Below are 140,606 nucleotides of genomic sequence, written 5' to 3' on the forward strand. Positions count from 1 at the left end.
AGCCTTTTGAGTGTTTGAGAAGGACTACTACTACTACTAAGTCGCTTCAGTCGTATCCGACTCTTTGCGACCCCATGGACTGCAGTCTACCAGGCTTCTCCGTCCATGGGATTCTCCAGGCAACAGTACTGGAGTGGGTTGCCATTTCCTTCTCCAATGCATGAAAGTGGAAAGTGAAAGTGAAGTCGCTCAGTTGTGTCCGACTCTTAGCGACCCCATGGACTGCAGCCTACCAGGCTCCTCCATCCATGGGATTTTCCAGGCAAGAGTACTGGAGTGGGGTGACATTGCCTTCTCCCTTGAGAAGGACAGTGAAGCAAATAAAGTGTTAGTCATGTTAGAAAGTGTTAGTCGCTCAGTTGTGTCTGACTCTTTGCGACCCCATGGACTGTAGGCCACAAAGCTCTTCTGTCCATGTTATTCTCCAGGCAAGAATACTGGAGTGGGTTGCCATTCCTTTCTCCAGGGGATCTTCCTGACCCAGGGATCGAACCCAGATCTTCCCTGGTGGCTCAGAAGTAAATAAGGTTGCATTTAAAGAACAATGCTTAAATAGACTGAAGAGGAGAAACATCATAGGTAGTAAAACTAAGGGGTATTTGGAGTAGTAAATGATAGAGAATAAATAGAAGAGATAAATATGACATATTTTCTCAAAAAGAATCACTACTTCATAATGACTGACTATGAGTAAGGAAAAGCAAAATAATTGATGACTCCATGACTACTGAAACACAGTGGCAGACAATAACAAACAAGGAGCTAATTTGTGGAGCAGAAAGGGAATAACAGATATATTGAGTTTAAGGGGACAAACAATAACACTTGTCACTTGAGGGGTCTGCAGCCAGTCCAATAGAGGTCAGAGTTGAAGCCTTAAGAGTAAATGACCTCCCCAAAGGATAAAGTATAGAGCTAGCAAAAGCACAGGTCTAAGAACTAACCTTGTTACTTGTACTATGTTGAAGAAGAAAATTAAGGTATGGGAAGACAGAAGGAGGATCTATATAATGAACATTATGATAATTAAGGAAGATGAGAATTTCAAAAAGAAAGTACAATTAAAGGATAGCTGAGACTCCAAGGAGAATAAGAACAGAAATATACCACTGACGTTGCTGTTTTGAAGATGACTGATAAACTTGTAAAAAGTACTTTACAAAATGAGATAGCCAGGAGAAGGAATGTAAGTAGGCAGAATATAGAGACAAATTAAGTAGCTACAGAATATACCTTATTATAAAGTCAGTTTTAGTCTGATGTGCTAGTTAACCCATACTCTGAATTACATTCAGTTCTGTCATGGGGTGTGGATCAAGTAGAGTGCCTTCAGAAGAGAAAGACTATGATGGTATGTGTGTGTGCTAAGTTGCTTCGGTCATGTCTGACTCTTTGTGATCCTATGGACTGTAGCCTGCCAGGCTCCTCTGTCCATAGGATTCTCCAGGCAAGAATTCTGGAGTGGGTTGCCGTGTCCTCTTCCAGGGGATCTTCCTGACCCATGGATTGAACCCACGTCTCTTTATATCTCCTGCATTGGCAGGCAGGTTCTTTACCACTAGTGTCACCTGGGAAGCCCATGATGATAAGGGAATTCAAATAATTTCAAGTAAGCAGAAAGTTCTACAGTCTCACCTGGGATGGTAGGAGAGGGACACACAGGGAGAAAATGGGAATTATTTTCAAATACATGAAGGTTCATCATGGATTAGAATATTTTGTATAACCCCAAGGAAATAAGACCAATGAATGGAAGATTCAAAGTAATAGATTTTTATGTAAGCAATAAGGAAAATTAGGATACCTAAAAGAGTCTGAGCAAGAGTTTAATGTATACTTATGGTTGATTCACATTGTCGTATGGAAGAAGCCAACACAATATTGTAAAACAATTATCCTCCTATTAAAAATAAGTTTTTAAAACAAAGAAGAAAAGAGTGCATGATCAATCGGTGGGAATGCTGCAGAGGAGATTCTAAAGAATCAGCTAAGTGGTTGGAATAGATTATGGTTTCTTCTAAATATGAGTTGATATTTCAAAGTACAAAATTCTTTTGGACTAACTGGATATCTTCCAAGAAAGTTTTTCAAACTAATCTAATATGCTAGGATTTTTTAAAGAGGTTTAACCAAAAACAAAGAAAAAGAAACCATACTTTAGTACCTCCCCAAAGTATAAAACATTACATAAATGGCTCATGCTATTCAACCACAAGCTGACAGGAGAAGCTCCACAAGTCAGACCACTGTGTGGACCTCTCCCGTGTGCTCAGAGCCCCGCACCTGGTGTAGAATCCTAAGTTAATTTCAGGAGTCTCAAAACTCCTTAAGTCCTTTGATAAACTACATGGATTTATTAGCAAGACTGCATTGGGAAAAAAATGGAGTGGAGGAGGAGAATAAATATTGAACATGAAATTTGTATAATGTAACTTAGCACACACAAATATATGTCTCTGGAATATACACATTTAAAGATTTTTTTATGAATCTTGGTTGATATCTCTTGCATATATTATGCTAATCAGGAAAAATGTAACCAGAAGCCTTTTAATATAGTTTAAAATATTTAGGTTTTCATGATCCTTACATCATTTTTCTATAGCTCTCTGGGTTCAACTGGTAGTTTTGTTGTTGTTCAGTTGCTCAGTCATGTCCAGCTCTGCAACTGTACTGACTGCAGCATGCCAGGCTTCTCTGTCCTTTACAGTTTCCCGGAGCTTGCTCAAACTCATGTCCATTGAGCTGGTGATGACATCCAATCATCTCATCCTCAGTCAACCCCTTCTCCTCCTGCCTTCAATCTTTCCCAGCATCAGGGTCTTTTCAAATGAGTCAGCTCTTCACATCAGGTGGCCAAAGTACTGGAGTTTCAGCTTCAGCATCAGTTCTTCCAATGAATACTCAGGGTTGATTTCCTTTAGGATTGACTGGTTTGATCTCCCTGCAGTCCAACAGACTCTCAAGAGTCTTCTCCAACACCACAGTTCAAAAGCTTCAATTTTTCAGTGCTCAGCTTTCTTTATAGTCCAAGTCATACATGACTACTGGAAAAAACATAGCCTTAAGTATACAGATCTTTGTTGGTAGTTAGCTAGAGGATTTCGGAGAAGGCAATGGCACCCCACTCCAGTACTCTTGCCTGGAAAATCCCATGGACGGAGGAGCCTGGTAGGCTGCAGTCCATGGGGTCGCTAAGAGTCAGACACGACTGAGCGACTTCACTTTCACTTTTCACTTTCATGCATTGGAGAAGGAAATGGCAACCCACTCCAGTGTTCTTGCCTGGAGAATCCCAGGGACGGGGGAGCCTGGTGGGCTGCCATCTATGGGGTCGCACAGAGTCGGACATGACTGAAGTGACTTAGCATAGCATAGCTAGGATTTAGAAGGCTCTGACAAATGCAGTTTCTCTAGGATTTCGGCTAAGAAGCAGGGACCCTGCCAAGGCAACTACTAAAAAAAAAAACAGACAGACTTTAGCAATCAGCTCAGCTGACTCCATACTGAAGAGTATATCCCTCTGAACCAAGGATTCAGAAGAGATGAATTCATAGAAACCTCCCTGTATCTTCTCCAAAATTTCTAGCTTGCAGTCAAACATTTTTATCCCCAGGAGAGGTTTCTTTGAAAGCAAGTAAGTCATACAATAGGAAACTCCAACTATGAAAATGGAACATTCTCTAAAGACCACCAAAAAACAGACTAGTTAAAAACAACTGTTAATTCTCCCTTTAAGATACAGATATGAAAATCTTCCCTGGTGGCTCAGATGGTAACGAGTCTGCCTGCTATGTGGGAGACCCAGGTTCAATTCCTGGGTTGGGAAGATCCTCTGGAGAAGGAAATGACAACCTACTCCAGTATTCTTGCCTGGAAAATCCCATGGACAGAGGAGCCTGGCAGGCTACAGTGGGGTCACAAAGAGTCAGACATGACCGAGCAACTAACACACATGAAAATCTTAAAGGACCTCCAAAAAAGGAAGGGAAAAAGGGTGAGCTATCAAAATAGCACCATGTTTAGCAAAATGATGCAAATATTAGTAATATGAATATGTGTAATTTCAAGGTAGTTTAGATACAAAGGTAGGAATACAGGACTTAACAGAAAATCAATGGTGGTAAATTTTATCTTACAAGTAAAGTAACAAACGTCAAGTGCCTGGTTCACAAGATGAAGCAGGAACATACATCAAAACTTCAAGTTGGTTGCTAAGAGAGTAGATTTTAAAAGTTCTCACCAAAAGGAAAAAAGAAAATTTGTAACTGTGTGAGGTGATGGATGTTAACTAAACTTATTATAGAAATCTATAATACATACATATATATCACATTTTATACACCTTAAACTTACACAGTGTTATATGTCAATTATATCTCAATAAACTAAGGATTAAATAAAGTATTACACTTTCAGTTCAGTTCAGTTCAGTCACTCAGTTGTGTCCGACTCTTTTCGACCCCATGAATCACAGCCTGCCAGGCCTCCCTGTCCATCACCAACTCCCGGAGTTCACCCAGACTCATGTGCATTGAGTCAGTGATGCCATCCAGCCATCTCATCCTCTGTCATCCCCTTCTCCTCCTGCCCCCAATCCCTCCTAGCATCAGGGTCTTTTCCAATGAGTCAACTCTTCACATGAGGTGGCCAAAGTATTGGAGTTTCAGCCTCAACATCAGTCCTTCCAATGAACACCCAGGACTGATCTCCTTTAGGATGAACTGGTTGGATCTCCTTGCAGTCCAAGGGACTCTCAAGGGTCTTCTCCAGCACCACAGTTCAAAAGCATCAATTCTTCGGCGCTCAACTTTCTTCACAGTCCAACTCTCACACCCATACATGACCACTGGAAAAACCATAGTCTTGACTAGATGGACCTTTGTTGGCAAAGCAATATCTCTGCTTTTAAATATGCTGTCTAGGTTGGTCATAACTTTCCTTCCAAGGAGTAAGCATCTTTTAATTTCATGGCTGCAGTCACCATCTGCAGTGATTTGGGAGCCCCAAAAAAATAAAGTCTGACACTGTTTCCCCATCTATTTCCCGTGAAGTGATGGGACCATATGACATCATCTTAGTTTTCTTAATGTTGAGCTTTAAGCCAACTTTTTCACTCTCCTCTTTCACTTTCATCAAGAGGCTTTTAGCTCCTCTTCATTTTCCTCCATAAGGGTAGTGTCATCTGCATATCTGAGGTTATTGATATTTCTCCCAGCTATCTTCATTCCACCTTGTGCTTCTTCCAGCCCAGCACTTCTCATGATGTACTCTGCATGTAAGTTAAATAAGCAGGGTGACAATATACAGCCTTGATGTACTCTTCTTTCTATTAGGAACCAGTCTGTTGTTCCATGTTCAGTTCTAACTGTCCCTTCCTGACCTGTATAAAGGTTTCTCAAGAGGCAGGTAAGGTGGTCTGGTATTCCCATCTCTTTCAGAATTTTCCAGTTTATTGTGATCCACACAGTCAAAGGCTTTGGCATAGTCAATAAAGCAGAAATAGATGTTTTTCTGGAACTCTCTTGCTTTTTCCATGATCCAGCGGATGTTGGCAATTTGATCTCTGGTTCCTCTGCCTTTTCTAAAACCAGCTTGAACATCTGGAAGTTCACGGTTCACATATTGCTGAAGCCTGGCTTGGAGAATTTTGAGGATTACTTTACTAGTGTGTGAGATGAGTGCAATTGTGAGGTAGTTTGAGCATTCTTTGGCATTGCCTTTCTTTGGGATTGGAATGAAAACTGACCTTTTCCAGTCCTGTGGCCACTGCTGAGTTTTCCAAATGTGCTGACATATTGAGTGCAGCACTTTCACAGCATCATCTTCCAGGATTTGAAATAGCTCAACTAGAATTCCATCACCTCCACCTGCTTTGTTCATAGTGATGCTTTCTAAGGCCCACTTGACTTCACATCCCAGGATGTCTGGCTCTAGGTGAGTGATCACACCATCATGATTATCTGGGTCATGAAGATCTTTTTTGTACAGTTCTTCTGTGTATGCTTGACACCTCTTCTTAATATCTTCTGCTTCTGTTAGGTCCATATCATTTCTGTCCTTTATCAAGCCCATCTTTTCATGAAATGTTCCCTTGGTATCTCTAATTTTCTTGAAGAGATCTCTAATCTTTCCCATTCTCTTGTTTTCCTCTATTTCTTTGCATTGATCACTGAGGAAGGCTTTCTTATCTCTCCTTGCTATTCTTGGAACTCTGCATTTTAAGTATATACAATTTTTATTTGTCAGTTATACCTTAATAAAGATGAAAAGAAAAAAATAAGTGGAAGCCTTACCATTAGTCATTTTACATTTAGAAAACAAACATAAGGAAAGGAAGAAAGGAAAGTGATTTTAGAGACAACAAAATTAAATAAGAAATGCAAAGATATTGGGAAATAAATGAGTCATGTAAAATTACTGTGACTCCTATCCCAAAAAATATATCCTGGGTTAGAATTGCATTAAAAATACAATTTCCCATTGTTCCAAAATACCTCTCACCAGGTAATAACTGGCATATCTATGAAGTAAATACAGGGAGCTATTGAAAGGGGGAAAGTATAAAATTTTAAAATAAGATCCAAAGGGATAAAAGAATAAACTGAAAAACTGGTTAGACTATTCAGTTTTATATTTTATTAAATTCCATTTCTCTCCTCTTTTCAAGTAGTTAAGAGTAGAAGAAACAACCACTGTCCTTACTCACTCCTTGGGAGGTTCCAATTAGGTTTTGAAAAAATAAAAACCTATTTCTTTAATGTTTAAGGAATATTCTTATCTATCATCATCCAAGACTGAGAAGTCAAAGTACACTACAGGTTACACACACTGTAACCCAGGTCTCAAAAATATTTAAATATTTATTAAACTTCTCTCCAAAAATTAAAAACTCAAAATGTTAGTGTAACTTCCTATGAATCTCTCCATATCTTAATCCATGCTCATATAAACATATATGCAAAAGAAATCAAACATATGCCTTCTGCAACTTGATTTCTTCACCTAATAATGTCACATATATCACTCCAGGTCAACAGACATCATTCACAGAAATTTTTTATTTTAATGAAGTCCAGCTTATAAATTATTTTTTTCACGAATTGTGCCTTTGGCATGTTGAACGAAAAAGTCATCACCAAGTCCGAGCTAAATTCCAATATCTTTGTTAGCTTGATCTGGAGTCCTTTAAATTTTTTTCTTACTGTTCTTACCTGAGATTTTTATTTGCTCTGCTTCACAAGATGACATGCTTTAGATATTCAGTTTGGTTTTCCTCCCTCTGGTTTTTGAGTGAAAGATCCTTCTTTGATTGTTCAGGCTAATCTCCCCTAAACCATCAGATTAACTATCAAACTCTTAAGATTTCTATTGACAATCACTATGCTATTAAAGTCATGGCAGTGCCTGTTCACCTGTCTGTGTATAAAGTGGAAAATTCTTCCTTACTGTGACACAGGAAGGAAGGATCCTTGCATCTGTGTTTCTCCCTAACCAGATCTTTCCTAACTATAAGAACTGAGAGCAATCTGGCCCAGCAAGACAGGCAGAGTCAAGGATACTCTCCTAGGAAAACAAATGAGCATAAAGGAACAGCCTTTCCCAACGGGCTTCACAGTTTTCACATGCTAAGCACCCTCAAAGAACCAGTAAATCTTAACATTTTCCCCAGATCTCAAGGACAGAAAAGTCCTCACCACTATTACTAATACCTCAGCTCTATCATAGGAAGGTGGTGTTCCTACTCTTTGTCCCTGAAGATCACTATAGAAGCAGCAGACTCAAAGGTAAGGACAGGGAATCACAACGTATTCACATCACCAAATATCAATATCTTTTATTCTAGAATACAGTAAATATTTGCTAAACATTTTTGAAGAGCAATAGAAAAGAGCTCACTGGAGCTCTTAGCACATGAAGTCCCTTAGCACTAAGAGTCCCTTTAGCACTAAGCAAGTATCATGCCTAAGGAACAATGACCATATTAAAACTCTCTCTCAGGATTACTTACACTGCCTTTTTAAGAACAAATATTCAGTCTGGGTAGAAAGATGGTGGTGGTGTGAGTAGGCAGGCATGAGAAGCAAAATTAGAACAGAGAGAAGAAAACAGAAGTGGAAACACAACACAGTGCAGTGTTTAAACATCTCAGAGGCTGAATTCAAATCCCAGTTCTGAGTTTGAAAAAAAACAAAGGCAAGAAAAAAAGAAACATAACGTCTTACCCAAGACAAACCACATTCATTTATTTATTTTGGTAGGTATTTTAGACAGATGGGGAAAACATGCAAAAACTATTAGCAATTCTTTATTTAACATCTCCAGTTGTTTTTTTTTTAATCCATGATTGATAGGGACAGAAGATAATAACTATGGATATTACCAAAATCTTCATGTTTCTGTATATCATTCCCTCTTTCCCTTGCCCTAGTAAGTCAGCTTTCCCTAGTAAGTCACCTTGCCACTAGCTTACTAACAGTGGAAAAAATTATTTAAGTAGAGTAGTTAACAAAATCTATTTTCCTACCATCTGTATGTGGTTGAGCTGTTCTGATGTAGGCTGCCTAACAAACAGGAGAAAAGTAAGAATAATGATGTAAATGTGGATACAATAGGATTTGCATGTTCTAATGCTTTTACCTAAAATCAAAAGTTTCAATCAAAGATACATAAAAATATTTATGGATGTTATTGTCTTCGATCTAAAAAACTCAAGAAATCTTAAAACCATCAGATTACTCTGTTCTTAAATCACATCAGGGGATGCACAAACTGATTAATTCTACTGAAGCTAACTTTCCTGATGCAAAACTATAGATTGATTTTTCTGATGTTCCTCACTAAAAATGTAAATAGAAGCTTTGTTCTTAATTAAAAACATAAACAAATTAAAAAGCTTTGATACCTTTGTGACAGAACTATCTGATCAAAAATAGAAGTTACTTTATTTCTCAGCAAATTTAAAGAAATCTCAATAGTTCCTGAGGTGAAAAGAGATGAAATGGAAAACAGAATGGTTGCACAGATTTCCAAAATCTACAAAATTTCCACCATAGTGACCAGGAACAACAGATAGAGATGACTTAGAGTCCCAAAATAGTCTAACTTTAAAATGAATTCACCCAAAAGACTATTAGAGGAAAACATGACACTGAGCTCCTTCTATGAAGGAAACAACAGTCCTATATTTGTTTCTATTCTATGAAAAATTCAGAATCTTCAGCAAGTTCCTCTACTGTTCCTTAATTCTGATGAACTTAAGTTTATTAATTATTTAAAATTTTTTGATCTAATTACTAATATTTTTAGTCTTACATACCACACAACAAAATAATACTAAATAAAACTAGACTCTCCTTCCCTTAAGCAAATGATATTTATATGTTTATTTGTGTTTATATTTCAGAAGAGAAATCAGAACCCAGAAGTAAGTTTCTTTGTTGTTTGTTTCTTATTTGTAACTGACTGTGTGAATGATGTGTGGAAGAATTTTCACCCCTGTGGCTATTACTAGTTCCATGTCCATTATGTTTAAATATGAACCTCCAAATGAGTTCAGAGTGGGCAGGGAGGGTGAGTTCTATTTTATAAGACATTTATCTAAACTCCCTTCTAAAATCTCATTGGAGTGAAAATAAAGAAATGGAAAAAGCATACACACAAAATACAAAGAAAAGGACAAAAGGAAATGAGAACAATTTTTAAGTGTTGAGAAGTTTTTCAAAAGCAGATGACTAACTTAGCAGACAGAAGAAGCCTGCACCTAAACCATGGAGAAAGGCAAGAAAAATATCAATTCAAATGGAGAACTCCAGAGAGGCTCAAGAACTGATGGCAGATGTGAAGCGTGAGACCAAAGCAAGATGACTACTTAGAAATCTTTATCAGAACCTCGAATACCCTCTTCACTCCTCACAGCCAGGCAAACACTGCACTTTAGAGGTCAATGAATAGAGAGGTTGAAAGAGAAGGTTGAAACTTCCGAACACAATACACAGTTGAGATCAGAAGTAGTACTGCTATCAGGCAATTAAATAAGAGACTACATAATAAACACAAAAATTTCCAAGTAATAAACACAACACATCATTCTACATAGTTCTTAGTACAGTGGCAACCAGGTATATACTTGCTTACCAGGTAGAACCTTAGAGAAAATTTTGTGGGAAAAAAACGGACTACTCAAAGAAAATGCCTATATATATATATCTTCAGTTCAGTTCAGTCGCTCAGTCGTGTCTGATTCTTTGCGACCCCATGGACTGCAGCATACCCGGCTTCCCTGTCCATCATCAACTCCCAAAGCTTGCTCAAACTCATGGCCATCGAGTTGGTGATGCCATCCAACTATCTCATCCTCTGTTGTCCTCTTCTTCCACCTTTGATCTTGGACAGCATCAGGGTCTTTTCAAAACAAGTCAGTTCTTTGCATCATGTGGCCAAAATATTGGAGTTCCAGCTTCAACATCAGTCCTTCCAATGGATATTCAGGACTAATTTCCTTTAGGATGGACCAGTCAGATCTCCTTAAAGTCCAAGGGACTCTCAAGAGTCTTCTCCAACACCACAGTTCAAAAGCATCAATTCTTTGGTGCTCAGCTTTCTTTACAGTCCAACTCTCACATCCATACATGACTACTAGAAAAACCATAGCTTTGACTAGATGGACCTTTGATGGCAAAGTAATGTTTCTGCTTTTTAATATGCTGTCTAGGCTGGTTCCCTGGTGGCTCAGACGGTTAAGCGTCTGCCTACAATGCGGGAGACCCTGGTTCGATTCCTGGGTTGGGAAGATCCCCTGGAGAAGGAAATGGCAAGCCACTCCAGCACTCTTGCCTGGAAACTCCCATGGACGGAGGAGCCTGATAGGCTACAGTTCATGGGGTCACAAAGAGTCAGACACGACTGAGCGACTTCACTAGGTTGATCATAGCTTTCTTCCAAGGAGCAAGCATCTTTTAATTTCATGGCTGCAGTCACCATCTGCCATGATTTGGGGGCCCAAGAAAATAAAGTCCGTCACTATTTCCATTGTTTCCCAATCTATTTGCCATGAAGTGATGGGACCGGATGCCATGATCTTAGCTTTTTTAATGTTGAGCTTTAAGCCAATTTTTTCACTCTCCTCTTTCACTTTCATCAAGAGGCTCTTCAGTTCTTCTCTGCTTTCTGCCATAAGGGTGGTGTAATCTGTGTATCTGAGGTTATTGATATTTCACCTGGCAATCTTGATTCCAGCTTGTGCTTCATCCAGCCTGGAATTTCACATGATGTACTGTGCATGTAAGTTAAATAAGTAGAGTGACAATATACAGCCTTGACAAACTCCTTTTCCTATTTGGAACCTGTCTGCTGTTCCATGTCCAGTTCTAACTGTTGCATCCTGACCTACATACAGATTTCTCAAGAGGCAGGTCAGGTGGTCTGGAATTCCCATCTCTTGAAGAATTTTCCTCAGTTTGTTGTGATCCACACAGTCAAAGGCTTTTGCATAGTCGATAAAGCAGAAATAGATGTTTTTCTGGAACTCTCTTGATTTTTCAATGATCCAGCAGATTTTGATAATTTGATCTCTTGTCCCTCTGCCTTTTATAAAACCAGCTTGAACATCTGGAAGTTCATGGTTCACATACTGTTGAAGCCTATCTTGGAGAATTTTGAGCATTACTTTGCTAGCGTGTAAGATGAGTGCAATTGTGTGGTAGTTTGAACATTCTTTGGCATTGCTTTCTTCGGGATTGGAATGAAAACTGACCTTTTCCAGTCCTGTGACCACTGCTGTTTTCCAAATTTGCTGGCATATTGAGTGCAGCACATTAGCAGTAGCATCTTTTAGGATTTGAAATAGCTCAGCTGGAATTCCATCAACTCCACTAGCTTTGTTGGTAGTGATGCTTCCTAAGGCCCACTTGGCTTCACACTCCATGTATACCTTAAATATATACAATTTTAATTTACTGATCATACTTCAATAAAATTGGAATAAAATAAAAATAAATAAAGTCTTGCTTCAGTTCCACCCCACAAAGGCCAGCATAACAGAGACACATAGAGACAACTGGAACAAGGAAGAAAGGTAAGGGTTCCCAAGAGTAGCCACAAATTAGGAGCAACCACAGTTCATAGTATCCTGCTCTATAGACAAACCCAGAGCTATTGCCACTAAAGAAATCATCAGTCAGCAGAACCACCACAGAACCTTGCAGTTTCATGAGGTGTTGCCCCACAGATATTCACCTTCCCTGATGCCACCCAACTGAGTCCCTCTGCATTCCCCAACCCCCAGCCCTGACCATTCAGAGTCTGGGAACCGTAATAGCATCTAGCCCAGTACTCTGTGGCATTGCAAGTGCAAGATACCAGCCTAGAACACTGCAGCTGACCCCACCACCATGCATCCACTCAGGGATAACACCTCTAGCTATGCAAGCACATAGTGTCAACCAAACACAAGTCTCTGGCCTCCATCACATGCATACACCCAGGAGGACTCTATGTAGCCATGGGAGAGCACATTGACACCCAGGGCCCCCACAGCTGCTATTGTGCCCACAATTGTTCCTAGTCCTTGCTAACTGCCCTGGCCTCCGTTACTACCTGTATGTCTGCAACCAGTGTATACCACAACACAGGCACCTGCAGTTGGTCTCTACAGCCAAATGGTGTCAGGATGTGCACACCACTGGTTCCAGCCACCACCACTACCAGTTCTGGTCCCTCACTGTTAGATATGGAGGTGCCACTAAGGACAACAACAACCCATGTACCCACTGCAAACACCCCCCGACAGCAACCAGTTGTTGATGCTGTGGACACTGGTGGCCTAAGTCAAAGAGATATTATACCCCCCCAACCCAGTATCACCATGTGCTTCTACACATGGTGCCTAGCACCACTGGACCTAAAGTGCTAGACCACTAGACCAAGCTCCAGCATAATCCTACCTGTAGGTGAAAGTCTTCCATTACCAAAGTAGGTCCACAAAGTCTGGAAGAGATAACTTCTCTAAATATTCAGGCACCTACACAAAGGATCATGAAGAACTAGGGAAACATGACTCCATCAAATGGAGTGCAGTAAACCTCCAGTTACTGTCACAAAGAAATGGAGATCCAGGAATCATCTGACAACTTAAAACTAATTGTTCTAACAACACTCCAAAAGCAGCAAAAGCAGTTCTAAGAGGGAAGTTTATGACATTACAGTACTTCCTTGAGAAATAAGAAAAATCTCAAATAAACAACCTACACTACCACCTGAAGGAATTTAAGAAGGAACAAACAAAACCCAAAGTCAGCAGAAGGAAGGATATAATAGATCAGAAAAGAAATAAATAAAATGGAGAGTTAAAAAAAAAAAAAACAGTTGAAAAGATCCATTGAACAAAGAACTGTTTTTTTAAGATACACAAAATTGATAGCCTTTAGCTAGGCTCAACATGAGAGGACCCAAATAAAATAAGGAATGAAAGAGAAGAAATAATAACCAATAAAATAGAGATACCAAAAAATCATAAAAGTATGTTATGAACATTTATAGCCAACAGATTGGACAACCTAGAGAAAAATGGACAAATTTCTAGAAACACACAGCCTGCCAAGACCAAGTCAAGAAAAACAAACAGTTTGAACAGGCCGATTTTTAGAAGTGAAATAGAATCTGTTATTTTTTAAACTCCCTGCAAACTGAAGTTTAGGACCAGATAGCTTCACTGGAGAATTCTTTTAAACATATAAAGAAGATCTTATACCTATCCTTCCCAAACTATTCCAAATAATTGAAGAGGAGGGGACACGTCCAAAGTCACTCTTTTATGAGGCCACCATTAACCTGATACCAAAATCAAAGACGCTACAAAAAAAGAAAATTACAGGCCAAAATCTTTGATGAATATAGAACAAAAAAATCCTCAATAAAATATTAGCAAATGAAATTCAACAAAATATAAAAAGGATAAATAACCATGATCAACCTGGATTTATTCCAAGGTCACAAGGATGGTTCAACATTCACAAATCAGTGTGATGCACATTAACAAAAGGAAAGACAAAAACTACATAATCATCCTAATAGACACAGAAAAAAATACTTGACAAAATTCGACATTCATTCACAATTTTAAAAACCTCTCATCAGAATTGTTATAGAGGGAACATATCTAAACATGATAAAGGTTATTTATGAGAAACACAGCAAATATCATACTCAATGGAGAAAAGTTGAAAGTTTTCCCATTAAATTCAAAGACAAGATAAGGATGCCCACTCTAACCACTTCTATTTAACACAGCATTGGAAGTCTTAGCTTCACCAATCAGACAAGAAAAAAACTGAAAGTACCAAAACTGGAAAGGAAGATGGTAGAACTGTCACTGTGCAGCTGACATGATAATCTACGTAGAGAACTCTAGAGTCTCCACCCAAAAACTACTAGAACTAATAAGTGACTCCAGTGAAGTTGCATAATACAAGTTTAATATACAGAAAACTCTTGTATTTATAAACCAATAAAATATCAGAAAGAGAAAGTAAAAAAAAAAAAAAATCCCTTTAAAAAAAAAAAAGATAAAGCCTTCTGCATAGTAGAAAACCAATCTACATCTTCCAAATTTGAAAAAACATGAAATATTATTTAGGAATTCTATGACCAAATATAGCTAGCCCCCCAAAAGAGTAAAAGAAAAACTGGAGATGAAAAGGAATGAGTAAGAAAACTGATATTTTTACCTATGTAAAACAATTTTATTTTTAAAATAAAGATGTACTTTGATATAAGAAAAATTGGTCATATAAACTTTGCATTCTATAGATTGATTTTAAAAAGCTGTTTTTTAAAAGTAAACTCCTTCAAATGGCAATCAAACCCTACAATTTTCTTTCTGTTACAATTGTGACTTCAAAACCTGTTTCCTTTTTGAAGCTCAAACCTTATGTGTTTTCATAACCATTTATGTGACTTTTGCATTCTCTGGTCATCATTATTCCTAGCTTTATTAATTTATCTTTTGTAGAATTAGAGAAAATAGTCATGTTATCTTTAAGCTAGCTTACATGTTTATCTGTGGGTTTTTTCCTTTTATAGGACATATCTCACAACAACCCAGTAAGTTTCTTTCTTCTGTGTCTAATCTATGGTGATTTGGTCTGCTAACTGCAAGGGTTTTGAACTTTATATATGTCACTATTTCTGATTGTAAAAAATTCTATGTAGAGAGTATCAGAGTCCTTATGAAATAAATTGAAAAGGGGTACTTCTTTTCCCTCCTGAGATTCACAAAAATGACAGGAAAATAACAAAAGTCACAAACTTATAAAACATGTTAAGAAAGCATAAAAGAATGTAAAAATTAACTGCAATATATGTTTACTTATGTTTGCCCACATATTTTGGAGAAGGCAATGGCATCCTACTCCAGTACCCTTGCCTGGAAAATCCCATGTATGGAAGAGCCTGGAAGGCTGCAGTCCATAGCGTCGCTGAGGGTCGGACACAACTGAGCGACTTCACTTTCACTTTTCACTTTCATGCGTTAGAGAAGAAAATGGCATCCCACTCCAGTGTTCTTGCCTGGAGAATCCCAGGGATGGGGGAGCCTGGTGGGCTGCCGTCTATGGGGTCGCACAGAGTCAGACATAACTGAAGTGACTTAGCAGTAGCAGCCCACATATTTAATTCTTTCTTGATTCTTTCCTGCATTTCTACGCTTCCTTCAAAAAATTTGTTTTTATTCCCTTTAAAATCTTTTAATACTTTTGAACCATTCTCTCCCCCATCCATGTATGACTAATACTTTGTGCTTGTTAGATGATTTTGTGATATCTTATATATCTTCTCTAAGGTCCCTTATGTCTTACTGGATGTCACCTGGGGACACTCAAATCCCAGAAACCCTGATGTTTTTTGCCCCACTGCCCTCACACAGGTAGTCTCACAACTAGGTAGCTTACTTCTTCAAAGCCCAGCAGCAGAATCTCTCAATTTTATCTGCTAACAGAGAGTCTTAAATAATGCAACATGATCATGGGAGTGACTATACTATGGCTTTGGCCATGTTTCTAAGCTGGAAGCAAGTCAAAGGTTCTTCCTTCACTCAAAGGGAGGGCATTTAACAAGGGGTGACTAGGGCAATTCTAAATACCACAGAAAGGTAAAGGAACTGAGGTACTGAGTAAATGAACAGGAAGGTCTCATCTTAGTAGAAAGTCAGTAAATACTGTATAAAACAAGTAAAGAAATCACACTTTCAGAAAGTTATTTCCAACAAAAGAAGCCTATGCTTATTTGAAAGAGCAAATCTGATTTCAAATGGTTGGTGTAAGGAACCAATATAAGCATACAAAGTTGGTGTTTTAATCTGTAGGGTTTATTATTATTTATGTGTGATAAGGCCAATAGATAAGTAGACGACTACAGTGAAAACATGGTTTGTAACTCACAGGTCCCCAGAGGACAGGACATACCATATTAGGCAAGGCCACATGGGGAATCATCAGGGTCTGGAAGAAGATAGAGGGAGTAAAGGGAATACAATAGGGGAAGGGCGGTCCAGGCAAGAGGTTTTATTACAGCTTTCCTGGAAATGAGCAGGACAGTAAACAAGCTAAACAGTTCTAGGAATGGCTAATTTGAAGAATTTCAGCAAGCTCCTGGGTATAGCAGTTGCACCTAATTGTCTGATACCTGGTTCCAGGGAAATTAAGGCAGGGAAACAGTGGCTAAGAATACAAGAGCCCAATAAAGGAAGTGGTTTTGGGGTATAGGTTCTGGATTTGTTAGTTTGCATATTAAAGTTATGCTGGCAAGAGAGTTATTTTAAGGTATCAAGGAATTGGCTAGGCCTGGAAGGGGCAGCAAGGTCTCAGATGTCAGAGCGTCAGAAATACAGAAAAGAAAAAAGTATGATTAAATAATAGCCAGCACATGGAAGCAACCTAGATGTCCATCAGCAGAAGAATGGATAAGAAAGCTGTGGTACATATACACAATGGAGTGTTACTCAGCCATTAAAAAGAATACATTTGAATCAGTTCTAATGAGGTGGATGAAACTGGAGCCTATTATACAGAGTGAAGTAAGCCAGAAAGAAAAACACCAATACAGTATACTAACACATATATATGGAATTTAGAAAGATAGTAACACTAACCCTGTATGCGAGACAGCAAAAGAGACACAGATGTATAGAACAGTCTTATGGACTCTGTGGGAGAGGGAGAGGGTGGGATGATTTGGGAGAATGGCGTTGAAACATGTATAATATCATATATGAAACGAATCGCCAGTCCAGGTTTGATGCAGGATACAAGATGCTTGGGGCTGGTGCACTGGGATGACCCAGAGGGATGGTACGGGGAGGGAGGTGGGAGGGGGGTTCAGGATGGGGAACATTTATACACCCGTGGTGGGTTCATGTTGATGTATGGCAAAACCAATACAATATTGTAAAGTAATTAGCCTCCAATTAAAATAAATAAATTTAAAAAAATACAACTGACTTTTTAATTTTTTTAATCTATTTTATTACAATTGAATTTTAATAATACCATCTGATTGTGACAATATTGCATTCCCTTCATCATGATATCCTATTGGAGAAAACTAGTCTATTTTTTAGGGTCAAGTAACAGTTTGTATGCAGGTCAGGAAGCAATAGTCAGAACTGGACATGGAACAACAGACTGGTTCCAAAGAGGAAAAGGAGTACGTCAAGGCTGTATATTGTCACCCTGCTTATTTAACTTATATGCAGAGTACATCATGAGAAATGCTGGGCTGAAGGAAGCACAAGCTGGAATCAAGATTGCCAGGAGAAATATCAATAACCTCAGATATGCAGATGACACCACCCTTAGGGCAGAAAGTGAAGAGGAACTAAAGAGCCTCTTGATAAAAGTGAAAGAGGAGAGTGAAAAAGTTGGCTTAAAGCCCAACATTCAGAAAATGAAGATCATGGCATCTGGTCCCATCATTTCATGGGAAATAGATGGGGAAACAGTGGAAACAGTGTCAGACTTTATTTTTTGGGGGCTCCAAAATCACTGCAGATGGTGACTGCAGCCATGAAATTAAAAGACTTTCTTATGAAGACATAAGAAAAGTTATGACCAACCTAGATAGCATATTGAAAAGCAGAGACATTACTTTGCCAATAAAGGTCCGTCTAGTCAAGGCTATGGTTTTTCCAGTGGTCATATATGGATGTAAGAGTTGGACTGTGAAGAAAGCTGTGCGCCGAAGAATTGATGCTTTTGAACTGTGGTGTTGGAGAAGACTCTTGAGAGTCCCTTGGACTGCAAGGAGATCCAACCAGTCCATTCTGAAAGAGATCAGCCCTGGGATTTCTTTGGAAGGACTGATGCTAAAGCTGAAACTCCAGTACTTTGGCCACCTCATGCGAAGAGTTGACTCATTGGAAAAGACTCTGATGCTTGGAGGGATTGGGGGCAGGAGGAGAAGGGGGCGACAGAGGATGAGATGGCTGGATGGCATCACTGACTCGATGGACGTGAGTCTGGGTGAACTCCGGGAGTTGGTGATGGACAGGGAGGCCTGGCGTGCTGTGATTCATGGGGTCGCAAAGAGTCGGACACAACTGAGTGACTGAACTGAAAACTGAACTGAACAATTTGCATTTGTTTATTTTGTGTGTGTCTCAGTTGAGATACCAGAATCCATTAATCCATTAGTAAGTCCATTTTCAATCTTCCCTGCATGCTTTAGTCTCCCAAATGAAACTTTTCACCCTCAAGCCATTATAATTTACATATTAAAAACCTCTCTAGAATAGATCAGAGAATAAAAATATAATCTTATCTCAGACAAGTTACACTAATGTTATTATTTGTATTCTAGGAAAAACCCTAGAAGCTATTAGTACCCTCTGTTTGTGTTTCTAAGCTGTGGGTGATCTGGTCTGCTAACTGTGAGGATTTGAGCTTTCCATGTATTACCATTTCTGATTGTAAAACTACCCATGACCAGTATCAGAGACAATATTATACAAATCAAAAGCTGGGCACTTTCTTCTCTACCCTCCTGAAGCTTGCTAAAATGGCTAAAGTGAAAGTGAAAGTGAAGTCACTTAGACATGTCCGACTCTTTGCGACCACATGGACTGTAGCCTACCAGGCTCCTCCATCCATGGGGTTTTCCAGGAAAGAATACTGGAGTGGATCGCCATTTCCTTCTCCAGGGGATCTTCCCAAAAATGGCTAAGCAAATTATAAAAACCACAAACCTGTAAGACATTTTAAGAAAACAGGAAAGATTGCAGAAATTAACTGCAGGTCAAAGAAAAGTTTGCACAAGAAAACTGACACATGGCTCAACTACAAAGATTGTTTTATGATCATGGTATTGCTAACATATTGATTTTCTTTTTAATGTGACATGACTTTGTTGGAGAAAGAGCAAGAGAGAGGGTAGAAAAAGAGGTAAAACCTTGATTTCCACAAAAGGAAGCTAGTGTACTTTGTTCAAATTGTAAAAATCATATAATATCTTGTATATACTCTAGTATTGAATATCACTCAATAGCCAAACCTCCTTAACATAGTGAAAATGAAAGAAGAAACAAGGAGTAAGATTTGATTGGTAAGAGGCCTGGCATATTAATTTTATAAAACAATTTGACTTTTAAAATACATACAGGTACTTTGATATATAAAATTAATAAATTAAGGTAAATTTTGAATTCCAGTGCATAATTTTAGAAAGATATAAAGTAAAAGTTGTTGTTTAGTTGCTCAGTTGTGTCAGACTCTTTTACATCCCCATAGACTGTAGCCCACCAGTCTCCTCTGTCCATGGGACTTTCCTAGGCAAAAATAGTGGAGGGGGTTGCCATTTCCTTCTCCAGGGGATCTTCCTGACCCAGAAATCAAACCCATATCTCCTGAGTCTCCTGCATTGGCCAGCATATTCTCTACCACTGAGCCACCAGGGAAGATCCAAAGTAAAAGTAGTCACCTTCTAATGAACAAATACCTATACTTTTATTTGTCTTCCTATTTCAGTTGTGGCTTTCAAACATGTCAATAAGTTGACATTGCTGAATATTTTATTGAGGATTTTTGCATCTATTTCATCAGGTGATACTGAGCTGTAATTTTCTTATTTGTATCACTTTGCCTAGTCTTGGTATCAGGGTGATACTGGTTTCAGAATAAGTTCAGAAGTCTTCCTTCTTTAAAAATTTTCATTACCCAAAATAGAAAAATTATGAAATATCATACAATTATTCCACAACTAAATATTAGTTCTAAAGTCCTCCCTCATAAAAGTATGTAAGTAAAAGAAAATAACAGGTAAGACTGGATGAGTAAGAGAACTGGTAGTTTTAACTTCAATAATTTGGCTTTTCAAATAAGTATGTGTGGTTACGCTCTGGTGGTCCAGGGTTTAGGAATTTGCCTGCATATAGGGAACACAAGTTCAATCCCTAGTTGGGGAACTAAGCTCCCACATGCCTCAGGGCAACTAAGCCCACATACCACAACTGCTGAACCCACTCACCACAACTAGAGAGCTTGCATGCTGCAACTACTGAACCTGTGCACCACAATGAAAGCGCCTGCATGACACAATGAAGCTCCCAACACAGCCAAATAAGTAAATTTTAAAAAAATAAATACATGTGCTTTAATAAAAATTAAACAAATAATTCATGCAAACTTTGCATTCTGTAGGTTGCTTTCAGAACAATATTAAGGAAAAGTAGTCTTCTAAGAGATAATAAATGCCCTTTTTTTTTCCTATTTCAGCTGTCACTTCAAAACCTGTTGGTAAGTTTTCTTTTAAATCTCAAATATCCTGTGTTGAAAACAACCTACAAGGAATACTTGCATACTTTAGTTGTCTTCATTTCTAGCTTTGTAAATATTTTCTCCAGAGAAAATAATACCTTTGTTAGCTTATATGTCTGTTTGTGTTTGTTTCTGTAGGGACTACCTCAGGACAAACCAGTAAGCTCCTCATCTATCTCTTATTGCTAGTACACTTTGGTATCTGATGAGTAGAAAAATATTTTAATTATAGAGTGATGACTGTCGTAACAGTTTAAATCCCATTATTATAAGTGTAATACTGGAGTACTTTAGGTTGAAAATGAACACTTGAAAAACTATATTTTCCTCCATGCACTCCTGGAAACACATTAAATAACAGAAAAAGAATTTAAGACAAAACTATGATGTCTAGAAATAACAAAAGAAATAAGCAGATGAAAATCTGAAACAAAACAGTCACGCGAGTGTATGTTCCTCGGTTCTTTGTCTCGTCACAATAAAGATTTGGAGTGACGGACATTAAAGCCCTCTCGGCGTGTCACAGCTCTCAAGTCTTGGATAGACCATGTTATAGCTTTCAGGTCTCGAATGGACCATGTTATGGCTCTTAGACAAATCAGTGTTACAGCTCAGTGTTACAGCTCTATTTTATTTAGAAGATAGCAGGAAAATCCATCTTCGAGGCGTGAGGGCACTATCCAAAGACACGAGGAGAAGAGCGCCCCAGAGCGGGACAGAGAGAGAGAGAGGGCTAGCTTTGGCTCCTCTATTTATATGTTTTTCTCTCCCTGGGCCTGTCCTATGTAATTGGGCCAGCCAGGAGTGTTGTTTGTTTTACCTGAGGTCCTCACTCTGGTCCTCAGACCTTCTTTAGTTCTATTTTCGCGGGCTTTTCCCTTCCTTGTCTTTAAGCCACCGCCATTTTGGACTCCTTTTCCCTATTCTACCTATCTAACATAAGTAAAAGAAAATAACAGATAAGAATGGATGAGTAAGAGAACTGGTGGTTTTAACTTCAATAATTTGGCTTTTCAAATAAGTACGTGTGGTGATGTCTCTGGTGGTCCAGGGTTTAGGAATTTGCCTGCAATACAGGGGACGCAGGTTCAATCCCTAGTTGGGGAACTAAGGTCCCACATGCTTCAGGGCAACTAAGCCCACATACCACAACTGCTGAACCCACTCACCACAACTAGAGAGCTTGCATGCTGCAACTACTGAACCTGTGCACCACAATGAAAGTGCCTGCGTGACACAATGAAGTTCCCAACACAGCCAAATAAGTAAATAAATTAAAAAAAAATAAATACATTTGCTTTAATAAAAATTAAACTTAAATAATTCATGCAAACTTTGCATTCTATAGGTTACTTTCAGAACAATATTAAGGAAAAGTAGTCTTCTAAGAGATAATAAATGCCCTTTTTTTTTTTTTTTTTTCCTATTTCAGCTGTCACTTCAAAACCTGTTGGTAAGTTTTCTTTTAAATCTCAAATATCCTGTGTTGAAAACAACCTACAAGGAATACTTGCATACTTTAGTTGTCTTCATTTCTAGCTTTGTAAATATACTATTTAGAGAACTGGAGAAAATAATACCTTTGTTAGCTTATATGTCTGTTTGTGTTTGTTTCTGTAGGGACTACCTCAGGACAAACCAGTAAGCTCCTTATCTATCTCTTATTACTAGTACACTTTGATATCTGATGAGTAGAAAAATATTTTAATTATAGAGTGATGACTGTTGTAACAGTTTAAATCCCATTATTATAAGTGTAATACTGGAGTACTTTAGGTTGAAAATGAACACTTGAAAAACTATATTTTCCTCCATGCACTCCTGGAAACACATTAAATAACAGAAAAAGAATTTAAGGCAAAACTATGATGTCTAGAAATAACAAAAGAAATAAGCAGATGAAAATCTGAAACAAAACTATTCAAGTTTAAAAGCAGATGGATGAGTAATAACTAACTTAGCTAAGACAAAACATGAATCCCATAAAATTCAAGAGAATTAAGTCTAACAGTAGAACCAGAGGACTCAGAATTTCCAGACTGGGTAACATTTAATGAACCATGTAAAGGTGGAAATGAAGGCAGGATGATCAGCTGAAAGTTTGTTAAAAATAAGTCTATATAAATCATCTCTTCTACTTCTCTCAATCAAGCTTCTTTCATCCCACAATTTAATATTCTCAGGAAAAGTTGTATCAAAGGAGCCCTGGATACAGGGATTGTCTCCTTTATCTTTCTGACAGTTCATTGTTAGTGTATAGATATGCAACAGATTTCCATATAATAATTCTATATCCTGAAATTTTACTGAATTCATTGATGAGTCCTAATAGCTTTCCAGTGGTATCATTAGGATTTTTTTTTCTTTTTTTTTTTTTTTTTACTTTACAATATTGTATTGGTTTTGCCATGCATCAACATGCATCTGCCATGGGTGTACACATGTTCCCCATCCTGAACCCCCCCGCCCACCTCCCTCCCCATACCATCCCTCTGGGTCATCCCAGTTAGGATTTTTTAAAAATAGCATTATGTCACCCACAAACAGTGATAGTTTTATTCCTTCCTTTCCAATTTGGATCCCTTTATTTCTTTTTCTTGTCTAACTGCTGTGGCTAGGACTTCCAAAACTATGCTGAGTAAAAGTGGTGTGAGTGGACATCCTTGTCTTGTACCCGATTCTAAAGGAAATGCTCTCAGCTTTTCACTACTGAGTGTAATATTAGCTGTGGGTTTGTCATATGTGGTATTTGCTATGATAATGTACATTCCCTCTGTTTCCACTTTGTTGAGAGTTTTTATCATAAATAAATGTTTAATTTTGTCAAATGTTTTTTCTCTATCTTTTGAGATGGCCATGTGATTTTCATCTTTCATTTTTGCTAAGATGTATTTTAAATCAGCATTTATTTTAACCTGATAATGCCTTTTCATTATTTTTAAACATATAATATTTACTTACTTCTAATTTGTGTTATGCTCATTGCATCCCAAATGACCATACTTCCATACTTCCATCAGGAATTATTTTCCTTTTATTTCATTTAACATTCCCTTTAGTGCCTGCCCTATTCTCTCTGCCTCACTTCTATAACTAAAATGTCATGTTTGTTAGGTTATTTCACAATATACTATGTGTCTCTTTTGTGAGGTGTCCACTTTCTTACTGGCTGTCAACTGAGGCCACTCTCAGATGTTAGAGACTTCCAAATTCCTTCCCACCTTATTCTCTCAAAGATGCTTGCACAACGTATAAGTTTACATCCTCAAGGCCAGCAGAATCTCACTCCAGCCCCTGGAACTAAGCCATAGATTCTGTAACACTATCATGGTAGTGACTGTCCTATAACCTTCACCAACTGCTATTAACTATAGGGTCTATTCTCACTCAAGTGGAGTGTGTTACACAAGAGTGTGACTCATTGGATTTACCTTAAAATATGGCTATCACATATGTTTAGTGGAGGAACAAGAATGCCTAATCTTGAGAGTAAGAAATCAGTACATGATATTTAAAACTAAAAATACAAGAAACCACATATCAAGAAAGCAGTTTTGAAATATTTCTTGTAAATCCCAGAAAAAGAGATTGCACACAACTGCCTTTGAGGAGAAAAATCCGACTATGAATATATTCACTAAGGAACTAATTACTTTTGCTACACACCTATAAAATGACTTGACTTTAAAATTAGAAAACATATGACTTTCATAAACAAGTAAACATTAATAATATATTTGAGTATGTCCATTTTGCATTGTGACTAAATCAAAAATATTACAAGAAAACCTCGTTTTCTTTCATTAAGCAAAGAATTTTACATTGGTTTTGTTCATGTTTTGGTTGAGACTTCAAAATCCATCTGTAAGTTAGTTTTGAAATCTGCACATTCTGTTTGTGAAAAGGAAAACTTTTGAGTTTTGCAAGTTGTAACTTCAATTTTTAAATCACTCTAACTTAGAAATATTTTTATTTTTTCACTAAGTACCTTCTCTTTCTATTTTTAATCTTGGGATAATTTGGATCACTAATTGCGAAGCATTTGCAATTTTGGAATGTGATCATTTTTAATTGTATAATCACCAAAGAAGAATATCAGAACCCATATTAAGTTAACTAAATATGGAAAATTCAATGGTGGTCCTGTGGTTAGGGCTCTATGTTCTGACTGTCAAAAGCCTGGGTTCAACCTTTGGTCGGGAACTAAGATCCAACAAAAGCCACACAGCATGGCCAAAAAATTAAAAAATAAAATATATTTACTAAAAAGATAATTGAATATGATGCCATCTTTTCCCTCCAGAAACTCACTTAAATGACTGAGGAAAAATAACAAAAGGCAAAAATCTTCTAAATCTATGTAAGAAATCCAAAAAAAAACAAAGAATTACCTCAGAGAAAAGAAAATTTTGCATATGAAAGCTAGAATATTATGACTCAGCAATAAAAATAATTCACATAATTATGATGTTGCTAACAAAATATACTGATTTACAAAAAAAAAAAAAAATGTTCAACAGGTTTCTTTAAAAGATAGGTTCATGGAAATTGAATTGGAGAAGGGTAGAAAAAAAGAGGCTAAGCACAGTTGCCCATAGTAGGAAGCCTTTATACATTATCCATATTTTTTAATCCTAAAATAGACCTTCTATAACCAAATATTAGTTAAATTGACACTCCAAAGAGATGAAAATGGAAAGGAAATTAAGGGCAAGAAGGAAATGGTCAGAGAATTGCTGTTTTTACTCACATAAAATAATCTTACTTTTAAAATACATATAAACTTTGATATGGGATAAGTTTGACTTAAATAACTTATGTAATTTTGAATTCTGTAGTATGATTTTAAAAATATATAAAAGAAAATTAATTTCCTCCTAATGGGCAACAAATGCCTGTATTTTTCTTTTTCTTCTTATCTCAGTTGTGACTTCAAAACCTGTCAGTAAGTTCCTCTTTTGAATCTCAAATATTGTGTTTTCATATCAATTAACACGAGTTCTTTGTGTTCTCCATCTGTCATCATTTCATTTCTAGATTTGCATCTGTCATTTAAAAGTTAGAAATAATTGCTGTATCACCTATAAGTTAACTTATATGTGTTTTTGTATTTGTTTCTATAGGAACTGTATCAACACAAACGGGTAAGTTCCCTCTATATTGCTTACCACCAAGAGACATTTTGCTCTCTTAAGAAAAAGAAAATATTTCCTTTCCTACACTTTCATAAATCTTGTTATTAAGAGAACTATTGGGATACTGAGGCTGAAAATTAAAATTTCATTTTCCTCCAGGCATGCTTGGGAACCCATTAAATTGAGAGAAAAGACTTATTTTAAAAGGCTAAACTATTATGTCTAAGAAATAACAGAGGGATGCAAGCAGAAGAAAATTTGAAACAAAATTCTTAAAGCTTAAATGCTCTCTGATTTCAAACTTTATTATGTTATAATATTCATAACTATATGATACTAGCATAAAAACAGACATACAGATCAAAAGAAAAGGAGAACCCAGCAATGAACCCATGGATATTTGATCAATTAATTTAAAACAAAGAGGCCAAGAATATGTAATGAAGAATTCCCTGGTGGCTCAGATGGTAAAGAATCTGCCTGCAACGCGGAAGACATGGGTCTGACCCCTGGGTTGGTAAGATCCCCTGGAGAAGGGAACAGCTACCCACTTCAGTATTCTTGCCTGGAGAATTCCATGGACACAGAAGCCTGGCAGGCTACAGTCCATGGAGTCACAAAGAATCGGACATGACTGAACAACTTTCACTTTCTTTCAGTAAATGGTGGTCGGAAAACTGAATAACCACACACAAAAGGGTCAAACTGGACTTAATCACACCATACACAAAAATAAAATCAAAAATAAACTTTAATTAAAGACTTAAATGTAAGATATTCAACCATAAAAAATATGGAAGAAAACATAGGCAGTATACTCTTTGACATCACTCTTAGCAATATTTCAGGAGTATGTCTCCTTAAACAAGGGAAATAAAAGCAAAAGTAAACAAACAGGACTACCTCAAACTAAAAAGCTTCTGCACATCAAAGATACTATCAACAAAACAAAAAGGCAATTCACTGAATGAGAGAAGATATATGCAAATGATACGTGATAAAAGGCTAATATCTAAAACATACAAAGAATTCAATCAACTCAACATCTAAAAAGAACAAACTCCCTCCGGAAAAAAAAAAAACACACACACACACAATTAAAAAATGGGCATAGGACCTAAATACACAGTTTTCCCAAAGAAGACATAGCAATGGCCAAAAGGTACATGAAAAGATGCTGAATATCATTAATTATCAAAGAAATGCAAATCAACAATGAGATAGGCACCAGAATCAATTCAGTTCAGTTCAGTCGCTCAGTCATGTCTGACTCTGTGACCCCATGGACTGCAGCATGCCAGGCTTCCCCATACGTTACCAACCAACTCCCGGAGCTTATTCAAACTCAGGTCCATCAAGTCAGTGATGCCATCCAACCATCTCATTCTCTGTTGTTCCCTTCTCCTGCCTTCAATCTTTCCCAGCATCAGGGTCTTTTCCAATGAGTCAGTTCTTCACATCAGGTGGCTAAAGTATTGGAGTTTCAGCTTCAGCATCAGTCCTTCCAATGAATATTCTGGACTAATTTCCTTTAGGATGGACTGATTGGATCTCCTTGAAGTCTAAGGGACTCTCAAGAGTCTTCTCCAACACCACAGTTCAAGAGCAGCAATTCTTTAGTGCTCAGCTTTCTTTATAGTCCAACTCTCACATCCATACATGACTACTGGAAAAACCATAGCTTTGACTAGATGGACCTTCATTAGCAAAGTAATGTCTCTTTTTTTAATATGCTGTCTAGGTTGGTCATAGCTTTTCTTCCAAGGAGTAAGTGTCTTTTTATTTCATGGCTGCAGTCACCATCTGCAGTGATTTTGGAGCCTAAAAAAATAAAGTCTGTCACTGTTTCTACTATTTCCCCATCTATTTCCCATGAAGTGATGGGACCAGAGGCCATGATCTTCCTTTTATGAATGTTGAGCTTTAAACCAACTTTTTCCGTGCACAGGCCTGAACTGCCTTATGATCCAGCAATCCCACTGCTGGGCATACACACTGAGGAAACCAGAAGGGAAAGAGACACGTGTACCCCAATGTTCATCGCAGCACTGTTTATAATAGCCAGGACATGGAAGCAACCTAGATGTCCATCAGCAGATGAATGGATAAGAAAGCTGTGGTACATATACACAATGGAGTATTACTCAGCCATTAAAAAGAATACATTTGAATCAGTTCTAATGAGGCGGATGAAACTGGAGCCTATTATACAGAGTGAAGTAAGCCAGAGGAAAAACACCAATACAGTATACTAATGCATATATATGGAATTTAGAAAGATGGTAACAATAACCCTGTGTACGAGACAGCAAAAGAGACACTGATGTATAGAACAGTCTTATGGACTCTGTGGGATAGGGAGAGGGTGGGAAGATTTGGGAGAATGGCATTGAAACATGTAAAATATCATGTATGAAACGAGATGCCAGTCCAGGTTCGATGCACGATACTGGATGCTTGGGGCTAGTGCACTGGGATGACCCAGAGGGATGGTATGGGGAGGGAGGAGGGAGGAGGGTTCAGGATGGGGAACACATGTATACCTGTGGCGGATTCATTTTGATATTTGGCAAAACTAATACAATTATGTAAAGTTTAAAGATAAAATAAAATTTAAAAAAAATAAAATAAACCAACTTTTTCACTCTCTTCTTTCACTTTCTTCAAGAGGCTCTTCAGTTCTTCTTTGCCTTCTGACATAAGGGTGGTGGCATCTGCATATCTGAGATTATTGATATTTCTCCTGGCAATCTTGATTCCAGCTTGTGCTTCATCAGCCCAGCATTTCACATGATGTACTCTGCATATAAGTTAAATAAGCAGAGTGACAATATACAGCCTTGACATACTCCTTTTCCTATTTGGAACCAGTCTGTTGTTCCACGTCCAGTTCTAACTGTTGCATCCTGACCTACATACAGATTTCTCAAGAGGCAGGTCAGGTGGTCTGGTATTCCCATCTCTTGAAGAATTTTCCTCAGAGTGTTGTGATCCACACAGTCAAAGGCTTTGGCATAGTTAATAAAGCAGAAATAGATGTTTTTCTTGAACTCCCTTGCTTTTTCAATGATCCAACAGATGTTGGCAATTTGATCTCTGGTTCCTCTGCCTTTTCTAAAACCAGCTTGAACATCTGGAAGTTCACGGTTCACATACTGTTGAAGCCTTGGTTGGAGAATTTTGAGCATTACTTTGCTAGCATGTGAGATGAGTGCAATTGTGCAGTAGTTTGAGCATTCTTTGGCATTGCCTTCCTTTGGGATTGGAATGAAAACTGACCTTTTCCAGTTCTGTGGCCACTGCTGAGTTTCCCAAATTTGTTGGCATATTGAGTGCAGCACTTCCCAGCATCATCTTTTAGGATTTGAGGCTCAGCTGGAATTCCATCACCTCCACTAGCTTTGTTCGTAGTGATGCTTTCTAAGGCCCACTTGACTTCACATTCCAGGATGTCTGGCTCTAGGTGAGTGATCACACCATCTGGGTCATGAAGATCTTTTTTGTACAGTTCTTCTGTGTATTCTTGCCACCTCTTCTTAATATCTTCTGCTTCTGTTAGGTCAATACCATTTCTGTCCTTTATTGTGCCCATCTTTAGGCTATCAATAAAAGTAAATAAATAAAATAACATGTTTTGGCAAGAATATGAAGAAAAGGGTACCCTCATGTATTGTTGGTGGGATTGTAAGTTGGTGCAGAATTATGGAAAACAGTATGGAGTTTCCTTAAAAAATTAAAAATAAAAATGCCATATGATCCAGCAACTTCACTTCTAAGTAGTTACTCGAAGTAAACAAAAATACTAGTTTGAAAAGTGTACCCCAATGTTCACTACAACACTGTTTATAATTGCCAAGATATGGAAGCAACCTAAGTGTTCATTTAATATATATATATATAGAACCTTTATTCATTTGTCTATTGATGTAGATCAATAATATATATATACTACATCTTCTTTATTCATTTGTCTGTTGATGAACACACACACATATACACAATGGAATATTACTGAGCTTTTAAAAAAATGAAATCTTGCCACATGCAACATAAATAAACCTGCTGCTGCTGCTGCTGCTGCTAAGTCTCTTCAGTCGTGTCCGACACTGTGCGACCCCATAGACGGCAGCCCACCAGGCTACCCCATCCCTGGGATTCTCCAGGCAAGAACACTGGAGTGGGTTGCCCTAGAGGATATTAAAAAAAAAAAAAAAAAGGCGCTCAGTCGTGTCCAACTCTTTGCGATCCCATAGACTGTAGTCTACCAGGCTCCTCCATCCATGGGATTTTACAGGCAAGAATACTGGAGTGGGTTATTTCCTTCTCCAGGAGATCTTCCCAACCCAGGGATTGGACCCGGGTCTCTGGCATTGTAGGCAGATGCTTTACCATCTGAGCCACCAGGGAAGTCAAGAGGGTATTATGATAAGTGAAATAAGCCAGACAAAGAAAGACAAATACTGCATGATCTCAGTTATATGTAGAACCTAAAAAACCAAACAAAATAAAAACAAACTTGTAGATACAGAGAAAAAATGAGTGATTACAAGAGGGGAGAGGGTGGAAGGCTGAGCCAAATAAGTGAAGAGAATTAAGAGGCACAAAGCTCCAATTACAAAATAAATAAGTTACAGACATGCAATATACAGCATAAGAAATATGGTCATTAATGTTGTAATAACTGTGTATGGGGACAGATTTGTAATGTATGCAAATGTCAAATCACTATGGAGTACCTGAAACCAACATAATATTGTAAGTTAGCTATAGTTCCATTTTTTTAAAGACAAAAAAAATGACACCAGAAAACAAAACATCTTTTGAAATTTCTGAAAGTGCTTGATTCTTTAGGGAGGGAATTGGGGGTATAAAGAATTAAGTCATATGGTTAAATTTCATTATAGGCCAATAAAGTTTTTAATTTTAAAACATATATACACATATTATAAAAACACAATTTTAAATTTTTTATATAATTATGCATTTTTCTGATAATGAAAACTCTTAAAGAGCTGTTTTCTCTTTCTCACAGAATAACACTAATTCTTCTTATCTGTGTTTTCATTTCAGTTACAACTAAAGAATCACCCATGAGTAAGTTCCTCTCATATTTCTCATATCTAGTTGCTTGGAAATCCTATTACTCTCTCTATTATTTCTGGTCTTAAAATTTACTCTGGTAGAGAATCTTTAGAAGAACAATCTTCCTCCATACAAACTACACTTAGGCTTTTGTTTATGCTGAGGAAAGACCACACAACTTGCTACCCAGTTCCTTTTTCTTTTTTTAATTTTCTTACTGTGGTAAAATTGACATAGAACATTATATTAGTTTCAAGTGTACAACATAATGATTTGATACTTGTATACTTCATAAAAGAATGACCACAGTAAGTCTGGTTAACATTCCTCACCATACATAGTTACAGAATTTTTTTCTTATGACAAAAACCTTTAAAATCTACTCTCTCATTATTAACTATAGTTGCCATGCTGTACACTACATCCCCATGATTCATTTGTTTTACAGCTGGAAGTTTGTGCCTTTCGATGCCCCTCATCCATTTTGCCCAACTCCCACCCTCAACCTTTGGCAACCACCAATTTGTTCTCTGTGTCTATGCTCTGTATCTTGGATTTTGGGGGTTGTTGCTTTCTTTTTTTTTTTTTTTTTTTAAATTCCAATTTAAGTGAGATAATGTGGTATTTGTCTTTGTCTAGCTTATTTCACTTGACATAATCCCCTCAAAGTCCATCCATCTTTTTATGCTGAACAGTACTCCATTCTATACATACACCACATCTTCATCCATTTATCTGCTGATGGACACAAACTGTTTCTATATGTGGACTGTTGTAAATAACGATGCAATAAACATGGGGGTGCATATATCTATCAAGTTAGTTTTTTCATTTTCTTTGGACAAATACTCAGAAGTGGAATTGCTGAATCATATGGCAGTTCTATTTTAACTTATTAAGGACCCTCCATACTGTTTTCTTTTTTTTTTTTTTTACTATTTTTTTTCTAATTTTATTTTATTTTTAAACTTTACATAATTGTATTAGAGTTGCCAAATATCAAAATGAATCCGCCACAGGTATACATGTGTGCCCCATTCTGAACCCTCCCCCCTCCTCCCTCCCCATACCATCCCTCTGGGTCGTCCCAGTGCACTAGCCCCAAGCATCCAGTATCGTGCATCGAACCTGGACTGGCATCTCGTTTCTTACATGATATTTTACATGTTTCAATGCCGTTCTCCCAAATCTTCCCACCCTCTCCCTCTCCCACAGAGTCCATAAGACTGTTCTATACATCAGTGTCTCTTTTGCTGTCTCGTACACAGGGTTATTGTTACCATCTTTCTAAATTCCATATATATGCGTTAGTATACTGTATTTATGTTTTTCCTTCTGGCTTACTTCACTCTGTATAATAGGCTCCAGTTTCATCCACCTCATTAGAACTGATTCAAATGTATTCTTTTTAATGGCTGAGTAATACTCCATTGTGTATATGTACCCCAGCTTTCTTATCCATTCATCTGCTGATGGGCATCTAGGTTGCTTCCATGTCCTGGCTATTATAAACAGTGCTGCGATGAACATTGGGGTACACGTGTCTCTTTCCCTTCTGGTTTCCTCAGTGTGTATGCCCAGCAGTGGGATTGCGGGATCATAAGGCAGTTCTATTTCCAGTTTTTTAATCTCCACACTGTTCTCCATAGTGGCTGTACTAGTTTGCATTCCCACCAACAGTGTAAGAGGGTTCCCTTTTCTCCACACCCTCTCCAGCATTTATTATTTGTAGACTTTTGGATCGCAGCCATTCTGACTGGTGTGAAATGGTACCTCATAGTGGTTTTGATTTGCATTTCTCTGATAATGAGTGATGTTGAGCATCTTTTCATGTGTTTGTTAGCCATCTGTGTGTCTTCTTTGGAGAAATGTCTATTTAGTTCTTTGGCCCATTTTTTGATTGGGTCGTTTATTTTTCTGGAGTTGAGCTGTAGGAGTTGCTTGTATATTTTTGAGATTAGTTGTTTGTCGGTTGCTTCATTTGCTATTATTTTCTCCCATTCTGAAGGCTGTCTTTTCACCTTGCTAATAGTTTCCTTTGATGTGCAGAAGCTTTTAAGGTTAATTAGGTCCCATTTCTTTATTTTTGCTTTTATTTCCAATATTCTGGGAGGTGGGTCATAGAGGATCCTGCTATGATGTATGTCGGAGAGTGTTTTGCCTATGTTCTCCTCTAGGAGTTTTATAGTTTCTGGTCTTACATTTAGATCTTTAATCCATTTTGAGTTTATTTTTGTGTATGGTGTTAGAAAGTGGTCTACTTTCATTCTTTTACAAGTGGTTGACCAGATTTCCCAGCACCACTTGTTAAAAGATTCTCTTTAATCCATTGTATATTCTTGCCTCCTTTGTCAAAGATAAGGTGTCCATATGTGCGTGGATTTATCTCTGGGCTTTCTATTTTATTCCATTGATCAATATTTCTGTCTTTCTGCCAGTACCATACTGTCTTGATAACTGTGGCTTTGCAGTAGAGCCTGAAGTCAGGTAGGTTGATTCCTCCCGTTCCCTTCTTCTTTCTCAAGATCGCTTTGGCTATTCGAGGTTTTTTGTATTTCCATACAAATTGTGAAATTATTTGTTCTAGCTCTGTGAAGAATACTGTTGGTAGCTTGATAGGGATTGCGTTGAATCTATAAATTGCTTTGGGTAGTATACTCATTTTCACTATATTGATTCTTCCAATCCATGAACATGGTATATTTCTCCATCTATTCGTGTCCTCTTTGATTTCTTTCACCAGTGTTTTATAGTTTTCTATATATAGGTCTTTAGTTTCTTTAGGTAGATATATTCCTAAGTATTTTATTCTTTCTGTTGCAATGGTGAATGGAATTGTTTCCTTAATTTCTCTTTCTATTTTCTCATTATTAGTGTATAGGAATGCAAGGGATTTCTGTGTGTTGATTTTATATCCTGCAACTTTACTATAGTCATTGATTAGTTCTAGTAATTTTCTGGTGGAATCTTTAGGGTTTTCTATGGAGAGGATCATGTCATCTGCAAATAGTGAGAGTTTTACTTCTTCTTTTCCAATCTGGATTCCTTTTATTTCTTTTTCTGCTCTGATTGCTGTGGCCAAAACTTCCAAAACTATGTTGAATAGTAATGGTGAAAGTGGGCACCTTTGTCTTGTTCCTGACTTTAGAGGAAATGCTTTCAATTTTTCCCCATTGAGGATAATGTTTGCTGTGGGTTTGTCATATATAGCTTTTATTATGTTGAGGTATGTTCCTTCTATTCCTGCTTTCTGGAGAGTTTTTATCATAAATGGATGTTGAATTTTGTCAAAGGCTTTCTCTGCATCTATTGAGATAATCATATGGTTTTTATTTTTCAATTTGTTAATGTGGTGTATTACATTGATTGATTTACGGATATTGAAGAATCCTTGCATCCCTGGGATAAAGCCCACTTGATCATGGTGTATGATCTTTTTAATGTGTTGTTGGATTCTGATTGCTAGAATTTTGTTAAGGATTTTTGCATCTATGTTCATCAGTGATATTGGCCTGTAGTTTTCTTTTTTTGTGGGATCTTTGTCAGGTTTTGGTGTTAGGGTGATGGTGGCCTCATAGAATGCGTTTGGAACTTTACCTTCCTCTGCAATTTTCTGGAAGAGTTTGAGCAGGATAGGTGTTAGCTCTTCTCTAAATTTTTGGTAGAATTCAGCTGTGAAGCCATCTGGACCTGGGCTTTTGTTTGCTGGAAGATTTTTGATTACAGTTTCAATTTCCGTGCTTGTGATGGGTCTGTTAAGATTTTCTATTTCTTCCTGGTCCAGTTTTGGAAAGTTGTACTTTTCTAAGAATTTGTCCATTTCTTCCACGTTGTCCATTTTATTGGCATATAATTGTTGATAGTAGTCTCTTATGATCCTTTGTATTTCTGTGTTGTCTGTTGTAATCTCTCCATTTTCATTTCTAATTTTGTTGATTTGATTTTTCTCCCTTTGTTTCTTGATGAGTCTGGCTAATGGTTTGTCAATTTTATTTATCCTTTCAAAGAACCAGCTTTTGGTTTTGTTGATTTTTGCTATGGTCTCTTTTGTTTCTTTTGCATTTATTTCTGCCCTAATTTTTAAGATTTCTTTCCTTCTACTAACCATGGGGTTCTTCATTTCTTCCTTTTCTAGTTGCTTTAGGTGTAGAGTTAGATTATTTATTTGACTTTTTTCTTGTTTCTTGAGGTGTGCCTGTATTGCTATGAGCCTTCCCCTTAGGACTGCTTTTACCATGTCCCACAGGTTTTGGGTTGTTGTGTTTTCATTTTCATTCGTTTCTATGCAAATTTTGGTTTCTTTTTTGATTTCTTCTGTGATTTGTTGGTTATTCAGCAGCGTGTTGTTCAGCCTCCATATGTTGGCATTTTTAATAGTTTTTCTCCTGTAATTGAGATCTAATCTTACTGCATTGTGGTCAGAAAAGATGCTTGGAATGATTTCTATTTTTTTGAATTTACCAAGGCTAGCTTTATGGCCCAGGATGTGATCTATTCTGGAGAAGGTTCCATGTGCGCTTGAGAAAAAGGTGAAATTCATTGTTTTGGGATGAAATGTCCTATAGATATCAATTAGGTCTAACTGGTCTATTGTATCGTTTAAAGTTTGTGTTTCCTTGTTAATTTTCTGTTTAGTTGATCTATCCATAGGTGTGAGTGGGGTATTAAAGTCTCCCACTATTATTGTGTTATTGTTAATTTCTCCTTTCATACTTGTTAGCATTTGTCTTACGTACTGTGGTGCTCCTGTGTTGGGTGCATATATATTTATAATTGTTATATCTTCTTCTTGGATTGATCCTTTGATCATTATGTAGTGACCTTCTTTGTCTCTTTTCACAGCCTTTGTTTTAAAGTCTATTTTATCTGATATGAGTATTGCTACTCCTGCTTTCTTTTGGTCCCTATTTGCATGGAAAATCTTTTTCCAGCCCTTCACTTTCAGTCTGTATGTGTCCCCTGTTTTGAGGTGGGTCTCTTGTAGACAACATATGTAGGGGTCTTGTTTTTGTATCCATTCAGCCAGTCTTTGTCTTTGGTTGGGGCATTCAACCCATTTACGTTTAAGGTAATTACTGATAAGTATGATCCCGTTGCCATTTACTTTATTGTTTTGGGTTCGAGTTTATACACCCTTTTTGTGTTTCCTGTCTAGAGAATATCCTTTAGTATTTGTTGGAGAGCTGGTTTGGTGGTGCAGAATTCTCTGAGCTTTTGCTTGTCTGAAAAGCTTTTGATTTCTCCTTCATATTTGAATGAGATCCTTGCTGGGTACAATAATCTGGGCTGTAGGTTATTTTCTTTCATCACTTTAAGTATGTCTTGCCATTCCATCCTGGCTTGAAGAGTTTCTATTGAAAGATCAGCTGTTATCCTTATGGGAATTCCCTTGTGTGTTATTTGTTGTTTTTCCCTTGCTGCCTTTAATATTTGTTCTTTGTGTTTGATCTTTGTTAATTTGATTAATATGTGTCTTGGGGTGTTTCGCCTTGGGTTTATCCTGTTTGGGACTCTCTGGGTTTCTTGGACTTGGGTGATTATTTCCTTCCCCATTTTAGGGAAGTTTTCCACTATTATCTCCTCAAGTATTTTCTCATGGTCTTTCTTTTTGTCTTCTTCTTCTGGAACCCCTATGATTCGAATGTTGTAGCATTTAATATTGTCCTGGAGGTCTCTGAGATTGTCCTCATTTCTTTTAATTCGTTTTTCTTTTATCCTCTCTGATTCATTTATTTCTACCATTCTATCTTCTAATTCACTAATCCTATCTTCTGCCTCTGTTATTCTACTATTTGTTGCCTCCAGAGTGTTTTTAATTTCATTTATTGCATTATTCATTATATATTGACTCTTTTTTATTTCTTCTAGGTCCTTGTTAAACCTTTCTTGCATCTTCTCAATCCTTGTCTCCAGGCTATTTATCTGTGATTCCATTTTAGTTTCAAGATTTTGGATCAATTTCACTATCATTATTCGGAATTCTTTATCAGGTAGATTCCCTATCTCTTCCTCTTTTGTTTGGTTTGGTGGGCATTTATCCTGTTCCTTTACCTGCTGGATATTCCTCTGTCTCTTCATCTTGTTTAAATTGCTGAGTTTGGGGTGTCCTTTCTGTATTCTGGCAGTTTGTGGAGTTCTCTTTATTGTGGCGTTTCCTCACTGTGTGTGGGTTTGTACAGGTGGCTTGTCAAGGTTTCCTGGTTAGGGAAGCTTGTGTCGGTGTTCTGGTGGGTGGAGCTGTATTTCTTCTCTCTGGAGTGCAATGAAATGTCCAGTAATGAGTTATGAGATGTCTATAGTTTTGGGGTGACTTTGGGCAGCCTGTATCTTGAAGCTTAGGGCTGTGTTCCTTTGTTGCTGGAGAATTTGCTTGGTATGTCTTGCCCTGGAACTTATTGGCCCTTGTGTGGTGCTTGGTTTCAGTGTCGGTATGGAGGCATTTGACGAGCTCCTGTCAATTAATGTTCCTTGGAGTCAGGAGTTCCCTGGAGTCAGGGTTTGGACTTAAGTCTCCTGCTTCCGGTTATCAGTCTTATTTTTACAGTAGTTTCAAAGCTTCTCCTTCTATACAGCACCATTGATAAAACATCTACATTAAAGATGAAAAGTTTCTCTACGGTGAGGGTCACTCAGAGAGGTTCACAGGGTTACATGGAGAAGAGAAGAGGGAGGAGGGAGTTAGAGGTGACCCAAATGAGATGAAGTGAATCAATAGTGGAGAGAGTGGGCTAGCCAGTAGTCACTTCCTTATGTGCACTCCACAACTGGACCACTCAGAGATGTTCACGGAGTTATACAGAGAAGAGAAGAAGGAGGAAGGTGACAGAGGTAGCCAGAAGGATAAAAGGGGAGAATGAAAAGGAGGGAGATAGATCCAGCCAGTAATCAGTTCCCTAAGTGTTCTCCACCATCTGGAACACACAGAAATTCACAGAGTTGGGTAGAGTAGAGAGGGGTTAGGGAGGAGACACAGGCGACCTGGTGGAGAAAAAGGAGAGTCCAAAGGGAGAGAGAGCAGTCAAGCCAGTAATCTCGCTCCCTAGTCAAAAATGGGTCCTGAAGATTGGGTCCTTAAAGGTACAAAATTGGTAACAAATACATAAAAGCAAAAATTAAAAATCTAGAGTAGAGTTTGGAATTTCAAAAATACGAAGTTAAAGAAAAGAAGAAGGAAAAGAAAGAGAGAAAAAACGAACAAACAAAAACAAACAAGGTCGCGAAAATTATAAAGAAAGTACAGGTACAAAATTGATAACTAATACCAAAAAGCAAAAATTAAAAATCTAGAGTAGAGTTTGGAATTTCAGATATACAATGTTATATAAAAGAAGAAGAGAAAGAAACAGAGAAGAAGAAAAAAAAAAAGTCACAGAAATTATATAAAAAAAAACTAAAGGTACAAAATTGATAACATATACCAAAAAGCAAAAATTAAAAATCTAGAGTAGAGTTTGGAATTTCAAAAATACAATGTTAAAGAAAAGAAGAAAAAAACAAAAACAAAACAAACAAAAAAAAAAGGTCAAAAAATTGTAAAATATATATATATGAAGTTTGCTGAAGAAGAAAAAAATAGGGTCTTTTTTTTTTTTTGCAAAGTAATAGGTTATAAAAGTGAAAATTAAAGGAACAATAGAGGACTTAAAAAAATTTTTTTAATTAAAAAAAAAGAAGAAAGAATGATCATAAAAATAATAAAAATATATCTAGGACTTTCTTGGGTTTTTTGTGGGTGTTGTGGGTTCAGTTCATTTTTGGGTAGTTCCTTGGTCAGACTTATATTTCTCAAGATCTATAGGCCCCTTCCTATGTAGTCCGTAGTAACCACAGGGTTTTAATCTATTGCCTCTAGCTTCCAAGGTGTTTCCCTCTGTTATATCTTCTTCTGTTTGCTAGTCTCTTCAGTATCTGGTTTCCGCCCTGACACAAAGGGCACGGTGGAGGACACTTTTTTTTTTTTTTTTTAGGCTTACTTGTTCAGTCGCGCTGTGGGGAGGGAGGGAGGGATGCTGCAAACAAATAACACTGGCGTGGGCTCGCAGTGCCTCAGCCACCCTGGGTCTGCCCCCGCTCATGGCGCGTGTAGCCTCCCTGTCCACACTGCTCGGACTCTAGGTTGTTCCGCTGGGAACAATCCGAGGCCGGCCCTGGGCTGCATGCACCTCCCAGGTCCAAGCCGCTCAGGTTCAGGCACTCGGGTAGTCCTCAGAGGCGCAGACTCAGTTGGGCCTGCGTTTTGTGCTCTTCCCAGGTCCGAGCAGCTCAGGTGATGAGGTGTTTGGCGAGCGCCAATGCTGCGACTTATCGCCTCCCCGCCACTCGGTTATCTGGGTGTAAAACCGGCGCACCTTCTCAGGCAGATGTTGACCGTCCAGACCGCCAAGAAGTTTTAGTTAGCAAAGAAGCCTGTTTACAGTTTTATAGATAATGTCTCTCTGGGGCTGCAATTGCCCCCTTCCGGCTCTGGCTGCCTGTCACCGGAGGGGGAAGGTCTGCAGCCGGCTATCTCTGTTCAGTCCTTTGTTCCGTGCGCGGGCCTGGCGGTCTTAGGTTAGGGCTGGCTTTTCGCGTGGTAGATATCCCACAGTCTGGTTTGCTAGCCCAAATTATTTCACTCAGATAGCGCTCAGGGTATTCAGGCCAGATTCTTACTCTCAGCGATGCAGCCCGCGCCGCGCCTCCCTGCCCAGCCCCCACTTGCTAATGGCGGATGCAGGCGTCTGCACTGCTTCTCTGCTGGGGGAGTTACCGTAGGGCTCGCAATCTTCGAGTTTTAATTGTTTATTTATTTTTTCTCCCTGTTATGTTGCCCTCTGTGCTTCCAAAGCTCGGCACAGATTCGGCAGTGAGAAGGTTTCCTGGTGTTTGGAAACTTCTCTCTTTTTAAGATTCCCTTCCCGGGACGGAACTCCGTCCCTCCCTCTTTTGTCTCTTTTTTTTGTCTTTAATATTTTTTCCTACCTCCTTTCGAAGACTTGGGTTGCTTTTCTGGGTGCCTGATGTCCTCTGCCGGCATTCAGAAGTTGTTTTGTGGAATTTACTCGACGTTTAAATGCTCTTTTGATGAATTTGTGGGGGAGAAAGTATTCTCCCCGTCCTACTCCTCCGCCATCTTGGCTCCTCCCCCCCATACTGTTTTCTATAGTGGCTGCACCAATTTACATTTCCACCAACAGTCCACAAGCATTCCCTCTTCTTCACATTCTTGCCTTTTTGATAATAGCCATTCTAACATGTGAGGTGATATCTCATTGTGCTTTTGATTTGTATTTCCCTGTTACAGTGTCCTTTTCCACTTTCATCTCTCATGGCTTTAATCTAATGCTGTGAAACATACTTGCTTGCTCTGGCTTTTACCAGATCCAGTTGTAAAACCATTTGTGAGAAAAGTATTAGGAGACTTCGGAGGATGTAAGAGTTCAAACACACCAGTTTTAACCACTCTAATGAAATCAGTGCTTTCTAAAAGCAAAGAAAGTGACAGTTAAGGCATTAAAATGGCATAAAATTCAAAGGATAATCTAGGCAAGCTTCTTTTAAAACAAAGAAAAAGGTTAATTACAAATACAAAGAGTTGTACAGTAAACAAAACGACCATAGCACTATATAAGCCTTAACTGTGGATATGTTTGTAACAATGTAATCACTGAATATATTATTTTAATCAAAAATTGTGACAAAATATATTGGAAGGATTGAAGAAGGGAACATGCATTGTAAGGGAAAGGAGAGAGAATATGAAAAATAAAGCCTGGTAAGCAGTCAAAAATTAAGATGGACTACTATAAATCAAAAAATAACTCTGTAAATAACTTATTTAGATAAAAACAGATATAAAACACAAGAAAAAAAATCAAAGAATGTTAAAAGTAGTTCCTTCCAAGAAAGAGAAATAGGAATAAAGGGTGTAGGTCAGGATATTGTTGGGTTTTTTTCTTATATTTATAAAATTTTTGAAGTTTTGAAGAATATATATTACTTCTATAAGACTAAATTATAAACTTGAAATTATATGAACTTTAATCTATTGCACTTTTTAAAGTCTTAGAGAAAAGTCTAGTCTCTTATTAGGCCAAAAACATCTATATCTTTATTATATTTCAGTAAAAACAACAGACAAGATGCTTCCCAAATATATTTTGATTTTCCACAATGTCTGGGGGGGCTTTCACTTCTAACCTTACAAAAATTTAATATTCATTCCTAGCACCTTATTTCTCAGAATTCTGCTATATTATTAAGTGAAGTGAAGGTGTCAGTCTCTCAGTCATGCCAGATTCTTTGCAACTCCATGGACTGTAACTGGCCAGGCTCTTCTGTCCATAGAATTCTCCAGGCAAGAATACTGGAGTGGGTAGTCATTCACTTCTCTAATGTATCTTCCTGACATAGGGACCAAACCCAGGTCTTCTGCATTGCAGGCAGCTTCTTTACCATCTGAGCCACCAGGGAAGCTCTTATATTATTAATATTTTCTTTAAAACATAATCATTTCTAATTAAACATAGTATGGAATAACATTAGTCTGGGAAAGGTTTTCTACAGACTGTCAATATAAACTGATACTTGCCATTCAGAAAACAAATGTGTATAAAAAGGGAAAAAATCATAAAGGAGAAAAAAAAATTAGGGATAGGAAAGAGATGCTCAGCAGATGAAAAAAAGTGAGAGGATATAATGAGTTCCATTTGTCTAGTCTCCCTGTAGTTCTTCCAAGCTAAGGACCACAGAACCCCACAATGGGATTGTTTGGAATTACTAAGGGCTTCCCAGGTGGCACTAGTGGTAAAGAACCCACGTGCCAGTGCAATAGACACAAGATCCCCTGAAGAAGGGTACAGCAACCCCCTCCAGTATTCCCACCTGGAGAATCCCATGGACACAGGAGCCTGCTGGGCTACTCTGAAGCGACTTAGCATGCACACACACCAATCTCTTACAATATCATAATCATTCATTGAGAGGAAACTGATGTTATGTAAACATCCTTTTTTGTGTTTTTATTGGAGGAATATTAGAAAAAATAGCTATTAATCTCAAAAATGCAGTACTAACCTTTTAGAGATAATTCATATGTATTTTTTTCTCTTTTAGAAATCTCTACAACTTGCAGTGAGTTGCTTATTTCTTTCTCAATTTTGGTGTATTTCAGTCTTTTGAAATATATAAAACCCATTCCACACTTAATCATTTTCTGTTCTGGCTCTGATTAACCTGAGAAACATGGTTCTCTATTCCCTTTGGTTTCATAGTACATAAAATCCTTTCCATTCATTGAGCATATTTAGAAGACAAAATCCCAATGACTGGCCAAAAGAACAGAAGTAAGAGAAATGTCTCCAAAGATTGATTGTAATGGGTTATTAATTGAAACTTCCAACATAATAAAGAAAAAAGGAAGATGGAAAACAGACCTAAAAATAAGAAAAAGAATGAAATAAGAAACCAGGGGCAGAAATTTTTTAAGTAGAGCAATTTTGACAGTCAATAACTGTCTTCAAAAACTTAAGAAAAGAAGTTATCTCTCTCCTGGTAGAGTTAAAAATGCCACAGAATCTGTTGTAAAGGATTTGGTAACCCTATGAAAAAAATGTAATCAACACATGCTACTTCTCCATGTGTTAGATGGAAGAGATTTTAAAATATGTTTTACTTTCAAAATGTCTGTAGTTACTCCCCGTAACTTCTTTTTTTCTATTGACTTACTTACTGTACAATGCTCTGATCACCAGCATTGTCACACTAAAGATTTAGACCATAAGTCTTCTCTTTATCCTGACAGGTTACTCACACATTTAGAAAGTAAAGATAGCTCTGACATAAAGGGGGAAATGCACTGATGAAACTGAAAATAGTTCCTAAACAATGAAAACTAGTGGATCACATATTTCTGTATTTGGTGATAGAAATAAGAACAGAGAGAAGACGAAAAGAAAGAATGATTATTTTAAAAATACTGAGAAATAGGGATATACTAAATGCTTTAAGTTTAATTCACTGCAATGTTTTTTAATGATGGGCTAAAAAATGAAGTGAAAAACTGGAAGAAATTATACCCACTCTAGCATCCCCGAAGGCCCACCAAACCAATTATTCAGAGATAGGAAAGAACTAGAACTATTCTTAAAGTCAAAGATGCTGCACCCAGTACACTTTATTACAACTGAGTAACTGTGAAGATGAGGCACTCCCTAAGTGTTTATGTTTCCCATGCAAAGATTAGATAAGACATGGGTAACTGGTCCAGAAAACCTAACCTTACTTATCTCTTTGACTTACTTTTAGATGTATCTTCATCTTTTGGTGAGTTTTCTAATTCTTAAATACAGTTTTCTCAGAGCCTTCTGGGAAATTTTTTGGAATTTTCTGTTTTCTCTTCTGAGTAGATTCAAATTTAGACTCAGGTATTTTCTCCTCTTTTAATTTTATATAAGCAGAATTTCACTAGACTGCTTATATATGTTTAGCAAATGAAAAGAACTCACTAATAAAAAATAATGGAGAGTAAATTGGGAAGGATTAAAACAAAATTCAGGACCAGGGTTCATTTAAGCAAAGAATGAAGAGGTGTAAGGGGGGCAAAATGTGCAATCAGGTAGGACAAACAGGTATAGGAGCACCTGGATGCTGGGTAGATGGATATTATTCTTTGAACTATACACAAATATATCTAAACTTATATATATATATAAAATATATATATGTATATATATTATGTGTGTATATATATATATATATATATATACATGCATGAAATTTTTTCCTAATGAAGTATTTTCTTAATTCCAGAGACATAGGAAAAGATTAAATGTGCAATTTCATTAGAATGATTATAGTGGCTCATCATCAAAAGCAGTAAATGTATTAATATGCATGAGGGTCAATGAGAGTGGAAACAAAAATAGAAGAGAAAAGAACAAATTTGAAAGAAGACAAAAAAGTAAGATTAATTAAAATAAATAAATTTAATTTTAAAAAAGTAAGATTAAATAAAAGGTAATAAAAGCAGGTAAACAAAGATGGTATCCCTATAAAGAGAAGGATGGAAAGAGAGAAGAAAAGGAAAGGATATGAATTGAGCATGGGCTTCCCTAGTTGCTCAGATGGTAAAAAATCTGCCTGCAGTGCAGGAGACCCAGATTCAACCCTGGGTTGGGAAGATCCCCTGGAGAAAGGGATGGAAATCCACTCCAGTATCTTGCTGGGAGAATTCCATAGACAAGAGGAGCCTGGAGGGCTACAGTCCATAGGGTCACACAGAGTCAGACATAACTGAAGCGACTTAGCATGCATGCATGCCTGAACCAAGCACACAACAAGAAAAGAGAACTTTGTATAGAGTATTTTCCTAACATTCAATATAATTCTATCACTTATCCAATTTAGAGGCAAGAAATCATGCATATTGAATTAAATATATATTCAAATCCATACAGATATTAAGCAAAACCAAGGCTGAAATCAGATCAAAGTGGATTTAAAATACAAACTCTTCTGTTTTTTTAATATTTCACCTTCACCCAGAACCCTCAGTCCCATATATAACTACTCTGTGATTAATGTTTATTCTTAGTATTCTTCTATCTCTAAATAATCTGTAATTTTTATTTGCATGTATGTATATCTAATTGCACTCATCTCACACTCTAGCAAAGTAATGCTCAAAATTCTCCAAGCCAGGCTTCAGCAACATGTGAACCATGAACTTCCAGATGTTCAAGCTGGTGTTAGAAAAGGCAGAGGAACCAGAGATCAAATTGCCAACATCCGCTGGATAATCGAAAAAGCAAGAGAGTTCCAGAAAAAAACATCTATTTCTGCTTTATTGACTATGCCAAAGCCTTTGACTGTGTGGATCACAATCAAGTATGGAAAATTCTGAAAAAGATGGGAATACCAGACCACCTGACCTGCCTCTTGAGAAACCTATATGCAGGTCAGGAAGCAACAGTTAGAACTAGACATGGAACAACAGACTGGTTCCAAATAGGAAAAGGAGTATGTCAAAGCTGCATATTGTCACCCTGCTTATTTAACTTCTATGCAGAGTACATCATGAGAAATGCTGGGCTGGAAGAAGCACAAGCTGGAATCAAGATTGCCGGGAGAAATATCAATAACCTCAGATATGCAGATGACACTACCCTTATGGCAGAAAGTGAGAAGGAACTAAAAAGCCTCTTGATGAAGGTGAAAGAGGAGAGTGAAAAAGTTGGCTTAAAGCTCAACATTCAGAAAACGAAGATCATGGCATCCGGTCCCATCACTTCGTGGCAAATAGATGGGGAAAGAGCGGAAACAGCGTCAGACTTTATTTTGGGGGGCTCCAAAATCACTGCAGATGATGACTGCAGCCATGAAATTAAAAGACGCTTACTCCTTGGAAGGAAAATTATGACCAACCTAGACAGCATGTTGAAAAGCAGAGACATTACTTTGCCAACAAAGGTCCATCTAGTCAAGGCTATGGTTTTTCCAGTGGTCATGTATGGATGTGAGAGCTGGGCTGTGAAGAAAGCTGAGCACCGAAGAATTGACGCTTTTGAACTGTGGTGTTGGAGAAGATTCCTGAGAGTCCCTTGGACTGCAAGGAGATCCAACCAGTCCATTCTGAAGGAGATCAGCCCTGGGATTTCTTTGGAAGGAATGATGCTAAAGCTGAAACTCCAGTACTTTGGCCACCTCATGCAAAGAGGTGACTCATTGGAAAAGACTCTGATGCTGGGAGGGATTGGGGGCAGGAGGAAAAGGGGATGACAGAGGATGAGATGGCTGGATGGCATCACCAACTCGATGGATGTGAGTTTGAGTGAATTCCAGAAGTTTGTGATGTACAGGGAGGCCTGGCGTGCTGCAAAAATGGCACGACTGAGTGATTGAACTGAACTGAACTGATATCTAATTTCATCAATTATATCTCATTTTTTGCTGTTAATAGCCTTAAAGATCCATGTTGCTATATGTACCTCCCATACTTTGTTTCTAGTTTTGTGAAGATTATAGAGAATATATCTCTCACATTTCCATTTTCCTGGGGGTAGACACATCCCTAATGTAATGTAGCAATTGAGATATATTAGTAGCTCCTGAAAACCAGTAACAAAAGGACAAAAAAATCCAATAGAAAAGTGATATCTCCACTATCTTCAATGCCCTAATGTCACAAAAACACTAATTGGACATCCTGATGTGATGGGGAAACACTGGAAACAGTGTCAGATCTTATTTTGGGGGGCTCCAAAATCACTGCAGATGGTGATTGCAGCCATGAAATTAAAAGACACTTACTCCTTGGAAGGAAATTTATGACTAACCTAGACAGCATATTAAAAAGCAGAGACGTTACTTTGCCAACAAAGGTCCGTCTAGTCAAGGCTATGGTTTTTCCAGTGGTCAAGTATGGATGTGAGAGTTGGACTGTGAAGAAAGCTGAGCACCAAAGAATTGATGCTTTTGAACTGTGGTGTTGCAGAAGACTCTTGAGAGTCCCTTGGACTGCAAGGAGGTCCAACCAGTCCATCCTAAAGGAGATCAGTCCTGGGTGTTCATTGGAAGGACTGATGCTAAAGCTGAAACGCCAATACTTTGACCACCTCATGCGAAGAGTTGACTCATTGGAAAAGACCCTTATGCTGGGAGGGATTGGGGGCAGGAGGAGAAGGGAACGACAGAGGATGAGATGGTTGGAATGCATCACCGACTGGATGGACATGAGTCTGAGTGAACTCTGGGAGTTGGTGATGGACAGGGAGGCCCGGCGTGCTGGGATTCATGGGGTCGCAAAGAGTCAGACACAACTGAATGACTAAACTGAACTGATGTGATCTCTTGAGGACTTGAGTTCAAATCCTTGAGAAATGTGTTCAGCAAATGGATTTCCGGTGTACAGAATAGGCTAGATAATTTCCATAACTGTTGTACAATTTACATTCCTACCTGTGATCCCTGGCAGTCAACCCACTCCTGTCAACATCTTGAATTATGCCACTTGCAAATTTTGCCACTCAGGTGGAAGGAAGGTATATCAATGTTGCATTACTTTGCACTATTATCCCCATGGGTTTGAGCACTTCAATACATCCTTGTTAACCATTTCCTTTTCGTGTACTTGAATGCATATTGGTTGTCACTTTTCTATTGGATTTTTTGACTTCTTCTTACTGGTTTTCAGGTGCCACTCACACACCTCAATTACTACATTCCAGGTTTTAGGAATTGCAAATATCTTCTCCTGCTCTGTCATTTACCTCTGAAATCTGTCTATTGTGTGCTTCCTTGGACAGAAATTCTAAATTTTGATGTAATCATATAACTCAGTTCAGTTCACTTCAGTTGCTCAGTCGTGTCCAACTCTTTGTGACCCCATGGACTGCAGCGTGCCAGGCCTCCCTGTCCATCACCAACTCCAAGAGTTTACTCAAACTCATGTCCATTGAGTCAGTAATGCCATCCACCCATCTCTTCCTCTGTCGTCCTCTTCTCCTCCTGCCTTCAATATTTCCCAGCATCAGGGTCTTTTCCAATGAGTCAGTTCTTAGCATCAGGTGGCCAAAGTATTGGAGTTTCAGATTCAACATCACTCCTTCCAATGAATATTCAGGACTAATTTCCCTTAGGATGGACTGGTTGGATCCCCTTGCAGTCCAAGAGACTCTCAAAAATCTTCTCCAACACCACAGTTCAAAAGCATCAATTCTTCAGTGCTCAGCTGTCTTTAGGTCCAACTCTCACATACATACATGACTACTGGAAAAACCATAGCCTTGACTAGATGGATCTTTGTAGGCAAGGTAATGCTTCTGCTTTTTAATATGCTGTCTAGGTTGGTCATAACTTTTCTTCCAAGGAGTAAGCGTCTTTTTATTTCATGGCTGCAGTCACCATCTGCAGTGATTTTGGAACCCAAAAAAATAAAGTCTGTCACTGTTTCCACTGTTTCCCCATCTATTTGCCATGAATTGATGGAACCAGATGCCATGATCTTAGTTTTCTGAATGTTGAGCTTTAAGCCAACTTTTTCACTCTCCTCTTTCACTTTCATCAAGAGACTCTTTAGTTCCTCTTCACTTTCTGCCATAAGGGTGGTGTCATCTGCATATCTGAGGTGATTGATATTTCTCCCAGCAATCTTGATTCCAGCTTGTGCTTCTTCCAGCCTGGCATTTCGCATGATGTACTCTGCATAGAAGTTAAATAAGCAGGGTGACAATATACAGCCTTGACATACTCCTTTTCCTATTGGAAACCAGTCTGTTGTTCCATGTCCAGTTCTAACTGTTGCTTCCTGACCTACATACAGATTTCTCAAGAGGCAGGTCAGGTGGTCTGGTATTCCCATCTCTTTCAGAATTTTCCACAGTTTGTTGTGATCCACACAGTCAAAGGCTTTGGCATAGTCAATAAAGCAGAAATAGATGTTTATCGGAACTCTCTTGCTTTTCCGATAATCCAGCGGATGTTGGCAATTTGATTCCTCTGCCTTTTCTAAATCCAGAGCTTGAACATCTCGAAGTTCACGATTCACGTACTGTTGAAGCCTGGCTTGGAGAATTTTGAGCTTTACTTTACTAGCGTGTGAGAAGAGTGCAATTGTGAGGTAGTTTGAGCATTCTTTGGTATTGCCTTTCTTTGGGATTGGAATGAAAACTGACCTTTTCCAGTTCTGTGTCCACTGCTGAGTTTTCCAAATTTGCTGGCATATTGAGTCTAGCACTTTCACAGCATCATCTTTCAGGATTTGAAAGAGCTCAACTGGAATTCTATCACCTCCAGTAGCTTTGTTCATAGTGATGCTTCCTAAGGCCCACTTGACTTCGCAATCCAGTATGTCTGGCTCTAGGTGAGTGATCACACCATCATGATTATCTGGGTCGTGAAGATCTTTTCTGTACAGTTCTTCCATGTATTCTTGCCACCTCTTCTTAATATCTTCTGCTTCTGTTAGGTCCATACCATTTCTGTCCTTTATCGAGCCCATGTTTGCATGAAATGTTCCCTTGATATCTCTAATTTTCTTGAAGAGATCTCTAGTCTTTCCCATTCTATTGTTTTCCTCTATTTCTTTACACTGATCACTGAGGAAGGCTTTCTTATCTCTCCTTGCTATTCTTTGGTACTCTGCATTCAAATGGGTATATCTTTCCTTTTCTCCTTTGCTTTTTGCTTCTCTTCTTTTCACAGCTATTTGTAAGGCCTTCTCAGACAGCCATTTTGCTTTTTTTGCATTTCTTTTTCTTGGGGATGGTCTTGATCCCTATCTCCTGTACCATATCATGAACCTCCATCCATAGTTCATAAGGCACTCTGTCTATCAGATCTAGTCCCTTAAATCTATCTCTTGCTTCCACTGTATAATCATGAGGGATTTGATTTAGGTCATACCTGAGTGGTCTAGTGGTTTTCCCACTAGATTTTGATGTAATCAAATAACTCAGCTTTCACAATATGATTTGGCTTATGGAGGTTTGAATTCTTTCCCAACTTAAACCTCATGAAGATATTCTACAATTTATTCCGTAACTTTTATAGTACTTTAATCTTTCACTTTTTTCTTTAAAGCATCTACCAGTGCCCTCCATCCCCTCTCTGCCTGCTGTTAAAGAAACATTTTTCCTTTAGAATCAGGCCAAGTGGCTCAGTGGTAAAGAATCCACCTGCCATTGCAAGAAACACAGATTCAATCCCTGGGTCAGGAATATCCCCTGGAGAAGGAGATGGAAAACCGCTCCAGTATTCTATCCTGGGAAATCCCACGGATAGAAGAGCCTGGCAGGCTATCGTCCTTGGGGTCAGTCACAAAAAGTCAGACATGCTAAGACACATATAAGGGGAGAGCTCAAAATTCCCAATATGCATCAACTCCTTAAAAGGGCTGAAAGAAAAGGGAATAAGATTAGTACTTCTTTCTCTGTTCTTAAAGTACCATGTTTGCACTTCTATTAAAGTACTCACTACCCTGATGCAATAATTTATTAAGATAGCTGATTCCCCTGGTAGACACTTCAATTCTTCAAGAGTCAGCTCCGTGTTCCATCTTGAATTCTGTTGCCAGCACTTAGTATTGTGTCTGGAACATACAGATGCTCAATACATATCTGCAGAACAAATACAAGCAGACTATTTCCTCTTCTAAAAAATTTGTGAACAGCCTGAATTACATAAAGACTAGAGTAGAGCAAACCTGGATTCCAGTTCTAGGTCTACCATTAAAAAAAGAGGATGAGAGTATGATATTACTCATGAAAGGCCAGCAGATTCAGACCAATCCTGAGATAATGGTGCCAAATTGACCAAAATACCATTTTTCAAAGCAAGGGTAGATCCTGGTTGCTTTGGGCAGATCTTATCTCCCCTAATTATTAGCCGTGTGACTCTTGGTAACCTCTGCACTCAGAATCCTTATCATAGGGTTGTTGAGGATTAAATGATATAATACATAAAACTCTTATACAAGTTCTTGGCACATGATCATTTGTCAATAAAAATGACCCAATATTATTTAATGTTTCAAGATAATTTAAGCTTAAATAATGTTTTTATCAAGCATTTTAGCAAACCATGCCACACTCACTTGCTTATATTTTATTTTAGGAATATATTCAACAACCCCAGGCAAGTTTTTCATTCATTAACTAATTCTTTTACCATTTAGAATTAGGAGAAGGAAAACATAAGCAGAACACTCTTTGACATAAATTGCAGCAATAACTTTTTTGACTCATCTACTAGAGTAATGGCAAATAAAAACAAACATATGGGACCTAATTAAATTCAAAAGCTGTTACACAGCAAAGGAAACTATAAACAAAATGAAAAGACAACCCACAGAATAGGAGAAAATATTTGCAAAAGATGCAACCAACAAGGGGTTAATTTCCAAAATTTATAAACAGCTCATGTGGCTCAATACCTAAAAAAACCAAACAACCCAATCAAAAAACTGGCAGAAAATCAAAATAGACATTTCTCCAAAGAAGACATACAGATGACCAAGAGGCACATAAAAAGATACTAACATCACTAATTACTGCTGCTGCTGCTACTGCTGCTAAGTCACTTCAGTCGTGTCCGACTCTAAATGCAAATCAGAACTACAGTGAGGGACCACTTCACAAAAGACAGAATGGCCATCACCAAATAATAAATGCCAGACAGGGTGTGGAAAAGAGAGAACCCTCTGGCACTGTTGGTGAGAACTGATACAGCTACTATGAGGAACAGTATAGAGGTTCCCTAAAACAGGGGTCCCCAACCTCCAGGTCACGAAACAGTACCAGTCCATGGCCTGTTAGAAACAGGGCCACACAGCAAGAAGTATATTTACAGCCACTCCCCAGAACCTGTGTTACTTCTGAGCCCAAAAAAATAAGCTCACAAGTCCCACTGATTCTGCATTATGGGAGCTGTATAATTATTTAATTATATGTCACAGTGTAATAACAATAAAGGGCACAATAAATGTAATGTGCTTGAATCATCCCAAAACCATCCCACCGCTGGTCTATGGCAAAATTGTCTTCCATGAAACCAGTTCCAAGTGCCAAAAAGGTTGGGGACCACCACTTTAAAAAACTAAAAATAGAGCTACCACATGACCCGGCAATCCCACTCCTGGGTCTTATGATGACCTAGGGGGAAAAACAGATCAGGTGTTTTGGATTGCAAATACACACTGCTATATCTAAAATAGATAACCAACAAAGACCTACAGTATGGAAGAGGGAACTCTGCTCAATATTCTGTAATAAACTAAAAGGTTATTTTCCAAACTTTAGCTTAAATAAGTCTCATTTTTCAAATATAAGATCTCGTATTTTCTTTGATCTTCTCTTTCCTTTCTCAGAAACCTATTTAGTAAAAAATTTAATCACATGCATGAACAAAAATGAATTAATATAATCTAACTATAAAGTTGGCTCCCCAGGTAGCTTAGTGGTAAAGAATCCACCTGCGATGCGGGAGACACAGGTTCAATTGCTAGGTCAGGAAGGTTCCCTGGAGAAGGAAATGGCAACCACTGCAGTCTTCTTGCCTTCCAAATTCCACGGATGGAGGAGCCTGGCTGGCTGCAGTTCATGGGGTCACAAAAGAGTCGGAAACGATTTAGTGACTAAACAACAGCAGACAATACCAGTAAGTTCAATTTCTGTTTCTCAATTTGAATTATTTATGAACACCTAAGTCCATGAAAATATCCAGCTTTGGAAATCTCAGTATTCTTATCGTTATTGTTTTCTCCTAATTAACCACCTCAACACCTGGAAGCCTGTCTTGCTTCTGCTCTTGCTCCTCTCAGACATACGTTATGCACACAATTGCCAGAGAGACCTTCTCAAATAAAAAATCAGAACTTGTAACCCCCTTGTTTGATACTTTCTAGTGAATCTTCATTTCACTTAGGGTAAAATAGCAATGTATTTTCAAGACTTACTAGGTCCTTACTTCTCTGACCTCTTCTTTATTTTCTTCTCTGCTTCCTAGGTTCTAATCTCACTATTTTTTTCCCCACTCCTCAAGTTCATTCCCACCCCAAGCCCCTTGAATTGTTCTCTCTCTCTCTCTCTCTCTCTCTCTCTGTCTCTGGAATACTTTCTCTCCAGATATGTGCATGCTTAGCTCCTTGTTTAGGTCTCGGATCAAATGTCACTTCTTCATGCCTTCTCAATCAAGACAAATTAACTCTCCCCAGTAACTCTGTTATACTATCTCCTTTAACTTTCTGCATAACAATGATCACTTTTTGAAATTGTTTTTTGCATTTATTTATTTTCTTGTTGTCTCTCTCCAATTCAATGTAAATTCCACATGAATAAGAATGTTATTTGAGATTGTGCATGTTAAGTCACTTCAGTTGTGTCCAACTCTTTGCAACCCTATGGACTGTAGTCCACCAGGCTCCTCTGTCCATGGGATTCCCCAGCCAAGAATACTGGAATTTGTTGCCATGCCCTTCACTAGTGGATCTTCCCAACCCAGGGATCGAACTCCCATCTCCTTTATCTCCTGCATTAGCAGGCAGGTGCTTTACTACTAGCACCACCTGGGAAGCCCATCTGAGATTATGAATGGCTAAATAAATTTGTGAGATCTACATATATAAAGAATAGAATATTATACAGCCACAAAAAAAGAATGACCTCTTGCCATTTGTGACAACATGAATGAACTTTAAGGGCATTATGCTAGTGAAATAAATCATACTAAGACCATACTATCTGTCTTAAACGTAGAATCTGAAACAAACAAAAAACCAAGTTCATAGATTCAGAGGACAGATGTGCTTATAAGAGGTGGGGGCTAGGAGGTGAGAGAAATAAATGAACTGATTTTTTTTTTTTAGTTTAAACAAATTGAACTAAAAAAAAAAAAAAAACCCTTTTCTGACATTTTTGCCATTGAGTCCTTAGCACATAAATACTACCCGGCACCTGTGAATATTTGATAATATTAATTTAGTTAAATTTTTTGTCTATTAAATTGTTAGACTATGAGTCATTTGAAGAGAGCAAACAACATATTTATCTTCACAACCCTGTAACTTAGTACAGAGAGGATATTCTAAGAACTGTTTGTTGGATAAATTGGAGGAGTGAATGAAGACAGTTTCCATTTGTGGTCTTTTTTTGTGAGGGAAGGGGCAAGCAAGTGCAATTATTCATGGGTAGTGAAATGTGTAGGAAGAATAGGTTCCTTTATGCTTCAGCAGCTATAGGAGCCTTGTGTCCACCTCTTAATGTATGAGAGACTTTGGTAGGTGGACTCCACTCTTTTATTTCACTTTCTGACACTATGCAAGAAGTGAGAGAAACTGATTTGAAATTAATTGCTGTACTTGTTATTTCTTTCTTTCCACTCTTTAATTCAGTTGCTGCCTTTTTCAGTATTTGTACACCATTCTTGTAAAGCTTGAGTTTTATTATTAATTACCAGGATAATGTTTTTCTCTATTTATAATATGAGTTAGTCCTCAAAATTACTAACAATAAATAAGAAGATAAGAAAGAAAGGGGGTATATTAATATAAACATAGCTGGAAATGAAAACTACCAGCTGAGCAACAGTCTCCTAGTCACTACTGAATCTGGAAGCCTAAAGGAAACCAGAATTTAGAATTTGAAAGGAAATTTGGAGTATGTCAGCTATTCTTAGAATACAATAAAAAAGAAACAAAATACTTTCCACCTGGGAATAAAGGATGAATTCTTTTCAATGGGAGATATTGTACCTCTCCTTTGTGGGAGTTGATAAATAAATTATAAATTGAGCCTTCCATTATTTGGGAAAGAAGTGAGCACCCTTTCTTTCCCTTTCTGAGCAGCAGGAACTGGGCTAGAGTTCTCTTAGTTCCAACACTTCAACCAACGACTAATGTTGCCTCTCTTGTTATTCTCTCTGCATTTTTATACCATCACTCTCCTAAGTATAATCAGGTAGCCTAGAAATTTGTATTTCTTTTAAGTCGTTATAACTAATCCCAGGAGATTTAATCCTGAACTTTGTCATAACTGGTGACATTTAGTTTTTTCATACTTACCAGCAGTTAAGGGACTGATGGATAACGCAGATGCAAGGGAATCCAAGAACTAAAGAAAGATTATCAAAATTCTGCAAAATCAAACCAGATTTTTCAGCATTAAAAAAAAGTATTTTAAGGTTTTAAAGGAATCTCTGTATTCTTCAAGAAATCAAAGGACACTCAAACTGACAGTAAACCAGGATATTTCTGCATAGTACTGGAGATACTGCCAAAAATGAATCATTTGCTCTATCAAGAATACCTTATTCACAGTCTTAAAATGAAGATAGCCATTGTCTTTTTGGGACTCCGGTCTTGTCAAGATGACTGGCATTATATTTTCCTACGTTTAATATTCTGTGAGCATGAGCACGCTAGTTCACCTTAGTTGTGTCCAACTCCTCGCAACCCATGGACTGTAGTCCACCAAGCTCCCCAGTCCATGGGATTCTCCAGGCAAGAATACTGGGGGAGGGTTGCCACACCTCCTCCAGGTGATCTTCCTGACCCAGGGATCGAACCCATATCTCTTAAGTCTCCAGCATTGGCAGGAGAATTCCTTACCACTAGCACCACAAACAACCATTGGAAGCTTCGGTAACATGTCTCCTGGGAAGACAGAAGCCCACAGATTGTGAATGCTGAATGGGAACATACCAACACACTTTCTAAAGCACTCTCACAGATGAAGACATAAGTCTGGAGGTTTCACTCTTCTGTTCAGAATAACTTTCTAGAGGCTGGTAAATTGATTTCCATGCTCACTTTCTCATCCAGGGCACAGAGATCAAAAGAATTTAGGCAAATGTAAGCTATTACAGTACTTTTGTTGTTCTTGTCTTTCTCCTTCCTCTTTTTTCTCAAACTAGATTTTTTCTTCCTCTAGACTAGTTAAGAGAAATTTCTCTACTGCTTAAACTACTGACTATTTTTTTAAAAGCTTTTCTATCTTCTGCCTATACTATTTGGGAACATAAAGCCACCCAAAGGAATTTACCCACTTCTACTGAGGTTTCAAACACCCTCTTCCAACAACACAAGAGAAGACTCTACACATGGACATCACCAGATGGTCAACACTGAAATCAAATTGATTATATTCTTTGCAGCCAAAGATGGAGAAGCTCTATACAGTCAGCAAAAACAAGACCAGGAGCTGACTGTGGCTCAGATCATGAACTCCTTATTTCCAAATTCAGACTGAAATGGAAGAAAGTAGGGAAAACCACTAGACCATTCAGGTATGACCTAAATCAAATCCCTTATGATTATACAGTGGAAGTACGAAATAGATTTAAGGGCCTAGATCTGATAGATGGAGTGCCTGATGAACTATGGAATGAGGTTCATGGCATTGTACAGGAGACAGGGATCAAGACCATCCCCATGGAAAAGAAATGCAAAAAAGCAAAATGGTTGTCTGGGGAGGCCTTACAAACAGCTGTGAAAAGAAGAGAAGCAAAAAGCAAAGGAGAAAACGAAAGATATAAGCATCTGAATGCAGAGTTCCAAAGAATAGCAAGAAGAGATAAGAAAGCCTTCCTCAGCGATCAATGCAAGAAATAGAGAAAACAACAGAATGGGAAAGACTAGAGATCTCTTCAAGAAAATTAGAGATACCAAGGGAACATTTCACGCAAGGATGGGCTCAATAAAGGACAAAAATGGTATGGACCTAACAGAAGCAGAAGATATTAAGAAGAGGTGGCAAGAATACACAGAAGAACTGTACAAAAAAGGTCTTCATGACCCAGATAATCACGATGGTGTGATCACTGACCTAGAGCCAGACATCCTGGAATGTGAAGTCAAGTGGGCCTTAGAAAGCATCACTACGAACAAAGCTAGTGGAGGTGATGGAATTCCAATTGAGCTATTCCAAATCCTGAAAGATGATGCTGTGAAAATGCTGCACTCATATGCCAGAAAATTCAGCAGTGGCCACAGGACTGGAAAAGGTCAGTTTTCATTCCAATCCCAAAGAAAGGCAATGCCAAAGAATGCTCAAACTACTGCACAATTGCACCCATCTCACATGCTAGTAAAGTACTGCTCAAAATTCTCCAAGCCAGGCTTCAGCAATATGTGAACTGTGAACTTCCTGATGTTCAAGCTGGATTTAGAAAAGGCAGAGGAACCAGAGATCAAATTCCCAACATCCGCTGGATAATCGAAAAAGCAAGAGAGTTCTAGAAAAACATCTATTTCTACTTTATTGACTATGCAAAAGCCTTTGACTGTGTGGATCACAACAAACTGGAAAATTCTGAAAAAGATGGGAATAGCAGACCACCTGATCTGCCTCTTGAGAAATTTGTATGTGGATCAGGAAGCAAGAGTTAGAACTGGACATGGAACAACAGACTGGTTCCAAATTGGGAAAGGAGTACGTCAGGGCTGTATATTGTCACCCTGCTTATTTAACTTATATGCAGAGTACATCATGAGAAATGCTGGGCTGGAAGAAGCACAAGCTGGAATCTAGATTGCGGGAGAAATATTAATAACCTCAAATATGCAGATGACACCACCCTTATGGCAGAAAGTGAAGAGGAACTAAAAAGCCTCTTCTTGATGAAAGTGAAAGTGGAGAGTGAAAAAGTTGGCTTAAAGCTCAACATTCAGAAAACGAAGATCATGGCATCTGGTCCCATCACTTCATGGCAAACAGATGGGGAAACAGTGGAAACAGTGTCAGACTTTATTTTTTGGGGCTCCAAAATCACTGCAGATGGTGACTGCAGCCATGAAATTAAAAGACGCTTACTCCTTGGAAGGAAAGTTATGACCAACGTAGATAGCCTATTCAAAAACAGAGACATTACTTTGCCAACTAAGGTCCTTCCAGTCAAGGCTATGGTTTTTCCAGTGGTCATGTATGGATGTGAGAGTTGGACTGTGAAGAAGGCTGAGCGCTGAAGAATTGATGCTTTTGAACTGTGGTGTTGGAGAAGACTCTTGAGAGTCCCTTGGACTGCAAGGAGATCCAACCAGTCCATTCTGAAAGAGATCAGCCCTGGGATTTCTTTGGAAGGACTGATGCTAAAGCTGAAACTCCAGTACTTTGGCCACCTCATGCCAAGAGTTGACTCATTGGAAAAGACTCAGAAGCTGGGAGGGATTGGGGGCAGGAGGAGAAGGGGACAACAGAGGATGAGATGGCTGGATGGCATCACTGACTCGAAGAACGTGAGTCTGAGTGAACTCTGGGAGTTGGTGATGGGCAGGGAGGCATGGTGTGCTGCAGTTCATGGGGTCGCAAAGAGTCAGACACGACTGAGCGACTGAACTAAACTGAGTGCTTACTTTGCACAAGTATTTAAGCTATAGTATTGAGTATCACTCTTTGTCGTAAATACCACTCTTGCTAAACTGTCTTGATCATTGACTAAGACACAGTTTCTTATTTATGTAAATACTTTCATCCCAATAGCCAATGGGCATCGGATGCAGAACCTAGAGCCAGTTTTCAGGAACAACTGCAAACCTGATTTGGTACTGGGCATCTATTCATAAAACACTTAAAACTGTGAAAATATGGTTTAGGGTTAAGTGTAAACCATATTTTCACACTGCAAAGTATATTTTCAGTTTTAAGTTTTTATGAATAGATGCACAGTACCAAATAAAAGTGGAAAAGGCAATGGCAACCCACTCCAGTACCCTTGCCTGGAAAATCCCATGGACGGAAGAGCCTGGTAGGCTGCAGTCCATGGGGTGGCTAAGAGTTGGACACGACTGAGCGGCTTCACTTTCAATTTTCATTTTCATGCACTGGAGAAGGAAATGACAACCCACTCCAGTGTTCTTGCCTGGAGAATCCTAGGGACGGGGAGCCTGGTGGGCTGCCATTTATGGGATCACACAGAGTTACACACGACTGAAGTGACTTAGTAGCAGCAGCAGTACATAAAGGTAAATGGAGAACTCAGTTCAGTACCAGTTCATTTGTACATTTTGTGGGAGGGTGCTTTTCACATTAACTGCCCATCTGTGTAATTTATAGTCTGACGTGATGTGTTTGTTTAAAAAAAAAAAAAAAGTACATAGTATAAACCCATTAAGGATCTGAGGGAAGAGAAGAAGCTTAATGTAGAACTAAGCTTTTAAAGTATGTCTTTTTGGGTTTTTTTTTTAATCCTGGTCTTGGTGCAAATGTTAGTTATGCCTTATTCATATCACAGTTAGGTCACTATGCTGTGATATGGTCTGTATTCATGCTGCCCTAGATACTTTTGCAATTATTTGCTGCAGACTTGTGACTGTCCCTCTTAACTTTGTTTTATGTAATTTGTAAAAAGTTTCTTAAAATTTTTGCTTTTGCTTATTTAATTTTGAATAAAAGCTGAATTCATAATAAAAAATGTGTTTACATGTATGGGCTAATGCTGGCTTGTTTTGTATTTCAGGCAGAACTATACTACCTACTGGTAAGTTTATTAGCTTATTTATAATACTAGCATATACTGGGCCACTACTGGATACAGAAGATTTTATTAACAGATTTTTTATTTTCAGATCAAAAGTTAATTTAGAGTTAGAATGAATCTCAATGGATTATATAAAGAATAAACTGACAAATAAATTGTTATATCAAGAGAGCTGATTTGTTTATTTAAAGAAATTTACTTGTCCATACTAGGACAGAAAGAAAAATATTAATATTTTAATGATGCAATGGAAGTAGGAAAGGAAACTAGTCATAGAATTAAAAGAGGGGAGAGGAAGAAGAAACTAATTGAAGAGGTATCTAAATTTTATACACATTATACTGTTTAATTAAAAAGATAGAAAATTGAGGAGAGGAAAATACAAGAATAATGCATATACTATGTTTCTGCCAGGACTTCCAAAAAAAGGTAACTAACTGGTTTGGAGCTAAGTATTAAAACAATGAAAAGAAATATTTTAGGTAAGCCTAAGATAGTAGGTCTTGGTTTTGTTTTGTTTGGAATTGAGAAATTTTCCAGTAAGTTACTTTTATGTGGCTAGTATCTGGAAAACATATGCATGAAGACATTTTGATAGATAAGTCCATTCATAGCCATAAATCAACTTTGTAAGTTCTAATGCTATTATTTCACTTTCTATGTTCCTCTCACATTAGTGAACTTTCTTTAGAAATTACTGAAAATTTTCAGAAAAGTTTAAAAGTATCCATTATAAGACTAAGTACCACAAAGCAAATAAAAATAATTTCAAAATGTAGATGACATCTATACAGAAGAGTACAATGATGAAAAAAATAGATAGGTAAAACTTTACTGTAACATCATACTGCTTTCCTAAAAGATTTTAATATTAATAGTTCTTTGCTCTGGGTAAGAAAAGTAAAGTATACAAAAAATAACCTCTCAACAGAGGCCCTTCAAATAGAACACTAAGATTTCTGAGATTAATCAGACATTAACATGATCTTTCATGAAACACAAAGAATCTCAACTGCTTTGAAATTCCCTTGACTTTTCTTTTTGGAGCACCCTCTGAAAATTACATGATTGACAGTTTTGTTTCAACACACACACGTAGAGAAATTTCTTGATTAGATATATTTTCATATATTATGCATTACTTATGTCTTTATTTTTCTTTCTGTTTTAAAGCACCTGTATCAACCATCAGTAAGTTCCTTTCAAATCTTAAAATCCATAGGCTATTGGCTATTACAGTGTCAGTGGTCTAAAACCTCAATGCTAATATTTCTCTACCCTTTCTCTGTGTGATACAGATGAATAGCTGATGATGCTGTGAAAGATTAAGAATTAACTATATATGTATAATGTATATATTATGTGTGTGTATATATATATATATACACTGTTTATGAGAAATACTATTACCAGTGTTTGATACTGCATCCAATGTGATGTTCATAAGTATAAACAAAGAAATAAGGAAAATTAACAAAAGTATAAGAAGAAGGGAGATTAAGTGGTATGACTTCTTGACAGGTCCAAAAATGGTATAAATCGACTGCAGTGGGCAAGAAAACAATATCTAAATAGGCACCAAGAAGATAATTCACTTTGCCTTTCTACCAGAATAAAAGAGCCCTAACTCCAGACATCTGCATATCTGAGGTTATTGATATTTCTCCCGGCAATCTTCATTCCACCTTGTGCTTCTTCCAGTCCAGCGTTTCTCATGACGTACTCTGCATGTAAGTTAAATAAGCAGGGTGACAATATACAGCCTTGATGTACTCCTTTTCCTATTTGGAATCAGTCTGTTGTTCCATGTCCAGTTCTAAATGTTGCTTCCTGACCTGCATACAGATTTCTCAAGAGGCAGGTCAGGTGGTCTGGTATTCCCATCTCTTTCAGAATTTTCCACAGTTTATTGTGATCCACACAATCAAAGGCTTTGGCATAGTCAAAAAAGCAGAAATAGATGTTTTTTCTGGAACTCTCTTGCTTTTTCCATGATCCAGTGGATGTTGGCAATTTGATCTCTGGTTCCTCTGCCTTTTCTAAATCCAGCTTGAACATCAGGAAGTTCATGGTTCACGTATTCCTGAAGCCTGGCTTGGAGAATTTTGAGCATTACTGTACTAGCATGTGAGATGAGTGCAATTGTGCAGTGGTTTGAGCATTCTTTGGCATTGCCTTTCTTTGGGATTGGAATGAAAACTGACCTTTTCCAGTCCTGTGGCCACTGCTGAGTTTTCCAAATTTGCTGGCATATTGAGTGCAACACTTTCACGGCATCATCATTCAGGATTTGAAATAGCTCAACTGGAATTCCATCACCTCCACTAGCTTCATTTGTAGTGATGCTTTCTAAGGCCCACTTGACTTCACATTCCAGAATGTCTGGCTCTAGGTCAGTGATCACATCATCATAATTATCTGGGTCGTGAAGATCTTTTTTGTACAGTTCTTCTGTGTATTCTTGCCACCTCTTCTTAATATCTTCTGCTTCTGTTAGGTCCATACCATTTCTGTCCTTTATCGAGCCCATCTTTGCATGAAATGGTCCCTTGGTATCTCTAATTTTCTTGAAGAGATCTCTAGTCTTTCCCATTCTGTTGTTTTCTCTATTTCTTTGCATTGATCGCTGAGGAAGGCTTTCTTATCTCTTCTTGCTATTCTTTGGAACTCTGCATTCAGATGCTTATATCTTTCGTTTTCTCCTTTGCTTTTTGCTTCTCTTCTTTTCACAGCTGTTTGTAAGGCCTCCCCAGACAGCCATTTTGCTTTTTTGCATTTCTTTTCCATGGGGATGGTCTTGATCCCTGTCTCCTGTACAATGTCACGAACCTCATTCCATAGTTCATCAGGAACTCTATCTATCAGATCTAGGCCCTTAAATCTATTTCTCACTTCCACTGTATAATCATAAGGGATTTGATTTAGGTCATACCTGAATGGTCTAGTGGTTTTCCCTACTTTCTTCCATTTCAGTCTGAATTTGGAAATAAGGAGTTCATGATCTGAGCCACAGTCAGCTCCTGGTCTTGTTTTTGTTGACTGTATAGAGCTTCTCCATCTTTGGCGGCAAAGAACATAATCAATCTGATTTCGGTGTTGACCATCTGGTGATGTCCATGTGTAGAGTCTTCTCTTGTGTTGTTGGAAGAGGGTGTTTGCTATGACCAGTGCATTTTCTTGGCAAAACTCTATTAGTCTTTGCCCTGCTTCATTCCATATTCCAAGGCCAAATTTGCCTGTTACTCCAGGTGTTTCTTGACTTCCTACTTTTGCATTCCAGTCCCCTATAATGAAAAGGACATCTTTTTTGGGTGTTAGTTCTAAAAGGTCTTGTAGGTCTTCATAGAACCGTTCAACTTGAGCTTTTTCAACGTTACTAGTTGGGGCATAGACTTGGATTACCGTGATATTGAATGGTTTGCCTTGGAAATGAACAGAGGTTATTCTGTCATTTTTGAGATTGCATCCAAGTATTGCATTACAGACTCTTTTGTTGACCATGATGGCCATTCCAATTCTTCTGAGGGATTCCTGCCCGCAGTAGTAGATATAATGGTCATCTGAGTTAAATTCACCCATTCCAGTCCGTTTCAGTTCGCTGATTCCTAGAATGTCGACATTCACTCTTGCCATCTCTTGTTTTACCACTTCCAATTTGCCTTGATTCATGGACCTGACATTCCAGGTTCCTATGCAATATTGCTCTTTATAGCATCAGACCTTGCTTCTATCACCAGTCACATCCACAGCTGGGTGTTCTTTTTGCTTTGGCTCCATCCCTTCATTCTTTCTGGAGTTATTTCTCCACTGATCTCCAGTAGCATATTGGGCACCTAGTGACCTGGGGAGTTCCTCTTTCAGTATACTATCATTTTGCCTTTTCATACTGTCATGGGGTTCTCAAGGCAAGAATACTGAAGTGATTTGCCATTCCTTCCTCCAGTGGACCACATTCTGTCAGATCTCTCCACCATGACCCACCTGCCTTGGGTTGCCCCACAGGCATGGCTTAGTTTCATTGAGTTAGACAAGGCTGTGGTCCTAGTGTGATTAGATTGACTAGTTTTCTGTGAGTATGGTTTCAGTGTGTCTGCCCTCTGGTGCCCTCTTGCAACACCTACCATCTTACTTGGGTTTCTCTTACCTTAGGCGTGGGGTATCTCTTCATGGCTGCTCCAAGCTGGAATCAAGATTGCCGGGAGAAGTATCAATAACCTCAGATATGCAGATGACACCATCCTTAAGGCAGAAAGTGAAGAGGAACTAAAAAGCCTCTTCTTGATGAAAGTGAAAGTGGAGAGTGAGAAAGTTGGCTTAAAGCTCAACATTCAGAAAATGAAGATCATGGCATCTGGTCCCATCACTTCATGGCAAACAGATGGGGAAACAGTGGAAACAGTGTCAGACTTTATTTTGGGGGGCTCCAAAATCACTGCAGATGGTGACTGCAGCCATGAAATTAAAAGACACTTACTCCTTGGAAGGAAAGTTATGACCAACCTAGACAGCATATTGAAAAGCAGAGACATTACTTTGCCAACAAAGGTCCGTCTAGTCAAGGCTATGGTTTTTCCAGTGGTCATGTATGGATGTGAGAGTTGGACTGTGAAGAAGGCTGAGTGTGAAGAATTGATGCTTTTGAACTGTGGTATTGGAAAAGACTCTTGAGAGTCCCTTGGACTGCAAGGAGATCCAACCAGTCCATTCTGAAAGAGATCAGCCCTGGGATTTCTTTGGAAGGACTGATGCTAAAGGTGAAACTCCAGTACTTTGGCCACCTCATGCCAAGAGTTGACTCATTGGAAAAGACTGTGATGCTGGGAGGGATTGGGGGCAGAAGGAGAAGGGGACGACAGAGGATGAGATGACTGGATGGCATCACTGACTCGATGGACGTGAATCTGAGTGAACTCTGGGACTTGGTGATTGACAGGGAGGCCTGGCATGCTGCGATTCATGGGGTCGCAAAGAGTCAGACACAACTGAGCGACTGAACTGAACTCCAGACATCAGGTCTTCTCTTAGAACACAACAGAAGCATCAACTGTATAATCCAATTTCTTCAAAGTAACAGAATAGAAATGATACCACAGCTAGCACAAGTTTGACCTACAAAAACATCTGTTTAGGTCAATAGTTTCTCTACTGACAAATGGTTGAAGAACATGTACCATTAATTTGCCCAAGAGAAAAATTCAAACATTAAACATTTGGAGGAGTATTAAGCCTCAGCTGCCACTAAAAGGGGCTTCAGGTGGTAAAGAATCTGCCTGCAATGCAGGAGACCCAGGTTCGATTCATGGGTTGGGAAGATCCCCTGAAGAAAAGAATGGCAACCCATTCCAGTATTCTTACCTGGAGAAATCCATGGACAGAGGAGCCTAGAGGGCTACAGTCCATGGGATTGCCAAGAGTCAGAAATGACTTACTACTAACACTACTACTTTTTGTGTCACTAAAAGAATTCCAATTGTAATTACTATGATGTATTTCTTATATGTATTACATGAGCATAAATGAAAACCAGTGATGCTATCAGTAAAAAATTTTTCAGTGTGTTTCTAGATTTAGTTATCTATAGATTTAAAGGTACATAGCAAGTCTTCAAAATGATTGTGTGTTTTAGTCGGATTGCTGGGTCCCGAGAGTGGTATTGCTGAGTCATGTGGTAGCTCTATTTTTAGTTTTTTAAGGCAGAGGGTCCCCAATTTAGGCATTACTAAGGACATAAAACAAAACAAAAGAACACAATTTCTAGAAATATATTTATAAATAAGTAAATACCATAGCTAAAATCTAAAAGAGAATCCAAATACCATAGAATTTGTTGTTAATATAACATGTGACTTTGTAATTAGAACTGACAAATGTTTTTTCTCTGAATCAGGATTTGCTGAACGAATTGGTAAGTTTTCCTTTTCCTCAACTGTTATGTCTTTTAATTTAAATACTAGCCTGAAAGTTATCCCTATAGTTTTTTACTGATATAATTAACATACAACATTCTGTTGGTTTCAAGTGTATAGCATAATGATTCGATATTCATAGATATCATGAAATGAACACAATAAGTCTAGTTAACATCCATCACCATACATAGTTACATTTGTTTCTTGTGTTGAAAGCTTTTAAGATCTACTCTCCTAGCAACTTTCAAATATACAATATATTATTATTAACTGTAGTCACCATGCTGGACATGACTATATAAAGGATGCACAAAGGAATGAGCTCCTCTTTAATGAAGACTCTCAAGCATAAATTTCCTAGTTGGAAGGAATTTTATAGACCCACTGCAGGTGGGTAAATAGACTATGGTCCACTTCATCTAAAAGCTAGAGATTAAGCAAAAAGACAGATGTACTCCCATGTTCAGATATTTACAGTAGCCAAAATATGGAAGCTATACCTAAGTGCTCATCAGCAGAAGAGTGAATAAAGCAGATGTGGTATATATGTACAATGGAATATTATTCAGTTATTTAAAAAAGAGTGAAATTCTGCATTTGTAACAACATGGATGGACATAGAGAGTATTATGTGTAGTGAAATAAGTCAGACAGAAGAAGACAAATATTCTATGTTATCACTCATATGTGGAATCTAAAAAATAAAGCAAATGAATGACTATAACAACACTGAAAAAGACTCACAGATACAGAGAGTGGTAACCACTCACAAACCCGTGGTTATCAGTAGGGAGAAGAAACAGGGAAGAGGTTAGATAGAGGTATGAGATTAAGAGACACAAACTATTATGTATAAAATATATAAGCTACAATGATATACTGTACAGCTCAGGGAAATATAGTCATTATTTTGCAATAACTTTAAATGGAGAATAATATATAAAAATATTGAATCACTATATTGTACATCTGAAGGTAATATAGTATTGTAAGTCAGCTGTACTTCAATTTTTAAAAGAAGACATTATGATATAATAGCACAAAACCTAAGAATTAAGGTACTTTCCAGTCCCAAGACTGTGTATCTTACATTCTCATAAAGGACCACCTTGCTAGGACTCACAGCGTCAAATTAACTGATGTAGAAGTCTTTGAGCTTTTTGAATATTATTTTATAAGACTCCCTTAATGCATATTTATAAGGGATATACATTGTATACTTAATAGTTTAAAAATAATAACTAATTTTTTGTGCTTTTATTTTAGCAAAAACCTCACCACCTCTTAGTAAGTACAGTATCTTATAATTCTACTGACAATAGTCTGTTGCTGCATGCACAGGACTATTACATTCTATGATTGCTATTTTACAGTGGAGCAGAAATCAAGAACTTTATTGTTGTTGCCAATTTTTTGAAACTAAAACCAAATCAAAAAAATAAACATAGAAGTACATTATCATTCAATCAAGTCAACGGACTTACCAGCAACAAAGAAGAACGTTCTTACTAGAGATAAAAATGAGTCAGAGCTGAGAATTAAAAATAGAGAAATACAATGAAGGATAATTTTTTTAAACACCTTGCTAAATCTTCTAAATCTTACACACAGGATCCAAAAATTTAGTTGAGAGTCTGAACAAGTAAAGAGAATAAAAGAATAGACTATACCTATGTTTCTTCTGGGGCTTCCCAGGTTACACCAGTGGTAAAGAACCCATCCGCCAATGGAAGAGACAGAAGAGACTGGATTCCATCCATCGCTTGGTCGGGAAGATCCCCTGGAGAAGGGCATGGCAACCCACTGCAGTATTCTGGAGAATGCCATAGACAGAGGAGCCTGGTGGACTACAGTTCATAGGGTCGCAAAGAGTCAGACACTACTGAAACGAATTAGCACACACACATGTTTCTTCTGAAATTACAAAATTAATGAAATAGAATCAATTAGGATTAATATTACAAATAGAATGAAGACAGAAATCCTAAAAAATAAAAATTAGGTGGAGAAAAGGAAACAGCAAAATGCAAAAGAATCAATGACTATAATTTATCTTAATGAATAGAAGAAGCACATAGAATTACCATCGACTCAATTCATATTAACAAAAGGAGTTGTACCAATAAGAAAAAATATGTTTAAAAAATAATGGTCCACATAAGCTTAGATTTTGTGATAACTGATGATAAACAACCAAAAATTGTCAGATATTCTAGACTAAGCTTTAGGAAAGCCAACTTCAAAAGTTTCAATTATAAACATAGAAGATCATGTATAAAAAAGTGAAAAAATTAATGTTTAAGAGATTTTTCTGTGTTGGATTATAGTGCCAAAGCAGCCAACATGGAACTTAAAGACCCAAAATAATATACACATAAAAGACCATAGAACTATGGGTTCTGGGGTTTTGATGCTTAAGTATAAATGCAGACTTGACCACTGAAGTGCCTGGTCTTGAATGGTTTACTTAACCTATTCCCGCTAATTCTTTCATTGATAAAATGAAGGTAACAATTATAGCCACCTCATGGGATTTCAGTGAGAATTAAAATAGTTTAATCAACTGGAACAATGCCTCAGTTCAGTTCAGTTCAGTCGCTCAGTCATGTCCGACTCTTTGCGACCCCATGAATTGCAGCATGCCAGGACTCCCTGTCCATCACCAACTCCCGGAGTTCACTCAGACTCACGTCCATTGAGTCAGTGATGCCATCCAGCCATCTCATCCTCTGTCGTCTCCTTCTCCTCCTGCCCCCAATCCCTCCCAGCATCAGAGTCTTTTCCAGTGAGTCAACTCTTCACATGAGGTGGCCAAAGTACTGGAGTTTCAGCTTTAGCATCATTCCTTCCAAAGAAATCCCAGGGCTGATCTCCTTTAGAATGGACTGGTTGGATCTCCTTGCAGTCCAAGGGACTCTCAAGAGTCTTCTCCAACACCACAGTTCAAAGGCATCAATTCTTCAGCGCTCAGCCTTCTTCACAGTCCAACTCTCACATCCATACATGACCACTGGAAAAACCATAGCCTTGACTAGACAGACCTTTGTTAGCAAAGTAATGTCTCTGCTTTTGAATATGCTATCTACGTTGGTCATAACTTTCCTTCCAAGGAGTAAGCGTCTTTTAATTTCATGGCTGCAATCACCATCTGCAGTGATTTTGGAGCCCCAAAAAATAAAGTCTGACACTGTTTCCACTGTTTCCCCATCTGTTTGCCATGAAGTGATGGGACCAGATGCCATGATCTTCGTTTTCTGAATGTTGAGCTTTATGCCAACTTTTTCACTGTCCACTTTCACTTTTATCAAGAAGAGGCTTTTTAGTTCCTCTTCACTTTCTGCCCTAAGGGTGATGTCATCTGCATATCTGAGGTTATTGATATTTCTCCCGGCAATCTTGATTCCAGCTTGCGTTTCTTCCAGTCCAGTGTTTCTCATGACGTAAGGCAGAGGAATCAGAGATCAAATTGCCAATATCCACTGGATCATGGAAAAAGCAAGAGAGTTCCAGAAAAACATCTATTTCTGCTTTGTTAACTATGCCAAAGCCTTTGACTGTGTGGATCACAATAAACTGTGAAAAATTCTGAAAGAGATGGGAATACCAGACCACCTGACCTGCCTCTTGAGAAATCTGTATGCAGGTCAGGAAGCAACAGTTAGAACTGGACATGGAATAACAAACTGGTTCTAAATAGGAACAATGCCTAGGCACATGTTAATCAACCAATTATCACTAGCTATTGTAATTATTTTGTACTCAAGAAAAAGCTATATTCAAGATTTTTAGACTTCATTTATTTCTTTTTTATTATAGAAAAAGATGTGAGAGCCAGAGGTAAGTTCTTTCCACTTCTCCACTCCAAATCATTTCAGTTTAGCTGTATGTATGTTTTTGCTGAATTTGGCTGCTTCTGTGTCCAACATTAATGTTATGATGTCTCCTTTTGCCTTTTTCCCTTCCATATCCAAAGTTTGCTAATTGTGATTTTAAAACTGTAACAAAACTACAAAACAATATGTGATTCTTTAATGGGGCTTAATAATGCCATGAAAGTTTTTGGGCTCTAAGGAAATTAGATGTTGAAATAACTCAAAGAAGACTATTATTAATTATACAATCTATAAGTTAAACTGTATTCATTTACGTTTGTTTATAGGAGCTGCTGAGAAACCCATGCTTAAGCTTTTTTCTATTTCTCAGCATAAGTGATTTGGGGATAAATAAGTTCATAAAGAATTTTTGATTACTCTGACAATTAACATACCCAAATTTGAAAACCTCATATTAGTATTTTTCATTGTATACTCAGCCCTGAGCGGTGAGGATTTTTAGAGATTACTGACAGTTTGCTGAAAAGCTTAAATGCACTGAATAACTAAGACGGTATATTCCTCAGAACAAATAAAATTCACTTTAAAAGAAAAACAACGTAGACTGGAGTCTACATAAAAGGGAGTCAACATTAAGAGAAAAGAGAAAGTACATATGAGAGGCTATTAAGAAACGATGAATATGAGTTGTTCAAAGATAAATACAAATGATTAGGGAAAGAGCCCCAGTAATAAGCTTCTCACTTAGCAGAGATATCACAGAGGAGCTACCACAACAAGTGGGTGTTGAGACTAAAATCTTACCACAGTTCTCTCCAGTCTTGACACTTAGCATGGCACACACCAATAAGGGACCATTTGACCAGGAACTATAGCAATACATAACCATGGCAGAGGTGTTTGTGCTGGTTGGGTGTCATTTTATAAGATTTCCAAATTGGAAGATTTTAAACAGGAAAATGTGCTGCTCAGTAACAGGTTAACAAATAACTACTTGTTTGTGCTTATATTTCAACAAAAGCTGAACCACCTAATGGTAAGTACATTATTTAACTTGTTACTTAATGACTGTTATAGTATAAAGACTTCAACTAAATTTGAAGGTTGTCATGGTCAATTGGACACAAGTTAAGACTTTTCAGTTATTGAAAATTTTCTTGAAACCAAACCTCACTGATTTGTAGAAAGAATAGCTAAGAACTTCAACATTGTATCAAGGCAGCTGACTTGCCAAAACACAAAATAACATTCTCAGAAAAAGGAATCAGGAGACATTTAAAGAATTTAAATGAAATGAATTGAATTAAATGAGTTGAAGCTAGGAAAGGAAGACTGAGAAACAAAAGAAATGGGTGAGAGTAAGGGAAGAAAATAGTAAGATGAAATTTATAAATCTTATTCCTAGCTCCCCAAAGTCACTCAGATGCCTAGACAATACAGAAAGTGAATAAAAGAATCAGTCATATATATATTTCTCTCAGGATATCAAAATTGATAGGATATAATTCAAAAGGGTAACATTTTAAGTGAAATGTGAGAAATGGAATATTTTCTACCATATCAGTAAAAAAGGATTTCACAATCATCAGCAATTCCAGCCCTCCAATGTGGGCCTAAGGGCACTCAGGAAGGAGAAAAATACTTGCTATATAACAGCCATCAAACTGTAGCCACTCACTATGGTGAGTTCAAGGAAGCTCAGGATGTGAAAAATACAGGATACTGGCACCAGGATAGCTGAGATGCATATGAAAGGAATGATTTTAGTGAGCCCAGACTCTTGCATCTTTCCATACATAGAAAAGCACTAAATCCCTTAACTTGGGATATTTGATTTCCTTTAATTAACAGTAATCTTATATGCAGGTCAGGAAGCAACAGTTAGAACTGGACATGGAACAACAGACTGGTTCCTAAGAGGAAAAAGAGTACATCAAGGCTGTGTATTGTCACCCTGCTTATTTAACTTCTATGCAGAGTACATCATGAGAAATGCTGGGCTAGAAGAAGCACAAGCTGGAATCAAGATTGCCGGGAGAAATATCAATAACCTCAGATATGCAGATGACACCACCCCTTATGGCAGAAAGTGAAGAGGAACTAACAAGCCTGTTGATGAAAGTGAAAGAGGAGAGTGAAAAAGTTGGCTTAAAGCTCAACATTCAGAAAACTAAAATCATGGCATCCAGTCCCATCACTTCATGGGAAATAGATGGGGAAACAGTGGAAACAGTGTCAGACTTTATTTTTGGGGGCTCCAAAATCACTGCAGATGGTGATTGCGGCCATGAAACTAAAAGACACTTACTCCTTGGAAGGAAAGTTATGACCAACCTAGACAGCATGTTGAAAAGCAGAGACATTACTTTGCCAACAAAGGTCCGTCTAGTCAAGGCTATGGTTTTTCCAGTGGTCATGTATGGATGTGAGAGTTGGACTGTGAAGAAAGCTGAGCGCCAAAGAATTGATGCTTTTGAACTGTGGTGTTGGAGAAGACTCTTGAGAGTCCCTTGGACTGCAAGGAGATCCAACCAGTCCATTCTAAAGGAGATCAGCCCTGGGATTTCTTTGGAAGGAATGATGCTAAAGCTGAAACTCCAATATTTTGGCCACCTCATGAGAAGAGCTGACTCATTGGAAAAGACTCTGATGCTGGGAGGGATTGGGGGCAGGAGATGAAGGGGACGACAGAGGATGAGATGGCTGGATGGCATCACCGACTCGATGGACGTTGAGTCTGTGTGAACTCCGGGAGTTGGTGATGGACAGGGAGGCCTGGCATGCTACTATTCACGGGGTCGCAAAGAGTCGGACACGACTGAGCGACTGAACTGAACTGAACTGAATCTTTTGACGTTCAGACAATTGGTCCTTTGTTGTGAGACTTCTATATAACCTGGCTCCTCCCCTCACCTACTTGGAGCATTTCTCTCAGGGTTACTTGAGATGCTGTCTCTTGGGCCTGATGTCCTAAAACTTCCCACCAAATGAAATATAACTCTCAACTTTTAGGTTGTGACTATTTTCTAAGTTGATAAATGGAAGAAGAGTAAAAAATAAAAGCATAACTGTAAGAAAATGGAAAATTTAACAAAGTTAAATTTAAACTGACTTTAAACATCTTATTATGTGTAGAAAAAGTAACAGGAGTACTTCAGTTCAGTTCAGTCAGTCTCTCAGTTGTGTCCGACTCTTTGTGACCCCATGAACCGCAGCATGCCAGGCCTCCCTGTCCATTACCAACTCCCGGAGTCCAGCTAAACCCATGTCCATTGAGTCAATAATGCTACTCTCAACCTAATTTACACAAACAAAATGGATTGCATTAATAAGAAAAAGAACCAGAAATCCCTGGTAAAAGATCACATGAACCTAGACTGTGTGATTATAAAGGAGAAAATGGCTAAAAAGTATCAACTATGTGAACTTTACGAAAGCTGATTTCAAAATTTCACAGCATTAGCATTGTTAAGGGCTTCCCTGGTAGCTCGGCTGGTAAAGAATCCACCTGCAATGCAGGAGACCCCAGTTCAATCCCTGGGTCAGGAAGATCCCCTGGAGAAGGGGTAGGCTACCCACTCCAGTGTTCTTGCCTGGAGAATCCCCATTGACAAAGAAGCCTGGCGGGCCACAGTCTATGGGGTCACAAAGAGTCAGACACGCAAAGAGCAACTAAGCACACAAGCACAGCATTGTTAAAGCTTTGAGAGGCCACAAGTCCTAGAGTGACACAGCAACATAAAAGAATGAAGGAGAGGAAACAATCATGTGTTCAGAAATATTTGCTTTCACAACATGAATGAACCTGAAGGGCATTACACTAAGTGAAATAAGCTAGACAGAGAAAGAAAATACTGCATAGTATCAAATATGTGTGGAATCTAAAAAAAAGCAAATTTCTTAGAAACAAAGAATAGAATGGTGCTTGCAGGGGCTGGGGAGCAAGAAAAATGGAAGACATAATTATAAGGTAAAAAATTTCCTGAGGCTCCCATGTACAGTATGGTGACTATACTTAATAATACAATATTGTATACTTTAAAATTACTGAGAGTAGATTTTAAGTGTTCCTCTCAACAAGGACAGCAGTATTTTATGTATCAAAATTCAACTCCTTCATTGAGTTCTAGATCCCATTCCATTTCATTCCCTTAGAGAGTTCTGCTGCTGCTGCTAAGTCGCTTCAGTCGTGTCCAACTCTGTGCGAACCCATAGACAGCAGCCCACCAGGCTCCCCCATCCCTGGGATTTTCCAGGCAAGAGTACTGGAGTGGGGTGCCATTGCCTTCTCCTTGGAGAGTTCAGTTCAGTTCAGTTCAGTCGCTCAGTCGTGTCCAACTCTTTGCAACCCCATGAACTGTAGCACGCCAGGCCTCCCCATCCATCACCAACTCCCAGAGTTCACCCAAACTCATGTTCATCAAGTCGGTGATGCCATCCAGCCATCTCATCCTCTGTCGTCCCCTTCTCCTCCTGCCCCCAATCCCTCCCAGCATCAGGGTCTTTTCCAATGAGTCAACTCTTCACATGAGGTGGCCAAAATATTGGAGTTTCAGCTTTAGCATCATTCCTTCCAAAGAAATCCCAGGGCTGATCTCCTTTAGAATGGACTGGTTAGATCTCCTTGCAGCCCAAGGGACTCTCAAGAGTCTTCTCCATCACCACAGTTCAAAAGCAACAATTCTTCGGCACTCAGCTTTCTTCACTTAGAGAGTTAGCTGACCTCAAAACTCACATTTCCTGTTATCTTCAATTTCTCCCTTTCAGCATTTAAACATTTTAATGTCATCCTGTATTTTGTTAAATCCTTCCGTGACCCAACCACCTGCTCCAACCCAGCCACTCCCTCTCTCATCATGGCTAAACTGCATCAGAGTTGTCCTCATTCCTTACCTCTAATGCTACTTCAACATCCACTTCTTAGTCTACTACAACCTGACTTTAAATTATCTTCAGTTTAATCCATTAGAGTGAATAAAACTCTAATAGATTTCTATAGTGGTAATTTATTTTCAATTTTTCATGAAGTCTCCAATCTTTTTAAGTTAGTTTTATGCTAATTAAGAAGATTTGCCAATGAATTTGTAGACCAAAACTCCACTCACTGATTAACAAAAAGAATAAAAAGCATAACCAATGAATCACAGTTTAAGTCACACATTCTTTTTTGAAAGAGTACATGGTAACTGACAAAGAGGACCAAAGGTAAGAAAAGTTAGAATGAAAAATGGGAAAACTACAAAAGGAGGAAACGGAAAGAAGCAGGTATTTGCCAGGCTCTGAAGACATCAGACATACTTCATAAGTGATCATGTTGACAGGGATTCCAGCATCAAAATAATTGTAACAGAAATCCTTGTGCTTCTTAGTTGTTATTTATAAGATTCCTCAGTGCGAGATTAACAGGGGAAAAATATGCTGTACCCATAATTGACTAAAACAACATGTCTCTTGTATTTCAGCAAAAGCTACACCACCAGTTACTAGTAAGTAACACTGTCATATTTGTAATTACTTTATGTAATGGACTATTATAGGGTACATGGACTATTATTAACTTTGCTGGTTGTTATTTTCAGTGAGGGACAAGTTAAGAATTTTACTGAATTCCTGGAAATTAAATGCCACTTACCTGTAGAAAAATAACCTGTAAAGGATATTATTCTCATTCCAAACCAAAGGGGAGGAAAACATTTACTAAAGTTGTAAGTTAAATGAATTGAAGCAGAAAGAGGAAAATAGAGAAATAAAAGAGTGCAAAATGAAGAGGAAAGAACTTGTTAAATAATTAAAGTTTATACTCAGTATCCAGAAGTATACCTGGGAGGTTAGACAACAGAGTAAGAAGTAAATAAAAGACAGTACAACATTCTGAGAAACACTTTCTTTCTTGAAACACTCTCTCCCCCTTGAAACCACATTTCACTCTCCTTGCTTTCTTCCCACATTTCTTGCTCTGAATTAATCTCATTGTTATTCACTTCTTCCTCTTCCTGGTTCTTAAATGCTTGTGTTCCTCAGAACTTTCTCACGAGCCTCTTTCTCCTCCTCAGTTGCTTAACCTGTTAAGTCTTATTGTGGGATGTTAACTGCCGTTATCTATAGCTCCAGTGCAGTTCTCACTCCAGAGCTCAAGTTCACATTGTTTTCATACATTCAGCACCTATTTATAAATCTATTAAATGCAGACACACTGATAGTACTAAATGCAACAGATATGACTCTTGTCCTCATGAAGCGTCTTACAACCTTATGGGGGAAACAATTAACAAATAAAGAAACTATAAACATATAAACAATATTATTATAACTGACATTGTTTAATACAACCTGGAGGCCAAAGTCAGTCCTATAAAACCTTATAAATCTTAATTTTTTCCTTCTAATCTGTTTACCTCTCTTCAGTCAGCAATTTTGGAGATTCCTAAGAGTTTTCCTGAAAGCATAAATAAATCAATAAACTGAAACAACAAATATACAAAACAAAATCTTTTTATAATAAAATAGCAGATGAAGCTATATAAAGGAAGAATAAAGGCCAGGTTTTGCAAAAACAAAAGTGGAAGATGATGAACAAGATCCAAAGTTCAAATGCAATAACATCATACCATAAAACATTTCACTGTCTCTGGATCTGATAGGAGGTTACACCCACAAAAGAAATTAATATGACTCTACCAGTTATTTCAAAAAGAAAGAACATGAAATTTTCAAGACACACCCAACTCTTAAAGTAACTTTTTATTAATTACTATAGCCTCATCTGTTCTGAAAATTCCTTGATGTCCCTTTTCTAGGGCGTTCTCTGATGCAAGAATAACAATTTTGTTCTAACTTATAAACCTTTATTAAATTCTTTATATCTTTTTGCAAGCAAGATGAAATTCATTTATTTCCTTTTTGCTTCATTTTAAAAGTGTTGCACCATTCATCAGTAGGTACTTTTTTCAAATTCTGAATAGAGCATGAGCCACGTTTAATTATCGTTGCCATCATCAGTTTCAACTGTGGAAGAACTCAATGATCATATTTCTCAATATTTCCTCACTGTCATAATGTTAAGAAAAGACTAAATCACTGAAAATAATTGTACATATTAAAATAAATATTATTCTAGTTGTAGTTTAAATTTTTGTCAACTCAAAATCAGAATTCAATGTGATATTTATAAATACAGGCAAAGAGGTAGATCCAGTCAGCAAGGGTATAACAAGGTGAAGAGAAATTAAATGGCCTAGTTTCTGGTAAGAGCTACATATGCAACAAGAAACTAAAAGATGAAATTATTTCCAGGAAGATAACTTGTTGCAGAAAGAGAGAAACTTTCCAGGGCCTGAGAGTGGGCTCTTGTCTAACACTCAAAAATGAAGGAGATACACATGCTAACAAAGTAAGAGACCTTACTGGAAAGGAACACCCAGGCAGAGAGCAGCAGGGTAAGGTACCCCAAGAGAATTGCTCTGCCACATTGCTGACAGTCTCAGGTTTTATGCTAGTAGGGCTAGCTACTGGGTTGTCTCTGGCCAGTCATCTTGCTTGGCCCATCATCTGACTCAGGGTCCTTCCTGACGGCACGCATATCTCTCAGCCAAGATGGATTCCAGTGGGAAAGATTCTGGGAGGTTGGTCATCTCCTCTCTCTTTTGGCCCCTCCTGAATTTATTGGACCTCCTGTTGTGAGACAACTCAGACAAGGGGTTATCATTGTGCCTGGCCAGCATAAGTGGTTTTCATCAGTAGTTCCCTAACAAACTCACTGTAGGAGAAATCAAAGATACATTGTTATGTATATTCCATGAGGAGGAACCAGGAACCCGCTTCATCACTACACTATTGTTTCTTGATTGCTCTTTCTTTATTTCTGCATTCCCTCACTTCCCTGGTTAGCAATTGTTTGAATCTGTGTTTTGGTACTCAAGGAAGGTCTAGAAGGCTGAAGCCTTTTTCCCACAAACAAGAAACAAGGAACACAGAAAGGCTTTTGTATCCAGGAGGACCCCACCAGGTCCTGCTTGTTTCAAGGTTACCTGTGCTTCTGACTCACCAGCTCCATAAACCAGAAGGTTCAATTACCCACCTCCAACTCTGGATGCCAATCACAAGTCCAGGTTGTTACCTGTATTTAGTTACAACACAGGATTCCCATGACCTTTTCCTTAGGTTGGATTAATTTGCTAGAGTGGCTCACAGAATTTAAGAAACCATTTACAAGCTAGATTCCTGATTTACTACAAAGGATACTAAAAGACAAGAATCGGCAGTAGATGAAGAGATACAGAGGGCAAGGCCCCAAACAAAGAAGCTTCTGTCCTTTGGAATCTGGGGAAGCATTCTGACTCCCCAGCCTGGAAGGGCTTTGAACTCCCTCCATTTGGGTTTTTATGGAGGCTTTAAAACATTAAAACGACCAATTAATCTTTAACTATCAGTGTTTAACTCAACCTCTAGCCCTTCATCCCTCCCAGAAATCAAGGGGTGGGACTGAAAGTTCTAACCCTCTGTTCAAAGTTGGTTCTTCTGGCAAACAGCCCCTGTCTGTAGGTGATTTTCAGAAGTTACCTCATTAACATAAACCTCATTGGAAACATAAAACTCATTGGAAAAGACCTTGATGCTAGGAAAGATTGAAGGCAGGAGGAGAAGGGGACAACAGAGGATAAGATGGTTGGATGGCATTACCAACTTGATGGACATGAGTTTGAGCAAGCTCTGGGAGTTGGTGATGGACAGGGAAACCTGGCACGCTGCAGTCCATGGGGTCACAAAGAGTTGGGCACGACTCAGTGACTGAACTGAACTGAACAAAGACAGTAAAGAATCCACCTGCAATGCAGGAGACCTAGGTTCTGTCCCTGGGTTGGGAAGATCCCTGGAGATGGTAATAGCTACCCACTCCAGTATTCTTGCCTGGAGAATTCCATGGACAGAGGAGCCTGGGGGGCTACAGTTCATGGGTTCACAAAGAGTCAGATAAGACTCAATGACTAACACAGATGTGGTGAAAAGGGGTTCATTATGAATAACAAGACACCCATTCTACCTTTATGGCTCTGAAGCATTTTCAAGAATGGAGGATAAGGAACCAATTATAACAAAATATGCCCAGATAGCTCTTTATGCTCAGGAAGAGTTTTGGGAGCTGTAAGCTGAAATGGGGAGAGGGCAGAGGCTTAGAATTGACAAAATTTTAAACTACAACTAAAATAATATGTATCTTATGAAAGGACATAAAGAGTTTCTAGTAATATATTTAGAACTAAGTTGCATATAATATTTAATATCTAGGAAAAGTCTAGAGGCCTAAATGTAGTAGTTTATTAATACAACAATATAATGCATTAAGATTGTTTCTAACACATTTTTCTCTAAATTATTATTTGCTAAATTAACTAATGAGTTTCTATCTTTAAATTATTAAATCCATTAAATAAAATTCTGTAATAGATTTCTATAGTGGTAATTTATTTTCAATTTTTCATGAAGTCTGTAATCTTTCTAAGTTCAGTAAGTTCACTTCAGTCGCTCAGTCATATCCGACTCTTTGCGACCCCATGAATCGCACGCAGCACGCCAGGCCTCCCTGTCCATCACCAACCCCTGGAGTTCACTGAGACTCACATCCATCCAGTTGGTGATGCCATCCAGCCATCTCATCCTCTGTCGTCCCCTTCTCCTCCTGTCCCCAATCCCTCCCAGCATCAGAGTCTTTTCCAATGAGTCAACTCTTCGCATGAGGTGGCCAAAGTATTGGAGTTTCAGCTTTAGTATCATTCCTTCCAAAGAACACCCAGGACTGATCTCCTTCAGAATGGACTGGTTGGATCCCCTTGCAGTCCAAGGGACTCTCAAAAATCTTCTCCAACACCACAGTTCAAAAGCATCAATTCTTCAGTACTCAGCTTTCTTTAGGTCCAACTCTCACATACATATATGACCACTGGAAAAACCATAGCCTTGACTAGATGGATCTTTGTCAGCAAGATAATGCTTCTGCTTTTTAATATGCTGTCTAGGTTGGTCATAACTTTCCTTCCAAGGAGTAAGTGTCTTTTAATTTCATGGCTGCAGTCACAATCTGCAGTGATTTTGGATCCCCAAAAAATAAAGTCTGACACTGTTTCCACTGTTTCCCCATCTATTTCCCATGAAGTGATGGGACCAGATGCCATGATCTTCATTTTCTGAATGTTGATCTTTAAGCCAACTTTTTCACTCTCCTCTTTCACTTTCATCAAGAGGCTTTTTAGTTCCTCTTCACTTTCTGCTTTTTTTTTTCTTTTTTTTTTTTTACTTGAAAAAAATCAAATTTATGTACACAATATGCTTTTGCAGATATGCTACATACAAGTATTTTGTTGATTTCTTGCTTGTTACTACTTTTTTTTTAATTTTTTTTAATTTTATTTTATTTTTAAACTTTACAATATTGTATTGGTTTTGCCATATATCACATGAATCTGCCACAAGTATACACATGTTCCCCATCCTGAACCCTCCTCCCTCCTCCCTCCCTCTGGGTACCATCCCTCTGGGTCGTCCCAGTGCACCAGCCCCAAGCATCCAGTATCGTGCATTGAACCCGGACTGGCGACTCATTTCATATATGATATTATACATGTTTCAATGCCATTCTCCCAAATCATCCCACCCTCTCCCTCTCTCACAGAGTCCAAAAAACTGTTCTATACATCAGTGTCTCTTTTGCTGTTTCGTATACAGGGTTATTGTTACCATCTTTCTAAATTCCATATATATGTGTTAGTATACTGTATTGGTGTTTTTCTTTCTGGCTTACTTCATTCTGTATAATAGGCTCCAGTTTCATCCACCTCATTAGAACTGATTCAAATGTATTCTTTTAAATGGCTGAGTAATACTCCATTGTGTATATGTACCACAGCTTTCTTATCCATTCATCTGCTAATGGACATCTAGGTTGCTTCCATGTCCTGGCTATTATAAACAGTGCTACGATGAACACTGGGGTACATGTGTCTCTTTCAATTCTTGTTTCCTCAGTGTGTATGCCCAGCAGTGGAATTGCTGGGTCATAAGGCACTTTCTGCTTTTTAAGTTAGTTTTATGCTAATTAAGAAGATTTGCCAATGAATTCGTAGACCAAAACTCCACTGATTAACAAAAAGAATAAAAAGCAGAACCAATAAATCATAGTTTAGGTCACACATTCTTTTTTGAAAGAGTGGATGGTAACTGACAAAGAGGACCAAAGGTAAGAAAAGTTAGAATGAAAAATGGGAAAACTACAAAAGGAGGAAACGGAAAGAAGCAGGTATTTGCCAGGCTCTGAAGACATCAGAACTGAACATCAGACATACTTCATAAGTGATCATGTTGACAGGGATTCCAGCATCAAAATAATTGTAACAGAAATCCTTGTGCTTCTTAGTTGTCATTAAAAGATTCCTCAGTGAGAAATTAACAGGGGAAATATATGCTGTACCCATAATTGATTAAAACAACATGTCTCTTGTATTTCAGGAAAAGCTACACCACCAGTTACTAGTAAGTAACACTGTCATATTTGTAATTACTTTATGTAATGGACTATTATAGGGTACATGAACTATTATTAACTTTGCTGGTTGTCCTTTTCAGTGAGAATTTTACTGAATTCCTGGAAATTAAATGCCACTTACCTGTAGAAAAATAACCTGTAAAGGATATTATTCTCATTCCAAACCAAAGGGGAGGAAAACGTATACTAAAGTTGTAAGTTAAATGAATTGAAGCAGAAAGAGGAATATAGAGAAATAAAAGAGTGCAAAATGAGGAGGAAAGAACTTGTTAAATAATTAAAGTTTATACTCAGTACCCAGAGGTATACCTGGGAGGTTAGACAACAGAGTAAGAAGTAAATAAAAGATAGTACAATATTTTGAGGAACCACAGGTTTTTACAAGTTGACAGAACACAGTTGGAAAGGAATAGTATTTTTTTTTTAATAAATTGAACAAAAAGAGGAAAAATAGAAAACAAAGACTCTGGATAAGAAATGGGAACAATTAAGTTTTAAAAATCAAACTGACAAAATCATCTCCCAGTGATGAAGCAGTAGATACCCTGACGTTCTCATCATCTCTCAGCAACAAGCTTCCAGCTTCGCAGCAGCCTTCATCCCACATCACCAGTTACTGACTTCACTGACACCTTTAATTTCTTGACTTTTCTAATTTCTCCTGTTTCATTTACCACTATCGGGTCTTTACTTCCTAACTCCATAGACATCACTCTTGTCACTTACAGGACAATACCTCCAAATCCTCTGGCCCACTTTTCATCTATCAGAACAGCTTTGCATGTAATCTTGAACTAATTCTGCCATCCTCCTTCTCTACACCAACCCTTCCTACACTGGGTGCTACAGGAAAATAACACCAGCCGTACAGACATGTGCCTCCATTGACTCATGGCTAATGGCCTCAAGTGGATACTCAAAACTGACCAGAGTAACTCTTTCCACATCAGCTTGCTCTCCCATTCTCCAGGGAAACTATTTGATATTTGAAATAATCTTTGTGACACAAATAAACATAAAATCTCTCCACACCTTTCACTCCCCACAGGGACCACGCATCATGTTGGATGAATAAAAATAAATATTACATGTAATTACAGATTTCTGCCACCAAATAACCTGCATGTGAAGCCTTCCATTTATCTTCCCTCCAACTACAGTAGAGTCAGTAGCCTCGTCTCACCTGTCAAAGATCAGCTCCTCCCCCTTGGATCTGGATTCCATCACCATTCATCAGTTCTGGGAGCTCTTGCCAACAGTCATCCCACACTACTGAATCTTCAACCTTACCCTCACTATTGCATCCTACCCACTATATCATGCATTCATATTATTTTTATACTTTTGTAAATCCTCTGGTGACCCTGCCATGTCCTTCATCCTTTAATTATTAATAATTGGTCTGTTTACACCTATCACTTTAAAATATATAGTGTTGTCAGCAGTCATAAGTGTTTACACTTATGTTTTAAAGTAATGAGTTGGCCAAAAAGTAAGTTGGGATTTTTCCATATGATAGTATGGAAAGAACCCGAACAAACTTTTTGGCCAACTCAATGTGTTGCTGAGGCACTAGTTCAACTCCTTGACTTTTTTCATGTATCATCACTTTATTTTCAAGATATATTTATGTCATTTTATAATCACCTTGTTATTTTGCTCTCACTTTTTTTTTATTTTTTAACTTTACAATATTGTATTGGTTTTTCCATATATCAAAATGAATCCACCACAGGTATACATGTGTTCCCCATCCTGAACCCTCCCCCCTCCTCCCTCCCCATACCATCCCTCTGGGTCGTCCCAGTGCACCAGCCCCAAGCATCCAGTATCGTGCATCAAACCTGGACTGGCAACTCGTTTCATATATGATATTATGCATGTTTTAATGCCATTCTCCCAAATCATCCCACCCTCTCCCTCTCCCACAGAGTCCAAAAGACTGTTCTATACATCAGTGTCTCTTTTGCTGTCTCGTATACAGGGTTATTGTTACCATCTTTCTAAATTCCATATATATGTGTTAGTATACTGTATTGGTGTTTTTCTTTCTGGCTTACTTCATTCTGTATAATAGGCTCCAGTTTCATCCACCTCATTAGAACTGATTCAAATGTATTCTTTTAAATGGCTGAGTAATACTCCATTGTGTATATGTACCACAGCTTTCTTATCCATTCATCTGCTGATGGGCATCTAGGTTGCTTCCATGTCCTGGCTATTATAAACAGTGCTGCGATGAACATTGGGGTACACGTGTCTCTTTCCCTTCTGGTTTCCTCAGTGTGTATGCCCAGCAGTGGGATTGCGGGATCATAAGGCAGTTCTATTTCCAGTTTTTTAAGGAATCTCCACACTGTTCTCCATAGTGGCTGTACTAGTTTGCATTCCCACCAACAGTGTAAGAGGGTTCCCTTTTCTCCACACCCTCTCCAGCATTTATTGCTTGTAGACTTTTGGATTGCAGCCATTCTGACTGGCATGAAATGGTACCTCACAGTGGTTTTGATTTGCATTTCTCTGATAATGAGTGATGTTGAGCATCTTTTCATGTGTTTGTTAGCCATCTGTATGTCTTCCTTGGAGAAATGTCTCTTTAGTTCTTTGGCCCATTTTTTGATTGGGTCATTTATTTTTCTGGAATTGAGCTGTAGGAGTTGCTTGTATATTTTTGAGATTAGTTGTTTGTCTGTTGCTTCATTTGCTATTATTTTCTCCCATTCTGAAGGCTGTCTTTTCACCTTGCTTATAGTTTCCTTTGTTGTGCAGAAGCTTTTAAGTTTAGTTAGGTCCCATTTGTTTATTTTTGCTTTTATTTCCAATATTCTGGGAGGTGGGTCATAGAGGATCCTGCTGTGATGTATGTCGGAGAGTGTTTTGCCTATGTTCTCCTCTAGGAGTTTTATAGTTTCTGGTCTTACATTTAGATCTTTAATCCATTTTGAGTTTATTTTTGTGTATGGTGTTAGAAAGTGTTCTAATTTAATTCTTTTACAAGTGGTTGACCAGTTTTCCCAGCACCACTTGTTAAAGAGATTGTCTTTAATCCATTGTATATTCTTGCCTCTTTTGTCAAAGATAAGGTGTCCATACATGCCTGGATTTGTCTCTGGGCTTTCTATTTTGTTCCATTGATCTATATTTCTGTCTTTGTGCCAGTACCATACGGTCTTGATGACTGTGGCTTTGTAGTAGAGCCTGAAGTCAGGCAGGTTGATTCCTCCTGTTCCATTCTTCTTTCTCAAGATCGCTTTGGCTATTCGAGGTTTTTTGTATTTGCATACAAATTTGTGAAATTATTTGTTCTAGCTCTGTGAAGAATACCGTTGGTAGCTTGACAGGGATTGCATTGAATCTATAAATTGCTTTGGGTAGTATACTCATTTTCACTATATTGATTCTTCCAATCCATGCACATGGTATATTTCTCCATCTATTAGTGTCCTCTTTGATTTATTTCACCAGTGTTTTATAGTTTTCTATATATAAGTCTTTAGTTTCTTTAGGTAGATATATTCCTAAGTATTTTATTCTTTCCGTTGCAATGGTGAATGGAATTGTTTCCTTAATGTCTCTATTTTCTCATTATTAGTGTATAGGAATGCAAGAGATTTCTGTGTGTTGATTTTATATCCTGCAACTTTACTATATTCACTGATTAGTTCTAGTAATTTTCTAAAGGAGTCTTTAGGGTTTTCTATGTAGAGGATCATGTCATCTGCAAACAGTGAGAGTTTTACTTCTTCTTTTCCAATCTGGATTCCTTTTATTTCTTTTTCTGCTCTGATTGCTGTGGCCAAAACTTCCAAAACTATGTTGAATAGTAATGGTGAAAGTGGGCACCCTTGTCTTGTTCCTGACTTTAGAGGAAATGCTTTCAATTTTTCACCGTTGAGGATAATGTTTGCTGTGGGTTTCACATATATAGCTTTTATTATGTTGAGGTATGTTCCTTCTATTCCTGCTTTCTGGAGAGTTTTTATCATAAATGGATGTTGAATTTTGTCAAGGGCTTTCTCCGCATCTATTGAGATAATCATATGGTTTTTGTTTTGCAATTTGTTAATGTGGTGTATTACATTGATTGATTTGCAGATATTGAAGAATCCTTGCATCCCTGGGATAAAGCTCACATGGTCATGGTGTATGATCTTTTTAATGTGTTGTTGGATTCTGATTGCTAGAATTTTGTTAAGAATTTTTGCATCTATGTTCATCAGTGATATTGGCCTGTAGTTTTCTTTTTTTGTGGCATCTTTGTCAGGTTTTGGTATTAGGGTGATGGTGGCCTCATAGAATGAGTTTGGAAGTTTACCTTCCTCTGCAATTTTCTGGAAGAGTTTGAGTAAGATAGGTGTTAGCTCTTCCCTAAATTTTTGGTAGAATTTAGCTGTGAAGCCGTCTGGACCTGGGCTTTTATTTGCTGGAAGATTTCTGATTACAGTTTCAATTTCCGTGCTTGTGATGGGTCTGTTAAGATTTTCTATTTCTTCCTGGTCTGGTTTTGGAAAGTTGTACTTTTCTAAGAATTTGTCCATTTCTTCCACGTTGTCCATTTTATTGGCATACAATTGCTGATAGTAGTCTCTTATGATCCTTTGTATTTCTGTGTTGTCTGTTGTGATCTCTCCATTTTCATTTCTAATTTTATGGATTTGATTTTTCTCCCTTTGTTTCTTGATGAGTCTGGCTAATGGTTTGTCAATTTTATTTATCCTTTCACAGAACCAGCTTTTGGCTTTGTTGATTTTTGCTATGGTCTCTTTTGTTTCTTTTGCACTTATTTCTGCCCTAATTTTTAAGATTTCTTTCCTTCTACTAACCCTGGGGTTCTTCATTTCTTCCTTTTCTAGTTGCTTTAGTTGAAGAGTTAGGTTATTTATTTGACTTTTTTCTTGTTTCTTGAGATATGCCTGTATTGCTATGAACTTTCCCCTTAGGACTGCTTTTACAGTGTCTCACAGGTTTTGGGTTGTTGTCTTTTCATTTTCATTCGTTTCTAGGCAAATTTTGATTTCTTTTTTGATTTCTTCTGTGATTTGCTGGTTATTCAGCAGCATGTTGTTCAGCCTCCATATGTTGGCATTTTTAATAGTTTTTCTCCTGTAATTGAGATCTAATCTTACTGCATTGTGGTCAGAAAAGATGCTTGGAATGATTTCATTTTTTTTGAATTTACCAAGGCTATATTTATGGCCCAGGATGTGATCTATCCTGGAGAAGGTTCCATGTGCGCTTGAGAAAAAGGTGAAATTCATTGTTTTGGGATGAAATGTCCTATAGATATCAATTAGGTCTAACAGGTCTCTTGTATCATTTAAAGTTTGTGTTTCCTTGTTAATTTTCTGTTTAGTTGATCTATCCATAGGTGTGAGTGGGGTATTAAAGTCTCCCACTATTATTGTGTTATTGTTAATTTCTCCTTTCATACTTGTTAGCATTTGTCTTACATATTGTGGTGCTCCTATGTTGGGTGCATATATATTTATAATTGTTAGATCTTCTTCTTGGATTGATCCTTTGATCGTTATGTAGTGACCTTCTTTGTCTCTTTTCACAGCCTTTGTTTTAAAATCTATTGTATCTGATATGGATATTGCTACTCCTGCTTTCTTTTGGTCCCTATTTGCATGGAAAATCTTTTTCCAGCCCTTCACTTTCAGTCTGTATGTGTCCCCTGTTTTGAGGTGGGTCTCTTGTAGACAACATATGTAGGGGTCTTGTTTTTGTATCCATTCAGCCAGTCTTTGTCTTTTGGTTGGGGCATTCAACCCATTTACATTTAAGGTAATTATTGATAAGTATGATTCCGTTGCCATTTATTTTATTGTTTTGGGTTCGAATTTATACACCCTTTTTGTGTTTCCTGTCTAGAGAATATCCTTTAGTATTTGTTGGAGAGCTGGTTTGGTGGTGCTGAATTCTCTCAGCTTTTGCTTCTCTGTAAAGCTTTTGATTTCTCCTTCATATTTGAATGAGATCCTTGCTGGGTACAATAATCTGGGCTGTAGGTTATTTTCTTTCATCACTTTAAGTATGTCTTGCCATTCCCGCCTGGCTTGAAGAGTTTCTATTGAAAGATCAGCTGTTATCCTTATGGGAATTCCCTTGTGTGTTATTTGTTGTTTTTCCCTTGCTGCCTTTAATATTTGTTCTTTGTGTTTGATCTTTGTTAATTTGATTAATATGTGTCTTGGGGTGTTTCGCCTTGGGTTTATCCTGTTTGGGACTCTCTGGGTTTCTTGGACTTGAGTGATTATTTCCTTCCCCATTTTAGGGAAGTTTTCAACTATTATCTCCTCAAGTATTTTCTCATGGTCTTTCTTTTTGTCTTCTTATTCTGGGACTCCAATGATTCGAATGTTGTAGCATTTAATATTGTCCTGGAGGTCTCTGAGATTGTCCTCATTTCTTTTAATTTGTTTTTCTTTTTTCCTCTCTGATTCATTTATTTCTACCATTCTATCTTCTAATTCACTAATCCTATCTTCTGCCTCTGTTATTCTACTATTTGTTGCCTCCAGAGTGTTTTTGATCTCATTTATTGCATTATTCATTATATATTGACTCTTTTATTTCTTCTAGGTCTTTGTTAAACCTTTCTTGCATCTTCTCAATCCTTGTCTCCAGGCTATTTATCTGTGATTCCATTTTGGTTTCAAGATTTTGGATCAATTTCACTATCATTATTCAGAATTCTTTATCAGGTAGGTTCCCTATCTCTTCCTCTTTTGTTTGGTTTGGTGGGCATTTATCTTGTTCCTTTACCTGCTGGGTATTCCTCTGTCTCTTCATCTTGTTTATATTGCTGAGTTTGTGGTGTCCTTCTGTATTCTGGCAGTTTGTGGAGTTCTCTTTATTGTGGCGTTTCCTCACTGTGTGTGGGTTTGTACAGGTGGCTCGTCAAGGTTTCTTGGTTAGGGAAGCTTGTGTCGGTGTTCTGGTGGGTGGAGCTGTATTTCTTCTCTCTGGAGTGCAATGAAGTGTCCAGTAATGAGTTATGAGATGTCTATGGTTTTGTAGTAACTTTGGGAAGCCTGTATCTTGGAGCTCAGGGCTGTGTTCCTGTGTTGCTGGAGAATGTGTGGTATGTCTTGCCCTGGAACTTGTTGGCCCTTGTGTGATGCTTGGTTTCAGTGTAGGTATGGAGGCGTTTGATGAGCTCCTGTCAATTAATGTTCCCTGGAGTCAGGAGTTCCCTGGAGTCAGGGTTTGGACTTAAGCCTCCTGCTTCCAGTTATCGGTCTTATTTTTACAGTAGTCTCAAAACTTATCCTTCTATACAGCACCGTTGATAAAACATCTAGGTTAAAGATGAAAAGTTTCTCCACTGTGAGGGTTACCCAGAGAGGTTCACAGGGTTACATGGAGAAGAGAAGAGGGAGGAGGGAGTTAAAGGTGACCCGAATGAGATGAGGTGGAATCAATAGAGGAGAGAGTGGGCTAGCCAGTAATCACTTCCTTATGTGCACTCCACAACTGGACCGCTCAGAGATGTTCACACAGTTATACAGAGAAGAGAAGAGGGAGGAAGGAGACAGAGGTGGCCAGGAGGATAAAAGGAGGGAATGAAAAGGAGAGAAACAGATCCAGCCAGTAATCAGTTCCCTAGGTGTTCTCCACCGTCTGGAACACACAGAAATTCATAGAGTTGGGTAGAGTAGAGAGGAGTTAGGGAGGAGACACAGGCAACCTGGTGGAGAAAAAGGAGAGTCCAAAGAGGGAGAGAGCAGTCAAGCCAGTAATCTCACTCCCAAGTAAAAAATGGGTACTGAAGATTGGGTTCTTAAAGGTACAAAATTGGTAACAAGTACCTAAAAGCAAAAATTAAAAATCTAGAGTAGCATTTGGAATTTCAAAAATACAATGTTAAAGAAAAGAAGAAGGAAAAGAAAGAGAGAGAAAAAACTTACAAAAATTATAAAGAAAATATAGATACAAAAGTGATAACAAATACCAAAAAGCAAAAGTTAAAAATCTAGAGTAGAGTTTTGAATTTCAAAAATACAATGTTAAAGAAAAGAAGAGGAAAAAGAAAGAGAAAAAAAAAAAAAACAAAGTCACAAAAATTATAAAGAAAATATAGGTACAAAATTGATAACAAATACTAAAAAGCTAAAATTAAAAAATCTAGAGTAGAGTTTGGAATTTCAAAAATACAATGTTAAAGAAAAGAAGGAAAAAAATAAAGAGAAAAAGAAAAAAAAAAAACAAGGTCACAAAAATTATAAAATATATATATATATATGAAGTTTGCTTTTTTAAAAAAAATAGTCTTTTTTTGCAAAGTAATAATAGGTTATAAAAGTGAAAATTAAAGGAGTAATAGAGGACTTAAAAATTTTTTTTTAATTAAAAAAGAAAAAGAAAGAAAGAATGATCGTAAAAATATATCTAGGACTTTCTCTGGTGTTGTTGTGGGTATTGTGGGGTCAGTTCATTTTTGGCTAGTTCCTTGGTCCGGCTTATATTTCTCAAGATCTATAGGCCCCTTCCTATGTAGTTGGTACTAACGACAGGGTTTTAATCTATTGCACCTGTCGCTTCCAAGGCGGTTCCCTCTGTTATAGCTTCTTCTGTTTGCTGGTCTCTTCAGTGTCTGATTTCCGCCCTGATACAAAGGGGGCGGTGGTGGACACTTTTTTTTTTTTTTTAGGCTCACTTGTTCAATCGCGCTGTGGGAAGGGAGGGACGCTGCAAACAAATAACACTGGCATGTGCTCGCAGTGCCTCAGCCACACTGGGCCTGCCCCCACTCACAGTACGTGTAGCCTCCCTGCCCACACTGCTCAGGCTCTAGGTTGCTCCACTGGGAACCATCCGAGGCCAGCCCTGGGCTGCCTGCACCTCCCAGGTCTAAGCCGCTCAGGTTCAAGCACTCAGGTAGTCCCCAGAGGCGGAGACTCGGTTGGGCCTGCGTTTTGTGCCCTTCCCAGGTCCAAGCAGCTCAGGTGATGAGGTGTTTGGCGAGCGCTGTTGCTGCGACTTATTGCCTCCCTGCCACTTGGTTTTCTGGGTATACAACCGGTGCACCTTCTCAAGCGGATGTTGACTGTCCAGAACCCCAAGAAGTCTTAGTTAGCAAAGAAGCCTGCTTACAGTTTTGTAGATAATGTCTCTCTGGGGCTGCGATTGCCCCCTTCCAGCTCTGGCTGCCTGTCACCGGAGGGGGATGGTCTGCAGCTAGCTATCTCTGTTCAGTCCTTTGTTTCATGAGCAGGCCTGGCAGTGTCTTAGCTTAGGGCTGGCTTTTCGCCTGGTAGTTATCCCACAGTCTGGTTTGCTAGCCCAAATTAGTCACTCAGATAGTGCTCGGGGCATTCAGGCCAGATCCTTACTCTAAGCGATGCAGCCCGCACCTCCCTGCCCAGCCCCCACTTGCTAGTGGCGGGTGCAGGCGTCTGCGCTGCTTCTCCGCTGAAGGAATTACCGTTGGGCTCATAATCTGTGGGTTTTAATTGTTTGTTTATTTTTCCTCCCTGTTATGTAACCGTCTGTGCTTCCAAGGCTCGGCACAGACTCGGCAGTGAGAGTGTTTCCTGGTATTTGGAAACTTCTCTCTTTTTAAGACTCCCTTCCCAGGACATAGCTCCATCCGTCCTTCTTTTGTCTCTTTTTTTGTCTTTTATATTTTTTCCTACCCCCTTTCAAAGACAATGGGTTGCTTCTCTGGGTGCCTGATGTCCTCTGCCAGCATTCAGAAGTTGTTCTGTGGAATTTACTCGGCGTTTAAATGTTCTTTTGATGAATTTGTAGGGGAGAAAGTGGTCTCCCCATCCTACTCCTCCACCATCTTAGCTCCTCCCCCTCTGCTCTCACTTTATGTTCAAAATCTATCCTTGGAATAGATTACTGCTGGCAGGAATTCCTCAGAAGAAATGGAGTGACCATCATGGTCAACAAAAGAGTCCGAAATGCAGTACTTGGATGCAATCTCAAAAATGACAGAATGATCTCTGTTCGTTTCCAAGGCAAACCATTCAATATCACAATAATTCAAGTCTATGCCCCAACCAGTAATGCTGAAGAAGCTGAAGTTGAACAGTTCTATGAAGACCTACAAGGCCTTTTAGAACTAACACCCAAAAAAGATGTCCTTTTCATTATAGGGGACTGGAATGCAAAAGTAGGAAGTCAAGAAACACCTGGAGTAACAAGCAAATTTGGCCTTGGAATATGGAATGAAGCAGGGCAAAGACTAATAGAGTTTTCCCAAGAAAATGCACTGGTCATAGCAAACACCCTCTTCCAATAACACAAGAGAAGACTCTACACATGGACATCACCAGATGGTCAACACCGAAATCAGATTGATTATATTCTTTGCAGCCAAAGATGGAGAAGCTCTATACAGTCAGCAAAAACAAGACCAGGAGCTGACTGTGGCTCAGACCATGAACTCCTTATTGCCAAATTCAGACTGAAATTGAAGAAAGTAGGGAAAACCACTAGACCATTCAGGTATGACCTAAATCAAATCCCTTATGATTATACAGTGGAAGTGAGAAATAGATTTAAGGGCCTAGATCTGATAGATAGAGTGCCTGATGAACAATGGAATGAGGTTCGTGACATTGTACAGGAGACAGGGATCAAGACCATCCCCATGGAAAAGAAGTGCAAAAAAGCAAAATGGCTGTCTGGGGAGACCTTACAAATAGCTGTCAAAAGAAGAGAAGTGAAAAGCAAAGGAGAAAAGGAAAGACATAAACATCTGAATGAAGAGTTCCAAAGAATAGCAAGAAGAGATAAGAAAGCCTTCTTCAGCGATCAATGCAAAGAAATAGAGGAAAACAACAGAATGGGAAAGACTAGAGATCTCTTCAAGAAAATCAGAGATACCAAAGAACATTTCATGCAAAATGAGCTTGATAAAGGACAGAAATGGTATGGACCTAACAGGAGCAGAAGATATTAAGAAGAGATGGCAAGAATACACAGAAGAACTGTACAAAAAAGATCTTCATGTCCCAGATAATCACGATGGTGTGATCACTGACCTAGAGCCAGACATCCTGGAATGTGAAGTCAAGTGGGCCTTAGAAAGCATCACTACGAACAAAGCTAGTGGAGGTGATGGAATTCCAGTTGAGCTATTTCAAATCCTGAAAGATGATGCTGTGAAAGTGCTGCACTCAATATGCCAGCAAATTTGGAAAACTCAGCAGTGGCCACAGGACTGGAAAAGGTCAGTTTTCATTCCAATCCAAAGAAAGGCAATGCCAAAGAATGCTCAAACTACCACACAATTGCACTCATCTCACACGCTAGTAAAGTAATGCTCAAAATTCTCCAAGCCAGGCTTCAGCAATATGTGAACCATGAACTTCCTGATGTTCAAGCTGGTTTTAGAAAAGGCAGAGGAACCAGAGATCAAATTGCCAACATCTGCTGGATCATGGAAAAAGCAAGAGTTCCAGAAAAACATCTATTTCTGCTTTATTGACTATGCCAAAGCCTTTGACTGTGTGGATCACAATAAACTGTGGAAAATTCTGAAAGACATGGGAATACCAGACCACCTGACCTGCCTCTTGAGAAGTCTGTATGCAGGTCAGGAAGCAACAGTTCGAACTGGACATGGAACGACAGACTGGTTCCAAATAGGAAAAGGAGCTCGTCAAGGCTGTCTCTTGTCACCCTGTGTATTTGACTTATACGTAGAGAACATCATGAGAAACACTGGACTGGAAGAAACACAAGCTGGAATCAAGATTGCCGGGAGAAATATCAATAACCTCAGATATGCAGATGACACCACCCTTATGGCAGAAAGTGAAGAGGAACTCAAAAGCCTCTTGATGAAAGTGAAAGAGGAGAGTGAAAAAGTGGACTTAAAGCTCAACATTCAGAAAACGAAGATCATGGCATCCAGTCCCATCACTTCATGGGAAATAGATGGGGAAACAGTGGAAACAGTGTCAAACTTGATTTTGGGGGGCTCCAAAATCACTGCAGATGGTGACTGCAGCCATGAAATTAAAAGACGCTTACTCCTTGGAAGGAAAGTTATGACCAACCTAGATAGCATATTCAAAAGCAGAGACATTACTTTGCCAACAAAGGTCCGTCTAGTCAAGGCTATGGTTTTTCCTGTGGTCATGTATGGATGTGAGAGTTCGACTGTGAAGAAGGCTGAGCGCTGAAGAATTGATGCTTTTGAACTGTGGTGTTGGAGAAGACTCCTGAGAGTCCCTTGGACTGCAAGGAGATCCAACCAGTCCATTCTGAAGGAGATCAGCCCTGGGATTTCTTTGGAAGGAGTGATGCTAAAGGTGAAACTCCAGTACTTTGGCCACCTCATGTGAAGAGGTGACTCATTGGAAAAGACTCTGATGCTGGGAGGGACTGGGGGGCAAGAGGAGAAGGGGACAACAGAGGATGAGATGGCTGGATGGCATCACTGACTCGATGGACGTGAGTCTCAGTGAACTCCGGGAGTTGGTGATAGACAGGGAGTCCTGGCGTGCTGGATTCATGGGGTCACAAAGAGTCGGACACGACTGAGTGACTGATCTGATCTGATCCTTGGAATCATTAGTTGCTTCTAACTACTTCAGCAGTGAAACAGGAGTCACCACATAAGCTTACTCTGAAATCAGATTTCAAAATACCAGATCATAACTTCTAATTACTGCATACTGTTCACTAACTAGTATGCATCCACCACAGTGGACCCACAGTGTACTTATCCATCCCTTTGTGACTAATGGCAAAGTCCCCATCAGTGATCTAGATCAAAGAACTAGAGCATGTTCTCTTTATAATTTGTGAATTATATATCTAGAAGGTAAACCTGGAGTAGTATTGCTGATAGGTAAGACATACAGATTATTTCACTCCTAGATTGCTTTTCAGAACTATTGTAATAATCTACAGTCTCCGCAGCTCTTAAGACTATGTTCCCTTCACCTACTATGCTGGAGAGCACTTGTTTTTATCTCTCTAGTCTTTCCATTCTGGTTGATGCAAGAAAGTTTCTTGCTATTTTATTTTGCTTTTCAATGCCTACTGTTGAGTTCACATATATATTTATATACTTACCAGCCATTCAAGTTTTCCTTTTCCTATTCATATTTTTTTTTCCTATTCATATATTTTGACCATTTTGCCATTTGGGTTCCCATCTCTTTCTTGTTATTTGTCAAGCGTCTTTTGATAAAGTGGATACTAATTCTTCATGACTTCTTTGTCTTGAAAACATCTTTTCTCAATCTGCCATATGTCCGTGAACCTTGTCTATACTGTTTTTGGTTAAACAGAAACACTTTTGATGTAGTTAAATACATTTGCTTTTCACATCATGTGCTTTGGAGATACTAAGAAGGCCTTCCCTACATCCAAGACCATTGGAAGTGATCTTTTATTTATTTTCTTTTATTAAATCTACAGCTTTGTCTTTCCCATTTAGGATTTTAATCTATCTATTGATGATGATTTTCCTCTGCAGAGTACAGGCTTCTTAAGGTCTCCCAGCATACCAAGCTGTCTTCCATAAAAGAAAAGCTCAGTAGTTCCTAAAGGTTTTTGATACCTTAGAGAGACTGAATGCTGCTTTAGTCCAAATATCTACCACACTGATAAAACTATGTATCTTTTAATGTGACTGATTTTATTTTCTTAACGATTAAGTCTAAATGTACAGGAATAGCACCTCTATCTCCGGTACCTAATACATATTGTCTCCAACATGGTAGACTGTAAATATTTATTTTATAAAAGAAGGAATATTATAGTCTTTGCATTTGTCTATAAATTTTAGAAAGAGGTAAAATGATGTGGAGTCAACTCTGGATTCCCAGAATATAGCTGTCACCTTCTTGGTCTATGACTGAAGACAGATTAACGATCCTTTCTGGTTTGAAAGAATGTCAAACAGTGGAACAACAACAAAGTGGAGAAAAGGGGAGGAATACAGAAATAAAAAATCCTATATGTATATTTCCTATACATATAGGAAATACGTCAAGAAAATAAAGTTCAATAAAGAGATTTGGAAGTCTAGGATTACAGTGTCAAAGGAGTCAATGTGGAGTTGGGGAGAAGGGTGGTAACAACACAACAGAGTTTAGAGGCAAGGGTTTTGGAGCAAAGTGGCCAAGGTTCAAATATAATTAAGAGTTGAGGAACCTTGGGTGATTTACTTCAGCAGTGAAGCAGTAGTCACCACACAAGTTTACTCTGAAATCAGATTTCAAAGTATCAGATCATAAATATAGAGAACTTTGTTAATAACTCTGAGAAGCCCTGGTTTCTGTAAATAATAAAGCAGTTTAATAAAAGATGAAGTGAAGGCCAGTTGGAGAAAAGCATCTGGGATGTGACTGAGATAAGATATATATTTTATAGAAGTCAGGCAATGTCTTGCTCTAAGTCTATCTCAGGGAGAGAAACATTCACTGAAATTTAATAAACCCAACATCCTCAACTTTTCTCTCAACTTTATCTCCCTCTGATTCCATGTTGGGTCCAGAGAAGAATCCAGAATTCCATGCTGGATCCAGAGAAGAATCAGGAAGTGTTGACATCAGGAGGAAAGGAGACTGGAGAAGTATGTCGGGCTCAGTTATGAAGGACTTTATGAAGTTTTGGATATGAGAAGTTTGTATATTAGAAGTTTTCAAAGAATGCATAATCAGAATTGCACTTTAGAAAAAAATAAGTCTGAAAGCAATGCAGTAACAGGGTTCAGAGGCCAGCCACTTGTATGATTAGATGATCACTTCACATTCAAAGCCTCTCTCATTAGAAAGAGGGTGGGTTTTGACAGAGAAACAGGTTTCAGTGTTTGTGGGAAAACAATTAAAGTGGGATATCCTAGCAAGCATATGCCAAAGATCTTAAAGAGTTCAGCAGAGGTGTGCAAAATCTCCCTTTGGAATACTATCCTAAGAAACCATTCTCCAAATGGAAAAACAAAAAAAAATAAATAAATTTTTTTCTTTGTAAGCAATGGAAGCACCAAAAAGAAAATTATTTTCAGGTTACAAATTCTAGTTTTCTGTGTGAAAAAAAAAAAAAAAGAATACAGAATTTAAAATTTTATCTCTCCTACCAGGTGGCACAGTCGTAAAGAATCCACATGCCAATGCAGGAAACACAGGAGACAAGGGTTCTATCCCTGGGTCAGGAAGATGCCATGGAGTAGGAAATGACAACCCACTCCACTATTCTTGCCTGGAAAATTCCATGGGCAGAGGAGCCTGGTGGGGCTCACCATACAGTCCATGGGGTCACAAAGAGTCAGACATGACTGAGCGACTCAGCATGAAGCACATACATGGTTATCTATAGTAGCCTGAAAATAATAAATAAAGCACATTTCCCATTTAAATGTGTTTTATGAAAAGAGTAAAGGAAAAGATAAATCACTGAGAAAACAAATGGAAGGAAGAAAATTTAAATGAATGCTTACATTTAGGAGGGCCTGAATTTCAACTCCCTATTGAGGAGTGCTAAAGCAAACTGAGCTTTGCTTTATGAAATAATCCTGGATTTGATTTTAGAATGGAAACTTAGCTGCCTGTGCATGGCCATTTCTAAACTAAGACCAGAATTCTGTCATTTTTATGCCTTTGAAATACTTCTAGTTTTCCTATTGATGTTTGTTTATTCAACTAACAGTAAATTAAAGGTATAAAAATATGTATTTATGGACTCAATGGTACTATTGCATTGTGAATTTTAATTTTATCCTAAATAGAAGTGAAACATCTCTGCATACATCCTAAAGCTTATGCCTGATGCTCCATCTAGAAGCTCCTAGAAGACAGAGAACCTGTTGTTCTCAATCAAAATGGGATCCCTTGTGCCAGACACAGTGCCTGAACATGATGAATGGTTAATAACTATTTGTTGAATGAACCATTGAGGGAATGAAGGAAGGAAGGGGGAACAGAAGATTATCAATATAAATTATATTCAACACGTGTAGACAAAGGGACCTCCAATGGTAGTATTTTTCTTTGGGAAGAATCAGTGATACTCATTGGCTCCTTTGTTGTTTTCTTCCCAGGGTATTTTTCTGTCTTCCATAATATTTAAGGGCTATCATTTCTAGCCCTTACAAAGCACTTCTAATTGCTCTGAAATACGATAGATTACTGATGATTTTTAAAGTAGATATTCTTTACTAATGGAAAAAAAGATATTCCATATGATTTGTGATAACATTGCTCATAGAAAAAGTGTTAAGCCAATTTGTCACCAATATACTGACTCTGTGACGCAAGTTCAAAAAAAAATTTTAAATGGGAAGGACAGACAGATTCCCTAGGATAAGGAAGAGAGCAGAAGGAGATTACATGAGGAAAACTGAAAGAATTAAAAGGGGAGAGAAAATTTGAATGTTGAAAAACAGTGAAAACACACAGAGAAATGCGGCATAGGTGCAATCTTTCCTATCCTTCCTCCAGATCCATAAAGTTACCAGATTGCTTTAAAAACAAACAGGGTTGGTTTAGTGCCCTGCAAATGTCCCATTTTAAAGCATTCTTTCTGGAAGAATATGAAAGTAAACAATATATTATATTTTTGAAACATATTTTGGATTTTGTCTAAATAATTTTTGGTTTTGTTTTTTAGGAGCAGCTTCAGCACCCTCAAGTAAGTGTCTTGGCATTTGTCAATTCTAATATATATTAATCTCCTGCAGGATCCAGGGAATTTTTCACAAAATGTCTACTTTCAATTCAGACTGTCTATCTCATTTCAGACTCCCCTATCTCAGGCTCCTTTCTTTCCATTTCACCCAGAAGTCCCACAGTTTATGGAGGAATTTCGGGGAGGTAAAATATTTAAATCATAAAATGAAAGAACAGGAAATAAAGTATCTCCTGGTTTTAATTAAATGTTTTTAAAAAGAAAGTTAAAAATTAAATTGAAAGAAATTAACTGATAAATTTAGGAAACTGTGGTCTAAAGTAAGACAACAGTTACAATGCTTTTTGGGTTTTAATTCCCAACAAGATAATGAAGGGAAGAAATCACTTGAGGAGAAGCAGTAGTCTCCTTCCCAGCCCTCTTAAGGTCTATCTCTACTGAAACTAAAGTTGAAAGGGAAAGTCACTCATGCATGGACTGTCCATGGAATTCTCTAGGCCAGAATACTGGACTGGGTAGCCTTTTCCTTCTCCAGGGGATCTTCCCAAAAAGGGGATCAAACCCAGGTCTCCTGCACTGCAGACAGATTCTTTACCAGCTGAGCCACAAGGAAAGCCCAAGAATACTGGAGTGGGTAGCCTATCCCTTCTCCAGGTAATCTTTCCAACCCAGGAATCAAACTGGGGTCTTCTGCATTGCAAGCAGATTCTTTACCAACCCCAGCAAATATCATAGAGGATTTGATGGCCCTGGGATCTAGACCACTGATGTTCTTAAGAAAAGAAGATTATCAACATTTGTATACCATATTCAAGAATAAAAGATTAAAAAGCAACTTTTAACTTTAGAAAAGTTTGTAGTAAGTACTTATATCAATAATTTCCCTTTCCATTTTCTTTATATAGAAACACCTTGGTCTTGAACAACATAATAGCTTAGTATTACCACTTAAGCAGAAGAGGAGAACACATAATTCTTCCTTTCTCTTGCTGTGGAATTAGTGCCACTTAACAAAAAAAAAAAAAAATAATAATAATAACTCTTTATAACTTAAAGGAAAATAAATATGAAGGGAAAATATATTGATAAAATTATTTATCACAAAAATTGGCATTCATCTTGAAAAACAGTATTCAGTGATTCAAACAAAAATGAGGAGGTAGCAGAGAATAAAAGAGATAGACATAGCTGAGCAAAGAAAGGAAAGGAAGGACTTAAATTTGCAAATACCAGTTAAAAGAAGGCTTTCAATTCTTGATAGAGCAAAGAATTGAAAAAAAATTAGAAAAAGCTCTCCCTACCCAACTGTCCCTGAAGCCTACCAAATTGAGGGTTCACAAAATCCCAAAAACCAAAGCCATTCTTAAAGTAGTAATAATGAACTTATGATACATTTCAATATAACTCAAAGTGTTTGTCGTTTCTCAGGAAAATAATTTATGGTCTAAATAATGACTCAGTAATTGATCCATAAGTTTAATCTAAATTAGTTCTTTGGTTTATTTTTTTTTATAATACTTAATTTTTATTTGACTAATTTTTTTTAACTTTACAATATTGTATTGGTTTTTCCATATATCAAAATGAATTCGCCACAGGTATACATGTGTTCCCCATCCTGAACCCTCCTCCCTCCTCCCTCCCCATACCATCCCTCTGGGTCGTCCCAGTGCACCAGCCCCAAGCATCCAGTATTGTGCATTGAACCTGGACTGACGACTCATTTCATATATGATATTATACATGTTTCAATGCTATTCTCCCAAATCATCGCACCCTCTCCCTCTCCCACAGAGTCCAAAAGACTGTTCTATACATCAGTGTCTCTTTTGCTGTCTCGTATACAGGGTTATTGTTACCATCTTTCTAAATTCCATATATATGCATTAGTATAAAAAAATAAGTAAATAAATTAGTTCTTTGGTTTATTTAAGCCAAACATTTATAGTCTCTTGATAAGTTCTAAAAAATGTTTTCTAAAACATATCAAACAAATAAAAAAGATGGAGAAATCTAAAAATAAATGAGCTGGGTATACAAGAAAGAATGCTAAAGATCCAAAACCATGAGTTAATTTAAAAAATACAGATAAAGACGAGCTCTTTTATTTTAATCTATCAGTTTGCAAAAGATTGAAAAGTTTTACAGAGTACAGTGTTTTTAGAGTTTGGCCAAATTTCTGTTTCTATGCCCTACTGACATTAAGGTTTAACTTTTTAAGAGTACATTTGGCAATGTTTCAAAATACAAAATGTACACACCCTTTGACTAAGAATTTATATTTCCAGAAATGTTTTCCAAGAAAAAAAGGACAGCTTTTCAAAGATATATTTATTAGGTGGTTTATCATAGCATTTATAATAATTAAAATTTTAAAATAATATTTAATATGAGGTTGTTATAAAATTATGAGATTTTATAAATAGAATTTATGTAAACATTTAAATGATCTTATCAATCAATATTATTGACATATAACTGTTAAATATTTTTAAATTAAAAAATCACTGTAGTAATCTCAATGTATTTGTCATATGCTTATATACTATAAGAACCAGTTGTTTTCCTACCTTAAGTAATGCTATCATTTCTAAATCATTTTTAATGCAGAGTCCTTGAAAATCTGTGAGAGAGCTAAGGAAAGTTCCAGCTTCACAGTCTTTCAAAATGCTAGTTTAGCAATTGTTATCACTCAAAGGGAGATGGAGCTTTCTTAAGGAATCATAAATATTATATAATAATTTTCTCAGAAAAAGTTCTCCTTTTAAGTTTACATCTCTTTTAATTTTAATCATACACTCTAGCTATATTCTACTGAGCAATTACCAATTTCTTGTGTTGTATTTTTCCTTTTTCTCAATTCAATACTTGAAAAGATACTGTATTTCAAGGACCTCTTATCTAACCCTTTGGGTGTGTACAGCTTCACAAATTTTATATTATTGGGAAGGCAAATTTAATGACTCAAGCTTAACCCAAAGCAAAAATGTTTGATATGAAAAGATCAAAATTACTTAAGATGTTAATTATGTACTTTTATTATATCCTATGTTATATTTTCAGGTAATTTGAGAAAATGTTCAAAAACAGAGGTAAAAAGTGGCACTGGAGAAACAAGAAAAACTACCCCAAAACAGGATATTTATTTAAGAATTCAAGTAGTCCCACAACAAAATAGCCAAAGTGGTCCTAAATACCAGCATGAAAGAGATTTAAGTGGCCCTGAGGAAAACTATGGAAAGGGACAAATACAGAAGCCTGGAGTGAAAGTTGAAAAGCTTCCTGAGAAAACTCTGAGTAAAGAAGGGAAGAGAGTAAAAGATGACAAAAGAAAAGGTATTGGGGAGGTTATGGACAAGGAAAATAAAACAGAAAAAGGCCAATCAAAGAAAGGAGATAGTATAAAAGATAAAGGTGAAACTGGGGAACGAAGGGTGAATGTGAAAAAGAAGGGAGATGAGGACACAGATAATAAAGACAAGAAGGGAGATGAAGACAGGAAGGACCAGGACAAGAAAGAAGATGAAGATAGCAACAAGAACAAAGACAAGAAGGAAGATGAGGATAAGACAAAAAACAAGGACATGAAGGGAGATGAAGATAAGATAAAAGTCAAGGATATAAAGGAAGATGAGGAGAAGACAGAGGACAAGGGAGACAAGGAAAAGACAGAGAACAAGGACATGAAGGGAGATGAAGACAAGACAGAAGTCAAGGATACAAAGGGAGATGAGGAGAAGATAGAGGACAAGGACATGCAGGGAGATGAGGAAAAGACAGAGGACAAGGGCATGAAGGGGGATGAGGAAAAGACAGAGGACAAGGGCATGAAGGGAGACGAGGAAAAGACAGAGGACAAGGGCATGAAGGGGGATGAGGAAAAGACAGAGGACAAGGGCATGAAGGGAGACGAGAAAAAGACAGAGGACAAGGGCATGAAGGGAGACGAGGAAAAGACAGAGGACAAGGGCATGAAGGGAGACGAGGAAAAGACAGAGGACAAGGGCATGCAGGGGGATGAGGAAAAGACAGAGGACAAGGGCATGAAGGGAGACGAGGAAAAGACAGAGGACAAGGGCATGAAGGGAGACGAGGAAAAGACAGAGGACAAGGGCATGCAGGGGGATGAGGAAAAGACAGAGGACAAGGGCATGAAGGGAGATGAGGACAAGATAAAAGACAAGAACATAAAGAGAGATGAGGACAAAAAGAGCGAGAATATCAAAGGAGAGTCTATGAAGAAAAGAGATAAAATAAAAATGAGCAAAGAGGACAAGGATATAAACCAAAGAAAAAGTTCCAGACAGAAAAAGGACAATAAAAAGTCACATTGAAGAAAAACAGCACCAGATTTTATAAACTAACAAACAGAATTGAGTAATTTCACTCCAACACTATCAACTTCAAAACTAGCTTCCAGTCTTTTATAGTATCAATTAAAATGATAGATTCCTCACATTTCTTTAGCCACAAAATTTCTGCTTCTTTGCTTGCAACCTGGCAAAAGATCCTTCATAAATTTCATCTTTTTAGATCTCTTTCAAACTTCAGCTTCCAAATGTAAATTTTTCAAAATGTAAATCCATTATGTATAATTGTCAACAAAACACAGTTTTTCTGAAATAAAACCCTGATAAAGAAATGTCAAGCTCTTTTTCTCAACTAAGTATGGTATTTTCTTATTTAGGTACTTAGGTATTACTTCCTTATTTAGGTATTGCTTAAAACTGTTTAGTCTCTACTAAATGCAATATCCATAGAGGAATACAAGAATATCTTCATCATAAGATAGATATCAGAATACTAAAACAATATTAAAAGACAAATATCAAAACATGATTCAAAAAGTCAAATACAATAGGAAAAATTCAGGAGAGAAAAATCTCTTTGAACAGAGGTAATATATGAAGGACTCTAATAGGCAGTAAAATTTGAGCTGGTCATCACAAAAAAGACAAGTAGGATTTGTATATTGTTTGAGGCCCGTGGATTAGTTAATTCCTCTAACAAAGTATAAACTCCTTGAAAGAAAAAGGAAAATCAGTATCTTACCATTATCTTCATCCTCAGTGCCTGCCACAACATTTTGGCATTGAATTGACTTGGGAAAGGAAGTGAGGGAACAATAACAATAACAACAACAACAAAAAAATAAGATTAGACATGAAAAATATATTCTATAGGCAGGGAGTAGAGTAGAGAATTTCTATATAGCAAAGCTCCCCAAAGTGTAGTCCCCAGACCACCACTAACATATAAGACGACTTCAGGTTGTACCCAAGTAAACATTGTAATAATAACATTTAATATTTATCATAAGAATTAGGAAAAAAGTATATCAAACACATCAAGCCCTTGAGTTTGAAGAAATTGTAGATTAGGATGAGACTCAGTAAAAAGGTAAATTAATTTAAGGAAACATATTGAATAGAAAATAGTACACATCTTCTTAGATATGGCAAAAAATATGACAAATGGTGAGATCTGAATGATTGAAATTTGGCAAACACTGAGGGTATTAGAAGAAAATAAGGTTGGAATTTAAAACCAGGGTTCTGGAGGGATTTGAGCTTTTATTTATTTGATAGGCAACAGAAATACCAACATAAACTGGGATGACTTTCAGAAAGAGTAATTTGGTAGTTTGGACAAGAGAAAGGAGGCTGAGAGATCAGTAGAAGACTACTGCAGTGACTGTTGTTGCTGTTGCTGTTTAGCTGCTAAGTTGTGCCCAACTCTTCATGGTGTCATGGACTGTAGCCTGCCAGGCTCCTCTGTCTATAGGATTTCCCAGGCAAGAATGGGTTGCCATTCTTTCTCCAGGGAATATTCCCAACCCAGGGATCAAACCCACATCTCCTGCATTGGTGCATGCATGCATGCTGTTGCTTTAGTCATAACTGACTCTTTGCAGCCCCATGGACTATAGCTCCCATGCTCCTCTGTCCATGGGATTCTGCAGGCAAGAATACGGGAGTGTGTTGCCATGCCCTCTTCCAGGGGATCTTCCCAACCCAGAGATCAAACCCACATCTCATGTCTCCTGCATTGGCAGGCAGATTCTTTACCACTATTGCCACCTGAGTAGCAAGATTTTTTACTACTGAGCCACCAGGGAAGCACATATTGTAGTGACATAGCCATAAAAAGATAAGACCCTAAATTAATTTGGAAGTGATGAGATAAAATGAAAGAAATAGATGTGAGAATCATCTTGAAAAAGAAATGAACTTACTTTGACAACTAACGGAATGTATATGACATGGATAAACTCAAAGAGGACCCCAGGTTTTTTGACACTGGATAACTGATAAGATGATGGCACCATGATCGAAGAAGGGGAATCCAGAGAAAGAAAGATACTAAATTGTTTGTGAACCATTGAAACGTAATCAATAATGGCTTTGCACTATCCCTATAATAATTATACTGCATTTGAGAGACTTTCTACAATAACCATTATAAGGCCAATGTAGAGTTCATTTTTTAATTCTGTGAGATCCAAGCTTATATTTCCAACTATATACTTTAGTACTCCATTTTGATTGACTCATTGAGCAAACATATCAAATGCCTATTACATGCCAAGCTGTAATTCATGCCCTCTTGGAAACTTACTCCAAGTAGAAAGACATTAATCCAATAATAAAACATGTAAAATTGCAATTCTAATAAGTATCATTCTTAAAATTACCTGTAATAGAAGATTTCTACCAAGTCAACTAGGTCAAGGAAGGCATAATCTTAATAAAGCACTGCTTGACAGAGAAAGACAAATATCATTTGTGGAATCTAAAATATGATACAAATGAACTTGTATACAAAACAGAAATAGACTCAGGGACAGAGAAAACAAACTTGTGGTTATCAAAGCGGAAAGGGGCAGGGAGGGATAAATTTGGGGTTTGGGATTAGCAAATACAAGCTACTATACATAAAATAAACAAGGTTCTACTGTATAGCACATGGAACTATATTCAGTATCTTGTAATAAACTATAATGGAATATGAAAAAGAATATATATATATATATACATATATGTAGAACTGAATCACTTTGCTGTACATGAAACTAACACAACATTGTAAATCAATTATACTTCAATTTTTTTTAATTTTAAGAGACTTATTAAAAAAGAACAAAGTACTGCTTAAACTGAGAACTAAAAGAGGAATAGGAAGCATTAGAAACAGAGGAAAAAGAAGAGTAGGATAGGACTGCAAAGGCATCTTGATGAGCACACACACAGTAACAGGGACTGACAGAAGCCCTGTGTGTCCAGAGCACAAAAACCAATAGCGAAGATAATTCAAAACAAAGCTGGAGAAGCAGGCCAGAAGGTACACTATTTAGAGCCTTTTAGGACATGTTAAATTTTGTCTTTAATCTTTGACCAATTGAAAACCAACAAAAAGGTTTTTAGTGAGACATAATTAGATTTGCATTTTGAACCAAAAATAACTCTAACTGCAAGTGAATGAGAGTTTGAAGAAGGGCCAAAGTGGTATGAGAAGACCAAATCGGATGTGACTACAATCCTATGAAAGATGAAGGTAACCTTGTGGTGTTAGTGGAGATAGAAATGGATAGATTTAGGAGATATTTCCATTTTGTATACATTGAGCTTGATGTGCCTTTCAGAAGGAAATATCAAATAGGCAATTGATAAAGGGGTAAGAATCTCAAAGATGTCTGAACTGTAGATATAAACTTGTCATCCATGGGATTGGTAATTGAAAAAGCAAATAAAAATTTTATAACTAAAAAATAAAATAACCAAAATGAAAAATCACTGGATAGGGTTACCAACAGAACTGAGATCACAGAAGAAGAATCAAGAGCAATTCAGTGGCGATTTTGGATCCTTTCAAAATGGCATTTTCAATAAATGGTATGACTGAAACAATTGGACTTCTACCAAACAAAAAAAATTAGCTGCAACTTAAATCTCACACTTTATTTTTTAATTAAATCAAAATTGATCATAAATCTAAATCTAAAATGTAAACTAAAAGTGTTAAAAGGAAATATAAGAGGAAAAATATTGCAACTTAGATACAACATAAAAGCCATGCTAACAATCCATAAAAGAGCCATAAAAGCCATGTTAACAATCCATAAAAGAAAAATTAGATAAACTGGACTCTTTCAAAATTCAAAACTTTGATTTTCAAAACTTCTTGAGGAGAGAACTCTGCTTAATGTTATGTGGCAGCCTGGATGGGAGAGGAGTTTGGGAGAGAACAGATACATGTATGGGTATGACTGAGTAGCTTTGCTATGCATCTGAAACTATCACAATATTGTTAATAAGCTATACTCCAATACAAAATAAAAAGTTAAAAAAAAACTTCCTGATGAGAAGATGAAAAAATACAAGAAACAGACTCGGAGTAAATATTTGCAAAACACAGACTGAACAAATGACTTATCTCCAGAAAGTATCAAGAACTCTCTAAATTCAACAGTAAGGAAACAAACAATCCCATAAAAAAACTGAATAAAAGATTTGAATAGACATTTCATCAAAGAGGAAACAGAGGAAAAGATATTCAGCATCGTCAGACATTAAGACATGCAAATTTAAACATAATGAAGTAGCACTAGAGATCTACAAACTGGCTAAAATTTTAAAAGTACTTTTAATTCCAACTGTTACAACAATTAGAGCAACTGCATCTTTTATACGTTGCTATGGGACTGTAAAATAACACAGCAACTCTGGAAAACAGCTTGTCAGTTTCTTATAAAGCAAAACTTACACTGACTATATAATCTAGTCACCATCATACTTCTGGATATTTAGCCTAGAGAAATGTCTAGGCTAAATGTCCACACACACAAAAAAAAAACTGTACAGGAATATTCATAGCAGCTTCATTTCTAACAGGCTAAAGCAGGAAACAATCCAAAGGTCCTTCAATGAGCAAATGTATATGGTATATGGCAAAATGTGGCATACTCATACAAGGAAATGCCATAAACCATCAAAAAAGGAACAAATTACTACCCAAACACTAATCTGGTTGGCCCTCCATGGTGTTATGCTGTTTGAATCTCAAATAGTTATACATGTATGATTCTATTTATAACACTCTTGAAGTGACAAATTGAGAACAAGTCAGTGGTTGTCTAGGGTTAAAGTTGGGGGAAGGTCTAACTAAAAAACAACAAAGACTGAGGGAATGTCTTTGTAATGATAAAACTACTTTGTATTCTGATAGCAGCGATAATTTCATAAACTTGTATATGTGATAAAATTTCATATACTATAGATTCAAAAAGAGTATATAAAAACTGGTGAAATTTGAACAAGTTCTGTAGTTTTACTTAATAATACTATTCCAATGTCGGTTTCCTGATTTTGAAAAATCTATGATTATGTAAGATGCTATCACTGGGGAAAGATGGGTGAAGGCTACTTTGCCGAGGGGTGAGGGGTGGTAGGGTCGAAGCGGCAATTGAGGGGCGGGGGGTGGTTTGTTTGCTTCTTTGTTTTGGACACACGATTTTTGCCACTACTTGTAAATCTTAATTCAAAACAATAAAATTTTAAGAAGGACGGGAGAAAGAAAAAGCCGCCAAACGGATCATATACCTGCTGCTCTCGGAGAAAGTACAAGTCAAAACGCATTGCATTTGTTCAGGTTTCAAACTGTGAGATACCAGTGTACATGAGAGATGGAAAGTGGTGGGAACGGAACTTAGCTCTTTGGAAGAGGCGAGCGCAATCTCTCTTCCTGAGGCTGATCCTTCAGAGAATTCCTTTACAAAGCCAAGGCTCTTTTCGGTGGTGGGTCTAAGGAGCGAGATCCCGAAGGCATCCTCCTAATCGCACGGAGCAGAGCTCGGACAAACCGGCGGGGAACCACAGTCTCAGGTTGCGGCAGCTCCGGGTAGAGCTCTTTCTGGGGTTCCCAACTACAGCTGCTACCTGGCCCCTCGCCGGGCTCCTCTGCGTCAGGCTCCTCCTCACCTTGCCGACCTTGCGTCGTCCTGTGCGGGGCTTGCGTCACCCTTTACTATCCCTGACGTTAACCTCTCCTCTCAGTTTCCAGCTTTGATTTCTTTCTCGTCACACTTTCTCGTCTTCACCCTATTTCCCTCATCGCCTTGTCTCCTCGGTTTCCCCTTCACCGCCTTCTCCTCTCATTTTCCTGACACCACCCTCTCCTCTCAGTTTCATCCTCAACACCTTCTCCCCTCAGTTTCCCCCTTCCTGCTTTCTCCCGTCACAGTTTTGCCTCACAGCCTTCTCTCCTCATAATTTCTCCTCAAGCCCCTTCATTTCAGTTTTTCCGTCACTGCCTTCTCCCCTCAGTTTTCTTCTCACCATCTTTTGCACTCAAAATTTCCTTTCACCACTTTCTGTCCTCAGTTTCTCCGTCACAGCCTTCTCCATCTCAGTTTCGTAACCCTGCAGGACACTACAGAGAAGGCAATGGCAACCCACTCCAATACTCTTGCCTGGGAATCCCATGGACCGAGGAGCCTGGTGGGCTGCCGTCTATGGGGTCGCACAGAGTCGGACACGACTGACGCGACTTAGCAGCAGCAGCAGGACACTACGGGGACTTCCAAATAGACACCTCTGACCCTGTCCTGTGCTTTAGTTCCTCTCTGAAGTATCTTGGTAATAATATCTGATGGACATTCCTCCATCAGCAGATGAATGGATAAGAAAGCTGTGGTACATATACACAATGGAGTATTACTCAGCCATTAAAAAGAATTCATTTGAATCAGTTCTAATGAGGTGGATGAAACTATTATACAGAGTGAAGTAAGCCAGAAGGAAAAACACCAATACAGTGTGCTAATGCATATATATGGAATTTAGAAAGATGATAACAATGACCCTGTGTATGAGACAGCGAAAGAGAGACTGATGTATGGAACAGTCTTATGGACTCTGTGGGAGAGGGAGAGGGTGGGATGATTTGGGAGAATGGCATTGAAACATGTAAAATATCATGTATGAAACGAGATGCCAGTCCAGGTTCAATGCACGATACTGGATGCTTGGGGCTGGTGCACTGGGACGACCCAGAGGGATGGTATAGGGAGGGAGGAGGGAGGAGGGTTCAGGATGGGGAGCACATGTATACCTGTGATGGATTCATTTTGATATTTGGCAAAACTAATACAATTATGTTAAGTTTAAAAATTAAATTAAAAAAAAAAGAAAAAAAATAATATCTGATGGACATTCTTGAGTTATTTTACAGATGAAGAAACCCTACCAAAATGGAAGAAAGTAATTGCTTGACAACCTTGAGCCCAGTAGCCCCAAAACCTAAAGATTGATAATATGACACTGCCCGCTTACCACAGCATCTACCAGTCAGAGAATCGGGCAGCAGCTGATCCCACACTCTGGGAAGCCCATCCTTCAGCTTGCCTTTAAAAATGATTTGCTGGGTTTTCCTGGTAAGTCAGTGGTAAAGAATCCCCCTGCCAATGCAGGAGACACAAATTCCATCCCTAGACTGGGAGGATCCCACATGCCACAGAGTGACTAGGCCCATGCTCCACAACTATTCAGCCTATGCTCTAGAGCCCGGGAGCTGCAACTACTGATCCCATGTGCCACAACTACTGAAGCCCTCACACCTCACACCCTATAGCCTGTGCTCCACAACAAGAGGCACCACTGCAGTGAAAAGCCCTCTTACCACAACGAAGAGTAACCCCGGCTCGCAGCAACTAGAGAAAAGCCTGCACGGCAATGAAGACCCAGCACAGACAAAAATAATTAAATTTTAAAATAAATCAAAAAAAATAAAAATGTGTTGCTGAACCATCTGAAAATACAGCTTTTAGAGTACAAGCAGTCTGGAAATCCCTGTACCTCACCCTAAAATAAACATTGCACTTTCCTTCACTACAACCTGGTGTCAGTAGATTGACTTTACTGCATTGGCAAGTGAACCCAAGTTTGGTTCGGTAATAATTTCCCCTCACTGCCTTTTTTGCTTGTACTGTATACTCATCACATTCTCAATTTCCCCTTCATAATCTCACCCTCTACGTTCCCCCTCCCTGCCTTCTCCTCTCAAAATTTTCCCCTCACTCCCTTTTCCTCTCACAGTTTCTCCCTCACTTCCTTTTCCCTTCACAATTTCTTTCTCACCTCCTCTCCCCTCAGTTTCTCCCTCACTGCCTTCACCCATAATAGTCTCCCCCTCACCCAATTCTCCTTTCAGTTTCACCCTCACCATCTTCTATTTTCAGTTTCCCCACATTCATTTCTCCCCTCACTGTCCTCCTCACGAGCTTCTCCAATGCATTTTCCCTCTCAGTACCTTTTTTTCAGTTTCTCCCTCAAAGTCTCTCCCCTCTGTCCCCTTCAACACGTATTTCCCTATCACCACTTTTTCTCTTCACATTTTCCCCTGGACTTTCTCCTCTCACAGTTTCCCCCTAACTACCTTCTCCCCTCTCGGTTTCCCTTCACTACCTTCTCTCCTCACACTTTCCTCTCAGGCCCTTTATTCCTCACTGTTTGCCCTTACTGACTGATACCCTCTGTGTCCTCCCCGTGTATTCCTCCTCATCACCTCTCCCCTCACTGTTTCCCTCTAACCATCTTCTATTATCATAGTTTTTCCTCAACCTTCTCTTTTCAGTTTCCCCTCTCTGCCTTCTCCTGTCACAGTTCCACCTTCATAGCCTTGTCCCCTCACAAATGTCCCCCTCACTGCTTACCCTTCTAACCCTTCCCCTCACCAGCATCTCTTCTCAGTTTTTCCCTTCACTGGGCTTTTCTCTCACAATTTCCCCTTCACTATTTCTCCCCTCACAGTTTGCCCTCACCTTCTCTCTTCCTTTCCCCGTCATTGATTTTTCCTTCCACAACCACTTCCTCACAACCCTCTCTCCTCACCTTTGCCCCTCACTGCCTTCTCTCCTCAGTTTCCCCATAACTGCCTTCCTTTGTCATAGTATCTCTAAAAATAGAACTACCATATGACCTAGTAATTCCACTCAATGAAGTCCAATGAAATATTACTCAGCCATAAAAAAGAATGAAATAATGCCATTTGTAGCAATAAGGATGGACCTAAAGACTATTACACTAAGTGAAGTAAGTCAGACAGAAAAACACAAATATCATATGACTTCACTCATATGTGGAATCTAATTTTTTTAAAGATACAAATGAACTTGTTTACAAAACAGAAACAGACTTACAGATATTAAAAATAAGGTTAGCAAAGTGGGGAGGGAGGAGTATAAGTCAGGATCTAGAAATGAACATATACACACTACTATATATAAGATAAATAAACAATAAGGAGCTAATGTATAGCACAGGAAACTCTGTGCAATACTCTGCAATAAGCTAAAGGAAAAAGAATATGAAAAAGAAGGGGTACATGTATATGTATAACTGAATCACTTTGCTGAACATTTGAAAATAAAACATCATTGTTAATCAACTATACTCCAATATAAAATTAATTTTCCTAAAAATAAATAAATAAACAAAATTTTTGAAAAGATAGGGACTTTCCTGAGGGGTCCAATGGTTAAGACTCCTTTCCAATGCAAGGAATGCAGTTTCTATCCCTGGTTAGGGAACTAAGATCCCACAAGACACTTGGCACAGCCAAAAAATATATTCAGTCATTCATTAAATAAAGATTTAAAAAAGAAAAAAGAAAGATAAACAACCAACAAAGACCTACCATGTAGCACAGGAAAATCTCAATATTCTGTGAAAATCTGTATGAAAAAGAATCTAAAAAGAATGAATATATGTACATATGTAACTGAATCACTACGTTGTATACCTGGAGCTAACACAACATTGAAAATCAACTACATTCCAATAAAATAAAAGCATAACAAAAACAAAGTTTTACCTGAATGCCTACACCTCTTACATGTTCTCAGTCACTAACTTATCAGTTCACACTTTCCCCTCAGGCTCCTTCTCAAAGTTTTCCCTCACTTAACTCTCCCAGTTACCTCAGACCAACTTATTTACACACATTTTCCCCTCATGATCTGATTTCCTGACAATTTCCATTACCACCATTTCACCTCATAGTTCCCCCTCACCACCTGCTTCTATGTGTTTCCCCCAACCATCTTTTTCCCCTAACAGTTTCCCCTCACCAAATTCTCTCCTCAGTTACTTGCTCACTGTTGTCTCCTTAGTTTTCCCCCTCTCTACCTTCTCCCCTCACTATTTTCCCTCACTTTCTCTCTTCCTTTTCCCCCTCACTACTTTTCCTCTCAAAACCTCTTCCTCATCACCTTTTCTCTTCACAATTGCCCACTCACTGACTTCTTTCCTCTGTTTCCCCATAACTGCCTTCCTTTGTCAAGGATTCTCCATCACTGCCTTCTCCCCTCCCAATTTCCCTCTAGATATCTTTTCTATGATTGTCCCTCTCACTGCCTTCTTCCTCAAGGATTCCCTCTGCCTTCTCTTCTCATACTTTCCTCTCAGACCACTCCCTCATACATCCTCCCTTAGTCCTTATCCCTATCCAGTTTCCCCTTAGTTCAGTTCAGTTGCTCAGTCATGTCCGAGTCTTTGTGACCCCATGGACTGCAGCACGCCAGGTCTCCCTGTTCATGACCAACTCCCAGAGCTTGCTCAAACTCATGTCCATTGAGTCAGTGATGCCATCCAACCATCTCATCCTCTGTTGTCCCCTTCTCCTCCTGCCATCAATCTTTCCCAGCATCAGGGTCTTTTCCAATGATGGTCTTTTCAGTTCTTCACATCGGGTAGTCAAAGTATTGGAGTTCCAGCTTCAGCATCAGAGCTTCCAATGAACATTCAGGACTGATCTCCTTTAGGATGGACTGGTTAGATCTCCTTGCAGTCCAAGGGACTCTCAAGAGTCTTCTCCAACACCACAGTTCAAAAGCATCAGTTTTTTGGCACTCAGCTTTCTTTATAGTCCAACTCTCACATCCATACATGACTATAGGAAAAACCATAGTTTTGACTATATGGACCTTTGTTGGCAGAGTAATATCTCTGCTTTTTAACGTGCTGTCTAGGTTGGTCATAGCTTTTCTTCCAAGGAGAAGTGTTTCTTAATTTCATGGCTGTAGTCACCATCTGCAGTGATTTTGGAGCCCCCAAAAAATGAAGTCTGTCACTGTTTCCATTGTTTCCCCATCTATTTGCCATGAAGAGATGGGACTGGATGCCATGATCTTAGTTTTCTGAATGTTGAGCTTTAAGCCAACTTTTTCACTCTCCTCTTTCACTTTCATCAAAAAGCTCTTTAGTTCTTCTTTGCTTTCTGCCATAAGGGTGACATCATTTGTGTATCTGAGGTTATTGATATTTCTCCTAGCAATCTTAATTCTACCTTGCACTTCATCCAGCCAGGCGTTTCTCATGATGTACTGCCGGGAGCCAGCACGGGAGTTCCCACCCATGACAAAGGTCATGTGGAGAGGCCTGATATGTAAAGGCAAGTCAGGACTCAAGGGGCCCCCCCTGGACCTGCCTGAGCATCTACCCCAAAACCAGAATCTGTCTTTTTTACTATTTTATGACTTTCACCAACTCCTCTAACATTAACAGGGGGCTATCCCCGACCACCTTTCTCTGAAGGAAATCAACTTAGAGCTCTAGCTAATTAGCCTCTTGGGCATAATAGGAGTGTTTCAATCCAAACCCTTCAGATGGCTCTCTAACTTGCCTGACAGGTTTACCCGGACTCCTACAGCTACACATAATATTGTTTACAGTCTCCCAACCGCGAGAGGCACGGGAAGCTTAAGATATTCAAATATTATAGAGCCTCTAGCAGAGTTAGAAATTGTTAGAACTAGTAGATTTCATTGTTGAGCCAATGCTTGCTGCCAAGTTTCCACATCCCCTGTATTGTATCCTTGGAAGTGTATTAATTAATATAGTTGGTATATAGAAAAAATAAGTAGTGGCCTTGGTGCTAACAACTTTAGACCCTTAAGGTAATAAATTCTTTCCTTGTTGTAAACCCACTGCACCTCTGCCCTATAGGAATGCAACTTTAACACCTTCGGAGGATGGCGCCAAACTTTAAAATAATTACTTTTAGAGAAAACAAGTCTTATGGTTGACAAACCTTTATCAGAGTCATAAAATGTTAACAGGCCTTCTGGCCAGAAGATGATGTAAATCACCTAAACTATTTGTATACGATAAGTTTGCAGAAAAGAAAGCCTGGTCTCGATAAGGATCAAAGACTGCTGACTTTGCATGACTTTACACTCCCTATTATCCTCTATGCACAACTTAAGGTATATAAGCTCCCTTTGAAAATAAAGCTATGGGCCTTGCTCAAAGCTTGGTCTCCCCATGTTGTTCTTTCTTGTTTTCTTTTCCTCCTTTTCTCTTCTGATCTTCCTTCAGGCCAAAATAATTGCAGCGCAGAGGTCCTCTGAGACCACTTGCCTGGGCTTCTAAGACCCACTCGAGAAGGTGCCCAAGACGGGGCACCTTCAGCGATTCGAGAGAGCGCCTGCAGCCTCCATGGTCAGAGCAAACCTGGTGTCACAAGTTATATTGATTTTCCACGTAAACCAGTTATAATGAGCCTCTAAAATCTCTTTGCTTTGCTACTCTAATCGCCGACGCCATCATCCTGAGGCAATCCCTGGATCCAACCGAGGCTGGACCCCGGTAATGTACTCGCATATAAGTTAAATAAGCAGGGTGACAATATAAGCCTTGATGTCTCCTTTCCCTATTTGGAACCAGTCTGTTGTTCCATGTCCAGTTCTAACTGTTCCTTCCTGACCTGCATACAGATTTCTCAAGAGGCAGGTCAGGTGGTCTGGTATTCCCATCTCTTGAAGAATTTTCCACAGTTTGTTGTGATCCACACAGTCAAAGGCTTTGGCATAGTCAATAAAGCAGAAGTAGATGTTTTTCTGGAACTCTCTTGCTTTTTTGATGAACCAACAAATGTTGGCAATTTGATCTCTGGTTCCTCTTCCTTTTCTAAATTCAGCTTGAACATCTGGAAGTTCACAGTTCACGTACTGTTGAAGCCTGGCTTGGAGAATTTTGAGCATTACTTTGCTAGCATGTGAGATGAGTGCAATTGTGCAGTAGTTTGAGCATTCTTTGGAATCAGAATGAAAACTGACTTTTTCCAGTCCTGTGGCCACTGCTGAGTTTTCCAAATTTGTTGGCATATTGAGTGCAGCACTTTCACAGCATCATCTTTCAGGATTGGAAATAGCTCAACTGGAATTCCATCACCTCCACTAGCTTTCTTCATAGTGATGCTTCCTAAGACCCACTTGACTTCGAATTCCAGGATGTCTGGCTCTAGGTTGGTGATCACACCATCGTGATTATCTAGGTCATGAAGATCTTTTTTGTATAGTTCTTCTGTGCATTCTTGCCACCACTTCTTAATATCTTCTGCTTCTGTTAGGTCCATACTGTTTCTGTCCTTTATTGTGCCCATCTTTGCATGAAATGGTCCCTTGGTATCTCTAATTTTCTTGAAGAGATCTCTAGTCTTTCCCATTCTGTTGTTTTCCTCTATTTCTTTGCATTAATCACTGAGGAAGGCTTTCTTATCTCTCCTTGCTATTCTTTGAAACTCTGCATTCAAATGGGTATATCTTTCCTTTTCTCCTTTGCCTTTCACTTCTATTCACAGCTATTTGTAAGGCCTCCTCAGACAACCATTTTGCCTTTTTGCATTTCTTTTCCTTGGGGATGGTCTTGATCCCTGCCTCCTGCACAATGTCACAAACCTCCATCCATAGTTCTTCAGGCACTCTATCAGATTTAATCCCTTGAATCTATTTGTCACTTCCACTGTATAATCATAAGGGATTTGATTTAGGTCATACCTGAATCGTCTAGTGGTTTTCCCTACTTTCTTCAATTTAAGTCTGAATTTGCAATAAGGAGTTCATGATTTGAGCCACAGTCAACTCCCGGTCTTGTTTTTGCTGACTGTATAGAACTTCTCCATCTTTGGCTGCAAAGAATATAATCAATCTGACTTCTCTATTGACCATCTGGTGATGTCCATGTGTAGAGTCTTCTCTTGTGTTGTTGGAAGAGTGTGTTTGCTATGACCAGTGCATTTTCTTGGCAAAACTCTATTAACCTTTGCCTTGCTTCATTTTGTACTCCAACACCAAATTTGCCTGTTACTCTAGGTATTTCTTGACTTCCTACTTTTGCATTCCAGTCCCCTATAATGAAAAGGACATCTTTTTTGGGTGTTAGTTCTAGAAGGTCTTGTAGGTCTTCATAGAACCATTCAACTTCAGCTTCTTCAGCATTACTGGTCAGAGTATAGACTTGGATTACTGTGATATTGAATGGTTTGACTTGGAAACGAACAAAGATCATTCTGTCGTTTTTGAGATTGCATCCAAGTACTGCATTTCAGACTCTTGTTATCTATGATGGCTACTCCATTTCTTCTAAGGGATTCTTGCCCACAGTAGTAGATATAATGGTCATCTGAGTTAAATTCACTCATACCAGTCCATTTTAGTTTGCTGATTCCTAGAATGTCGATGTTCACTCTTGCCATCTCCTGTTTGACCACTTCCAATTTGCCTTGATTCATGGACCTAACATTCCAGGTTCATACACAATATTGCTCTTTACAGCATCGGACCTTACTTCCATCACCAGTCACATCCACAACTGGGTGTTGTTTCTGATGTCATTCCCATCAATTTTCTCTATCACAGCATTCAGTCATCATGGTACTCTCTGACTGTTCTCACTCAAAGTTTTTACTCTGCCTCCTCTCCTCAAACTTTCTCCTCAGACCCTTTCATTCTTCAAAGATTGTTCTCACTGATTTCTCTACTCCCAGTTTCTCCTCATAATTTTTTCTTGCAAGTTTCCCTCAAGAGGCTTTTCCTCATAATTTCACCTCACCACATTTTCCCTTCATGTTTTCTTTTTCACTTCATTTTCTTCTCACATTTCCCCTTCAATGTCTCTTCTCACAAGTTCCTTGTCACTGTCTTATGAGCTTACACTTTCCCCTCAGCCTTTTTTAACCTCAAAATTTGCCCCCACTGTCTTTTTTCCCTCGGTTTCTTTTCACCATCTTCTTTTCTCATATTATCTCCTCATGTCCTGCTTTACTCACAATTTTCTTCATTGCCAACATTCCTCATAGTTCCTCTTACAACTTTATTGAGCTTCTATTAGAGTATACAAGGAGGGAAAATGATAATTTATATTCATCCAACAAATATTTATTAATTAAACATATATAACAGGAACTATAACCCCAGACTTTGGGGATACATGTCCCTTATGAGACTTATACTCTGGAGGAAACTCAGGCATCAATCAAGTAGTCAGGACTAACTGTAAATTGAAATAACTGCTCCAAAATCAAGAAAAGGGATTCTGTGAGACCAAATAATGAATGCATTCCATTTAGACTGGAGAGACAGCCTGAGCACCAACTTAATGAAAAGCAAAGAACTACAGAAAGAACTCAAGGGAGAGGGTAAGATAAAAAATAAATTTGTTTAATTTATGGTTACCAAAGGGAAACTTGGGGGTGAGGGGGGACAGGAATAAATCAGAAGCTTGGGATTAGCATACATCCTCTACGCAAGACACATCACTCACCTTGAGATCCAGAGCATCAAAAATGGCTATAATTTCAAAATTGTCCACACTGTAGTATAAATTTTACAGCACACAGACATCATGAGTTTAGATATCTTTGGCAATATTTCATTCAATAATATTAACCAATAAGAATATGTAGAAATTGAACATCTAATAGGAAGTCACAGTAGCATTTTTAATACAACCAAAATAATAAGCATTATTCATCTTTTAAATTGTGAAACATTTTAATTGTCCAATTCATTAGGGAAAAATGTCACACACTTTTATCACCCCAGTGAGAACAAAGCTTCAGACAGTTGATACCAAGGCACTTTGGGCTTTTTTCTTTCTTTTTTTAAAGAAATTACATTTAGTTAGGCCATTCCCTAGCTTCTTGGCTTACCAGCTTATAAACAGTATAGCAACAAGGCTGGATCCTATATGCATTAAAACCCATTTCCCCTTTATCATCTTTGGTGAGAAGACTCAGAAAGGACACTGAGAGCTGATAAGGCATATCAGGCTATACGTGTTTCTACCTCACACATCACTGTCTGGAAGGCTTGCATTATCCAAGTCCATAGGGTCATAATTTTGTTTCTGAGGGCCATTTTTCTTTGAGGTTTCAGCAGAGCTTGTTCAGTTACTTTGGAAGCTGGTTCTCTTGGAGAGACAGTCTAGACCTTGAAGTTCCATGGCTTGAACTTGGCAAGAGATTCATAAAATCCTAGCTTCTCCATGGTAAAACTTGAGATCAAAGAGCAGAGTTGCTGCGAGAGGCTGTGGAATGTGCGGTGGCTGCTGCACACTGACAGAGTAGAGAGTGTGTTTAGATTTGGAAAGACTGTGGGAATGCTCCTGCAAAGAGGAGTGGTTGGTGGTCAGACACAGGCAATCATTAGCAATAAGATTAGTAACTCATTGTGAGACATTATTTAACTTATATTTAATTATTTAACTTATATGCAGAGTACAACATGAGAAACGCTGGGCTGCAAGAAGCACAAGCTGGAATCAAGATTGCCAGGAGAAATATCAATAACCTCAGATATGCAGATGATACCACCCTTATGGCAGAAAGTGAGAAGGAACTAAAAAGCCTCTTGATGAAAGTGAAAGAGGAGAGTGAAAAAGTTGGCTTAAAGCTCAACATTCAGAAAACGAAGATCATGGCATCTGGTCCCATCACTTCATGGGAAATAGATGGGGAAACAGTGGAAACAGTGTCAGACTTTATTTGGGGGGGCTCCAAAATCACTGTAGATGGTGACTGCAGCCATGAAATTAAAAGACGCTTACTCCTTGGAAGGAAAGTTATGACCAACCTAGACAGCATGTTGAAAAGCAGAGACATTACTTTGCCAACAAAGGTTCGTCTAGTCAAGGCTATGGTTTTTCCAGTGGTCATATATGGATGTGAGAGTTGGACTGTGAAGAAAGCTGTGCACCGAAGAATTGATGCTTTTGAACTGTGGTGTTGGAGAAGACTCTTGAGAGTCCCTTGGACTGCAAGGAGATCCAACCAGTCCATTCTGAAGGAGATCAGCCCTGGGATTTCTTTGGAAGGACTGATGCTGAAGCTGAAACTCCAGTACTTTGGCCACCTCATGCCAAGAGCTGACTCATTGGAAAAGACTCTGACGCTGGGAGGGACTGAGGGCAGGAGGAAAAGGGGATGACAGAGGATGAGATGGCTGGATGGCATCACTGACTTGATGGACGCGAGTCTGAGTGAACTCTGGGAGTTGATGATGGACAGGGAGGCCTGGCATGCTGCGATTCATGAGGTCACAAAGAGTTGGACACGACAGAGACTGAACTGAACTGTGAGACATTATTCTAGGGGACGCTGATCTGCCAGGTCCCGCTGTGCTACAATGGCACCTGAGGCTGCTTTAATCCCACTGTGCATTTCTTCAGGGCTATCAGCCTGCACATAGAAAGTTCCAGAGGATGTTACAATTTCAAAGAGGTTGTCTCTCATCATTATGTCACTTGGTTTATGTTCCTGGACTTTATGAACCTCTTTAAGTAGTATTACATGGAGAGGTTCCTTTTCCACTTCAGATCTAAAGTAACCTGTTGTGTTTTTATCCAGTTGAAAATATCTTCTCTTCCAGTTTTTCATCACTGTTCTCTGTTTTACACAATATCCAGCTTTGATAACTGCACTATCTGAAGGTGGTTTAGGAGTAAAATAAGGAAGATAGATTTGTGACTGCTTCAAATTATTTCTGTCAATAGTTTCACCACCTTCATTTGCTTCTTTTTGAGTTGCAGTAATGATGGCCACACTACCAACAGTGTCCGTTCTGTAAGACATTTGCTTCTTCCCACATTCACCTTGGTGACCTGTTATCAGAATGAGGCTGTGAGACTGATTGCCTTGATACTGTAATTTTTATAGTTTTGTTCAACACATTTATCCATTCTACTAGGTCCTGCTGATCATTGGCTTGTAGGAAATAGTTCCTCATCCCTGCATTCATAATTTTGAAATGTAGGTAAATTAGAGAACTTCCCTGTTGCTCAGACAGTAAAGAATCCTCCTGTAATGGGGGAGAACCAGGTTTGATTCCTGGGGCAGGAAGCTCCCCTGTAGAAGGGAATGGCTACCCATCCACTCCAGTATTCTTGCTTGGAGAAGTCCATGGACTGAGAAGCCTGGAAGGCTACAATCCATCTGATCACAAACAGCCAGACACAACTAACACTTTCACTTTTTTTTAATGGCTCCACAATTACAAATCCAGAAGGTAGGTTCTGTGGATTATCCATGTATCATACAAAACTATCTCCTCTAGTATCCACTATGAAGTACCTCCAAAGAAATTTTGCACTCTATTCATTTTCTTTAATGTCTGGAAAACCACAAATGTGATTCTGATGATCCACATAAGTCATTTCTAAGCTTGACCAGTCCTTGTTGGTCCTTTGAGCCTCACAGCTCACAACCGGTTCTGTGCTTGAAGAACCCGCCCCACTAACCCCGCACAGGCCCACAGTCCCACAGGCTCTGAGCTGCCTGAAGCAGCCTGTGTTTTTCCATTAACCATTACCACTGGACTTGGAAGTGCAGAGGGGCATTACAGTGATAAGGGGCATACAATGACCATGGCTCCAGCTCTTGGTCAAAGCTTTTTGCAATTCACCCTGCCTCTGAAAATTCTCTTCTTCATTTACACCTTAATTCAGATAGCAGTTCTCTTATTTTCAGCTGCTGTTAACAGAAATGAGAAACCTAGATCCTTCTCCTTAACTCTTTAAATGAACACAACACAGGTTTTTTACAGGTAACAAAAATTTACTGAGATTTGGGGGAAATGGGTGTGTTTTTTCCATCCCAGAATAGGAAATACAAAAAGCAAAATATTAGACTCCTTAAAACTCCATCAGCCACCCATTTCCCTGGAAATTTTTTGCTGGCCAGCTTTTTTGATTTGATAATGTCCATCCTCCAAAATAGAACTGGGAACCAACCATCACTCTCTGGGTTCTATTTAACAAACTCAAATTGGATAAAGTAACACCACCGGGCTCCCCTGGTGGCTCAGACTTAAAGAATCTACCTGCCAATGGAGGAAACCTGAGTTCAATCCTTGGGTCAGGGAGATTTCCTGGAGAGGCAAACGGCAACTCACTCCAGTATTTTTGCCTGGGAAATCCCGTGAACAGAGGAGCCTGGTGGGCTTCAGTCCATGGGGTCACAAAAGAGTCAGACACAACTTAGTGACTAAGCAACAACAAAAACACGATATTAGTCTGCAGAGTAATTGAACCTCTCATCGTTTAGCATATCCAAACAGTATAAAATCTTCATGAGATATTTTTCATTACTAAAAGAAAAACAGTGTCCCATAGTAAACTTCAGGCTACCTCCACCAGCTCAGAGAGTCAACTTTTGTAATCTGTCACCTGAGCACATGGCATGAACTGAAAATTCTCGTAACCACAAGCCCAAGAGCCTGTCTCCAGAGCAGGAGGGCGAGACCCTCAGCCATCCAGGCTGCACCTCAGGGGCCTCTGTTTCACAGGGAGTCTGCAGCTCCAGGAAGAGCCACAGTGAGAGTCCAGGAGAGTGACCAGCCCTATGGGGACACAGCCTAGGGGTTGCAGGGGAGAAGTGGATAATCGGCCCCTGGAGGACCATCAGCACCAGAGTCTGAGCTGAACCCCGCCCCTGGGAGGCTCACAGGCTCCTCCAGAGAAGGACTGCTAAGAGCAACAGGGAGCCCCTCAGACCCTCCCACCTTGGAGCAGACGGTCAGGGACACATCTCCTGACCTAATCATGAAGTATGGAAAGAGGGTCCCCGAGAAGGAAGCCTGAGGGAAGGAGAAAATGTGGGAGCCATCAGTCATGTTGTAGAAGGAGACAACCCCTTCCTGGTGGTCCAGGAACACCCCCACCCTAAGCCTGGGGTGGGGAGCCTGCATGAGGGATAGCGGAGTCAGAGGTTCTGTACAGGCATAATATCCTCTTTCAAATCTCCCCACAACCCAGAACCCCCTATCTGGAGACTCTATGTACCAGCCCTTCCTGTTCATACCTTCCCTATAGACCCCCAGGGCCCACTCGCTTTGGTCTCCATCTCTGATCTCCACCTCCCAGTAACAGCACCCTGAGGTGATGCCCTCAAAGCCCAGTACACTGCATTTATCTGCAGCGTTCACACAGGAGGCCTTCCAGGTCACACTTGTCTTTTCATCAGAGACGACAAGGTCTGAATGGGCAGATCCTGGATCCAGAGTGACAGACCCTGCAGAGAAAGTTTTCTATCATTCAAGGTCCTTCCCTCCCCAAGAACACACAACCACCCCTCAACCCAGAATCCCAGCTGCATGGGAGAAAGGCTAAGCACCCTGACAATAGGAACTTGTGATTCAAGTTGACGGGCCTCCAAGCAGGAAATGGACCCACGAGACTGATTTCAGGGTGCGATATGTCACAGAGCCCTTGAGGACCAGCCTGTCCTCCAATGACTGAAGGATGTCTATTTAGCATTCAATATTAGCCAAAGTCATCAGCCCCACCTGTGTGTGACTATCACCACCACATCCCACCCCACACTATTGATGGTGCCAGCATCTATATCACCACTGAGAACTGAAGGCGAGACCACAGGGACAGCAGTAGGAAAATCCAGAAAAAACACAAAGTCACTCACAGGTCTGGAACTTCTCCTTCCGCCAATCTACAAGGAAAACACACGTTTCATATCAGAGGTTTGTAGAGACTGTACATATCAAGGTCAGTGCTTAGTATCATGAAGCATACTTTTGAGAGAGTTATAGGGGGAAATATTTTGGAAATATTCAACTGATGCATGTATTTCTTTTCACAAACACACAGAGAACCATCATGTTGCAACCTTACCATGAAAGCAAAGCCATAAATCTTAAAACTGAGGGGTTAAGAGGCTTGATATCAATCTGAACATAAAGGTCATTGCCCAAACTTCACTATAAAATAACATTTTCTCAAGTCCTTAGCCGCACATCCTTAAAACTAGGTTTTCTGGATAAAGAATTGGGGAGATCAAAATTTCCAAGGTTCTTAAGCAATTATGAAGAGCTAATTGAACTGAGCATACAGATTACCTCTAAGTCAGTGGTAGAGAGGATATAACTTAGATGAACCGAACTCAGAGAATGACTATAAGTCATTAGTGAAGAGAATTTGGGATATAGCATCAGAGAAATCTTGCTCAGTTAAGAGACAATGGAGAGATTTCAAGGAAAGGAGAGAGATGTTTTAAGTGAGAAAGACAGACACACAGTGAGAGGAAAGACACTCATGAATTCTCTTCTGCTTTTTGTAGGGTCAGTGGAACAAAAACCATTCTACCTGTGAAGGAAAACCCAAAATATTGGATCTAGTCATCTGCTTCCCCCTATAGTTGCCCAGAGAAGTTGTAAGCTTCCAGGAGAACCACAACAAGAGGACCCCAAAGATGTCCATGTTCTAAACCTCAGACTGTGTGACTACACTGTGGTAAAGGGAACTTTACAGATGTGATTAAGACCTTAGGATGTGACTAAGGGTCAGGGGGAGATAACCCAAATACCTAGCCAGGACCTGCTGATCCTCAGCCAGCCCCAAACCAAGAATCTTAAGGACCAGATCAGACTAGTGTCCCCGGGGCAATGGCCTGTTATGACTAAAGAAGAACATAAGGATCCCTTTCCCAACTAACCCAAGGCCAAATAATTTCTTCCAACCTCCATACTCGCTTTTGGGAAAAAGAAAGGAAGCTCAACAACCAAAGCAAAGCAAAGCCTATATGTCAATGCTGAAATGTCTGCACTGAGAGAGCTGTTGCCTCCAACAGGGTGGAGAATCAGGAACAAGATTAGAACATGGAAATTAGTAAATGGCTCTTTTTTTTTGCAATTTTGGGGTGTAAATTTATTACACCATTCCTACTTAATACAGGTTCATGATGAAATTGACATTCCTTTTATTTGCCTGATGGAAATAAGATCACATAAAGCAGCCTAACCCATATGACCCTTTGAGAAAAAATGAACTTTAATTTATTTGTTCTTCACCAAGACACTAGCTGATCCCTAGCTATAAATTTTTATACCACAATTGATGGAGATTAACAACAAGAAAAAGAGGGAGGAGAAAAAAAGAGAGTTGGCATTTAATTGTGAGATTCCACATCTATCGAGTGTGATGCTATTCTTCACTTAATTGCTACAGCAAATCATCAATACAATTTTTTGCAATTTTATAAATAAAAAGAGATCTGACATTTGACCACCTCCCACTTGACACTTGTCAATATAAAAACTGATTCTAGCTTAATGGGGTTTATCCTTACAAAACAAAAAGTTACACAAGGTATACATTAAAACACACGCTTTTTAATCTAGTAGGTAAGGGAGAGATAGTGAAAGAGGACTATCTGATCCTCATATTTAACATAAATCCCAGGGTGAATCAGTAAGAATCCCTGAGGTGGGATCCTAAATCCTCATGCATCTGGCTCCCAGGCATTTTCACCCTTGGTTTACCCTTCTCTGTCTCTCATGATCTATATTCCTGTCTGTAAACAGAAACATCCCAATCAGGGAAAGGGTATGTTGCACGGGTTTACAGGGTACAGATCAAAGCTAAAGCATTCTCAGAACAACCTTACATTACATTAGGATGCCCCATACACGCTCCTGCTTTAACCACTACAGGAAGGTTGAGATGGTCTCATTATCAGAGGCAGACTGAATTACATGGTTACTTTAAAATGGCTTAAAAACAAATATGCCTTTATTGAAATTTCTTAAAGAGATATCAAGGATTTGACCACACTTTATGCACCCAAATAACTTGCATACCCTCTGTGTGCTCCCCAACAAACCACCACTTCCTCCTCATCTCCTCCTCTCTTCCTCCTTCTGGTCTTGTCATCCCTGATTTGATTCCCACCGTTTCTTTGTGAAATAATTTTGTCTCCTCTACATTTCTTCTTTCCCAGTCTTGGCCCATGGCCCCTAATAAACCCAACCAAAATGAACCCGTCAGCAAATACAGAACTCTTTGAAAAGGAAGATCATGGTTGTTAGGTTTTTGTCCCTGTCAGATAAACATATACACAAGATTTTGAGTAGAATTTAAGAACTTTCATAGACCGTCACCCAAGGAGCCCAGACACACCCCATAGTTTTTGAACCCCAGATTCAGAACACCTGCTCTACAGCAACTAATTCCTCAGCAACCAAGAGGCTTGGAGGATGAAACCCAGCCTGGACACAGAGGCAGAGCATGAGGAGGTAGAGAGGGAGTCAACATCTCAGAGGACCAGGAGAAAATAGGAAAAACAAAACTAGAGCCAAAAAGGCAAGGAATTTTGAAACAAGACGGATCAGGAATCAAGGGCCCCCTTGGGAAGAACTGAGTCTTAAGTAGGCAAGCATGACTTCTGAAATCTTCCAGAGATGAGCGATCCCTGAGCCACACGGTCGTTCCCTGCTGCCGTCCCTTCTCACCACTGACCCCTCCACTGTCACCATCACAAGAAGTCCCCGTTGCACCAGGTGTTTGCAGAGGGTGCTGCTAACCCTGACCGTGCCCTGCAGTAGAGCACGGGCAGGATGGAGGCACATCTGTGTGCCGAGGAGTCCCTGCAGTCTCCAGGTGGAGGCTACAAAGGTGCCAAGAAGACCAAGGACACTACCCCACCCTGCTGTGGGGTCCCCTCAGGGAGAAGGGGGCAGAGTCTAGGTTGGGAGGGGAGGCCAGAGGAACTTACATCCACTTACCTGCATACAGCTGCGCCTTCCTCCAGGCTGAAAGGGAACACACTCTGGTGAGACCTCAGCCAGAAGAAACCTGCTCAGTGTGACTCTATTGGCCATTGCCTCCCCTCTGCTCTGCAGGTGAGATTAACTACAGTGGGGGAGACGCTGGAGAGGAGGTGCAGCCACGTGCAGACAGCAGGTATGGTGGTGTATCCCCTGGAGCACAGGTCAGGTGGCCTGTGCACACTCCATACTGACTTCCACCGCTGTCCCACTGATGCGTGTGATGTTTAGCAAGTCACTCAGCTGTTCTTGCCTCAAAACCCTCAAAAATTCTTATTCTATCTACATTCACTTCTGCTACTAAGGGTCAAAAATTCTACTATGTGTGGAAACATTTTAGGGAGTAAAATATAAATTATTATATAATTTTAAGAAAGCATTATTATATTCAGTTTTTTTCCTGGAAAAAAATACATTTGCGAAATAACTTGACATGGGAACTATTTTAAGAAGTGAGATGAGCTCTGGGTAAAAGTGGCTAATCTTTCTCAGATGAAATATTGCTAGAGATAAACACTATTCAGGGGTATTGACAGCTCATTCCATGGCATTTCTGTGCATGGTCACCCCAGTTCTGCCCCATAACTTTTTGATCATCACCCAAAGAAACTAGAGGGAATGGACTCCTTGGACAGTGTTTTGGGATGGAGACAGGTGGTCACACTCCTAAACTTAATCAAGCTGGTCATTTGTATAGCTCCTTTAATGAAATCTCACAGCACATGACTTTTGCTTCTGGGTACTGACTGAAAACTAGATGCACAGAAGGATAGTAAACTATTAATACGGTGGGTCAGTCAGGGTTGGAATAAGACCCAGGATGCATGATAGACTCTGGGGTCATCATTACACCCAGGACCCCAAGAAATGGGTGGGAACCAGCATTCCAGACCTGGGAGAGCCCATGCATGGGTTCTGCCTCCTAGAAGCTTCCACTTCTCTCCCAGGGAAGCAGGTCCACATTTCTGTGCCTAGACAGAATGGAGGAGAGGGACGCCTTGGCACAGGTAGGACAGGAAACCCAAGGACACCGGAGAGTCACTCACCAGCCAGGTAAGCGGATTTCCTCCTCCCTGAAAGGCAACACACAGGAAATAGGTGAGCTAAGAACCAGACTGTCTCCTATGAAGGGGATGCAGAGAGCTCAAGAGGAAAAGCAGAACTTACCAAGTTCTTCCTGAAGTTTAGCTGAAAGAGAGTGAAAACAAAAAAGCATGAACTCCACTCCCTAAGAAAAAAAATCCACAAAATACCACCTCTCTGTTTGTAACCTCTGAAGAAGACGTTCCAACTGCAGACCCATTGGAGCCTCCCCAGCTCCAGCTGTCCACCCAGGTTTCCCCAGTCACCTGCTCTGGACTGGGATTTCCCCAGAGCCCTGCACTCAGGCCCTGTGGTCAGCACATCCCTCTCAGCACCAGCTGCCACATTCACCAGCCTTGACCCCTGTCCTGCCTTACCTGCGTCCTTCAGCACTTCCTCCTTTGTCTGACGGTCCTGCTCGCTATTCTGGCACAGAGTCTCCTTTTCTCCCATCTCCTGCATCTTCATGGAATGTTCTCTCTTGGTGTAACATCCAGCCCCAAGGAGCAAGATCACCAGCACAGTCAGGCTCACCGAGAAAGCCACCTTCCAGGGAGAGGCCTGGGGGAAGAAGGGCTCTGTGGCCCAGCCAGACACCCCATCAGGGCCCCCGCCCAGGACAGCCCAGCCTGGAACACCCAGGAACACCCGGCCCCCTCCTCTAGCCCCGCTGGAAGCCAGGAGCACCTCTGACCTGGGATGAAAATGGCCATGGCCTTCTCCCGGCCCAGGACAGGGTTGAGGATGGAGCAGGTCACATTCCCCACAGAGCTGTCTCTCACCACCAGCGCTGCCTCCACACTGAACAGCCCTTCAGAATCCTGGGTGTGGGCCTCAGAGAACGCCAGGAACTTCTCTCCACTGAGGTCTCTCCACTGCACCTGGGGCTTCGGGAACCACCCCGAGGCCGTGCATACCACGCGGACCCCATTTTCCTCAGGCCCTGTGATGCGCACCTGAGGGGCAGAGCCCACACCTGCGGGAGGCAAGATGTAGAGCCCAGGGACCCAGCAGTGCCTATGTGTGCACAACTCCAGGGGGTGCCCTGAACTTGGCATTCTGGGGGCTCTGGGGACATCCTGCTCCCACAGGGAACAAGGAGGTGGCCCTGTCTCAGGGAACAGAAGGAAAAAGCACGGGGACCATGGGCTCAGAGAGCTAAGTCCCTTCTCCCCAGCTATGCAGTTGGAAGGGCTGATGCCTTGTAAACAGGGGGAGGAATGTGGTCCCAGGTCCACCCTTATCCTTGACTCTCCTCACATCACACTCTCTCCCAGGGTATCTGCTTCCACACCCACTGCCTCTCTTTGTAAATCACCACCAAAATTAAGTCATCGAACAACCCTGTGTCCTGAACCTCCCTTCCTTTTATCCACAGGTTTCCCTCTACCCAAATTCCTCACATATACTTCCAACTCATAATTCTAGAACTGAATATGTGATTTGGCTCCATCCGTGATGGATTCTGCATAAAAATATTACCGACTCTTCACTCCTCTTTATATCCAGCTCCCTGTCTGCCACAGTTTTTGGTGCCTCCACGCTCTGCCTCCGCGCCAGTCCTGTGACTCAACTTGCCAATAAGAGATTAGGTCACGTGACTAGCTCGTAAAGTCCTTGTGTTGTTGGGCTGCTCTCCACCAGGGGGAGGACATGTTTACTCTAGTACAGCCTTTCCTGCTGAAACTTTCCTAGATCAATCAATAGCCAGTTGAACAAACCCACATGAACAGACCCAGCAAAGGTTCTTATGTGACCTCCCCAGCTGACTGTAATGACAAATATGAATTAAAAATAATAGGCTTCATTCTCCCTGTTGAAAATAAGAGCAGAGATTCCCCTTCCCTTGTTTTTCTTAGAATATTTACTTGAGAAAATCTGTAATTGTATGTATTTTCTCCCCAGTTTTAAATGTATATAAATCCTTTTTGAGAACTAGATAAGAATTTTGACCCAGGAATGTCTTTCACTGGATGTAGGAGCCATCTGTAAATATAAAGTTCAAGAGAAACAGCACCCAACTTTCCCCTTCCCTGTCGGAGGGTAGGAGCCCAGCTTCAGCCATCACCAAGCTACAAGGTGTAAAAATACCTCCTGTCATAAAAACATAAGAATTTGTTTTTCCTCTGGCTTAAACCAATTAGCTAACATATATGGTCAGCTCAATTACCAGGAAAATTTAGAGTGAACTGTGTGACAGATGGTGCTATCAAGTCCTCCGACATGAGGAATAGTTATTGTCCATCTTAAAAACAAGTATATAATGGGTTGCATCTGCTTGGCTTTATAAAAGGGGGGAGATATCTTTCTGTCTTTACAATCTCTTATTCGATTGCCTGTGATGTCTATCACATTCTTGTTGAATGCCCATTCAGTAACAAAACCGTGTTCTTTCTCCACTAACTGTGAAGATGATTTCTGGTTTGGGAGATTTTGTTTTTGTTTTATGCCCAACATGACCAAAGAGGTATGAATAAACCCAGATAAGATTAGTCAAATACAGCCCAAACTAGCTGTACTCCCTTCATGCCTGAATTAAATAAATGGTTATTGTTATACACCACTGTGATCTTCGTGACATTATCTTTGTGATAATGTGACACAGCATTGACAACAGATAACTAACATACATAAAGCAAAGAATCTTGCCCACCATCCAATTCTACAAGAACCAAGTCATTAACCTTTTAGTCACTCAGTGACAGTACACTCTGAACGGAATTCAGGGTGAAAATAGGGCAAGGCACTCTGTGCTTTGGAAAAACAGGCCCCTTAGATACTTAGAGATGTCTCAGGAAAAAATATTTAGTGAACCTAGATTCTTGCATCCTCCTGCTGTTGCTGCTGCTAAGTCACTTCAGTAGTGTCCAACTCTGTGCGACCCCATCTTCCTAGAAAAGTGCTAATATTGTTAACTGAGATATCTGATCCTTGTGGCAAACAGTAACCATTTACTGAAGTGTACGCTTGACTTCTGGGCTTCCCCAGTGGCTCAGCAGTAAAGAATCTACTTGCAATGCAGGAGCAACAGGAGACACGGGTTAGATCCCTGGGTTGGGAAGATCCCCTGGAGGAAGAAACGGCAACCCACTCCAGTATTCTTACCTGAAGAATCCCATGGCCAGAGGAGTCTGGTGGGCTACAAGTTCATGGGGCCGCAGAGTCGGACACGACTGAAGCCACTTAGCATACTAAGCGTGCTTGACTGCACTTGTTCCCTAGCCAAAATCCTGTATAAACTGGCTTCTCCCCCTACCTCATTGGAGCAGTTTCTCCGAGCTACTGAGAAGCTATTTCCTAGATTATATGCCCCTCAGTAAGACCCTGAATAAAACACAGCTCACAGTTCTTAAGTTGTGTGTTTTTCTTCAATCAACACACATAATTTTCAGTATTCTTACCACTAAACAACAAACAGCCAATGCAAAACTCTCAGAGTTTCTGCAGTCTCCTCTTCCCCCCAAACTCTGTGTCCCCAAACCCACTCACTCAGCTTGCTCTACTTTCTAAACATCACAGATGTCTGATCCCCTCGTCCCTCTATGTGATCCCATTGCCTCTTCTGGGGGTCATCCTCTGACCCTGTGACCCTCGTAACTATATCCATGCCTTTAGCCTGGCTCACGTTTCATTCACCCTCTTCACAGCTGACCAAAGAAATGTCCCAGGCACTGTTCTGTTTAAAATTTCCTCAGTGGTACATCAACATCCATAGCACAGCATGCAAAGTCTTCTACAATCTAGCATCTACCTTGCCCCTCAAATGCCTCCTCTCCTCTTCCCCCCAGCTTCCACTGTCTGTGCCCCTCAGGGACCACACTGCAGCACCAAGGACTCTGGTTAACTGCTAGCAACTGAAATCACCACACTCTATCTCCTCTCTTCTCTCTTCCTCTCCTTTCTTCTCCTCTCCCCTGACTTCTCATATTCCAGCCCATCAACCTCAAGGGCTCTTTGCAGCCTGATCTAGTGAACTCAGGTGCCCCTTTCAGTGTATATTACCTGCAAAATTCTCCTGACCACCAGAGAGAGCATTAATCAATCCTTTCTCTGTGCACCCCATGCCAAGAACATATCTTTATTCAATTGCTGTCATCTCTTACAACCCTCCACTCATCTTATCAACCACGGGGGCTTCCTGCTCCAGCCACACTCCTGCCTCAGGGTTTCACGCCAGGTGTTTCCTCTGCTGGGAACTCTGGTCCCACAGATATCTACGTGGCTAAATCCCTACTTCCTTTGAGCTTCTGCTCAAATTGTCAAAAAATCCCAACCTGAGGCTCTACATAACACAAGCCCACCTGCCCCACCTCATCCTGGTCCCCTTCCACTGTTATATTTGCCCTTTTATCATAAATATTAATACTTACCACCTCCTAATTTCCTCTATAACCTATTTATCAAAGTATTTATGAACTGCCTCTAGAATATAAGCCCCACAGAACAGGAACATTATTTGGTTCATTGATGCATCCCAGGTGCCCAGAACAGGATGTGACATAGAGTAGGGTTTCAATATGTTTGTACCAAATAATGGAATGCGTGGATGAGTCTCCTGTTCCATATCTATAAAATGAGGGATTGATTGCCATTATCCCTGAAGTTCCTCCCAACTCCAATACTCCAGGATCAAAAATATCAAGTCACCAACCTGCCACCTTCAGCTCCAAACTGGCCTCTTCATAGAAGCCTCCCTTTCTGAAGAAGCAGGTGTACAGCCCATTGTCTGAAACACTGACATTCTGGATACGCACAGCAGCTTCTCCCTGAATGAGGAGGTCCCTCACCAGTGAGGTCCGCCCTGCATAAGGAGCCATCTGCTCCTCTTTCTGCTCGAGTCGGTCTTGATAGATGAACACGGCTTCTGAAAACTTGGAGCGGAACCACCTCAGCTCCATGTCTTCGGCACTCATGGCTGGAGATACACGGCAGGGTAGCAGGACTTCCCCACCAAGCACTGCCACAATGGGGTCCGGGGGAGCAATCACGGTGAACTCCTCTGTGGACACAGACACAAGAGTGAGAGAGGAACAGACATAGAAGCAGCGCAGAACACACGCTCAGTATGATGGAAAGCCCCCGGCAGGCTGGGGACAGGGGTTGGGTGGGATGAACCCTGACCTGATAGGTTGAGCTGTGATGATTCTGAATTTGAGTTAGACTGATGATAATTTTGTGACCCAGAAAAGATGTCAAAGAGAGTCCCTCATCTATCTGTATCGCTGTCTTCACACCCTTCCATGGAAAATTCTAGCTCAATGGTTTCCACCTTCAGCATGCAGCAAAATCAGCAAGAGAGCTTATAAAACCAGTGTTGGGCCAACACCCCCAGAGATTCAATAAGGTCTGAGTTGCACCTAAGGAAGTGCATTTCTAAACAATTCCCCAAGATGCTGATACTGATGTTCCAGGGGCCTCACTTTGAGAAACACAGCTCTATCCTGCCCATCTTGGGCAGAACTGAACCCTGATCAAAGAGAATACCTGTGGTCAAAGTCAAAACTCCTTGATTATTCAGTCACATCCTAGTATAGCCACACTATTCTATTCCAGAGCTAAATTTATCCGTGTTCATGACTTTCTCCCCAGCTCAAATGTGCACTAAAAACTAGACACAAATACTGTTTCCATTAAAAGCCTACCTTCACTTTTTTCACCCACAAGTGCCCATATTTACCCCACTGACATCTTCTCAGAGCCCTTGGCCTTCTGAGGCCTGGAGGATGAGCCATGACCTGGCCCTTGTGAAGGATGGCCCTGCTGGATCTACAGAGAATGACTCCTCAGCTCCTGAGCTGCTGAGAGTTTATCTGAGTCACCATGGCTTCTCTCCTGGAGGACAACAGTACACTGGCCTCCCTGGGTCTCCTCTCCTCACTCCCAAGTCTGCAGCTCTTTCCATCTGTAAACCATGTCCCTACTCTACACAAAGCTTTGCCGACTCTCTTCAGTCCGTTCAGTGGACCAAAGGCCCAATGGGGATGACACCCAGGGCTTCTGGACCCAAGCTCCTATTTCTCACCCTCTCCTTCACTTTGCTCTAGCCAAGACTTGCCTCCACAGTCCCTTGAACAATCCAGGCCCACAGGCAGCTTTGCACTGGCTGTTCTGTCTTGCAGAAGCCATGCTTCCACTGGAACCCTCACAGGCTCACCCTCTCCAGGTTTTATTCTTATCTCACTGTCTCACTGAACAAACACCTCACTGAACACTGCTGCCCACTTTCCACCTCCACATGCCTGACTGCCCTCTACCCCATGCTGCTTCACTGCTTCTCCTCTCATTGCGTATAAAAAACTATTCATTATACTGCTTTCAAGCATTTATTGTTCATGGCTCCCTGCTACGTTGTAAGATTTTACAAAGACACGAATCTGTCTGGTTTGTTCATAAAAAGCACCTACCACATGTTCAATACTCTGTAAATATATGAGAAATGGAAAGAAATAATGAATGAATGTGTTAAGTAAAATAAAGATACTACACAAAAAAAATGAGGTGAAAGATACTGTCACATATACCATAGTTGAATTTTTAAAACATCATAAACACCTCATTGGATAACTATCAAGGCATTTTGATATACCTTGAGGCCTAAAGACTTATAAGGCTTATAGTCTTTATATTTAGGCTTAGTGAAGTCACTCAGTCGTGTCCAACTCTTTGTGACCCCATAGACTGTAGCCTATCATACTCCACCAACCATGGGATTTTCCCAGGCAAGAGTAATGGAGTGAGTTGCCATTTCCTTCTCCAGAGGATCTTCCCAACCCAGGGATCGAGCCCAGGTCTCCCGTATTATAAGCAGACACTTTACCATCTGAGCTACCAGGCTTAAAGACTCTCCAAAATTGAATGACAATTACTGGTTTAGGGACCATCAGAATTTTTCTAGAGAAGAGGCTTTTCTAACAGCAGCCCACTCCTAATGGAGAGAACCAGCCCAACTCCCAGGAATCCACACAGGAAGAGTGGTGGGGTATACTCACGTGCGAAACCCCCAGTAGGCAGCTGGGTAAAGAGGAGCAGAGAGATGATGTGGCAGAGCACAGAGCCATGGAAGAAGTCCTCCATCTCCTCAGAGCTGGGAAGACACAGGGCAGAAGGCAGACTCAGGGCTGGCCCAGAGCTCAGGGACCCCGGTGGGGAGGAGGGCTCAGGGCCAGAAACAGTCCTGCAGGAGCAGAGCCCCACCCTGGATCCCCATGCTGATGAGGTGTTAGGCTCCCCACAACTCTGACACCCAGAAAGCACTGAGCCTGGGCTCATCCCAGCCCTGTGGGAGCCTCTGTGGGGCTAAACAACCACAATGTTTGCTTGGGGAAAATGCCCCCCTTTCCTTCCCACCCCAATGGCACCTGCAGCCCAGCCCACTCTGCCCAGAACACCAGGTGCTTCCTTTCCCAGCACCAGGCGCCCCAAGCTAGGACCATCCTGCATCTCCTCTTATTCACAACCACCAGCGATGCCTGTCCACCAGTTAGGGACAGAGACCCAGGTTCAGCTCCACGCTGTGAAGTACAAGCCAGCTCCCACTTGGGGCCCCAAAACCGTCCTCCTCAAGGGGACTGTGGGTCCTTCAGAGGCACTGTGTGCTGCCTTTGCTGCTGGGTTAGTTCACCTGCACTTCAACCCCACCCAGCCCTTTCCTGCAGGGACCAAAGACAAGGCCCGCACCCAGGTGCCCAGTCAGTCCCCACAGACAGCTTAATCCTCATCCGCACTGAATTTAAAGATTTCTGCATTGGGGTTGGAGATCCCAGTGGAAACAGAGCAGCCAAAGTGAAAAAATGAGTCCTTGTCAGAGAAAAGACCCCAAAACATTAAATGTTTGAGGTGGGGGAGGAGGCAGCTTAGGGTCCTGGGAAGGACAGATCCTAGGGGCTAAGCGCTGAGTCCTCCCCCCAAGACTGGGCCCCTGTCTGCCAAGTTTCTCAACCATCTTCGGGTTATTCTTCATCTGCAAAATGAGGATATTAACGGCATTTCTGTCTCAAGGTTTTCATGAGAATCACATGAATTTATATTTGTAGTCACTACATGGAATTAAAATACAGCCTATTACTAGTAAGTGCTACAGCAATAACACTGAAACAAATGAGTGAAGGTACCCTCCTCACTGTGGTGGTCCTGGGTCTCCCTAGAGCCACTCCACCATCCAGCACCACCAACCCTGCCCCCACCCCGCCACCTGCTCAGCCTCCTCCTCAACCCTGCTGCTCCCTGCTTGCTCTTCTCACCCACAAGTGTCTTCAAATCTGACTTACCTGCTCTGAAAGGCTGAGACTTCAGGAGCGTCTCTAAACTCAGCAGCATGAGAAGGTTCAGGGACCCTGGCAGACCCCAAATCTGCCCTCAGAATTCACACCTGAAGTCAGTCACTCAGAGCCCAATCCTGATCCAGATCCAAGTCTGAGTTCCTCATGTCTGGGGGCAGGTGGTCTCAGGACAGTGAAGAAGCAGCAGAGCCCGGCCCAGGGGTGTCTGCAGAGACTGGACCGTGGGACCCTCGGGAACGATCCCGGACAGCTCAGTCCGCCCTTCTCTGGTTCCTTCACCATTGGAAAGTGAAACCTGGAAAAACCAGTCCCGGCAGACTCTGCCCTGCCCTCTGGACAGTCACCCGGTTATCAAGAAGGAAACAGCCTGATCGGAGCAGCAACAAGAGAGTGGATTCAAGTAAAGCTGAAACCACCCTGAGGGGGACACAGACACACACTAGATGACTGTTCTCGACAAGTGCTCCACTCCAGGCTGTGCGTGTGTGCTCAGTCACTCGGCTGTGTCTCACTCTTTGTGATCATACAGACTGTAGCCTGTCAGGCTCCTCTGTCCATGGAATTTTCCAGGCAAGAATACTGGAATGGGTTGCCATTTCCTACACCAGGAGATCTTCCCAACTGTGCAATCAAACGCACATCACTTGGGTCTCCTGCATTGGCAGGCAGATTCTTTACTACTTCATCACCTGGGAAGACATACTCCAGGCTGGCAGCCTTCTAACCTCGGAAGTGGGGACTGTGTGCAGCACACAGTCTGCACAGACCAGCACCTAGCCCCCGCCTGATTTCATGTCGGCTAGTAAAGTGCACAGGGCACAGACCCCAACGTGGCTGCTTCCTTTTCTTCCCCAGCAGATGACCCAGGAACTCCCACAACCTGGCCCCCAGGGGCTAACCCCCAGGCTTCAGGTGTTTCCAGGAAAACTCCAGAACCTTGGCTGAATGGACAGTGCCCTAAGGCTTGTGAAGACTGTGTATCACACATGGCCTGGGCACAGCCATTCAGACCCCCTTTCTGCCAGACCCAGTGAACACCAGGAAAGGCCTAATTCTCTGGTCTCCAAAAAAAAAAAAAACCAACATGACTGGCTCTTCCTCTCCAGCTCACCCCTTCCTGAATTTTCCTTATCTAGTACAGGACACCTGTGTTCACTCAGTTTTCTCTGCCAGAAACTTGAAGGGCATCTTTCACATCCCACTCTCCCATGAAACGTGCTTCCAATACATTCAAGATTTTCACAAATTCATGCTAACAGCCATCACATACTCTCATTTCTCTGCTGACAGAGTTTTCTTCATTGGTCTCCCACCCCATCACCAGCCTCACTCCCTCCAGGTCATTTTCTTTCCAATGTCATGATGCTCGCAGGTCAGTTTATGTCAACTTTATGCCTCACCCTTCAAGGGACCCCTCTGCTTCAATCTCACCTCTGTGGCTCCGAGGCCTCCAACTTCCTTTCTGACCTCATCCCGTGCTTCTCCCAGCTGCCCCCTTACTGGTCTCACCAGCACTGGTGGGGGATCCTGCTCCTCCCCCACATTCCTCACGGTCCACTGTACAGCTCTCATCTCAAATGACCTTGCTCAAGGCACGCTTTGCTGACCTCCTGACCCCCATTATGAGATCCATACACAAGCCTTTTGGGGTTTGGGTGGCACCCTGTCTCCTCCACAGCCCTGACCTGTGTTCACCTGAGGAATGTCAAGGGAATCCAGGAGAGGAGGCACTCTTTCCCAGCATGTAGAAAACACTCCATAAACATTGGTTGAGCTGACTGGTAGAAGTCTCTTCAGCAGCACATGGGCTACTCAACCTTGTCCAATTTCACAGAACACTCTAGTCCACAGAGAAACAGGAAGACTGCTAACTCTGAACTAATAGAGTCAGCCTCTGGAAGGAGGCCCCTTCCAGATGGTGGACAGCTCCACCATCTATCTGCCCATCTCTGCTTTCCTGTCTGCTGCCGCTGCTGCTAAGTCACTTCAGTGTCCGACTCTGTGCGACCCCATAGAAGGGAGCCCACCAGGCTCCGCCATCCCTGGGATTCTCCAGGCAAGAACGCTAGAGTGGATTGCCATTTCCTTCTCCAATGTGTAAAAGTGAAAAGTGAAAGTGAAGTCACTCAGTCGTGTCTGACTCTTCACAACCCCATGGACTGCAGCCTACCAGGCTCCTCCATGCATGGGATTTTCCAGGCAAGAGTACTGGACTGAGTTGCCATTGCCTTCTCCAGCCTTCCTGTCTACCCCAGACATAAAGACTTCACTAGTTACAGCCATGGACTGGCAACACCAGGTTCAACCACCACTAATGTTCCCTCAGGGCTTCCCTGGTAACTCAGACAGTAAAGAGTCTGCCTGCAAGGTGGGGGTCGGGATGTTTAGATCCCCTGAAGGAGAGCATGGCAATCAATCCGACCCTAGCCCTCAAACCCAGCCCAGCCCACCCCCAGCTCCATACAACTCCACAGGAAGCAGGAACAAGCGGGGACCTTGGACTCAGACATGCCCCAAGATGTTCTGACCAGAAAGCTTATCTCACCCTGAATGCCAGCCCTTTGAGTCCATACTGAAAGGAAAGGGGCGGGAATGACAAAGTACACGAAAGATTTTTCTGGAAGAACACTTGAACACACTGGCAAGGTGGACAAAAACAGCCAACTTCACCGATTTCCCGCCACCCCAGGCATCAGGGTCATGTGCCAGCTGCTTCTTGCTCACTCGCCACAAAAGATTTTTCCTTCTCCAAATATAAATTATCCTAATGCTAACAGGGTTAATATTTAACAGTCATAGTATCCCTTATCTTTAATTTGCTTCAGGAGCTTTCAAAATAGTTTCAGAAAAACTTTTAATCCATAAAGCCATAGTGATATAAAATGAATTGTGATTTTTAAAATGTTACAGTAGATGAAAAGAATTAAACTCCTATTTTAAATAATATACAATCTGGAAACCTTATTGTCCTTCACGTTGTTAAGTTGAATAGTTCACTAGATTAATTTATACTGTAGGCAAAGTTTAAACAATTCCTTTAATAGCTATTTTTAGAAAGACACATACACACACACTCCAGAGGCAATGATTTTATTTCAATCTTAAAAGGTTTCTTTTGTTCTCTGACCATGATATCCTGGCTGGTGGGCAAGGTCTACCGTGGAAGCCTGCTTGGCGGAGCCCAAGGAAACACTGGGAGCCATGACCTTCCTCTGAACCTGCACTTCTGTCCTTCTGCTGAGGAAGGAGAGGCCCTCCCACCACAGGCTGTCATCTCCAAAACTGGAATTCCCAGCAAAGGCAGCTCAGGACACCCTTAGGTTACTCAGTCCTTCCCGAGAGTGTGTGCTGCCCAGCCCACCCAGAGCTCAGCTGCAGAGTCCACCTGGCCCATGCCACTGACTCCACGATCCTCTGAGTAGACAATCCACTCTGATTCTGAAGTCTGAGATTCCTTCCAGGAACATGAAAAGGCATTGCTCCCACCCAAGCCCTGAGATTGTTGTTGTTGTTGTTCAGTCCCCAAGTTGTGCCCGACTCTTTGCGATAACAAAAGGTAAAGGAGGGAGACTGGGGAGTCACACAGGTTTACAGAGAATATAATATGTTTTATTTCACCAATAAAAGATTATGATACCAAGCGGGACTCCGTGGGACTCCTGGGCACAAAAGCCTTTCTGTGCCCCAAATTTCTCTGATTAAAGAAAATAGGATTCATTCAACCACCAAGACCTTCCCTGAGTCCAACAGGCAGGTTCAAGTGGTTGTTAATTAAGGAAGAGAGGGGATGTGAGATAAGAGAGGAACAGTCAAGAGATACAGTAGTGCAGGCTTGAGGCAAGGTCTGATTCCCCATCAAAGGAAACACACAAAAATATCTTTGAGTTATTTCAGAGATACTGAAACCCTCAGCAGGGGGAGATGTTAATGTTTAACAAGGATGGAATGCCGATCACAAGCACAGAGACCCCAGATCACTTGGAACCGGAAGGTTGGTGATGCTAACTCCCACTCACCTCACCACCAACGCATCAGAAGAATGTCCACGAGCTGATCATGCTTTTTTTGAAAATATTACTATAGAACTCCTCACTGCCCTCTTCAGGGAGGATCACACAGTTTTGAGGGCTTTAGTCCACTGTGGCCGCCTTTGCCTGACAAAACAATAAAGCGACTATTTTCTACTTCACCCAACACTCTGTTTCCAAAATTTAATATGGTGTCGGGGTACGCGGGCCAGATTCAGGTTCAACAGTAAGGTTCTAAAGGGAAAGAAGGCAGACAGAAAGAGGGTGTAGGAAAGGAAAGAGCAGGGGGAAAGGAAGGAAAAAGGGAGGGAGGGAAGGAGAAAGGGAGAGAAGAAAAGGACAAAGAGGAAGGGGTGGGATCCCCCTGCATTTACCCTGGCACATGCAGGACCAGACTCCAGAACAGACACGTCTGCCCAGAGTGTCTCATGCATGTCCCCAGTCACTGAGATGTCAGTGTACGATTTACAGTGTGAGCCTTTGTACTGCCCACAAGGCAGTGACCTGTGTACGTGCCCTGAGTACAGGACCTGAGTATACGCTCACTCAGTGACCTGGGAAGTATTTCCTCACTCTCCCAATCCCATAGATCAGGCCCACCCATGGCCAAGGGTTAGTCAGGCAAGTCCTGCTCAGAGGGATTTGAGTACCAACGTCCGAGAACCACTTGAAGGTCTGACACTTTGGCCTCCGTCCCTGAGAGAATCAGAGAAGAGAGGTCTGGGGCAGGAAAGGCAGGAGAGGCTGGCTCTATTTGGGGAGGAACAATAACTGAAAACCGCCCACTCTGCCCAGGCACACTAGTAACCATTTGCGTGAATTGTTTTATGACAGGAGGTCCTGGTAAGGAACATGGAATTAATAACCCACCACCAACCGGAAGAGTTCAGGAAAGGTCAAAAGTTGACACACGTGTTCAACTACCTCCCAGAATCCTTCTCGCTGGCTGAGCAATGTGTGCGCCACCAGGAAGGACTCTGAATCAGGATGATTGGCCAAAGACAACCAGGAAACTAATCCCATCACCATAAAACCCGAGACTGCGAGCCCGCGGCAGAGCAGTTCTCCTGGGTTCTCTTACCCTACTGCTCTCCGCCAGGGCGCCCTTTTCCAATAAAATCTCTTGCTTTGTCAGCACGTGTGTTTCCTCAGAAAATTCATTTCCAAGTGTTAGACAAGAGCCCATTTTCGGGCCCTGGAAGGGATCCCCCTTCTGCAACAGTTCTAATAGTCCCTAGGATGCCCACCCTGTTCCTTCAGGTCAGGACACTTGTCTCCACAGGCTGAATTGTGGGCTAAAGCCCTGAGGCCAGGCCCTGCTCTCGCATGATGTCACCAAACACTCGGGCACACTGTTTGCCCAGAGTCATTTTACTCTGAATATCACATACTTTATTATAATCCTCAGAGGAAAGTCTTACTTTCTTCATTTTACAGCTGAGAGACAGAGGTTCAACAACATGAAGGGACCTGCCCAGAGTTATGTGTGTCAAACCCACAGGCTCCAGGCCTCACTAAAGCTCAGCTGAGCCCTAAACAGGGGCCACCAGGTAGGGGCGAACCAGCTCCAGAGGTGCTCCAGGGATCTGGGGCAGGAGGGGAGGCAGAAGAAATGTTAGAATACCTTTCATCTTAACTCTTTTTTAATGTGCTATTTGGGTTTGTTTTTAGAATAGGTACAACATTTCCACACACTTGATAGCTGCTTGTTGAAAATACATTACTAAAAGGAGTGCATGCTCCAGAATTAGAGACCAAGCTCCAATCTTCCACTCCAGAAATCCTCTCTAAAGCACGAGGTCTCAAAGAGGGAGGCAGCAGAATCAACCTGCAGCAGCCGCTTGAGAGGCAGCCCAGAAACGAGGTGCTACGGGGATAAGGAGAAACCTGAGGGCCAAGAGAAGGGCTGCCCTGCTGGCTCAGCCCAGGTTCCACCGGGTTCTGCTGCCCCCTTGTGGCCAGCGCTGTGGACTGAAAACACGGCTTCCCCGCAGGAGGACACGGAGGGAGGGAGAGGCAGACAAGGAATGTTAGAAAAATGGACGTGGACACAGGAAACCACACACAAAAGACTGCAAGCTACAGGATTCCTCATATATGAAGTTAAAGCACAGGCAAAATGCGTCCGTGGTGGCAGAAGTCAGATGAGGAGGTCCTGGAAGCTTGAGGGGACACTTAGAGAGGGACACCAGGGAGCTATCCGATATGATCTGGGCGTGGTTACTCAGCTATGTGCATACGAAAAAATTCATCACACTGCACACTGGACATCAGTGGCCTTTATTCCATTTGTGTATTATCTTTTGCTCCCCTGTGTCTCCTTCTTTCTGCTTCTCAACTAAAACAAAAACAGAAACTTCTGGGGAGGAGGTATGTGACATTTGGAAAGAGAGAGATGACAGAGATGACACTCAAAGTGATAATTAAGAGGAAGCATGAGGAAGAGTCTCAGATTTCTATCTTGGGCACATTCATCGAGAG

The 140,606-nt window shown here is 39.7% G+C and overlaps 2 protein-coding genes and 1 pseudogene across 3 annotated transcripts; 1 reads left to right on the forward strand and 2 right to left on the reverse strand.

The window, feature by feature from the left end:
• The first annotated feature begins 16,616 nt into the window (after positions 1-16,616).
• Positions 16,617-101,180, forward strand: LOC139178833 (cylicin-2-like). The gene is made up of 9 exons (XM_070777619.1): positions 16,617-16,754; positions 20,763-20,783; positions 20,943-20,963; positions 22,237-22,257; positions 22,425-22,445; positions 25,928-25,948; positions 96,829-96,849; positions 96,959-97,031; positions 99,910-101,180. The coding sequence occupies exons 1-9, from the start codon at positions 16,617-16,619 to the stop codon at positions 101,178-101,180; spliced, it is 1,608 nt and encodes a 535-aa protein (XP_070633720.1).
• A 15,140-nt stretch (positions 101,181-116,320) lies between these two features.
• On the reverse strand, positions 116,321-119,585 carry LOC109576669 (pleckstrin homology domain-containing family A member 1-like; annotated as a pseudogene).
• Positions 119,586-119,712: 127 nt separating this feature from the next.
• Positions 119,713-134,697, reverse strand: LOC109576670 (butyrophilin subfamily 1 member A1-like). 2 transcript variants are annotated; one of them, XM_070778153.1, is made up of 10 exons: positions 134,086-134,680; positions 132,808-132,902; positions 130,470-130,817; positions 126,513-126,794; positions 126,196-126,396; positions 125,903-125,923; positions 125,782-125,808; positions 124,694-124,720; positions 121,597-121,623; positions 119,713-121,188 (listed from the first exon to the last, which is right to left on the reverse strand). In XM_070778153.1, exons 2-10 carry the CDS (start codon positions 132,890-132,892, stop codon positions 120,533-120,535), a joined length of 1,674 nt encoding a protein of 557 aa, XP_070634254.1. In that variant the 5' UTR covers positions 132,893-132,902; positions 134,086-134,680; the 3' UTR covers positions 119,713-120,532. The 2 variants fall into 2 exon arrangements, with proteins under 2 accessions (XP_070634254.1, XP_070634255.1); XM_070778154.1 differs by lacking the exon at positions 126,513-126,794 and having other exon boundaries at positions 134,086-134,697.
• Positions 134,698-140,606: the final 5,909 nt, after the last annotated feature.

Source organism: Bos indicus, chromosome 23 (assembly GCF_029378745.1).
Source record: "Bos indicus isolate NIAB-ARS_2022 breed Sahiwal x Tharparkar chromosome 23, NIAB-ARS_B.indTharparkar_mat_pri_1.0, whole genome shotgun sequence".
NCBI lineage: Eukaryota > Metazoa > Chordata > Mammalia > Artiodactyla > Bovidae > Bos > Bos indicus.

Coding starts and splice junctions, on each gene's coding strand:
- LOC139178833 (XM_070777619.1), top strand. CDS start 16,617: ATGGCTAATTTGAAGAATTTCAGCAAGCTCCTGGGTATAGCAGTTGCA. Junction 16,755..20,762: donor ATAAAGGAAGTGGTTTTGGG/GTATAGGTTCTG, acceptor TTCCTATTTCAG/CTGTCACTTCAAAACCTGTT. Junction 22,258..22,424: donor TGTCACTTCAAAACCTGTTG/GTAAGTTTTCTT, acceptor TTGTTTCTGTAG/GGACTACCTCAGGACAAACC.
- LOC109576670 (XM_070778153.1), bottom strand. CDS start 132,892: ATGGAGGACTTCTTCCATGGCTCTGTGCTCTGCCACATCATCTCTCTG. Junction 124,721..125,781: donor GAAATCCGCTTACCTGGCTG/GTGAGTGACTCT, acceptor GTTCCCTTTCAG/CCTGGAGGAAGGCGCAGCTG. Junction 121,624..124,693: donor GAAGGCGCAGCTGTATGCAG/GTAAGTGGATGT, acceptor TTTTCCTTGTAG/ATTGGCGGAAGGAGAAGTTC.